The 113,055-nt window shown below is 53.2% G+C and overlaps 3 protein-coding genes across 6 annotated transcripts; 1 reads left to right on the top strand and 2 right to left on the bottom strand.

Moving 5' to 3' along the window:
- Positions 1 to 6,822: 6,822 nt before the first annotated feature.
- Positions 6,823 to 37,608, bottom strand: POFUT1 (protein O-fucosyltransferase 1). The gene is made up of 7 exons (XM_004612581.2): positions 37,356 to 37,608; positions 35,023 to 35,144; positions 28,410 to 28,592; positions 26,271 to 26,383; positions 19,218 to 19,410; positions 17,369 to 17,611; positions 6,823 to 13,616 (listed from the first exon to the last, which is right to left on the bottom strand). Exons 1-7 carry the CDS (start codon positions 37,510 to 37,512, stop codon positions 13,428 to 13,430), a joined length of 1,200 nt encoding a protein of 399 aa, XP_004612638.1. The 5' UTR covers positions 37,513 to 37,608; the 3' UTR covers positions 6,823 to 13,427.
- A 63-nt stretch (positions 37,609 to 37,671) lies between these two features.
- PLAGL2 (PLAG1 like zinc finger 2) lies at positions 37,672 to 53,514 on the top strand. 3 transcript variants are annotated; one of them, XM_055140369.1, is made up of 3 exons: positions 37,672 to 37,816; positions 43,700 to 44,073; positions 48,551 to 53,514. In XM_055140369.1, exons 2-3 carry the CDS (start codon positions 43,814 to 43,816, stop codon positions 49,779 to 49,781), a joined length of 1,491 nt encoding a protein of 496 aa, XP_054996344.1. In that variant the 5' UTR covers positions 37,672 to 37,816; positions 43,700 to 43,813; the 3' UTR covers positions 49,782 to 53,514. The 3 variants fall into 3 exon arrangements, with proteins under 3 accessions (XP_054996344.1, XP_054996345.1, XP_054996346.1); XM_055140370.1 differs by lacking the exon at positions 43,700 to 44,073 and having other exon boundaries at positions 37,677 to 37,816; XM_055140371.1 differs by lacking the exons at positions 37,672 to 37,816; positions 43,700 to 44,073 and adding an exon at positions 44,778 to 45,191.
- Positions 53,515 to 61,738: 8,224 nt separating this feature from the next.
- TM9SF4 (transmembrane 9 superfamily member 4) lies at positions 61,739 to 111,830 on the bottom strand. 2 transcript variants are annotated; one of them, XM_004612583.3, is made up of 18 exons: positions 111,791 to 111,830; positions 89,423 to 89,533; positions 82,258 to 82,357; positions 77,120 to 77,285; positions 76,890 to 77,019; positions 75,188 to 75,311; positions 73,923 to 74,041; positions 73,465 to 73,576; positions 72,466 to 72,536; positions 70,387 to 70,519; positions 69,328 to 69,409; positions 69,169 to 69,244; positions 68,727 to 68,810; positions 67,130 to 67,305; positions 66,808 to 66,871; positions 66,080 to 66,199; positions 65,000 to 65,089; positions 61,739 to 63,394 (listed from the first exon to the last, which is right to left on the bottom strand). In XM_004612583.3, the coding sequence occupies exons 1-18, from the start codon at positions 111,803 to 111,805 to the stop codon at positions 63,245 to 63,247; spliced, it is 1,923 nt and encodes a 640-aa protein (XP_004612640.1). In that variant the 5' UTR covers positions 111,806 to 111,830; the 3' UTR covers positions 61,739 to 63,244. The 2 variants fall into 2 exon arrangements, with proteins under 2 accessions (XP_004612640.1, XP_004612641.1); XM_004612584.2 differs by lacking the exon at positions 111,791 to 111,830 and having other exon boundaries at positions 77,120 to 77,241.
- Between the last annotated feature and the right edge of the window lie 1,225 nt (positions 111,831 to 113,055).

Genomic DNA, 113,055 nt, shown 5'->3' with positions numbered 1-113,055 from the left:
TCTCCATGTCTATCCACTTGTATGCAAATTTCATGATTTCATCTTTTCTAACAGCTGCATAATATTCCATTGTGTCAATATACCAAAGTTTCTTTAACCAGTCATCTGTTCTCAGGCATTTGTTCCCCCCCCCCCCAGATTCTGGCTATTGTAAAAAGTGCTGCAATAAAAATACAAGTACAGATGTCATTTCTACTGTACTTTTTTTTTTTTTTGCTTTTTTTGGGTCACACCCGGCAATACTCAGGGGTTATTCTTGGCTCTGCACTCAGGAATTACTCCTGGCGGTGCTCGGGGGACCGTATGAGATGCTGGGAATCGAACACAGGTCAGCCGCGTGCAAGGCAAACGCCCTACCCGCTGTGCTATCGTTCCAGCCCCCACCATCTTAGCCTCTTGCCCTGTCTCTGTGATCCCCTAGTTGAGTCAAAACAGCTGCCATAGCAAAAACTACCACAGAGAGCTCCCCACTGGGGCTGACTGAAACCTTTTGCCAATAGCCTCATGTGTCATCTTGGAATCTGGTCCTCAGAGCCAGCCCAGAGTCCAGGTTCCTGCAGCCTTGGTTGACATCTCGTTGACACTGTTGTTTCAGCTACTCTGGGTAATATGGGGAGTCACACAGTGTTGCATGAAACCAGGGCCTCCACCAGCCCTTGGAGCCGGTTCCCCTTTGGCCATTTGACCTCATCTTGACCCTAAGCCTGAACCAGACCACCAGCTGAGCTTACTGCAGATCCCCAGCTTTCAGCAATTATAGGAAGAAAAAAGATACTTGTTTCCAGCTGCTGAGTAATGAGATAATTTGCTCTCGGTAGCTTGCCGGGCTCTCCAAGAGGAATGGAGGAATTGAACCCGGGTTGGCCGCATGCAAGGCAAACGCCCTACCCGCTGTACTATCGCTCCAGTCCAATGAGATAATATAGCCTAATTTTGTTTTTCCTTTGAAGGAACCATTCCCAGCAATGTTTAGCCCCCCAGATGGCGTGGGGCTGGGACCCAGTGCTGAGGTGTGTGGGCCTGGTCTGCCACAACCACACCTAGTGGTGCTTGTGGGACTGTGGTGCTAGAGCTGGAAAGGAGACCAGGCAGGGGCCAGAGAGATAGTGCACTGGGTAGGACACTTGCTTTACACGTGGCTGACCGGGGTTCGATCCCTGGCACCCATTACATCAGGAGTGATCCCTGAGCACAGAGCCGGGAGTAATTCCTGAGCACTGCTGGCTGTGGCCCAAAAACCTAAAATGAAAACAAAAACCAACAAACTATACATGCTAAGCTGTATTTTCAGATTTTTTGTTTGTTTTTCAGAAATAAGGTAGGGTTGCTGTTTTGTTAATTGGAAGGGCTACACCTCGTGGTTCTCAGGAACTATTCCACAGATTGGAACTTGAGGGGGGGAGCCATGGGAGCTTGGGGATCAACTCCCAGGATCTCCTGCAGGCAAAGTGTACCCTCTGACACAATAAACTATATCCCCGACCCAAGGGCTTTATTCCAATGGGACTGGAGCTATAGCACAGCGGGTAGGGTGTTTGCCTTGCACACGGCCAACCCGGGTTCAATTCCTCCATCCCTCTCGAAGAGCCCGGCAAGCAACCGAGAGTAACCCACCCGCATGGCAGAGCCTGGCAAACTACCCGTGGCATATTTGATATGCCAAAGACAGTATCAACAAGTCTCACCATGGAGACATTACTGGTGCCTGCTCGAGCAAATTGATGAACAATGGGACGACAGTGCAGTGCTACAGTGCATGTTTTATATTTTATTATTTTTTGAAGAAAAATAGTAATTCATGGCCATTCAATAAAATTTAAAAAAATAAATTAAAAAAATTTATTGAAAGAAAATTATTTTTAAAATGTGAGGGGAGGATGGGGGGAAAGGGAGGGAGGGATGGAGGGAGGGAAGAAGGGAGAAAGAGGTGTTGAAAAGAGAACCCAGGTTTGGAAATAAAAGCAGAGGAGAGAAATACATGTCCGAGAGGTAACGCTTTGCATGTTTTTTGATGCATGTTTTTTGCATGTTTTTTGTATGTGTATTCTCTTTCTCTTTCCTTTGAACTTCTGTATTGCCCAGAGGTCATACGTTTATGCTCAGGTGCCCCAGAGATCACACACTTTGTCGTGGACCCAAGATCCCAAACAGTATTACTTCCAGGGTTGCGTGGGGGACCTGGGGTGCTGGGATTGACCTTGAGACCTCCCTGGCCTCAAGCCCGCAAGGCAGGAGCCTTTGTTCGGAACCCCCCGGGGTCACCGAGGCTGCTGCTGTGGCATTCCTTTCAGCCCAGGTAAAACCGGGCCCTTCTGTCTACACAGAAATGGAGCCATTGGCCCCTTCAGCCTAGAAGCTGCCTTTCCTCGCCAGGCCTGAGACTCGGGCCAGCATCCTCACATCCTGTCTCTTGTCTGGGGGCGGGGGGTTCCCCTCATCGCACGCCGGTGGAAAACATTACCTGGTCTTTCTCAACCCCTAGAAATCAGAAGCCAACCTGCCCAGTCCCCGCGTTATCTGTTCTGGTGGCGCTCCCTTCACCCCACCCCATCTTCCAGGACGCTTTGTGTCCCTCTCTATATCCCTCCCAGATATCACTCACGCTGACCCTCCCCCCAGGGCCCTCTCCCCCACCAGCCCTTTGAAGTCACCACCACCTTTCAGACTCAACCCAGGGGTGCCCCTGTGAAGCCATCCCTAGGAGTCTCAGAGCTCCTGCCAGGCCCCTACTGTGTGCACAACAGTTTGGGCGGGGGCATGCGGAGGTGCCAACCAGTGATGCTTCCAGAGTGCGGAAGATGGAGGAAGCCACCTACCTCTGGCCGAAACCCGGATAGAGCAGCCAGTGGGGAAGCCGGCTGGTGGCCCACTGGGAGGAGCAGTGCCTCCCTCCCCTGCCGGCCCCCGGCAGCTCTCAGCGCAGCCGAAAGCTAGCAGTGGCGGCATCCCCCATCTGAGTGAACTGGAGAAACCCTCTCCCTGCGCTCCTGAAACAGGAAGGAGGTCTCCTAATATCCCGAGAGGATGGGGAGCGACCCCCCTCCCTCTTCTCTTCCCCCTACCCTGTCCTGAGCTGAAACTCAGGGGAAAGGGAACCCTTCTTTCTCACTTGGGAGTGGATGGGGGAGATAAACCCCTGGGGTTTATTCCGCTGAGCACCACAGGCAAATGTGTGAGCACACAGTGCACCCAGGAAATGGGCCGAAAAGGTGGGTGAATAAAGCCGCAGGGAAACAGGATGATGCCGGGAGGGAGGAGTTGGGGGCAGCAATGGCCTGAACTCTGCAATCTCTTCACGGAAGCCGGGGCTCTGGGTGCACGTGACTGCATCACCCAATGGAGCGACTCAAGAGAGCTGGATCTGCCGAGCTCCAGACTGACTCACACACGCGCATCCCAGAGGGTCTGAGAACACGGCTGACGTCAAAATCACAAAACAAAGAAGGCAGATGAAGCCTGGATCCACTTGTCAAGCGCTGGCAAAAATCAAATCAGCCATTTTCCACGGGAGTTCAAGGAGACCCAGGACTCTAACATAATGTTCAAAGCGCCCAGGACAAATTACTCATCAAAGAAACCGAAAAAAACCTCAACTCATGGAGAAAGACATGGAGAAAGCAGATGCTAAACACCATGATGTCAGAACGGGCTGGAAACGACCTCAAAGCAGCTGTTTCAAAACCATATTCCAAGAAGAGAGAGAGAGGGGTATTACTGTTCAATGCGTATAGCGTTTTCCTGCGGGCAGAAGAAAAGTTTCTGGGAATGGTGAGTGCGGATGGTTGCACAACAGTGTGAATCACTTAATCCCAGAGAATTGTCTGTTTATGATGGGTCCTAACCTCCACGGAGCCCACACACTGCGCGTGCGCCCCAGACTTTGTCACCCAGGCCTTCGGAACAATGTATGATTCCCACCGCACAACTGAGGGGGCCGGAGCGCAGGTAGGGTGCTTGCCTCGCATGTGGCTGACCCAGGTTTGATCCCCAGCATCCCACCTGGAGTGATCCCTGAGCACAGAGCCAGGAGCAAGCCCTGAGCCTAGCCGGGTGTGACCCAAACCAAACCAAAACAGTATGTGGAAGGGACCCCCCGCCTCCACTCCCAAGGGCTCAGTGGCTCAGAGCCACTGTAGACAGGAGGCTGTGAGGACGATGCCACTCCGCCACAGCACCAAGTGTGATCCGGGCGGCAGTGCTGCTGGGATCTGCAGCGGCACAACTGTTCGACCTCTGGTGCACCTCCCCTGTGCCTGCACCGTACCTGGTACCTGGGGAGATCAGCACTTGGAAAGTACGGAAGGTCCAACAAAACATATTCATTTCTCTTCCCATCCCCTAAGCAAAACTGCTCTGGCCCTCAGCGGGGAGGGCATTTTCTTTGCACTCAGCTGACACGGGTTCGATTCCCAGCATCCCACATGGTCCCCTGAGCACCGCCAGGGGTGATTCCTGAGTGTAGAGCCAGGAGTAACCCCTGTGCAGTGCCGGGTGTGACCCAAAAAGCAAAAAAAAAAAGAGCAATGGTGGGGCTGTGGAGTGATAGCACAGAGGGGAGGGCGTCTGCCTTGCACACGGCCTACCCGGGTTTGATTCCCAGCATTCCATATGGTCCCCCTGAGCACCGCCAGGAGTAATTTCTGAGTGTATGAGCCAGAAGTAACCCCTGAGCATCGCTGGGTGTGACTCAAAAAGAAAAAAAATGTAAAAGAAAAAGAGCAATGAAGTTACTTGGTTGTGTGTGTGTGTGTGGGGGGGGGGAGTCACACTCTATGGTGTTCAGGTTCCTCATTCAGAGATCATTCCTGTTGTGCTTGGGGGTTCATATGTGTTGCCAAAGATCAAACCTGGGTTGACCACATAAAAGGCAAGTGTCCTACCCGCTGTACTATATCTCTCCAGCTCCACGAAGTTACTTGTTTTTTAAAAATCCTCCAACAGGGCCAGAGAGATAATAGAGCAGGCAAGATGCTTGCTGTGCATGCAGCCAGCCCAGGTTCGATTGCTAACAACACATATGATCCTCTGAGTCTCGTCAGGAGTGACCCTTGAGTGCAGAGTCAGGAGTAAGACCTGAGTACCACTGGGTGTGGCTCCAAACAACAGCAACAAAACAAATGAAATGTATTTGCATATATGTATATTCTTATTTGTTGGAGGATATATATGCACACATGTATATAAATATATATCCTCCAACAAATAAGAATGAAGACTTTGAGCTTTATTTAATTTTTCCATAAATTGAATACATAGAAGATATATAGGTACACAGATATCTACAGATATACTTTTTTTTTTTAAGGTTTGAGACCATCTGGCAGTGCTCAGGGGGTCACTGTTGGTGGTGCTCAGGGTTACCAGAGAGATGGTACAGGGATTGAATTGAAGAATAGCAGAAAGAAAAAGTTTCAAAATATAAGCAGCAGGAAAGAGAAAGTATAGGAGAAAAGGCATTTGCCTTGTATGCAGTGGCTTTGGCCTCGACCCTTGTCCAATTCTGACACCATCTGTGGTCCTGCCAAAACCACCATCAGGGACCACTTCTGAGCATAGAGCCAGGAATGGCCCCTGGGCACCACCGGGTATGACTCAAACTCTCCCCACTCCAACAACAAATAATGAGGGGGATCTCAGAGGCTGGTGGCTAAACATATACAACCTCAGATTGTGTATGTTAAACGGTCTAACATATATGTCAACAAATCACAGATCAGAAGAAAGAGTAGAGTGCAGGGATGTTTATAACATCTCCATTTATAACACCTCGTAATAGGAAAAAAACCTCTTCAATGGGTAAATTCACAAACAAACTGTAGTCAAGTCGCCCAGCGGCACAGGGCTCACGAGAAAAAGGAATGAACTATTGAATTCCTGCCGCCCAGCAGACGAAGCTCCATGGCACTCTTCCGAGTTGCTTTTACAAAAAAGCAGCGTAAGGTGAAATCGCCTCTTGTCACATTTTCAGAAAGATGAAACAACAGTGATGGATCAATCAGTGGTCACGGCAGGGGAGGCCTGGGGAGAGTGTGTCACTGCAAAGGGAAACACCAGGGTTTTTTGAGGGATGATAGAACTGCCCTGTATCCTGTTTGTGGTGGTGGTTATGCAAATCCACACGTGTTAAAATTCATAGAACTTCACGGGCACGTACACATGCACGTGTATGCGCGTACACACACACACATACACACACACACACAATGGAGTAAATGTTACTGTTAGTTAAAACACACAAAACAAAAAGCTTACGGTCACCAGAGGAGCTCGCCCAGAGATCCTTACCTCCTTGGACAGAAACCCCATGGGGCTGCCTCTCCTGGGTGACTAATCCAAATTGCAGACGTGATGCTGCATGACTCCTGAGGCGGGTCTGCAGCCACTGCAGCTTCTCCCTCAGACTATTGAATCATGCACTGCAGGGAAGCTGGCTGCAGTGCCAAGCAAGTCTGTGGAAACGAGCCCTGGCCTCCACCACCACCAGCCCAGGGCCCTGCGGCCCCCCGAGGGTAGCCCTGGCCAGTCTGATGACAAACCTCAGGAGGGGGCCAGCACCTGAGCTGGCACTGAGACTGCTGCACGTGGGAGAATGGAGCACCGTCTGCAGGGCAACTTGTCATGGTCCCCCCCACAGTCAGACTTGAATGTCTCCCAATAGGGAAAATGCAATATATAGAGTGTGAGGGGGATGGTGGAAAGAATGAAAACAATCTGCATATCCGAGGAGAAAGCCCAATGGGATGTTATAGGAAAAAAGAGCAACGGCCAGACAAGATTATTATTTTTTCACAGACTCATCTCTCAACTTTATTGCATTCAGGAACCCCTAACAGATATTTTTACAATCATAGTAGGATTATTTGCAATGTATGTGTGGTGGTGGGGGGCATATCTGTGGTGCTCAGAAGCTACCCCTGCCCCTATGCTCAGGGGTCACTCCTGATGGTTCTTAGGAGACCATATGTGGTGCCAGGTTTTGAACCAGTATGGCTGGGGCCAAGGCACATACCAAGTATATGCCTTAATCTTTGTACTATCTCTCAAGCCCAGAGTTTTTTTTTTTTTTTTTTGGTTTTTGGGTCACACCCAGCGATGCTCAGGGGTTACTCCTGGCTTTGCACTCAGGAATTACTCCTGGCAGTGCTTGGGGGACCATATGGGATGCCGGGGATTGAACCCGGGTCGGCCGCGTGCAAGGCAAACGCCCTACCCGCTGTGCTATCACTCCGGCCCCAAGCCCAGAGTTTTTTATTTAGCCACACCAAAAATCAATCAAAGTACTAGTAACAGACAGTGATATTAAATTCTCATGAGATTCTGTTACAGATATTAAAAAAAAAAATTTTTTTTCCCTTCGGTTGTTGGGCCTACCTGGCTGTGCTCAGGGTTTAGGCTCTGCATTCAGGAATCAGTCCTGATGTGGCTCAGGGACCACAGAAGGGTGCCAGGGATTGAACCCAAATCAGCCACGTACAAGACAAATGACCTACTCACAGTACTACATCTCTGGTCCCAGCAGGGAAGATTATTTACAAGGCACAAGACTTAATGACACATGCAATGAATCAAACTGAGGTTTTCTTTTTGGCATCGTTAGCAGGATTGAGAAAAGAATAAAAAAATAATAATTCTCTTCTTCTCCCAGTGCCTTGTACTTCTTGAGCCATCTTGCACACAGTCCAAGAGGGGCAATCTCTCAATCCCCACATAATAACTGTCAAATGGCTAGACGTGTGGCCGTTTCTTTTTTAAAGGTACATTTTCAGGGAGGGCTGGGTACCGTCCGGAGGCTGCTCGGGTGGCTTCTCCTCTGCCACCTGAGTGGGCATTGTTCCCCAGTTCTGCTAAGTCACTGCACGAGATCAGGAGGTTTCTGGGAAATGCCTCCCCTCCCCGCTGTTTACCTGGCTGGGCTTAGTATCCCTGGGCTGATGATCAATAAAGGATTAGATGTGAAAACATAACAAACCTGCTTGTCCTTAAATCACATTATTTCAAGGGAGAGGGCCCAACCCTAAAGTATACCAGGTGTCAAGGAAGAATTTGAATAAATGCTGACAACATAATCCTGAGTGCAGGATTTGCCTTTAGGCAACGTTTTCCACCCCCTCCCCCCCATCAATTCAACCAAGGATGGAGAGAGAAGGGAGGAAAGAGAATCTTACTTGGGGAACAGCAAAACCTTATTATTATTTCCTAAGCTTTAACTCTTCCCATGGCCTCCCCTATCCTGTCCCTCACCTTTGTGTGTGTGTGTATGTGTGTGTGTGTGTGTGTGTAGGGGGGGTCCACATTCAGTTGTGCTCAGGGCTTACTTCTGTGTTCAGGGATCACTTTTTTTTTTAAGTTTTATTAATTTTTAAAATTGAATCACAGTGAGATACAGTTACAAAGTTGTTTATAATTGGATTTCGGTCATATCATGTTCCAACACCCATTAAGGGCTCACTCCTGGCAGGGCACAAGGGACCCTATGCAGTGCCAGGGATCAAATCCAGATTAGCTGCATGCAGGGCAAACGCTTTACGATCTCTTCTGCCTTCTACTTGACTTTTAAAATAAGACATGAAAGCATAACAAACCTGCTTGTCCTTAAATCACATTATTTCAAGGGAGAGTAAGTAAAATACTTACTTAAAATAAGTAATAAGTAAGTAGTTTCATTGTTTTACTTCTACATGCTCAGACTCATTCTAAAACAGAAACCTACTGATCGAAGGTTGAACTCTCTAGCTGTGCATTCCATCCGGTGCCCACGGTCAATCGACATCCCAACTCCAACAGTGTTCACTGCCTGGCATCTCCTAGAGCTGTGGACGTCACTGGACCTAGTTCCCTGGCCCAACAATTACAATTTAAGAGGGCCTGGGCCTGGAGCAACAGTACAGTGGGTAAGGCATTTGCCTTGCACGTGGCTGCTGTGGGTTTAATCTCCAGTGCCACAATCTTCCCAAGCCCTGTCAGTAATCACTGATCCCTGAACACAGAGCCAGGAATAAGCTGTGAACACTGCTGGGTGTGGCCCCAGAAATAAAGAAGTCTCTCAGGCCACTGGGGATCAAAATCATGCATCGGTGTGTTGTAAGATGTAGATTCCTGGGTACCGCCTGGCACCTCTGGGGCTATAGATGTCACTGGGCCTGTTTCCCCAGCCCAAGGATCACAATTTAAGAGGCTTTGGCCTGGAGCAATAGTACGGCAGGTAAGGCACGTTCTGATGCTTCAATTCTGAGTGGGTGGTTGGAATCTGCTTTCTAAACCAGGGCTCCAACGGCCTTGAGAAGACCAATTCTGAGAAACAGCCAATCAGTGGGAGCAGGTGAGTGACCTGCACTGAGGTCACTCTGTAAGTCAGTCAGGAACCACTTGTTCACCTCGTTTTTTGGGCCCAAATCTCACAGGGCTTAGCTCATTCCCAAGAGCCCTGATTCAGCGTGCTAGCAAATCCTTCGAGGCATATTCGGATTTTCTTTAAATGACTGCACTGTAGCATTGTCGTCCTGTTATTCACCGATTTGCTCGAGTGGGCACCAGTAACGTCTCCATTGTGAGACTTGTTGTTACTGTTTTTGGCATCTCGAATATGCCACGGGTAGCTTGCCAGGCTCTGCCATGTGGGTGGGTTACTCTTGGTAGTTTGCAGGGCTCTCCGAGAGGGATGGAGGAATTGAACCTGGGTTGGCCGTGTGCAAGGCAAACACCCTACCCACTGTGTATCACTCCAGTCCCCTTTATGTTTTTTTTTTTTTTTGCTTCTTGGGTCACACCTGGCGATGCACAGGGGTTACTCTTGGCTCTGCACTCAGGAATTACCCCTGGCAGTGCTCAGGGGACCATATGGGATGCTGGGAATCGAACCCGGGTAGGCCGCATGCAAGGCAAAAGCCCTCCCTGCTGTGGTATGGCTCCAGCCCTTCCAGTCCCCTTTAAATGACTACAGGAACTGAATTAGTGGGTAGGCTAGAAAATAAAATGATACTAGAGAAATTGTAAGAATGGTTGAAACTGTAAATTCATTTTATTATACAACCTTTATGTAATTTGCTTTTCCATAACAAAGATTTTTTTTTCTAAGAAATTTTATTGGATCACTGTGAGATACAGTTACAAACTTGCATGACTGCGTTTCAGTCAAACAATGCTGGAGCACCCATCCCTCCACCAGTGCACATTTTCCACCACCACTGCATAACAAAGATTTTTAGTTTTTAAATCTTCATTCTAACAAATCCACTTCTGGGGACATAATAAAAAAAAAATCTTAGATGTGGCCAAAAAACCCTACAAATGGATTTTTCAAATGACAGTGAAAATCAGGAACATATTAAGTTCTTAAAATAGGATAATACTGAGCAATGGGTCACCTGTTAATGAGTGCTCTGTCATTAAAAACATTCTTCAAATAACTGGAGTAGTACAGCAAGTAGGGCGTTTGCCTTGCACACAGCCAACCCGGGTTTGGTCCCGGACATCCCAAATGGCCCCCCTGAGCACCGCCAGGAGTAATTCCTGAGTGCAGAGCCAGGAGTAACCCCTGAGCATTGCTAGGTATGGCCCCCAAACAAGGAACAAAAAACATTCTTCAAGGCTGAGTAGCAACAAGGAAAATGATATGCTCTTCAGTGAACACCAGGACACTGAATTGTCCACACTGCGTGATTAAAATGCTGCAAAGACTCGGATCTTCTACAGTGGTTTATAAAGCTAGAATCGCCCATCGACTATGCTGCAAGGACCCCTGCTTGAGCCCCACCATCTCGTCCCACCTTGCCTCTCCCCTCCCTTCTTCCTGCTGTGTCGAGCCTCGTAGGCCAATTTCAAACACCTGCTCCATGGGGCCAGAGGGTGCAGCGGGTGAGGTGCTGGCCATGAAGACAGCAGACTTGGTTTCCAATTCTAGAACCCCGTATGGCCCCCCAAGCACTGGCAGGAGTGACCCCTGCGTGAAGAGCCAGGAGTAATAAGCCCCGAATCCCCAACAACAACAAAAACATGCACTTGAGCTTCAGGGCCTCAGCCGGCAGACCTGAGTGTCGCCCCACCCGTCCTTCTTCCTGGTCCCCCTCATAGAGGCCTTCCCTGAGCTCCCTGCTCTCGGCTCTGCCCCGTGCCCCCAAACCTTTCTCTTCACAGCACTCTCATCACTCCCTCTGACACAGGTGCTGTGTCTTCTACTTACTTGGACACATTCCTCTAATCTGAGCCTGGGCTGAATCCCCAGTACCCCGAAGTGCCGTCTCCGTATCACACGGTGGGTGATGCTTAACCACCTGATGGACCGGAAGGATGCAGCCGTTCGAGAATGCTGCAGGCTTCTCGTGGGCACTTTGTTTCTGGGGTGAGCGCCCTGTCCCAAAACTTCCCGGCAGTGGCCGGCCCGCAGCGGGAACCCCGCAGAAGCTAAGGTGTCTGGTCACCTTCCCCCCTGCACCTCACAGACGCCCAGAGCAGCACAGCATCCTGGGGGCTGGTAAGGGGGAGTCAAACTCTGCTTCCCACTACCACCGTGCAAGGCCTGGGGGAAGTGCTGAGAGTTCTCTGAGCACTCTGTCTGGAGCAGAGACGGGACACGGGGCTGTTTCCCAGGCACGAGGCGGGGACGCGGTCGGAGGCTGCCCCCAGGCCCTGTCAAGCACAGAGCTGGCGCAGAGGAGGAGAGCGACAGGAGCAGTGCAACAGCAGCAGGCACGGAGCACCCTCGGCGACTCCTCCACGGGTGCTCTCTGACGCGCAGTATCTGCTCCTGAGCCTTTCCACACTCGGGCAGTCTTATCACCCTTGTATGGCGAGGAAACTGGGTCAAAGAGGAACCAAGTGCTTCCTCTACGGGAGCACAACTGGCTCCCTCCGATGAAATTCCAGTGCTCTTTCTTCCAGAAACACGGGCTGGTATCAGGGCCGATGCTAATCAGCAGGGTTGCATGGCCCCTCAGAGCCCAGACACTCAGGCGTGCAGCGCGTGTGGGCCGTGACCCGCGGTCCAGGAAGTGGGAGCAGCCAGCGAGTCCTGCTTTACTCCCAAGACCCCGTGGAGGCCGGGGCGTGTGGGCTCTGGGTAAGGCCCAGTGCACCTCGCTCTGCAGAAGGTCCAGATAACCGTCCCATGCCCCATTGCATCTCTCCAAGCAGCAAGTAATGCCACCTGTGGTGTTTCAGCCCGCGGGCCCTGTGACCTCTGACCCAGCCCTCCGGACAATCCAGGTGTCTTCCCTGAGGACAGCCAGGGAGGGGCCCCTGCAGGGCGCTGCGTCTGGCTGGTTCACATCTCCATGTTTTCTGGGACTGAGGGCTGAAGGGGGTCATACATGCAGATGTTAGATGCGAATTTTCGAGCCATACAAACAAATCCCACCCCTCAAAGCCACAGGCTCTCCGGAGTTCTGGATTATTGTAACTGCAGCCTCTGGGGACCTTCCCACCAGGGGTCGGCAGGCGGGGCCGCACTGGCTTCCAAGAGGCAGTTCTGGGGACGCCTATGTCCTGCCAGTCCCCTCCCTGGCCAGAGGCCTGGGCAACCCTCCCTCAGGAGAGGGCCTGGGCACGCGAGCTGCAGAGGCTGGGCTGGAAGATGCTGGAGCCCAACGCTATGGCCAAGTCTGCAACCTGAGCCCAGGGAACAAGGGCGTGGACGGGGAAAGAGCGGCCATCAGCAGGACGTGGCCAGGCCTGCTGGCCTCTGGCGACAGACACACTGGGAGACCCTGACGACGGTACTGAGAGCCATGCGAGATGGCCTGGCCCAGGCAGGGCCCCTCCTGGCGGGAACCTTCTAGGGAGGACCACGTGCCGCCGGGATGAAGAGCACCTGCTGGCCCAGGCAGGCGGAGGGGTCACGCTCCTAACCCTGGACATGGTCTAGGAGGGGGACATCAAAACAATGGCTTTGGGTAGGCGCGGGGCGGGGCGGGGTGGGGTGCGGGTGGGGGATGAGTCTGACAGCCCCGCTGGCGCTCATCAACAGCTCCACAGATCCACCCCACCCCTGGCCGCATCCTCCCTTCCGTTAAGGTCACTTGAGGCACCTCTGCTCAGGAACAGACTTTTCAAAATAAGGGCGAGCGGAGGGAGTCACAGTTGTGTGTCAAGACGATGAAGCTCTCTCTGGAGCCTAGGAATCGACGTCAAAGCTCGCCGCAGAGTGTGTAGTGCCCTGGGCTCCTCAGGGCAGACAGAAGAAGACAGAGGCTGCACAGCCGCGCTCTGGCGAGACAGGCCCACGAGAGACACGGGCAGCACGTGAGGCAGGTGGCAGGGAGAAGCATGGGCTGCCGGAGGGCGGACTTCTGTGCCTGGGGAGACGGCTGGTCTTCCTCCTCCAGGAAGCCCCTGGTGACTTTTCTCCGGTGCTGGCAGGCAGTTGGGGGGGAGTGTGCTCCCGTGTGGATCAGTCCTGGGAGGCCTGGCCCAAGGGGCCAGGTCAGACCAGGTCAGAACTCATCCCGCAGCTGCGGGGGGCTGTCCATGCCGAAGAAAGAGGACGGCCTGCCCTGGAGGTCCCGCTCGCGCTTCACGAAGGCAGTGAAGGAGGAGACGCAGTTGCCAATAAAGTGGTCGGCTCGGCCAAGGATGTACAGGTCAATCTGAGCCACCTCGGGCTTCAGGGCCACCACCTTCACCTGCAAGACGGAGAGTGCGTCACGGCCAGGGTGCCTGGGGCCCGGGAGTGACGGGGCCGGGCCTGCGGGCTCTCTGGGCCCCCAACCTCCTTCCTCTGCCCAGTTCGACACACAGAAGGGAGCTCGCAGAGGACGCAGACGGGGGCTGAGCCTGCCGCTGCCGTGGCCCCCACCGCAGGCTGCTCTCTACCGCCTGCCTCTGGATTCGCTCTCAGCAGAGCATGTGGGGTCCCTGGGTCTGGAGCACCCTCCCCCTCCCTCACCTTCCCTACCAGACCTAGAAGACCCCAGTACCTGTCTCGTGAAACCAAGCCCAAAGAGCTTGGACCCCCAAACCACGGTGACCGCATCTGCTTCCACTGCCTGCAGGCCTGGGAGCCCATAGGCCCGTCCGTTCCCTTCCCACACTGACACCCAAAGGCGCACCCTTCTCTACGGGCTCACCCCCCACCTCTGGGTACAGCCAGACAGCCGCCTGCCTCTGGCCTCATATCTTCATGCCTCTCCCGCTCTACTCTCAAATCAGCCAGAGGAAACCATTAATCTATTATTTTTTGGTGGGGGGACCCGATGTGGCGTCAGGGACCTGAACCAGGGTCACCACTGAAGCCACAGCCACAGGCAAGGCAAATGCCTTAACTCCTGGACTATCTCCCCAGTCCCCAAATGGCAATTTTGGATTTTTTTTTTTGGGAGGGCAGTCACACCTGATCGTGCTCAGGAATTACTCGGGGGACCACCTGGGATGCTGGAAATTGGACCGAGGTCAGCAGCGTTTAAGGCAGGTGCCCTAACTGCCGTACTCTCGCTCTGGCCCGTGGATCTTGGGTGAGGGCCACAAGGCCATCGTCCACCTCTCCACAGCCCTCAGAGCTCCCCCAGCCTTGCTGGGTCCCACCTCCAACCCATCATCTGCGCCCCCACTCGGCTGCTAATGTCCCTCCCTCTATCTGGGGCCTCTTTTCTGCCTGATTAACACCTACTTCATCCTCCCTCTGGAGCCGAGTCTTCCCTCTCTGGAGGGGCCCTCCCTGGCCTCCGGACCCCTCCCCGGTCAGGGTCCTCTGCCTGTGGATATACTCACCAAACCACATCCCTTGACTTCTGAACAGGTAACACTGCCTGCAAGTGTGACTCCTGAGTGATTCTGGGAACTAATGCCTGTCTCCTGCCCCCCAATTGTCACTGCTGGGGGGGACTCACCTCAATGAACTGGGGTGGCTGAATGGCCAAGTGAATGAATGACAACTCCACCCACACCCCCTGCTCCTGGATCTCTCTTGGGGCCCGTATTAGAGATCTCTGCAGGCACTTCTCCTGAGGGAGAGAGGGAGTCCCAGGGATGACCACATCCTGCTGACCCAGGGTCCAGCCGGAGAGGGGAGGAAGGCTTCTCTCGGGAGGAAGGGGATGCCCTAGGCACCCAGAGAAGGGACTGAGGAGTGGCAAAGGGCGAGAGCAGTGACACAGGAACAGGAAATAGAAAATGGCAGAAGCTGAAGGTGTTACAACTCTGAAAAAAAAAAACCTCACAAAAAAACTCCCTGGGACTCTCCAAAGGCTGCAGCACAGAGGTGGGGTGCGGGGAGACTCGGGGCTGAAAGTGCTGTGCTGGCACACAGAGATTTCTGAGGCAGCCACACTCACCAGCTCGCCACTCAGTTGGCAGCAAAGCAATTATACCGGTTTGGTGGCTAAAATCCCCAGAACCATTCCACCCACATCCTGAAACTCACCGGCTCAGTGTCAAGCCCACTGTAATTAGCGGGGAGGCCTCTAGGGCGGATCTGGGCCTCTGGACTCTGTTTGCCTCAGCTATAAAATGGAGGGGTTGGCAGCAGAAACTCCCAGCTGATGACTTTCTACGGAGGGTAGTTGGGAGACCGAGAGGCACTGACTTGGCTCTCCTGGCCCATCCCGCCTGCCTGGGGGTCAAGAGGAACAGGAAGCCCTCCAGACACAGCCCTCTGCCCCCACATGCACTTGGGGCTTGCGTTCGCTCCACGGAGCCTGATCGCTAAGGGGGCTGGAGCTAGTATAGGGCGGGGGGCTCACATGTGTTTACTCTCCAGCACCCCACATGGTCCCCGGAGCCCCACCAGAAGTGATCCCTGAGCGCAGAGTCAGGCAGGAGTGGGCCCTGAGTACCGCTGGGTGTGGCCCCAAAACAAAAACAAACCAAAAAAACCAGTTGGGTCACTTGCCAGACACCTCCTCCTACTCTTCTCCGAGCCAGTGGCACACGCGCCATTCCACCTTCCGCGCCTGGCCCAGGCCCAGCGCTGCTCTGCCCTTTGTCCACCCAGCAGCCTCGCGCCCGAGGAAGGCTACTTTCCTCAGCCCTTATCTGCGCGAAGACACTCGGGAACTCTGTATCCCTGATCTCCCGAATGGCGCTGAGAGATAGACACTATCTCGGGCCCATCTCGCAGACAGGAAACAGAAGCCCAGGCCGGCGGCCTGGAGAGGCCGGAGAGCTCAGGCTCCCAAGTTCCTCTTCGCCCTCCCTCTGCTCCACAGGTTCTCCAGCCAGAACCCGCACTGTGTTTGGGGCCACATCCTGCCTGGTGTTTGGGGGGACAATGACCACGCAGTAAGGGAGACTGAAGCCGGGGCTCCTGCAGGCATGGCAGGAGCTCCCGCCCTCTGAGCCTGGTCCCCAGCTTGCCAGGGCCCGCTCTTTTGGCTGTTGTTGTTCAGGGGTCACTCCTGGAGGGCTGGGGGGGGGGGCCTGATGGGATGCTGGGGATCAAACTTGGGTCTGCTATGTGAAGGCGAGCGCCCTCCCAGCTGTACTATCTCTGGTCCTGCAAGGGCCCACTCTTTTTTTTTTTCCCTTTCTGGGTCACACCCTGTGATGCACAGGGGTTACTCCTGGCTTTCCACTCAGGAATTACCCCTGGCGGTGCTCAGGGGACCATATGGGATGCTGGGAATTGGACCCAGGTCGGATGTGTGCAAGGCAAATGCCCTACCCACTGTGCTATGGCTCCAGCCCTAAGGGCCCACTATCGATATCCCGAGCCAACAGGCATCTGAGAAACGTTCATTATGTATCAGGTGCTTAGACATCGAGGCCTGCAAGGCCTGGGGCGGCCGAAGAACCAGGAGACACAGAGAAATCTAACTGAGTGAGCTGTGAATCCTGCCAGCAGGGAGCCAGTACAGGGTGGTGGTGGGGGGGGGGGGCGAGGGAGCGGGGGCAGGGGAGCGGGGTAAGGAGGGAGAAGGAGACAAATGTATTTTTCTATTTTGTGTGTGTGTGTGTGTGTGTGTGTGTGCGCGCGTGCTCCAGGGGTAGGAGTGGGGGCCTGGAGTCTTTTGTTGTTTTTTGGGCCACACCTAGCAATGCTCAGGGCTTACTTCTGCCTCTGTGCTCAGGGATTACTCCCAGCAGGCTCAGGGGGATGGTAGCAGGTGTTGGGGACTGAACCCAGGTTGACTGCATGCAAGGCAACACCCTACCCACTGGACTATCCCTCTGGCCCGACAGGTGTGTTTCGACACAGGTCCCACATAGACTAGGAAGGGCATCCAGATGTAAGGAAGGGCCGTGATGGTGCCTTGTGACACCCTGGTAACGAGGGCCGAGGGCAGCCAGAGGGTCACCGTGCAGAGGTGCTGAGCTGGGCTTTGAAGGAAGGGTCGGAGTCAGAGAGGAGCTGGCTGGTCAAGGGAATCATCCTATCAAGGGCCAGATCGTGGGGGACGGGGTCCCAGGGCACCATGCTGGGCACCGGGGCTGGGCCTACCTTCCCCTTGAAGAGCTGCTGGATCTCGGGCACGTAGCTCTCAGAGTCCGTGGCAACGTAGACTGACTGGGCGCCGACGGCCTCCACCCAGAGCTGCAGCGCCCGCCTGATCTCCTTCAGGTCCGGGAGGCACATGGTTGGGGTGAGCAGGGCGGCAGTGCCGCGGTGGTAGCCCACGCACTGCGGCGACGCCATGAAGTGCGAGCCTGCGCTGCCGTCCTTCAGCATGGCGCACGCGTTCTTCTGCGGGGACACAGTGAATGACAAGGAGCCCCCCGGCACCCCCTCCCCCTGCCAAAGCAAGAACTGATACGGGGCAGTGGCTGCAGGTCAAGCACAACTGGTGTTCTCGAGAGCCCACGGGGAGGAAGAGGAAGATGTGTGCAGGGTGTAACAGAGGCTATTTCTTTCTGGGGAGTGGGGCATGGGCTTCTAATGACAATTTGTCTTCTTGGTCTGGCTGCGGTATCTGGGCTTTGCAGTAGAATCCTGCAGTCAGGGGTTATAATGGGCAGCCTTATCTGATCGCTGGTTTCAGTGGGGACATTCCTGATAACTCTCATGAAGCACATGTTGGCAGTGGGTTTGCATGAGATAACCTTTATCAAGTTAAGGTGGGACCTTTCTATTCCTGGTCCGCCCCAGCCCCCCTCCCATCATGAACGGGTGTTGACTTTTAGCAAATATTTTCTTGGCTTCCACTGAGGTGACTACATGATTTTTCTTTGCTGGGTGTTGATACAGAAATTTCACGGCCTTCCGTGGATAAAGTTTACTTGTAGGTTCTTGAACATGTCATTGGGTTTTTACTTACTAAGATTTTTTTTCTTATGATCTAAGTTTGCGATAATGGGCTATAATTTTCTGAACTGACCTTATCTGAGTTTGGTATTCATATAATGCTTGCTTCATTAAAAAACTAGCATATTATATCTTTTTATGTTCTAGGAAAGTACAGATAAGAGCTATCTATTCCTTGAAGGTCTGGCTTAAACCACTCATAAAATATTCTGGGCCTGGCCTATTTTCTTTGTGGAAGCTAGAGGGAGGCAGGAACGGAATCTAGTGGGTAAATAAATGTTTAATTACTTCCTTAACTGGAATTTTGGTCTAATTCCTATACTTAGTATTTTCACATCTTCAACAAGTTTTCTTCACATGCACATTCATACTCTTAGGTACATGAGGGAGCTTGTCCACATGGGTCCAGTTGTATTTATTTATTAATTTATTTGGTTTTGGGCCATACCTGGCCATGATCAAGGGTTACCCCTGGCTCTGTGCTCACGGATCACCCCTCACAGGCTCAGGGAACAATATGGGGTGGGGGATTAAACCTGGGTCAGCCACAGGCCAGGCAAGCGTCCCACCGACGATTGCTCTGGCCTGGGTCCATTTTTAATTACAGGAAGTTATATAAAGTGGGGTCTTCACCCAAGCAGCAGCCTCTAAATTCAGAGGCTGCCCTCCTCAGCTGTGAGCCTCGCCTCTCCTCCAAGGCTCGTGTTTCTCCGGCTAAGCCCGGGGCCGGGGCAGGAGAGCGTGGGGCCGAGACTCATTCCTGGCTCGCTGCCTGACCCAGAGTCTCACTTTCTCCTGGAGTTCCCTCAGACATGAAACGAGGACACAAATGGCACCTGCCTAGGGGAGTCCTGGCAAGTTGGCTTTGGAGAGTCCCAGCTCTGACAGACACGCTTGGGGCAGGATCACAGACACAGGCCCAAGGATGGAGCAAGTTCTTGCTCTGCCGTGACTCATGCTGAACGGGGAGTCCCACCTTGGAGTTCACAGACACGGAGACCCCACTCGGGGACACGAGAACCGGTGGGGGGTGGGGTGGGGGCTTTACCCAGTCGGACCCGATGCGCAGGTGAATGCCCACATAGGGCCGTGTGAGGTGGGCACGGATGTGGGCCTCCCCCATCGTGACCATCTCATCTGACCAGACCATGTACTTCTGGAGGACTCTGTGTTCTTCTAGCACCGGAAACTGGGCCGGGGCCCCGGGCAGGGCCAGCACAGGGTGCTCCTTCGGAGAAAATCTAGGCATGAGACAGAAGGAGGGGATGTTAGAAGATGCGCTGAGGGGCTGGAGTGATAGCACAGCAGGTAGGGCATTTGCCTTGCACGCGGCTGACCCGGGTTCGATTCCCAGCATCCCATATGGTCCCCCGAGCACCACCAGGAGTAATTCCTGAGTGCATGAGCCAGGAGTGACCCCTGTGCATCGCTGGGTGTGACCCAAAAACCAAAAAAAAAAAGAAGATGCGCTGAATCTGCCTGTGACCCCACGGGAAAAAGGATGGAGGGGCACCATGTCCCGGAGACCCTGCAGAGGGGCCCTGGTGACACGCAAGACGCGAGGCAGGTTGTGAAACCGCAAGGGGGCTGATAAGACGCCTGGGCGGTGGTGGCTGCGGCGGTAGCAGGCCCGAGACACAATGCCGTTCTGCTGCGCGGAATTTATAGCCCTTGCTGCTTGTTTAATAATCACAAAGTTACCGTGGAGCATTCCAACCCTTCGTAGGTCATGCTCCCCGCTGGGTGCACTCACTGACTCCACGGTGGCGTGTCTGGACAGAGCCTTTGCCCTTTGGCCCACATGGCAGCTGCGCACGCCAGGCGATGGACAGCGCACACGCCAGAGGGAACATGTGCGCGGACAGAAATCCTTCACTCAACACCCAAACCTTCCCTCTGATGGCCTGCCAGGTGCCTGGGCCCTGGGAGGAGCAAGACAAGCAGGCTCCCTGCCCTGCTGTGGGCCCCCACTGTCCCTGTGGCACGCGGCGGACTTTGTCTTAGTAAGGCACGGCCTCCTGGCACAGAGCCTGGCACGGGTGAGAGTCTGAGCAACACTCCTGGGCAGATGGGTAGGAGCAAACCTGGAGCCAGCAAAGCCTGGACGTCTCCTGCGGCACCAGGAACTCCTGCTGGCTGCACAGGCCTTGTGAAACGCCTTCCCTCAGCCCAACAAAACCCTTACCTAGTGTTACGAAACAGGCCTCTCAAAGACACTTGGGTCGTTTTTCACAAAACGACCTGCATTGACGGTGTGCTCCAGCAAACGGACTCTTGGCTCAGACGCTGGGAAGCAGAGGCCGACAGCAGCCCCCAGAGAGCCCCTACATAAAGGTTCGTAGCTGCCTGATTCCGAACAACCCAAACTCGATACGACTCGAGCTCACTGCACGAGTCAACAGTGAAACAAACTACAGGCAACCATCCCAGGAAATGCTACTATGGTACAGACGGGCTACTGACGGGGGCAACAGAGAGTATGGATCCCAAGGAAGTCCTGCCCAGCGGAAAAGCCAATTCCAACAGATTACATACTGCGTGATCCACATGCTGAGCATTTTTAGAAATGACAAGCTAGCGAGAAGGGCTGAAAAGGGAGAAGTGACTAGTGTTGTCAGGGGCTAGTTAGAAACCTCGGGAGGTGGGTGTGGTAATAAACTGGTCACACAAAGGATTGTTATGGTGTATCTTGACTCCGATGGAGGGCACAGGAACACTCACAGTTATAGAATGGAACAGAACTGAACACACACACACACGCAGACACACACAGACACACATAAGCGGAGGGAAAAGGGGAAAGCTGCACACGATGGTGGAGTGTGACTGTGGCCACGTCCTGCCTGTGACATGACACTCTACTTAAGCAAAGTGTCGCCGCTGGGAACACCGGGTAAAGGGCGTTTGGGATCTTGTTATATATCTCTTATAACTGCATGTGTCTCTATAATTATCTCCAAAAAAACTTTCAATTCAAAATTATTAAGTACTCGGGGGCCGGAAGTGTACAGCGGATAGGATGCCTGCCGCGCATGGGCCGACCGGAGTCTGACCTTCATATGGCACCCCATATGGGCCCCCAAACCCCGCCAGGAGTGATCCCTGAGTGCAGGGCCAGAAGTAACTCCTAAGGACTGCTGCATGTGTCCCCCAAAAAACAAAAATAAAAAATAAAATGACGTATTCCAAGCTCTTCAGAAAAAAAAAATATATATATTTTTACTTTTATCCACTATGGTCCACCTGTTTCTTTTTTCCTAAAGGAAATAATCCCTACCAGTACACACATGCAGGGGCTGCAGGCACGGCCCAGTGGGCTGGAGAGCATGTCTGCAGGTGGGAGGCCTGTGTTTGCTCTCTGGGAACTCGAGGTCTCTTGAGCATCACTGGGAGTCAGGATTCCTGGGTGCCAGGGTGGAGAAGCGCCCCGACCCCAGCACTGCTGGTGTAGCCCCCAAACAAACCCAAACCAAAAATAATAAAAGGCACACACTGTCAGAAGTTCTGCTCTGTCTTTTTCCTCTTTCCAGATGCTGCAATTTTATGCACAATTACACGTTTGCTATTTTTATAGATATTATCCTGTGTGCTTTTGGACAGAGCCAGGCGGCCTTGTTCCAAGGTTGACTGTGCCAGCGTGAACCTTCTTGTACCCACAGCGTTCATGGGTGAAAACGACTGGACTCATTTACTAACTCCGACTATTTATTAACTTTGGTGGATGACACAGCCATTCTGTGCCTCAGTTTTCTCATCCAGAAAATAAAGCTAATAGCTCTAATTTAATTTGTTGAGAAGGTTTAAAAGACGAATATGAATGAACATTTAGAACAATGCTTGGCAGCCAGAAAATTCTATTAGTGTCACCACCACCACCACCACCATTATCATATTGCTTATAATCCATGTCAATTTTGGGGGGGGGGGGGGCGGTTAGGGCTTACTCCTGACTCTGTGCTCAGGGATCACTCCTGGCAGTGCTCAGGAGATTGTATGTGGTGTCAGGGATCGAACAGAGATCAGCTGCTTGCCAGGCAAGCACCTTAGCCCCGTGCTATCTCTCTGGCCCCATCTTAGAATTTCAAGAATTTCCATCGACGTTTTAGAGATAGGGCTGTGGAGATACCTTGGGTCACGTGCTCGTGTTCGTCTCTCTAGAGATTTTCCCATTTGTGGGCATGAACAGCAGTTTTCCGATCTAGTCCCGTCCTTCGGGACAAAGAGGTGGTTTTGCTCTCACGCTCACATGACGGGGACGCCCCAGGCAGGACACTTCACCCCCAGACCAAAGGTCTCGCTCCCCAAACACCCGCCACACTTCTCCCACCAGTCCCCATGCCTGAGCCTTGGATCCGCGGAGAGGGGTGCCTGTCCCACGTCTCCTTTGCTGTCTTCCCTGCCTGCCTGTGGGCCCAGGGAGGGGTGGGGGCACCTGGGCGGCCTCGTCAGCCAGGACTCCTACCCATGCAGGTCAGGGGCCTGGCTCTACCAGAACTCGGCTCTTTAGGTCTGGGGAGATAGTGCAGTGGGCAGGGCACTGGCCTTGCATGCGGCAGACCTGGGTTCAATCCCCAGCACCGCATCTGGTCCCCCAAGCCCTGCCAGAAGTGACAGCTCAGTAGAGACTGAGAGGGTGCCTCCAATGATAGGAAGTAAAAGCTTCTGATCCCCTAAACCTGGGCTGGAGCAGAAGACCACCCCTCTGCCAGATGCTGTTGGGAGGGGCTCAGAGCTCACCCAGTGGTCAGACTCAAAGAACTAAGCTGGTCCCTACCTGCTGTACTATGGCTCCGGCGCCCCTTCCTCTGTTTCTAAATATTTTTGGTGGTGGTGGGAGATCCACCCAGTGATACTCGAGGGTTACTCCTTGTTCTTCTTTCAGGAATGACTCCAGGTGGTGCTCAGAGGAACATATGGGATGCCTGGGACTATACCCAGGTCGGCTGCATGCAAGGCAAACGCCCTACCTGCTGTCCTGTTGCTCCGGCCCCCTTTGCCCTGTTTTGACTCCAGCACGCCCACCCTCCCCACCCAGTCAACCAGCGTCTTCAAAGCTGGCTGTGGTGATTCTGGTTCCCAGTTACTAGCACAGGCCTCCACAGACAGGAGCTATGATGGATATTCGGGAATGAGCAATGAGGAGGCTCAGAGATCTTGCCAGGAAGACTGGGAAAGGGAAATAAGAGTTTATGTGCTTATATCGATATCGAGTAAAGTGCTTGCTGTGCAAGAGGCTGCCACATATGGTCCCCACGAACTGTAGGGGTCACTTCTGAGCACAGAGCCAAGGGTGCTCAAAAGGGGTCTGGTCCAAATATTAGCCCCCTCCCCCATGAAAACAAACAAAGCAAAGGGATGTCTGGAGATGGGACAGGGAGACTGTCTGAAGCACTGGGGAGCTGTGTTTGGGGGTCTGGGGACAACCACTGGGCCCAGCAGTGCTCAGGGGTCCCTCCTGGCGGGGCTCACATGGCTCACACTGTGCGGGGTGCTGGGGGTCAGACCCAGGTCAGCCAGGTATGAGCTCGGCATATGGAAGCCTGAGTCTGAGTCCTGGCCGCACAGGAGCACATCACGGGTTTGGCTCAAGACCAAAGCAAACAGGACCGTCCTGGAGTGGAAGGAGAGTCAGTAAGATGCTCAGTGTTTCTGGAAGGGTGGCGGGACTCCGAATATATTTCATTTCCTTCATTATTAAAAAAAAAAAAATTCTGGGGCAAATGTGATAGTATGAAGTCTAGCTGGGTTCAATCCCTGACATGCCATATAGTCCCCGGGGCCGCACCGGGAATTATCCCTGAGCACAGAGCCAGCAGTGAGAGCCCTGAGCACCGCCAGGTGTGGCCCCCAAACAAAACAAAACAAAATCTTCCACCAGATCTGTGGTGGTGCTCTAAAGGGCATTCATGCCAAGAAACAAGATGTTTAATGTGGACAGAAATGCTGTACAGTTGGGGTTTCATCAAGAAAACAAACAGAACAAAACAAAAGAGCCGGCCCACGGAACCAGGGCTGAGTCACCGAGTCTGGGAGAGGTTTAATATGCAGCAACAGCCAGGAGGGGAACACCCTGCATTCTGCAGCTCTCCCACCTCCTCTGGGCAAGTACGCGCACACACACACGCGAGTGCGCGCCTCTGCCTGTCTCGCTTCTGATGTCCCACCATGAAGAAGCCCCTTTCCACTAGCTCCCAGAAAGGCTTCTGCTCCCCCTTCAATTGCAGCTTTGCACCCAGTACCCCCAAGTCCCCACCCCAGCCATGCTGAAGCCTCAGCCCCGTGCCATGAGCCAGGAGGCGGGGCCATGGGAAGCCATCAGATCTAGCTGAGGTCATGATGGTGGGGTCCTCCACAGGAACCAAAGCCCATCTGAGGCTCCGGGGTGCCTCGCTGAGTCTCCAACAAGTGAGGGCTCGGCAAGAAGCCGAGTGGTGAGGACAGCCTCACCGCATGCCACCGGAGAACCGAGAAAACCAATCAAACGGGACTGCCCACCTAAGCCGTAAGAGGGGCGCTTGGGCCTGTGTTTCTCAGCGGCCGAGGTCACTGGCTCGAGAACTAGCTCTGCAGGCAAGTCCCCAAGGAACTGGGGCCAGGCAGACAGGCTGGGGTTAGGTACTGGCCTTGCACATGGTCGACCCTAGGTCAGAGCATGACCTATGGTTCCCGCCATGCACTGCCAAGAGTGATCCCTGAGCACAGAGCCCTGAGTACCACGAGGTATGTCCCACCCCCTCCTAGCTCCAAACACATTAAGGAACGGCTCTCTGCTGCAGCGGCTGAGGACGGAGCACTCTGCAGTCAGGAGGTTGGTGTGGGTTCAAACCCCACATCTTCCACCTCAAGCTCCATGACCTTGGGCTAGTGATGGCACTCCTCTGGGCCTCAACTTCCTTATGACAAGAACACCTGCCCCACCGACTTGCGGGAGGATTAAATGAGTGATTACCTTAGGAGACACAGCAACGTGAAAACTTAAGACCCATCTCTGGCACATCCTGGGCACGAGTTAAACATTAGCTTTTATGATCTATGAAATAAACGCTTCCAGAAAGACCCCAGCCCCAAGAGCCTCCTTAACCATGGCTTGGCTTGGCTTGTCCGTTCACCTCTAGCGGCTCCATCTCCTCACCCAGTGGAGACAGATTCGAGGAGCCGCTTGGTGAAACGTCTCGGAGGCTCTGATGAAACAGCACACAAACAATGGTCACAGCCAACACTAGCTGGGCCCCCACTGTGTGCTCTGCACTGCAGACACAAGGGAGTCCTCCCCCCCATTCCTCCAGGGGGACACTCAGTCTGGACAGACATCTGGACATGATGGCTCAGGTGCCCCCCAGGAAGAAGCAGGGCCGGGCCTGAGTGCAGATCTGTCCTCCCGAGCCGGGCCCATGTCCCACACCAGCCTCTCTTTGGCCTATTAAATACCAAGTGATGTGATTCTGCATGAATTCATAAACTCCACACGGTTCCCAGTCCAGGGCAGACTTCTCAGCCCACACTCTCTCGCTACAGGCGTCAAGGATCAGAGCACTGTTCTGGCAGTTGACTGCAGTTGTCTGAAGGCGGGGCCGGGTCTTCCTCATTTTTATATATATCGCCTCTGGCCTTTGAGTACTATGTCTCATACATGACAGACGCTCCATAAATATTTCACAGTATGTGCTAGTGTCCTGCTAACCTATTTTTTTTAATAGGGCATACTGGAGTGTACTTAATAAAGCACATCCAATTATTATCAGGATGATATCATTTCTCAGTCTGCGCCTGAGAGGAGCTGCTTCCAATTTTCACCTTGTGAAGGGGACGGTAACTCGGGGAGTGATTCTCACGCCTTGAGGAGGAAATCAAGATTCATGTGACTGCACAATCCTCTTTTTATGACATCCTTTATCGGCTGATAAACGCTTGCTCAACCTCGCAGCGGGTCAATGTTCCACGGTATCAGGCGCAGAGATGGGGACAGATCTCATCGGATCCCAAGTCCAACAGACAAACAGCCATACCTTTGGTCTCCTCGAGGTGTGCTCCAATGCTGCTCCCCGCCCACAACTCCCTATGGCCCTCTCCGAAACCCAGCTACACCGGCCTCTCCGAGTACCTCTGGATCCACTGGTCCTTGTAGGAGGCGCTGAAGGAAATGCCTGCAAAAAGCTCCGACTGGTTGAAACTCACTTGAAACTGATCCCAAAACGGCCCAAAAGGGTTTCCTTCCTGCAGAAAGAGGATGGTCACAGGCTTACTGAGGGGACAGGAGGGAAAGCCCTACAGGGATGGGGCAAGCGGGTGGGAATGCAATTTGACTCACACTGAAATAGACCTCGGAGGCCCAGGAGAGCACATGCCTAGCCGGCGTGAGGCCTCGAGTTCAATTCCCGGCACTGCCCGGCCCACTGAGCACCAAAGTACCACGGGTGGGGGCCTGGGGGCCTCTCAGCACTGTCAGGGTGGTTGCGGTGGTGCCCCACCCTTGGGGTGGCCCCAGCAGGAAACAGAAAGAGAAAGAGGTTTGCTGACTGAGGGGGCCCGTGTGCCCTGCGGTCTGGGTCCCAGCAGGAGACGCCCATCCCCGTGTCAGCAGCGATGCTCCCGCTCACCAGTCTCTGGCCCTGCTGCACGGGGAGTATCTGGGGAGGAAGCAGCCCATCAATGTGCGGCCATGGGTGATACTGCCCCCAGGGGGTGCTGGGGTGATTCAGAGGTGGCAGGAGTCGGCAGCCTTGGGTGCGGCCAGGGAGGGGGAGGTGGGGGCACTTTCTGTTTTTCATTTAAAGAAGGTCGATCCCCAGAGGAGCACTGGAGTCGTTTTTCTCCTGGAGAGGACAGCGGGCCGGTGTGGAACTCTCCGGATCAGAGCTTCGACAGGTGCCGAAGAGGAGACCCTCAAGGCCCTTTGCAAGGCGAAACCAGGGTCCAGACAGGTGCGGGGGTTTGCCTGAGGTCACACGGCAGGTGAGGGCAGTCTAGGGCTGGAAGCCAGCGCTCCCTCCTCAAATGTGTAGTGCTTCCCACCACCCTCCCCAGCGTTGGACACTGGAGGTCGCTTGGGGACTGTCTCATTCTCCAGCTGCCAGCAACCCGCACATTCCTCCCTGCGGAGAGGAGGCAACGCTGCAAGAGGGCGAGTGATGGCATCAGCGGAGGAAAGGCTGAATCCCAGCTCCCCCGCCATGGGGCCAGGGGTGAAATAATCATGTAGGAGCTGGAGGGATGGGACAGGGGCTGAGGCACAAGCCTTGCTTGTGACTGATCTGGGTTTGATTCCTGGCACCACACGGTCCCTGAAGCATCTCTGGAGTCCCCCAGGCCCCACCGGGATGGCCCAGGTAATCCCAGCCCGGCACGGCAGGACCTGAGCAGCACTGCATCCTCGGGCCTCACGCCGGACAAGCAGGAGGGTTGGCTGAGAATTGCTGTGAGGGGCCCCTGGGTCTCTTGAATCCCATCTGGGAGTCTGGGAGACCCCGTCCCACCTACCAATAACGTTCTACACACACACACACACACACACACACACACACACACACACACACACACACACACACACACACACACACACACACACACACACACACACACACACACACACACACTATATATATAGTCACTCTGTACTGCACTCAGAGTTCTCTCCATAAAACGGGTGGGGTTATTGGCTATAGAGATAGTATAGCAGGTAGGGCACTTGCCTTGTACACAGTGGACCTAGCTTTGATCCCCAGCACCCCATATGGGGTCCTGAGCCCCTCCAGGTGTGATCCCTGAGTACAGAGTCAGATGTAAGCCCTGAGCACTACCGAATGTGGCCCCCAAAAAACAAAACCAAAAATAAATAAATAAAATAGGGCTATTACTAGTCTTCTCCTGGGGGAGCAGTGAGAGGCCAGTGACGCGCGTGGGTGCCGCTCAGCATGGCAGCAGACCCCCGGGAAGAGCTAAGTGAGCATTACCGACGACTGCCAATAGCCCTGGCACCACCACGCACCGAGCCCTGACACCTGGCCTTCGTGATGCGTGAAGGGCAAGCCAGAGTAGGCACCGGCATCGCGAATGCAAAGGCAGAAGTAAAAGCCCAGAGGAAGCCAAGTCCAGGGGATGACAGCAGCTCAGAAACAGGACTGAAATCTCGAACTCTCTCCTCTAAGCTCTCCTGGTCCCTTCGCCCACATTTTGTCATCACTCAGTCTCTTAAGAGCCTGGAGGACACGAGACAGGCAGAAACGGTCCTGCCCAGACCCACCTTCATGGGGCATGTTTTCTTATCCGGGCTTCTCTGGGCTGCCACCTCAAAGCAGTATGCCACCCGCCTCTCAGGCGGCCAGTGGGTGGGGGCCAGCTTCTCCATGAAGTCCTCCAGGCTGATGACCCGATGGTAGGCCTGGAGAGGCTCCAGCTTGAAGTATTTCTGGTAGGGCACATGCAGCTACAGGAAGAGGGGGGAAAAGAGGGGGAAAGAGACACTATCAGCATCACGTTATATGCCAAGAACCAGGCGGCCTGTGCTACATGCTAATGACAAACTTTTGGCTAACGATCCCAGTGAGGACGGAAATAGGCTGGGTAAGACATCTGCAAAACTAGAGAAGGTAGCGGTACCTCTCGCATTCAAAACTGCGCAAGAGACACCGATATTCTTTTCTGTAAGGAAAAAGAATTGTGGATTCTTTCTGTAAGGAAAAAGACAAATGTCACAAGAGAAAATACGGCAAAGGGAAGGAGAGATCAACTCACAGCAAAGGAAACCCATATAAGCCAAAACATGCAAAAGACACGCCAGTGCACCAACAGTTAGGAAAAAGCAAATGACAATGCTTCATTTCTCACTCATGATGCTTACAAAAATTGAAAAGTCTGACTATAGTTATGGGAAAGAATGCAAGAAGGGACTGGAGCAATAGTACAACGGGTAGGGTACTTGCTTTACACGCGGCCAACCCACGTTCGATTCCTGCCATCCCATATGGTCCCCCAAGCACTGTCAGGAGTAACTCCTAAGTGCAGAGCCAGGAGTAACCCATGAGCACTGCCGGGTTTGGGCCAAGAAAGAAACAAAGGATGCAAAGGAAATGGACACTTTTACATAGGGCTGATGATAGAAGTGTAACTTGGGACCAAGAAAGTAAAAGAAAAGGATACTCAGTGTCATGAAGTATAAGGCAAAAGTTGGAAAGTGTCACACCAAAGGCAGTCAACTCAGGGGAGGTTCTCTCTGCCGTGTGGGAAGGGCTAGGATTGGCCTTAGGAGATGAGAGAGATTTGTATCTTTTAATGACTTTACCTGTCCCATTTTATTTATTTCCAACAAAAAAAGATAAAGCAAAGGTGAGAAAACGCTGATGGTTATCACACTGCATGAATACCGATTGTACAGAGGTAACTGACTATTGACTATACTTCTCTCTGTATTTTCTAGGTCTAACAGGTTTCTTAAGAAACCATGGAGGGGCTAGAGCGATAGCACAGCGGGTAGGGTGTTTACCTTACATGCAGCCGACCCGGGTTCGATTCCCAGAATCCCATATGGTCCCCTGAGCACTGCCAGGAGTAATTCCTGAGTGCAGAGCCAGGAATAACCCCTGTGCATCGCTGGGTGTGATGCAAAAAAAAAAAAAAAAAAAAAAACTGAAGAGCACAAACTGAACTTTACCGTATAGCTCAGCATTTCCTAAACACATTCCACAAGTTCCAGTGGAGAGAGGGTCCTGCAGTGAACACACCCTCAAGTTGAGCAGGCCTGGGGAATACAGTCCGATTCTTTACTAGAGGACTTCTCAGGACCTTCAAATTGCTGGTACATTTTGAATCTCCAATTTTGTTTTGTTTTGTTGCTGATTTTGCATTGCGGGGAACTGAATCCAGGGCTTTCCACACATGCAAGGCAAGTGCTTTACTGTTGAGCTACATCCCTGGTCCGGGAGCTCCGATTTGGGGGAGACAGAGAATCAAGAACAGGTTCCCAAACTATCTGCATCACTGACTCTTTCCGTGTGCAAGCTGTTGGGGTGCCGAAGAACAGGCTTCAGGAAGCTTCACTGATAGCAACTGCAGAAGGGTTTTAAACAGAAATTAACGAGATTTTCCATTTGTTTTGATTTGTTGCTAGGGATGGAACCCTGGGCCTCTACCACTGGGAAGATTCGCCTCTCTGAAAGATTATGCTGGCAGCAGAGAAAAGAGGAACTGATGGTAAGATACAGCACGGATATCCTTAGCGGGGTACGACACTGATGCCCTTACCTGTTCGCACACTCCTTCGGCATATATTCTGAGCATCTCTACAAGCCCAACCGAGAGATAGAAGATAGGCACAGGGCAGTTAGAATATGTAAAGGGAGGCAGGGAGACACTTAGCCTAGTGACTTTTAGGTGCCTGGGCTGGGTACCCAGATGACTGGAGGGGACAGACCCGGGCTGGGAATACAGGGCGTGAGGTGAGTGGGTGGAGAACATGGCAAGTTCAGTGCTGGCTTTGTGAAGCCGAGATTTTCTGTGCAACTTCCAAGAAGACTCAGGGCCTAGGAGTTAGAGAAACAGGCCTGTGTGTCTGGACACAGATCAATTGGGGAGATGCAGGGGGGAATAGCGGAGATGACGGGAGTCAACAGAAACCCAGAGCCACACAAATACCGTATACAGCACAAGAGGAAGAGGCTAAAGGTTCAAGGCTGGAGTAAGACCAGATGATGCTGGGGAGAGGGGGAAGATCGGGAAGGACAGAGAAGCTCACGGGCACAGGTGCCACCAGGGGACCCACTGAGATAAAGACTTTAGAGGAAGGGCCGGGGGACAGCTCAGCAACAGAGCACCCGCCTTACAAGCACAGGAGGAGGGAGACTAGGACTTCTCTCCCAGGAACTCCCAAACCATCTCAGTGAGACCCCAGCAGCGCCACAGAACAGCAGTGTGATTGCCAGAAACCCACCGCCGAGAAGGCGCGAGGGCTAGAGGGAAGGCATCAAGGGCTCCAGAGCACGCTTCCATGTGGGAGCCCCACTTCGATCCTTGGCCACAACCGGGGGAGGGGGAAGGGGGAAAGAAAAAGCGTGTGCACACCACCACCAAGTGCGCCACCCTCAGTGAGCAGTGTAGCTGAGCTGTCGTGGGCTCCACGGTCGAATAGTGCAACCTAAAGGTGAGTCAAGAGCGAAAAGTAGGCGAAGGCTACAACCAAGGCTGTGAGCATGGTGACAACGGGGTTGGCCTGAGGCCATTGCACAGCAACAACAGCAACAAGGATCTGGCAACTCTCAGGTTGCCAGAGACCCCGGAGAGACGGTCCCAGTGGGAACGGGGAGCTCCCCGGGGCCACTGGGCACCTGCAGCAGGCCAGAGCTGGAGCGTCCCCGAGACTCTTGACTGAGAAGGCGAAGCAAGCGAGAGTGGAGCGGCCAGAGAGAGACGAAGGGGCAGTGCCCGGAGGAGGACAGCGAGAACCAAACTTCACCACCTCCGGGATGGCAGCGACCAAGCACCTCCTGTCTCCAAGCACTTCTCGCCTCAGCTGGTTCTCAGGGGGAGGCGCATGGCATCAAGGCATGCCACGAGCATTAGCTCATGCGGGCAAGAGGAAACAATTATGAGCAGCCTGTCCGAGAGGTGAGGAGACTGAGGCACAAGGAGGTCAAGCACCTGCCCAGCTCTGCGGACAGTCAGCAGAGAAGCCGGGCTGTGATCTCCAGCCCCCTGGGTTTCAACTTCTACCTGCCAACGGCCTCCCGAAACACGGGCATGCAGAGGGTAAAGGGAACCTGTGTGGAGGAGAGGCGGCCAGGACGGTCACAACCTTAGATATTTACTAAAGGGAATTTTATTTTTCTTTTTGGGTCACACCCAGCGATGCTCAGGGGTTACTCCTGGCTCTGCACTCAGGAATTACTCCTGGCGGTGCCTGGGCGACCATATGGGATGCTGGGGATCGAACCCGGGTCGGCCACGTGCAAGGCAAACGCCCTACCCGCTGTGCTGTTGCTCCAGCCCCAACTAAAGGGAATTTTTATTTTTTACTATTTATTTATTTATTTTTTCTCTTTTTCTAAAGGGAATTTTTAAAAGTTCATTAAAAACTGTTTTTTTTTTCAGTTTTTGTTCGGTTTGGGGCCATACCCAGTGGTTGCTCAGGGCTTACTCCTGGTTCTGTGCTCACAGATCACTGCCGGTGGGCTCAGGGGAACACACGTGCTTGCCAGGGATCACACCCAGGTCAGCTGCGCATAAGGAAAGCTGTCCACCCCACTGTATTATGGCTCTGGCCCCATTTATTAAAAACTTTTTAAGTTAATTAATTAATTAATTAATTATTGCTTTTTTGGGTCATACCTGGCGATGCACAAGGGCTACTCCTGGCTTTGCACTCAGGAATTACTCCTGGCGGTGCTCAGGGGACCATATGGGATGCTGGGAATCGAACCCGGTTCGGCCGCGTGCAAGGCAAACGCCCTACCCGCTGTGCTATCACTCCAGCCCCTAAGTTAATTTATTAAGTATGAATTCTGTTCCTTCTATCGGGTCTCCTGTTACACTTAGAGTAAACAAAGATGGGGCCAGGCAGACAGCTCAAAGGACTGGAGTGCAGGCTTTGCCTGTGAGAGGCCCTGACTCCATTGCCACATGATCCCCAGAGCATCACCAGGAGTGACCCCTGAGCACCATGCTGGGAGGAGCCCCAGAGCACCACCAGGTGTGGCCACAAAATGGAACAAGACAAGCAAAACAGGGCCGGAGTGATAGTACAGCGGGAAGGGCATTTGCCTTGCACGCTCCCGGCCCAGGTTTGATCCTGACATCCCATATGGTCCCCCAGCACCGCCAGGAGTAATTCCTGAGTGTACAGCCAGGAGTAACCCCTGAGCATCGCCAGGTATGACCCAAAATGCAAAAACAAAACAACAACAAAAAACAACAAGCAAAGAAAAAAAATGGAATGAAACAAGCAAAACAGCAAACGACACACACAGGACCAATGAGAAACACAAAGAGCAAGCAAGGAGCTGGCAGACGCTGAGCCAAGAGTCCCTTGACGAAGTGACTGACAGGTGACACTGGAGCCAGATCACCTGGGCCTGTGGCTTTGGGTACCCTATTAACTCGGCTGAGCTTCAGGTCCTCCTCCAAAACTGATTACAAGGGGCTGGGGAGATAGTACAAAGGACAGAGCATCTGCCCTGCATGTGGCCGGCATGGGTTTGATCCTGGGCACTGCATAACGTCCCCTGAGCCCCACCAGGGGTGACCCCTGAGCAGAGAGCCAGGGGTAAGCCCTGAGCACTGCCAGATATGGTTCAAGAACAAAAACGCCTGATGATGGGGAGAGCGGGTCGAGGAGCAGGCTCAGTGGCCAAGACTCTCGCTGAGCGTGAGGCCTTGAGTCCCACCCCCGCTCCACTAAGTGTGCTGGGCACTGCTGCCGGCATCCCGGCGCTGCGAGCAACTTCCAGCTGCACCCCAGCCAGGTGTGTGCGAGCCTGAGCGTGGCCACTGCAGACAGACGTGCAAGCACAGCCACCACGAGAGAGAGCCCAGGAAGCAGGTGTGTGCACACTGCAGAGACCCCTGGCAAGCACAGCAGCGTGTGAGCAAGCACGACCAAAGGACTGCCAGTGCCGGGGAGCATGCGTGCGTTCACAGCTACAAGAATCTGAATCTTGGGGAACACAACTAAATGTGCAAATACCACAACCGTGTGTGTGTGTGTGTGTGTGTGTGTGTGTGTGTGTGTGTGCGCGTGAGGGAGGGAGAGAGAGAGAGAGAGAGAGAGAGAGAGCGCAACTGAGAGCTGACCATTGCACTTGCATGCAAACATCAATAGTGGGAAAAAGGAAGGGGAAGGGGAGGGGGAAGAGGAGGGGATGAAAGAGAGGGGGAGGAGAGGAGAGAAAATGGGAAGGGAGTGAAGGGGAGGGGGAAAGGGAAGGGGAGTAAAGGGGAGGGGGAGGAGGGAAGCAGAAGGGCGGGAGGGGGAAGGGAGGAGGGAAAACAGGGGAGGAGAGTGAAAGTGGAGAGGAGGGAAGGGGTGGGGAGGGGAAACAGTGATAGCAGGGGCCCCAGAGATGGGAGATGGCCCAGTGGCAACCAGTGCCAGCCTGGCAAGCCTCGTGGCCTGAGTTTGCTCCTCATTGCTGACACACAGAGCCGGGTGCAGAGGCTCTGCGACTTGGGGACCCCCCGATGCTGCAACAAGCCTGTGATCTCCAGCCACCGCAGCAGACCGGTGCCAGCACCACAACTCAAGTGTGTTCGACTCCTGACAAGCACTGCGAGCACCGAGGGCAGGACCGTGACCCCTCCCGCGCAGGCTGGCAAACACTGCAACGAAAGTGCACGACCCCTTGCAAGAGCCACAAGCAAATGAGAACCCCAGTCAGGGGTGTGTAACTCCCCCCGACCTGGTCTCTGCAACAAGGAAGGGGGGGGAACAAAAGCCCAAAGTGGATGATCGCACCAATCACCCTTAACTGTGGGAATGCACAGAGGGGAAGACCAGGCAGGGTTGGAAATAGAGGCGTCAGCTCGGGTCACAGGCTCTGGAATCACACAGACCTGGGCATGGTTTCCAGACACAAGTGATGAGCGCGGGGGCAAGTCGCCTGACCTCGCTGAAACCCCAGTGTCCTTCCAAGGCATGAGGAGGAGGAAAGAGCCAGTCCTGCCGGGGTGAAGGCAATACCTGGCAGACAGTATCCCGGACCCAGGAGAGTCGTGATCATTCCGGGGAAGATGGGAGGGAGCGTGCAGAGGGGGGTGCCAGTGTAAGATCAGAAGGATGGCGTGGGAGGCCCAGGGAAGGCCTGGGAGTCCGAAAGAGGCAGCAGGATGGAGGGCGCGGGGCAGAGATGAGGCCAGCGGGAGGTACTTACGTTGGTGAATGGAGGCTTGTGGTGCTGATACTCAATCCAAGGAGGCACAGCCAGGGTGCGATTCAGCAGCTTTGCAAATGCCAGGGAGCCCAAGAAGTGATCAGCCTGGTTCCCGAAGCGCCCTGGGTGGTACATTGCAAGTGAGACCTGGGACACTCGAACTCAGAAAGGACCCAGAGCTGTGGGCAGGGGGACCGGGAAGCAGCAGGGCATCAGCTGAACCCCTGGGTCTGAAGGCTAATGGCCGAGACTCTGTTCCATCTGCCTTCATTACTCCATATTCCTCGTAGCTTCCCCATGCTCTATAACTTAACTTTTATTTTTTCATTTTTGGAGGTGGGGGGAGGGTCACACTCATCATCATTCATGGCTTACTCCTGGCTCTGTGCTCAGCGATCACTCCTGGTGGGGCTTGGGGCACTATATGCAGTACTAGGGATCAAACCTCAGTCAGCCACAGTGCAAGGCAGGCACGATACCCACTGTTCTGTCTCTCTGGCTCTAATTATTTATTTATTTATTTTTGGTTTTTGGGTCACACCCGGCGATGCACAGGGGTTACTCCTGGCTCTTCACTCAGGAATTACCCTTGGTGGTGCTCAGGGGACCATATGGGATGCTGGGATTCGAACCCTGGGTAGGCCGAACCCTGGGTAGGCCCCTGTGCAAGGCAAACGCCCTACCTGCTGTGCTATCGCTCTAGCCCCTCTCTGGCTCTAATTCTTAAAGGGCCAGCCACAGCCCCACCTGGGGTCCAAGAATGGAAAGTGGGAACTCTTGGGAAACTTGGCAATAGTAAAAGGCTTCTGAAGGCACAAGGACCAAACATGCATTCGAAAGCAACTGCATCATGAACTGGAGGTGATTCCAACAACATTCACCCCTGCTGCATTTCCCAGGTGCAAAGGGGTCACAGGAGGAGAAGGTTAAAGACACCCCGGTCTATCCTTTCCATCTCTTCCCCAGCCTTCACTCTTGCTCTTCCTGCAGCTGGACATGATCTTCCATCTCCATCTTTCACTCATTAGAGCGCGGGGGCATCACCTTATTCCACTACTCCTCCACTAACCCCGTCGTGCTCGGTCCACCTGCCTTACGTCTCCCACCGTGGATTTGTGTTCCTCATGGTTTATCCTTTTCCTCAGAGCCCTTCCCCATTTCCCAAGCTAGGCCTGGCTGTTTCCTCAACCTGTGAATGCCCCAGGACTGATTCTTTGTGTTAGTCCTAGCATGGCATGCATACATTCCATTCACAAATACTACTGAGAGGCCACCCTGCACCACACTTGCGGCTTCAGGCTGGGATCCAGGAGGGAAGGACAAGCTCTGTGAAGGGAGATGGCTCAGAGGGCTGGAGTGCACGGTTTGCACGCAGGAGCCCCGGGTTTGAGTCCTGGCATCACATGGTCCCCTGATCACTACCAAATGTGGCCCCCAAACACAAAACAAAAGAGGACAGGTCTGGTCTTGGTCCTCTAGGATGATATTGCAACTAGGATGATATTGCAAACAAATACAGTGGTTAAGTTTCAATCGTTTGAAGAGAGATAGGAGATCAGTTTAGTAATGGAGAAACAAGATTAACTGGGACGAGGCCAGGAAGAACTTCTTGGTGACACTGATAAGGAGCTGGTCTGGGGGAAGAGGATGAAGAAAGGGAAAATGACAAAACCAGCAGGACCTGAGTATGCAGCAAGAACAAAGAGGAGGACATGTGGCTGCGGGCGGATTATCTGGGGAGCCGGGAGAGATGGAGAGGATGCGTGAAGAAGAGCCAAGCGATGATGGTCAGGGAATCTGGAGGAATTTCAGAATGACTTTTAGTGATGACCGCCCAGCCCTGGAGACCGCTCCGCGGCCCGCCCAAACACTCTCCACACAGACTTTATTTCCCCACCGCCCCCATCTGCTTCTAAGTTACTATGTATTGACTTCTCCCCCCCTTCTTCTTCAATGTTTCTCTCTTATGGTCTGCCTTCTTCAAGGGAAGAAGTTCTACTAAGGGCACGGAGTTTTCTGTCCTCTCCCGCCGTGGCCCCGAGCAGGGGACAGGGCCGGACCCAGGTGTCCTCGATGTGATTTGCTGAATGAGTGAAAGACGCTCCGGGCGCAGGGGCTGGGGTAAGCGGTGGCAAGTCCACTAATGCCACCGACGCGGGCGGGACTCGAGCCCGGAGTCTCTCACGTGCTGGACATGAGCTCAGCTCGTCAGTAACCTGGCCAGCGAGGGCCGATCCCACGCGGGGTCTCGCTCTCTCTCCTGCCCCTCCAAGAGCCTGCGTGTCTCTGGGCCTCAGTTTCCCCGTCTGAGCAGGGGGCTCGGGAGGCCTTACCCATGCATGGGCAGTAGAGCAGGTAACCGGCCGGGTCCCAGGAGCCCGCGGGAAGCCCCGGGAGCGGCGGCGGCATCAGCAGCAGCAGGAGCAACAGCAACAGCGGGAGAGACACACGCGGCGGCAGGGGCGGCGATGCCCACGCGGCGGCGCCCATAGTCGGCTCCGGGGCTGGGGCGCGCGCTGCTCCGAGAGGCGCGGAGGCGGGGGAGGCGGCGCAAGCGCCCGCCCCGCTCCCGGCGGCCCCCGCGCGCCGCCCGCGCGCCGCCCCGGCCGCTCTAGGCGGCGGGCGGGCGGGACCATCGAGAGCCCGCGGCACCGCCCCCTCCCTGCCCGAGCGCCCGCTCGCGCGACTCCCACAATGCACCGCACAATGGCCCGACCGCCGCCACTACCGGGGCCTGAGCGGGCCTGGCGGAGCCCGAGCGCGGCCCGGCCCGCAGCGCGGGGCCCCGAGCGTGGTGAGTGCCGGCCTGGGCCCCGGGGGCGGCGGGGAGCGGGGCGGGAGGCCGTCTCGCGGGCCCCTCGGCGCGGGCCCCTCGGCGCGGCCGCCCACACCCCCCACCCGGGGCTCCCACGGCGTCAGCCCAGGCCCGGCTAGGCCCGGGGCCGACCCCGCGCCCGGATCCGGGGGGCCGCGCTCCCGCGACCCCCGGCCCCGGCCCCGGGCGCCTCGGAGACCCCCGGAACGCGTGGCGGCCGGCCCCGGGAGCCGGAGCTGGGGGACTCCGCGGAGCTGCACCTGCTCCCGCGCGGAGACACGCCTCCCCGCGTCCACTGAGCCCCCGTCGCGGTCCTCGGACCCCCGCCCACGCTCCCCGGGACCGTGCCCCCTCTTCGGAGACTTCTCTCGAGCGCCCGGTTCCGGGGCGCCCGAGTCAGCCCGATCTCTAGTTGCCCCCCCAATAAAACTTCGCGATCGCAGGCACCGCCAGGTAGCCCCCGTGGAGTGACTCTCCGGCCCCCTCGTAACTGCCCCCCACCCATTTATCTGGGGTGAGGGGTCCCTGGAGACCCAGGTCGTTGGCTCCGTGGTCTCTGCCATCCAGACCCTTCCAGCCTAGAGCTTCCCCCCACCCCCCTCCACCTGGCCCTGAATTCTCGACCTTACCCGCCACCCTGGCCCACTTCCATCTCGCCCCCAGCCCGTGTATGGGTCGGCAGAGGGCCCCCAGCACGCCTCCGGGAGGATTGGGGGGGCACAAGTGGTGCTTGGAGCGGGTGCTTTCACCTGCTGCGGGCCTGGCTCCTGACCGTGTGTTTTTCCACCTGTCAGCCAGGACCTGATGGAGCCTAGCCTTGGTTTCCAAACCTTTCCCCGGGCTACCCCCCCCCCCCCCCGTGTGGGCCCCCTCCCCTCCCTCCCTTCCCCCCCAACAGTGGGGTGGGTGGGGGTGGGGGACCAGGTATCGGGTCTCATCAGGTTTCCACTCGGTGGAAATGGGGCTGCAGTGTGAACTGCGGCCATTTGCTCAGGGCAGCCTTGCGAGAGGGAGGCAGGGGGACCCGAGGCAGGCGGGAATCAAAGGGACGGCAGCGCGGCCATCCACTGACAGAGGCGCCGCCGCCAGCAGGCAGCCCAGCCCCTGCTAATCCTGTTTGATGTCTCCTGGAATGATGCAAGTCATTGAGACTCTCCAGCCTCCCTGTAATTTAATTCTCCCACCACTCTGGGTGTGTGTGCGCGCGCGTGCATGTGTGTGTGTGTGTGTGTGAGAGAGAGAGAGAGAGAGAGAGAGAGAGAGAGAGAGAGAGTGAGAGAGAGAGCGCCGGAGAGGGAGGGAGAGGGTTGGGGAGTCAGTTCTCACACTCCCCGGCTCTCCTTTGGCTGGCCACACAGCGTCTTTCCGATTTGTAGCTGGTGCCCAGGTCAGGACCTGGTTTCTCTCTCCTCCAAGTCTATTTATAATTTCCCAGTTGCTATTTTGGGTTCCGCTTAAGGGAAGAGTCTGTCCACCCCAAGGAACTTTCCTGGGTGTGTTTCCTCCTCGGCAGGTGTTGAATTGAGTTCTTCAGATCCCCAAGTAGCTCTCGGGCAGGAGGGGATAAAAGCTATTTTAGGGTAGTCACGGAGTGGAGCTGTTAATCCTCTGTGGGTCTCTTTAGTTAAAGAACTCTGGGATTAACCCTTTCCGTGCTGCAGGGGGCTTGATCTCTTGGCAGTTTGGGTTGTTGTTGTTGGTGGTGGGGGGGGTGGGATTGGGAGAATTCAAGTGTGGTGGCTGAAGGTGGGAACGTGCAACTCGATACAAAGGCAAAGATAATAGCTGCCTTTTGTTGAGGACTTACAGCTCACCCAGCCCTATGTTGAGCCCTTTGCATACCTGACTAAAATAATCCTTACAACAAGTCTGTGAGGTAAGTATTTTTAGCTTTAGCCATGAGGAAACAGGCTAATAATGGAGAAAGAACGAAGTTTCTATAGAGATGATGTAACACCATAAAAACTATAGTTTCATCAGAGGGCAGCAGGCATCATGACATACAACAAAGGGCCGGCAACTGGGAGCAGTTTGTCTCTGATTCAGCTTCCCCAGAGGGCCGGCCAGAGTTCCCAGCGGGGTTGGGATCTGGTGCGGGAAGCCTCCGTAGAAGTGGATTCTAGTGTGGACATCCTGCCCCCGAAGTTCTTAGGGACCACAGGAGGTGAAGGAAGGGGGGCCTGTGTGGAGGAGAGCCTCGAGGGAAAAGGGGAAGACTGTCTTGGGGGGAGATGCTGGGAAGGGAAGGAAGCTCTGAGGCCTGAGAAGAAGCATTCAAGATTGGGGGGAGAAGTACTCCTCCCGCCCTGAGTGCCAGCGGCAGGCCCTCTGATGCCTCCACAGTGGCCCCGCGTGTTCTCAGCATGTGTCTGTGTCTAATTTTTTTCTTTTCTTTTTTTTTTAATGGTAATATTCCCCAAGTTTATATATTTGTTAGTGGTTTTGCTTTTTGGGTCACACCCAGCAATGCTTGGGAGTTACTCCTGACTCTGCACTCAGGAATCCCTCCTGATGGTGCTCGAGGGACCCTATGGGATGCCAGGGATTGAACCCAGGCCGGCCATGTGCGAGGGAAACGCCCTCCCCGCTGCACTATCGCTCCTGTGTCTGATTTTTCAAGGGCATTGTTTCACCTGTCCTCCACGCGAACCTTACCTAGGTACGGACAATAAATTCCTGCTTTGGAAATTGAGGAAACTGAGGTGGAGCAAAGTAACCTGCCCCTGGTTTCAGGGCCAGTGAGAGGCAGCTCTTCTGATAGCAGGTCCAAGGTTCTTTCCATGCTGCCTCTTCAGACCAGGCCCCAGACGGAATCGCAGGCAGAAAACGTAGTTATATCAGTAACTGGGAGGGATTGATTGTGTTTGTTTTATGGGAACAGGTTCTGTCAGCTTCCCTATAGTTCAGGGGAGAGCAGGAGACCAGCAGAACAGCTTTGAGAGCGAAGTTCCCAGTTTGGCTCAGGAAGAATCCTGAAGGAATAGGCCCTCTGAGGGTGTGGGCCCAGGGGGCTCTCCGCGGCAGAGCAGTTTGCAGAGACCAGAGACCGGAGGGAGGCAAACTAGGTTTCCAAAAAGAGGCTCTTAAGGAGACACTGACAGTTGTGGCTAGCAGCAGACCTGTCTGGTGACTGGGTAAGGACTTCCACTGGGCCTTTTTAATAGCCGAGGGAGGGGGTGGGGGGTGGAGGGGGGGTGGGGGTGGGGGAGTAGGATCAGGGTGCTGGTGGTTTTCTTTATAAAGCCATAGCCCCATTAAATGCAGATCGAGGCAAGCACGTGGCGGGAACCTTCCTCCTTGGTTGTATCAGTGTCAGCGCGTGAGCCCCTCTGAGCCACCGCCAGCCTCTTTCCTAGAAGCCCATTACTCACCCTTTCAGTCGAAGCGCGCTCAGCTGCTGTTTCTTGTTTGTGCTTGTTCGGGAGAGCAGATGAGGTGGACGTGTGGGAGGTGGGGGATGTACTGTTCTCTTTCTGAGTTTGTGCGGAATTTCCAGGGCTCAGCTCCCCCCCACACCAGCCAGACTGATGTGGCTGGCTTCCCTCTGGCCGTCACTTCCAGCTTCCCAGAGGCTGAGGGGCGAGATGCTGGGTGAGGAAATTCCCTCCACACTGTTTAGTTTGCCTCTTCAAACGCCATGCTTGTCCTCTGCCCCGTTCCAAGGTGTATTGTAATCACTGGTATTAGAAACAGGTAATTCCACCCTGATGAAGGAGGAGGGGACTCAAACAATGAAAGCCAGCCAGCAGAAGCCTTTGAGGTTTGTAGTGCAACAGGCAAATAGGCCATGATGATGTGAAGGCTCAAGTGGGACTAGTTTGTGTGCTGCCTACCCCTCCCTCGCGTGTGACTCATGCACAGCGCAGCTACCTTTGTGCAGAACTTTCTAGGCAAATCTCCACTCGTGATGGGGAAATGTTGATCTTCTTACATGGCCCTGTTTCTTCAGCACTCGGACCGGTTCCTGCACAGGACGTACTCCTGGTAGTGACGAGCAGGGCTCTCTGGGGCATGAACCCGCTGATCCCCTCCTCTTGTTCCGGGCAGTCTGTTGGGTGAATAGTCACTGGCCGCAGTGGGTGCTAATGAGCTGAGCAAGCGTTCCGTGGCCCGCAGTGTGTATGGTTGGCGCCCTCCCCAGATCCTCCTGGACAATCCCCAGGCACCGCTTCTGTTCCCTTCACGTGGACAATCTGGCCATGAGGATAACCGGGTTTGGGCATGACCTCTTCGAGGGGTCACCTGCTGTTGTAGCAAGTTGCCTTGTGGCTGGCACCTTCTGATGAGCCTGGGACTGAGAGTGATCTCTCCTTTGAAGGTGAGGATGGTAATTCCCAAATTCTCTTGCTCTGAATTAATAGAGGGAAAGAAACTGCGTCACTTTGCTCATGTGCATCCTTCTCCTCCCCACAAGAGAAGGGTTCAGGAATTAAGATTTTGGCTCTTCATTTTAGAAGGGCTTATAAGCCTGGTTTGAACCAGAATTTCCAGAGTAGGAGTTAAGACTCTGAGGATCAACTTATTATTCAGTGATTAAAAGAAAGTCAAGGGGCCGGAGCGATAGCACAGCGGGTAGGGCGTTTGCCTTGCACACGGCCGACCCGGGTTCGATCCCCGGCATCCCATATGGTCCCCCAAGCACCGCCAGGAGTAATTCCTGAGTGCAAAGCCAGGAGTAATCCCTGAGCATCGCTGGGTGTGACCCTAAAAGCAAAAAAAAAAAAAAAAAAAAAAGAAAGTCAAGATTCCTTTTCTACACGAAAAGTGTGTGGAGATGAAAGAGAAATAATCCGAGCTCTCAGGGCGTTGTGAGTCTGAAGGAGACTCAGTTCTAAAGCAGGCATGTCACCTGCTCCGAACCGGGAGATACATTTATACTAGGAAGGTCTCTAGCAGGCCATGCAGCAGTTTGTGGTGTTGGGGAGGTTTTGCCAGAGCAGCACAGCCTGTGTCTCTGGACCAAAAGAACTAGTGGAGGTTGGGGTGCCACCAGGTATTCTCAAGGGGAAAGTGTTGCTGAGAAATAGAGCTGATCCAAGGGTGACTTTGCAGGGCGTCCTGTTTCCTTAAAAGTCTTTTCTTTGGGGGGCAGGAGAGTGGGTGAGTAGGTGGTAGGGTGCTTGCCTTACACGTGACCGGTTTTGATATCCTGCACTCCATATGGGCCCCTGAGCCCTGTCAGGAGTGATCCCGGAGTGCAGAGCCAGGAGTAAGCCCCGAGCACCGCCCCGTGTGGCCAAAAAAAGCGTTTTCCTCTCATCTGTAGCCTTTTGGACATTTTATTGCTCCTAGCACCTCTCTGAGGAGGAGAATTGTGGGAAGTAGTGGGTGAGGGAGAGAAAGGGTCAAGGAGGAGCTGCAGGCTGTAGGCTTAGTGGGAAGGAGGGCGTGGGGGCCCGAGAGAGCACAGTGGGTAGGGCGTTTGCCTTGCACACGGCTGACCCGGATTTGATTCCCAGCATCCCTTATGGTCCCCCGAGCATCTCGGGGTGTGCCCACCCCCCCTAACCCCAAAGACGTGATGTAGAAGTGAATCAGAAGAGAAAGTTTGGGGTTGGGGGCTTGAACTTCGTCAGATGAGCTTGTTTCTTGTTAGACTGGGTGGTACTGGTAATATTAGTTACCACTAAGCATTTACTAGCGGTGGAGTTCTTATATGATTACGGCAATTTGATCCTCAAATATACTTAAGAGATAGTTTCTGGGGCCCCTTTCATAAGTGAGCTGCTCAGAGGGCAGCCAGTTGGCTGCATGTTGTATGACTTCTGGGTGGAGGGCTGGGGTTCAGCGGGCCCCCAACTGCCTCCGGCGCTCCTGTCTCAGTGGTGTCAGGCCCTAACCCCGGGTATTCTGCTGTTTCAGGTGAAGAGATTGTTTTCTGAAGGCTGTGTCGGAGGCTGTGACAGAGCAGAGAACCCACGCGGAGCTAATGGGGAGGCTTCCTGAGTGACATGGCCCTGCGCCGTTAGCCTTGCCATGACCACATTTTTCACCAGCGTCCCCCCCTGGATTCAAGATGCAAAGCAGGAGGAAGAAGTGGGCTGGAAATTAGTTCCCAGGCCTCGGGGCCGGGAGGTGGAGAGTCAAGTGAAGTGCCAATGTGAAATCTCGGGGACATCTTTTTCAAACGGGGAGAAGCTGAGACCTCACAGCCTCCCCCATCCAGAGCAGAGACCATATAGCTGCCCTCAGCTGCACTGTGGCAAGGCTTTTGCCTCCAAGTACAAGCTGTATAGGTAGGTGAGCATTGTACCTCTTCCTGTCCAAGGTTCCCAAGACCCCATTGAGCTCTGGGCTTCATCAGTGGCATAAAAAGCAGGTTAATTTGTCCCGTAAATGGACTCTGAACACCAGCCACAGGAGATTACTTAGTATTTTTTATTCACTAAAAGAAGTGTGTGTGTGTGTGTGTGTGTGTGTGTGTGTGTGTGTGTGTGTGTGTGTGTGTGTGTGTGTGTGTGTGTGTGTGTGTGTGTGTGTGTGTGTGTGTGTGTGTGTGTGTGTGTCTCCGTGTGTGTCTCCCAAACTCCAGGCCAAACTCCGGGGGTCACTTCTGGAGATGCTCCTCCAAGCTGCTCAGTGGTTCCATTTTTGGGCCCCAGGATGCAGTGCTCCTGAGGCACTGGATTCTGAATCCCCTCAGGCCTCCCCACTCCTGGTGACACTTGGAGCCATGTGGTGCTGGGGATCAAGGGCAGGGTAGCTGCATGCAAGTCAGCCCTGTACTGTTTCCTCAGCCCCTGAGCTGTTTTGTATTCAGAAACTAGAACCTGGGTGTGTGTTACACTGCCAGGAACAAACTAGACTGAATACATTTTTTCAGTATTACTTGCCCCACCCGTAAGTGGTGGGAGCAGTAGTGAGGTAATAGTGAGACTCAGGTAATGGTGAGACTCAGTCAGATGTTCGAAACTAATCTTTGGACATTAGCAGGCAGAGGAGGGCCGGAGAGAGTGCGCAACAGGCGAAAGTGTGTGCTTTGCATTTGGAAGGTGCACCCCAGCCTCATCCCATGGTCCCCTGAACATGGATGTTCAGGGGCTATTCATGTGACCCCAAAACCAAAATAAATAAGCTCAGGGGGTTAGGAGCAGATTCTGTTTTATCCTTACCTTTCCAGTAGAGTAACCGTGAGCTTGCTGTCTGTAAATGAGCTAGACTGCTGATGCACAGGCATGTATCCGCCTCTCTCCATCCAGGATTGACTGAGCCCCTGTACATACCTGCCACAGATACTAAGTGTGACGGAGTAAGGACCCAGAAGTGGGGATGCTGGCCATCGGAGTTAACTGGCTTCCTGAGTAGCAAACAGCTCATAGTCCCCCGTTGTCTCTCTGGCTTTCTGCGGTTTCGGGTAACTCTTGTCAGTCAGTGCCAGGGTTGTGTCTGATCAAGTACCTTAAGGGAAAGATCGCGTTACCTGCTGGGCCGGCTCTGGCCCTGTCTTTGTGCTTTTGTGCTTCTGCTGGACTCCAGTTTGCTGTCCCTTTTGACTTTATTAGTGACCATGTGAGTGTCGCTGTAGGAAAGGGTCTGTCCATGAGGCAGGATTCCTGACTCCCGAGGGCCACCTTGATCTCAGGCAAATTACTAACACCCCCGTGGTCCTCAGTTTTCTTACCTACAGAATAAGAGACTGATGGGCCGCTCAGCACACCCCTCTCTGGCATTCCCACGCCAGGTCTGTCCTCGCAGGCCCCGGAGCCGGGGGGAATGGCTGCTCTCCACGTGGAGAGGCCGCTAAGCGCCCTCGAGGAGAGCGCATGGCATGTCTAGGTGAGCCCAGGTCTCCGGAAGGGCTGTGTTTAAATTCAGCCTCTGCCCTGGCTGGTGCTGTGGGCATTCAGCCTGCATTGCACCTTTTACTGCTGAGCTCTTAATGACAGCTCACGCACGGCCTGCTAAAGGGCCGCCCTTGCAGCCTGGCTGGGTTGACAGTGAAAGCACTAATGAGCTCTGGATTGCAATTCCCGGACTCCAGGCTGCTTTCCAGCCAACGGAGAGGAGGGGAACCAAGGAATGTAGAAAACATTTTAAATGTTTCTGGTTATACAGTACAAATAGGCCAAATTAATTGTCCTCATATTGAAGCCATTCTCCTCCTCAGAAGGGAGGGTCATTTCTTAGTGGATCCTTTTTTTTTTTCTTCCCTTCCCCTCACCCCTGCCCTCCCCTCTCCCCCTCCCTTCCCCTCACCCCTCCCCTCCCTTCCTCTTCCTCACTCTTCCTGACAGTGCTTCAGCGTGTGTGTGTGTATGTGTGTGTGTGTGTGTCTGTGTGTGTGTGTCTCTGTGTGTGTGTGTGTATGCGCACGCTCTCGCTCGCCCATGTGCAGTCAAGGATCAAATCCAGTCCTTCCTAAGCAAGGCATTCATTCTACCACTGAGCCTGTTCTGGCCTCCCTTGCTGAAACATTCAAATATGTATTCCCACTCCCTTTTTGTGGGGATGGGGAGCAGGGGGAAGACACACTGGTTGTGCTCAGGACTTATTCCTGGTTCTGTGCTCAGGGAGCACTCCTGGCAGAGCGTGAGGGACCATTTAGGGTATCGGGGAATCAAACCCAAGTTGACTGCTTATAAAGCAAGCCCCCTACCCACTGTACCGTCTTTCTGGCTCTGTATATTCCCACCCTTTTTATTCCCAAAAGGTATTATAGGATACGTGCTATATTAAGTTTCCTTTAAAATTTTTTTTATAAGACCGCTGGTATATCCCAGTGGTGCTTCCTGGTCCTGGAGGTACTCCCAGAGATGTTTGGTTAAGGTGGTATAGGACCAGTTTTGTGCTCAGGACTGGTGAGACCACTTAGGCCTGCGCCCAGCAGAGCCACGGTGGAGGGCAGGGGGAGGGCGTACCTGTGCCAGAGATTGTACTCTGGCCTTCATGCATGCTAGGCTAACTCAGTCCTGAGCATCTCTAAAAAAACAGTTTTTCTGCCTTTTCTTTTCCCCCCAAGTAGTTCTCAGGAGGCCCAGAGGCCACTGCAGTGACACTGACCTTCTCTGCCAGTGCTCAGGCCCAACTGTGCCTGGAGCCACTAGTAGGACAGTAGGACACCGGGCGGTGCTGAAGGGCCCTTTGTGATGGTAGTCAGACTCTGCCTCCGCATGCAGGGGGGACACTCCAGCCCTTTGAGCGGTCAGCCCGACTCCTGGGTCTCCTCTTTTGAAATTGTTCCAGATCAAGAAGTTTAGATATATTCTACTTTCCCTTTATTGTGTCATTAAAATTTCTCACATAACATTTGAGAGGGCGAATCAGGGAGCGCTCAGAGGGCTGAGTGCTCGCTTGGCGTGTGGGAGGCCGAGGCTCAGCCCCCAGCACGACATGGTCCCCTGAGCATTGCCAGGAGTAGTCCCAGAGCTCCTCAAGTTTAGCTCCAGAGTCCTTCTCATCCCACCAGAAAGGAAAGAAAACACAGGGTTGGGGAGATAGCGCAAAGAACTGGAATACACGCTTTGGATCTGGGGGCCTCGGCGTCCATCGCACTCCCTGGCCACTGCTGGGAGTGACCGCTGAGCAGAGTGCCAGGAGTAGCCCTAGAGCACTGCCAAGTATGACCCAAAAACAAGAAGCAAAGGAAGCATGTATATATTCAAAATTTTAAAGGTGCCAAAAGATATACAACGATTCTTCATTATACCACCCATAAACTGGCCATTTCTTTTTACTGTAAGTAGAATATTTTTTTTGGTTTGTTTTTTGGGGAGCCACACCCGGCAGTGGCGGTGCTCATAGCTTCCTCCTGGCCTGTGTTCAGGGATCACTCCTGGTGGGGCTCTGGGACCACATGGGGACGGCGGATCATATCCGGGTCAGTCGCATGCAGAGCAAGCACCCGGCCCCCTGTACATCTCTCCCGCCCCCCCACAACTTGTTTTTGTGTATAACCTTTCCAGAAATATTTAGACACAGCAAACATATGTGGTTTTCCATTATTACACTTAGCAGTGTTCCATTTTATCGCCTTTCCTCTGTTATATCTTAAAAGCTTGTTCTCTGTAGCCATCTTTTTTTTTAATTAATTTATTTTTTAATTAGTGAATCACCATGTCTCTTTTTTTTTTAATTTGAGTTATATTGTGGACTTAAGCATATATCTAACTAGTTCTCTGTTGATGCCATTGATGGACATTTAGATTGTTCTTGTGTGTGTGTGTGTGTGTGTGTGATTATAACTGCTACAGGGCATAGTGGTACAGAACTAGAGAGATAGAACAGGGGGGTTAAGGCATTTTCTTTGAATGAAGCTGATCCTGGTTCTGCCACTGCCTGGTCCCCCAAGCACTGCTAGGAGAGACCCTCCCTCCCCACAAAGCACATTGTTGGGAATAACCCCCAGCACTGCTGGGTATGACCCCAGAGCCTTTCCCCACCCTCAAACCAGGTGATTTCACGTGGGAAAGGACATCTGTAGAACTCAGTTGGGGCTGGAGTGATAGTACAGCAGGTAGGGAGTTTGCCTTGCACGGGGCTGACCGGGGTTCAGTTCCTAGCATCCCATATGGTCCCCTGAGCACTGCCAGGAGTAACTCCTGAGTAATTCCTGAGTGCAGAGCCAAGAGTAACCCCTGTGCATTGCCAGTGTGAGCCAAAAAGAAAAGAAATCAGTTGACATCCTATCCATTTGACTCCGTGGCTCTGCTGTCATTTTTGTGTCTAATGGATAGGCCTCACCCGTTTCTCTTTCTTTCCCCCGTCCTTGTGCAGGCACATGGCCACCCACTCAGCTCAGAAACCCCACCAGTGCATGTACTGTGATAAAATGTTCCACCGCAAGGACCATCTGCGAAACCATTTGCAGACCCACGACCCCAACAAAGAGGCCCTGCACTGCTCCGAGTGTGGGAAGAATTACAACACGAAGCTAGGCTACCGGCGCCACCTGGCCATGCACGCGGCCAGCAGCGGCGACCTCAGCTGCAAGGTGTGTCTGCAGGCCTTCGAGAGCACCCAGGCCCTGCTCGAGCACCTGAAGGCCCACTCGCGCCGGGTCGCGGGGGGCGTCAAGGAGAAGAAACACCCCTGCGACCACTGTGACCGGCGCTTCTACACGCGGAAGGACGTGCGGCGGCACCTGGTGGTGCACACGGGCCGGAAGGACTTCCTGTGCCAGTACTGTGCCCAGCGGTTCGGCCGCAAGGACCACCTGACCCGCCACGTGAAGAAGAGCCACTCGCAGGAGCTGCTCAAGATCAAGACGGAGCCCGTGGACATGCTCGGCCTCCTCAGCTGCGGCTCTACCGTCAGCGTGAAGGAGGAGCTGAGCCCTGTGCTGTGTATGGCCTCGCGGGACGTGATGGGCACCAAGGCCTTCCCCAGCATGCTGCCCGTGGGCATGTACGGTGCCCACATCCCTCCCATGCCCAGTGCGGGCGTGCCACACTCCCTGGTGCACAACCCGCTGCCCATGGGCATGAGCTACCCGCTGGAGTCCTCGCCCCTCTCTTCCCCCGCTCAGCTTCCTCCCAAATACCAGCTCGGATCTACCTCATACTTGCCCGACAAGTTGCCCAAAGTGGAGGTGGATAGTTTCCTGGCGGAGCTTCCCGGAAGCCTGTCTCTCCCGTCCGCCGAGCCCCAGCCCGCCTCCCCTCCGCCGGCGGCCGCGGCAGCTCTCCTCGACGAAGCACTGCTCACCAAGAGCCCCGCCAACCTGCCCGAGGCCCTCTGCGCTGCTAACATGGACTTCTCCCACCTGCTGGGCTTTCTCCCCCTCAACCTGCCCCCGTGCAACCCCCCCGGGGCCGCGGGGGGCCTGGTTATGGGCTACTCCCAGGCGGAGGCGCAGCCCCTGCTCAGCACGCTGCAAGGCCAGCCTCAGGATTCCCCGGGCGCCGGGGCCCCGCTGGGCTTCGGGCCCCTGCACTCCTTGCCGCCTGTCTTCACATCTGGCCTGAGTACCACCACTCTGCCTCGTTTCCACCAGGCATTCCAGTAGTGCCCCCGGAGCCTCTCTCATCAGGGAACTTCAGCACCCACCCCATCCGCATCCCCCACGAAGGCAGCTGAACATTCAGAGCTGGGTTCCCAGAGAAAAAGCCCAGCATCTGTTTGGAGCACTTGGTTTGCGGTTCAGGCTCCAGGATCAATTTCAGGAGGAGCCCTGAGCCCCGACCCCATGAAGAGATCTCGTACCATAGGACTTCAGGTATTTTTACTTTCCTTTTTTGTTTTGTCTGAAATGGGAGTCACTCTTGGCCCCCTCCCTCTCTAAAGCGTCAGAACCCCTTCTCCCCGGAGGAGCCAGAGGCCTCTTGGAGACACAGAGGGATTCACGGGATGACCTCGCAAGAACTAGCCCGAGAAGCCTGCCCTGGCCCCCGCTGCACACGCCTCACGCTGCAGCGGGCCGCTGCGCCATTGCCTGCTCGCAGTCAGTGGACAGGAGAGGGGGTCTCTCCTCCCCCAGCACCCGCCCTCTCTGCCAGCACCTCCATTTTCAGTGTTGTCCAGCAACGGTACCGTTTACACAGTCGCCTCAGACACACCATTTCACCTCCCTTGCCGAGCTGTTAGCCTTAGAATGATTGCAGTGAACATTGTTGAAACACTGTGAATCCATTCCCACCAGTCCATTCCAGTTGGCACCAGCCAGAACCACTTGGTACCTGGTGTTAACTGGAGCCCTGTTTACAAGGCGGAGTCGGGTCTCGCTGACTTCTCTTCACTTGAGGTCACATTTTTCCCCCGTGGGGAAATAAACTGACTTTGGACTGCTTCACGCTCTGCCATCTTCCGTGACTCTGTGCTGGCCTCCCCGCAGTGGTGGCCGGAGCCTGGCGAGAACGCTGGAGCCGTCTCCTCACAGGTCTGCAGTTCTGTTGCTCTCCACGTCCGTCACGACCCTCTCCTCCCTTTGAACCAGAGAGGGGAAGAGATGCAAGACACCCCCACGCCATGACCCCCTGCTCCCCGGCCCCCCCCTCGAACATCATGAGCCTGTGTCAGTAGTCCCAGAAGGAGGGACTCGGGTTCTGGGACGGTGGAGAGCAGAGGGGGGTGGAGGGGGGGCGAACACCTCGTTTGTCTCTTTCTCAACTGTTCCTTTTCCAGGAAGTCGTGGGATTGTTGGAAGAAGGATTTTTCTGAAAGTTAGGACTGGGCCTAACCTATGGGTACATCATCACCTCCCCCCGCACCTTTGTTTCTTACCTATACAGTCCCTCCTCACCCCTGCACATGAGCTGGTCCCCATAGACTCAGGGCCGCTGTGCTTCTCTGTTCCCACTGAAGAAATGACACCTTCCTCTTGGCGCGCAGGACCCCTCCTCCCCTTCGGTTTTGTCATCAGTACCCACCGAGATTTCCGCCAGTGGTCGGTTCTTCCCTTTGACTCGTGGGGCCTCCGCCACACGGCAGCACGGCCCTTGCCCAGCCGAACTCCCATTCCTGCTTCATCTCAGTTCTGCATGGGCTTCACTTGTCCCACTCATGGGAAGGAGGCAGCTCAGGGACCCCCATGGCGGGACCCTCGAGACACCTCCACTCTGATTCAGAAACACACTTCTACCTCTCTACTGTTAACGCCTATAGATGTAGCCAGCGGCCGCAGGCCCTTCTTGCAGCCTCCTGCTGGCTTCTCACTAGGGTTTCAGGACAAACTACCAAGGAACTGCCTCAATCTCCTCCCGTCCTCCTCCCCCTCTCTTGTCTAGGAATCACTTTGGGGTATCATCAGGAACTAATCAGGTCTGAGACCCGGGCTTCGGCCAAGGCCGAGGCCAGCACTCTTTGAGGTGAAAGCCTTAAGACACAGCTCCCTAGCCTTGACCAGAAGCCTCGTGGAGCGAATCGGCACGTTTCGATTTAGGCAGGGTAGCGTGGGCTACCTTTAGAACAGAACGGAATCAGATGTACAGATGTCTGGAAAGGTTATGATCAGACTAGGTGATTTACTTCTAAAAATTGGTTTCAGTGAGTCCCAGGGACTAATTAAGGTTTGTTTTTAGAAGCGTCCACCTCGGTACGCGGCCACCTCCTGCATGCTGTGCATGTGACCGGGACTCGTATCATGGGGGATGGTGAGTGCGGTGCCGTGCAGAGCCCGTCGCCGCCATTCTCCTTGTCGTTTCTCTCTGCTGGCCCCCCGGCAGCCCCTCCCCTGCCTCCACCCCGGTACCGAGGCCAGGGGGGCTCCGGCCACAAACGATAAGGACTTCTGAGGAGTCCCCTCGGCCCGCTCTTTCCTGTTCTTGACGTCTTTCCCCCGTGAGCGGTGCTGGGAGACTCAGACACAGGATAGACAGAGCCGCCTTCCAGCGGGCGCTGTCCTCACCAGCACCGTTCATTCCCCGTGGCCTCCCCCTCCTTGCTCTGCCTCCTCTTTCTCGAGCCCTCACCACCCACAAGGAATTTCCCTGTCACTGTGAACCTTGCTGATACAGAACCACATCTGTCTTCTTCTTCTTCTTCTTCTTCTTTTTGTTTTTGGGGACCACAGCTACCCAGATCTTTCTTAAACTTCCCTTCCCAAAATTTAAGAAAAAAGAAAAAAAAAAAAGCTTATTGACCTGACTTTTCAAAGGAGAAGAATAGCTTTGTCCTCCGTGCAGTACCAAATCCACCTGCTGCCCTTGGCGAGGCCGCAGACCTACAGGGCTTCCACACCCCCCCCCCCCCACAGGAGCCAAGGCGCGTGGGCAGAGACCAGACAGGAACCAGGAGAAAGGGGGTGTCGCCTCTCTTCCCCGCACCCCTCCAGCCCCTGTGGGCAGTGAGCCGCCCTGCCCAGAGCTGGCCCCTCCACCCGCAAGGCCGGCGAGAGGGAGGGAGAGGCGCCCCTGAGTCCCCCCCTTTTACAAATGGCATTGTGTTAGGAAAAACCGGGACGCAGGTGTGATTACTTTTTCGCTCGTAGATATTACCCTAAGTTGAAATTCCCCCCGCCCCGAGCTTCCCTGCGTAGCCCCTGAAGCCCGCGCCCCCACCCCTTTTGGTAGGTAGTGTTTCTCCACCCCTCCCCCCTCCCCCTCTTATCTAGGAGCTGTTTTTAAGCACGATTTTTTTTAACAGTTTATATTGTACAGGATCAATATTTTGCTTTTTAACAAGGATATTTATGTAATAAGAAAATTTGCCTTAGGCGGGTGTTGGCCAGAGCAGCCCCGGTCTCTCGGGGCCCCGGCCTGGCCTCTCCTGGAGCTCGGAACCTGCTGTGGAAGAAGTTGGCTGCGGCCGGCCCCGCTGGAGAGTGGAGGCATGCGAGGGACAGAGTGTGTAGGGGTCTGGCAGGAGGAGGCGCCCCCCCCACCCATAATCCAGTGCCTCCGCGGGGGGGCTGGGGAGCAGCCCGGGGGTCCTTCCCTTCGGATGCAAAGTTGCCCTCCCACAAGACCGCCTCCGCCTGCCCCGGCCCGTCCAGTGCACTAGGCCTCCCGAAGCACCGCCCCCCGCCCCACTCAGACCCCCACAGCGGTCGCGGCTTTGGAGCCATTCTTTCGAAACGCCAGATTATTTAAAGAGAAAAAAAAAATACAAGACAAAACCTTCTAGCACTTTGTAAACACAGTGAATAACCTCTTGGAGTATTTTTTGGCTTTATATAAAACAAGGTTTTTAATTGTAAAGTATAAGTGCCATTAGAAAATGCACAGGGCATATCTTTGTTAAAGTAGATTTTTCAATGTTTTACAGAATTACATTTTCAAAAGTTTTTATAATGAAGTTGTTTATTAAAAACTTCTGAATGATGTCTTTGGAAGCCGTGCGCCTGTCTGGGGCAGGGCTGGAGGGAGGGGCTGGGCCCTGGGATTCTCTCGCACCACGGGGGAGGGCAGGGCGCAGCCTCGCAAAGATTCGCCCCCTGCTTCGAGAGGGAAGACTCGAGAGGGATGTGTTGGAGGTAAGTGGCATTCTCGCTCTCACGGGTCATCTTGGTGACGAAGGTCAGAAAACGCAAATGGGGACTGGAGCAGTAGCACAGTGGGTAGGGCGTTTGCCTTGCACGTGGCCAACCCGGGTTCCATTCATCCCATATGCATCCCATATGGTCCCCCGAGCACTGCCAGGAGTAATTCCTGAGTGTATGAGCCAGGAGTAACCCGTGTGCAACGCCGGGTGTGACCCAAAAATGCAAAAAAAACCCAAAACCCTGCAAATGGACTCCGTGAAATTTCACCTCAAAAAAATGCCAGAAGTAGGAGCAATCTGGGGTGAATGCAGTGCCTTGAGCACGGTTGGGTTAAGCTCGGTTGGGTTAGCGTTCCTCCTCCTCCTCCTCCTCTCTGCCTGCCTTGGGCTGTGACTTTGTCCTCGGGCTCTACAAAAGTGGCCGGACGCTAATATGGGAAGGAACCGTCCCCACTGCGGGCCTGGCCTCACACAGCTGTCCCGGGGAAGTGGACCCCTGCCCCGCTCTCCACAGAAGCCCCAGCAGCACCTCGCAGCGTCCATGGGTGTCTGTGCCGCCCCATGGCTGATCATGATCAGCCAGTGATGACAAGGCAGGGGCGTGGCGTCACACAGGAAATCCGGCTGCTGTTAGGGCGAGAGAGGGAAGCTCATTCCAGAGCCGTAGTTGGTAAGAGTGAGGCCCTGCCGTGCCCACACTGCCTCGTAGGCGCCAACAGACGGTGGAGAGGTCTGCTGCCAGGCCGCCCTCGGTAGCCCTGGCCTGCCGGCCTGAGCCGCAGCCTTGGTCCTTCCCACCCAGGCCTCAGATTCACCCGGCCTTTCTCTGATCTGCAGCCAGCGAAGCTAGTCGCTGGTCTGGCCCACGGACCAGGAGGAATGAACAAGTGTTACTATGTGTATGAAGAAAGGCTCAACCATCTCTTTGGCCTTCCATTTGCTTGACAATGTTCCCCCGTGGGTCAGATCTCTAGCACTGGCCCCAGGGGGGTCCACTCTGCCCTCTGTGAGGCCTCGTGACTGGTTCTGATGCTCAGGGTGGGGTGGCACTGAGTAGAGGGTGTAGGGCATTGACCCCCCCCAGGAGTTTGGGTGGGAGACCCCATGTATGTGGGTGCAGGGTCAGGGGGGCATTACAGGGTCTACTTCAGACCCTGCTTGAGACTCGAGGTCCCATTTGGGTTTTTTGTTTTCCTTTTTGGGGCCACTCCTGGTGATGCTCAGGGGTTACTCCTGCCTCTGCACTTAGAAATTTCTCCTTGCGGTGCTTGTGGGGGACCATATGGGATGCCAGGGACTGAACCTAGGTCCGCCACGTGCAAGGCAAATGCCCTCCCCACTGCACTATCACTCCGGTCCCTTGAAGTCTATCTGTGAAGTATTCTACAAAGCAATGTGTTACCCCAAGGTCCTGGACTCAGAGAAGTAGCTCAGGGACATTCAAACTTCGATGGAGGGGCCTGGGGGGGCAGGTGCCCGTTTGCTCCCTGGCTGAGTTTAATGCTGTCCCCAGACCTGTCTACTCCAACCTTACTTCTGTCTTTTCTTCCATATCTGGGCGGTGGGGGGAACGGAGTGTGGGGTCACTCCCTGTGGGGCTCAGGGGCTTCACCTAGCTCTGTGCTCAGGGGACCCGTGCGCGGTGCCAGGAGTTGGACCTGGGTGGGCCACATGTAGGCAAGCCCCTTAAGTTGCACTATCTGATATTTTGAGCATCCCCGCTGCTCCAGGTATGCAACTGGGTGGGCCTTGGCCAGGGCCCTCCGCATGTCTGAGTAGTTGGTCCTGGCGGAAGCACAGCTGCCGGGAACAGTGATCAGGCTGGGACTGTGAGGAGGGTGGGTCTGTCTGTCACACAGGTGCCTAACGCCTGGCACCATCCAGCTATTCCCGAGAACGACACCCTTGCCTTCCCCCCCATCTCCACCGCCCTTCTAATTTGGGGTCAGTTCCTTCTGGCATCCCGTGGCCGAGCCCCCCAGAGAATAGTCCCTCTGGTCCTCCGTGGGGGGCTCCCCTGCGGGCCCCCGTCTGCAAACCACTTGCTCCGAGGACTGGCGAAGGGCGGAGGGCCTGGGAGGTGGGCGGAGCAGATGCGTCTCCCGATCTCGGCGCCCAGACCCAGGCGGCAGGGGTGCAAGGGGCAGGTGCTGACCCTGGGACTGGCTCGCCTGCTCTGGGCGTTGGGAAGCGGCCTCTGGAGGCCACTGACCAAAGCCGGATAATGGCCTTGGGGGAGACGTGGAGTGAGAGCATTGGCGGGGGCCCCGGCAGAAGCCAAGGAGAGCCAAGGGAGAAGGTGGGGGGAGGGCACAGCCCGGGGCCCTCCTGTGGACGCTGAGGCCGAGACTCCGGTGCCAGCTTCACCCTCTGGACTCTTCCCGGCTTGTGGGTCACAGCCCACAGCTGTCCCCACGATCAGCCCCCGTGGGGAGCCACTCGACGGATCTGGAGGCGAGGGTTCTCAGGCTTGGCAAGGGTGGACGCAAGGTCCAGTTCCCAGTGCTGGAGCCGCCCGTCTGTCAGGAGACAGGGCAGAAGCTCAGGCGACGCATTCCTTGGAGGTGGTCAGCCAGAAGGGGGCATTCCAGGGCTCCTGGACCACAGCCAGGCTGCCCCCTGCAGTGCTGGGAACCCCCCTCCCCGCCCCCCTATCTCCCTCCCCGGCAGAAGGGCACATGGGCAGCACATGACGGCCGGACAGAGGTGAGGCGAAGCAGTGGGAATGTTCTGTGTCCCCAGGGTTGGGTGTGAGGTGCCACCACACCGTCTGCGCTAGCTCAGGCTTCCGCCTGCTGCACGCCCTGCCTGTCTCCACCTTGACTCGTGCCCCAAGGCCTGTTGCCTGTCCCACACCTGCAAGGCTCTTCAGAGTTGTCTGTGCGCAGGAGTCTGCGGTCCCCCGGGACTCTGCATGCCCTGCCATGGATCTGGTCCCTTCCAGAAGCATCCCTTCCCGAGCCCAACACACTGACGCAATCTAGTATCCCCCACTCTCCCTTCAGTTTTTTGGTGTTTTTTTTGGGGGGGGTTGGGGAGGGAGGTTCTGGAGCTTGTTCTGGGCATGAAGCTTATCCACATCCGCCCAGATCTTCCACTTTCCTTTCTCTTTGAAGCGTTTGCTCAGAAACAGAAAATCAATGGAAGAGGCCAGGCAGCTGAGGAGATGGGCTTGGCGCACCCCGGGAGAGACGGTTGGTGCAGAGAGACCCTCTCAGTCCCCTCTGGTCCCCTGCCCCACCCCCTTTGACAGGGCTCAGGATCTTCAGCTGGCTGCTGAATGGACAGACTGGCATGCCCGGGTCCCCAAGGGCACGGGCAGTTTATGCTATCCAGCCTGGGTTCAGTCCTGGGCACTGCCAAAAAACCCACACACAAAACAAAACAGTAATAGGGAAGGAAAGGAAGAAAGGGAGAGGGAAGGCTAAAGTGTGGACAGGACGAAGGACTGAAGGAAAAGAAATCTGACCCAAAGGCAAGAAGTCCTATATATTAGAAACTATAAAATACTGTGTTGCTGGGGCCAGAGTGACAGTACAGCAGGTAGGGCATTTGCCTTGCACACGGCTGACCTGGGTTTGATCTCTGGCATCCCATATGGTCTACTGGTGCACTGCCAGGTGTGACTCCTGAGTGCAGAGCCAGAAGTAACCCCTGAGCACTCCCAAGTGTGACCAAAATATATATATGTATATATATTTTGAAATTAAAAACTTAAATGATTAAAGAGATATAACTTGTGGGGCTGGAGCGATACAACAGCGGGTAGGGCGTTTGCCTTGCATGTGGCCAACCCGGGTTTGATTCCCAGCATCCCATATGGTCCCCCGAGCACTGCCAGGAGTAATTCCTGAGTGCATGAGCCAGGAGCAACCCCTGAGCATTGCCAGGTGTGACCCAAAAAGAAAAAAAAGAGATATAACTTGTTCATGGGTTAGAAGACTTAGTTTTTAAATTTAAGAACCATGATTGACAGTTATTGGTGGCTGAATTTTATTTTATTATTTTTTGGGTCACACCTGGAGATGCACAGGGGTTACTCCTCCTGGCTCTGCACTCAGGAGTTACCCCTTGGCGGTACTCAGGGGACCATATGGGATGCTGGGAATCAAACCCGGGTTGGCCATGTGCAAGGCAAACGCCCTACCCGCTGTGCTATTGCTCCAGCCCTGGTGGCTGAATTTTAGACATATAATAGATATTCTAGGACCAATCCCACCCGAGTGTCAACTCCCACTTTCCTCGGCCAGTGTCCCCAAGTTCCCCACCCACCCAGCCCCTGCCTGCCCAAGCCTGCTGCCTTAACAGGTGCATTGTAAAGTTTGGTGGTTGCGGTTTGTATCTCATGTTTTCAGTGTCGTTGAGGACTCCATTGCGAAGATGTCAACTGTTTCCAAACCAATCTATAGGTTTAACATAAAGCCAACTGAAATTCCACAGGTGTCTTGGTAGAAATTGGTAAGATTTACACTCGGTGAAATCAAAGGGCTGCTAAAATAGAACGAAGTTGCCAGAAATAAATCCGCACTATACGAAGGCCAGAGAGGTAGTGTAGTGGGGGAGGCCACTCGCCAACCCTGAGCACTGCCGGACGTGGCCCCCAAACAAAACTAAATAATCCAGCTGGGCTTCGTGTCATGTGGACAACTGCGCCCCCCACCCCCACTTTCCCCAACACCCGAACTCCCAGAACTACAGAAAAAAAATTTTTAAAAATCAGAAGAAAAGCCATAAAATTTAAGGGCTGGAGAGAGAGTATAGCAAGTGAGCAGATGATCCCCTGAGCCCACCAAAAGGGCTAGGAGTGTATGCCCTGGGCACCACCAGGTGTGGCCCAAAAACAAAAACCAGGAATGAAAAATTCTAAGATCTAAGCATAAACCATGAAACTATCATAAATAATTGAGACCTTGAGTTAGGTAATGATGTTGCAGATATGACACCCAAAACAAACTCCATCAAAGAATAGATAAGTGGAACTTTTTCAAAATTAAAAAAAAAATCATTCAAAACACACTGAAGAGGTCTGGAGAATAGCACAGCGGGTAGGGTGTTTGCCTTGCATGCAGCCGACCCGGGTTCGATTCCCAGCATCCCATATGGTCCCCTGAGCACCACCAGGGGTGATTCCTGAGTGCAGAGCCAGGAGTAACCCCTGTGCATCGCCAGGTGTGATTCCCCCCCAAAAAAGCAAAAAATAAATAAATAAAATAAAAGACACTGGAGAGAAAGAAAACACAATAGAAGACTTGAATGCAGACCCGATGAACTCCTCAAATTGTGATTTTAGCAAACAAAGCAGGCCAGGAAGGGAGTCCTGGGTTTAATTTCCAGCACCGCTCACATCCTGAGCGCCCGGGCACCACTGGGGAGCACCATGACAAATTCAAAGCCCAGAAACCCTAACACTCAAAATGGGGCAAAAGATGGGGTTGAAGGAACAGCACAGGGGCTCAGGCACTTCCCTTACACATGGTGGTCTCCAGTCCCATCTCCCGCACTGCATATGGTCCCCCAAGCACTGCCAGGGATCACTCCTGAGCACAGAGTCAGGGATACCCTGCAGATGTCCAGGTGCGGCCAAACATCCCCCCTGCGCTCTGCCCCCACCCAAACACATCCCCCTCCCCTCTGCCCCCACCCAAACAGGCACAGGGGGCAAATGATTCGACATACATAGATGACAAATAGTGCATGGAAGTATGTGTAACATGTGTCTCTAGGAAAATATATATATTTGGGGGGGTCTCAGACAATAATGCTCAGGAGTGAAGCCTGGTGGGGGGGTCCACATATGTGGTGCTGGGGATGGAAGGGAGGTGGGCTGCATGCACGGCAAGCACCTTATTGCCTGTCCTCCCTCCAGCCCCCAGTGAAATATATACTAAAATCATTACACAGTATTGTTTTTTTGGGTTTTTTTGCTTTTGGGGGGGGGCGGGGTCACACCTGGTGGTGCTCAGGGGTTACTCCTGGCTCTGCACTCAGGAATCACTCCTGGTGGTGCTCGGGGGACCATATGGGATGCTGGGAATCGAATGTGGGTTGGCCACGTGCAAGGCAAACACCCTACCCGCTGTGCTATCGCTCCAGCCCATGACGCAGTATTGTTAGGCCCCCGTGAAGCACACTGATCATCACAAAGAGAATGGGAACTCTCAAACGGCTGCGGGAAATATGAGATGATTTTGGTCTTCGGTCTCAGGCCTGAGAGTTGAAACCCACCTCTCGTCTGAGGCAGCCGCTGCTCGCGCAGGCAGAGCCCTGGGACTTGTACCCCTGCCTTAGGGACTAGCCAACTGTCCACTCACAGACAAGCAGATAAACTGATGATGGCCCAGCTAGTCACTGGAATACTTCTCGGAGAGGAAAGGAATGGCTACTGACACAGAAAAGATGGAGGACTCTCCATGCAGAATAAAAACGAAGCAGCAGTGGCTAGAAAATCAGGTTTATAGGGCTGACCCGCGTTCAACCCCCAGCATCCCATATGGTGCCCTGAGCACCACCAGGAGTAACTCCTGAGTGAGGAACCAGGAGCAAATCCTGAGCATTGCGCCAGGTTTGGCCCCAAACCGCCCCCCCGAAAAAAAAGAAAAGTTTAGGGGTCGGAGTGATAGTGCAAGTGCGTGTCTCGCATGGATCTGACCTGGGTTCGATCCCCAGCACCCCATATGGTCCATGGAACACTGCCAAGAGTGATCCCTGAGGGCAGAACCAGGAGTAAGCCTGGAAGACAGCGGAGTATGACAAAGAAGGAAGGAAGGAAGGAAGGAAGGAAGGAAGGAAGGAAGGAAGGAAGGAAGGAAGGAAGGAAGGAAGGAAGGAAGGAAAAAGGAAGGAAGGAAGGAAGGAAGGAAGGAAGGAAGGAAGGAAGGAAGGAAGGAAGGAAGGAAGGAAGGAAAAAGGAAGGAAGGAAGGAAGGAAGGAAGGAAGGAAGGAAGGAAGGAAGGAAGGAAGGAAGGAAGGAAGGAAGGAAGGAAGGAAGGAAGGAAAAAGGAAGGAAGAAGAGAGCGAGAGAGAGCACGAGAGAGAGCACATCAGGTACAGGGTGTGAGAGACAGCGGTGGTGTTGCTTGAGCCCGTCCATGTGACGGGACAGCAGGTCACTCCAGCTACCACGTCTATAAAAGGGGATGAATTCCAGAGGCTGCCCAGGGTCTCTGCGCCCCGATGCAAAGGGCTAACAGGAAAGTGCTTGAACAGTCCCGTCCGCGAGCAGCACTGCGTGACTGTGACTGGCGCTTGTTTACTCTGGCTCCTCCCCACTCCCCGCTGTCCCCTCCTCGTCCTCATTCCCAGCACTGCTGCTGGTGCCTCTAACGCCCCTGGAGTCTGCGGTGGTACAGGAACTCAAGCTCCCCCCGCCCCTTCTCGGGATTCTCCAAACTGGATACTCTGACGACCGTGACCCATGTGTGCTCCTTTCCCCGAACAGGGAAGACCACTGGCGGTTAACAGGGACAGGCGCAGCTCAGAGAACCTCGAGCTAGCTCCGAGCCCCTGGACACACCCAGACCTGAGATCTAACTGCTCCTTTCTTTGATGACTTGTAAGCCTGTGAATTCTCGTCTGTCCTTTTCCTTTTTGGGGTTTGTTTTAAATTTGGGGGCCACATCCACTGGTGCTGTGCTCAGTCATCACTCCTGGTGGGCCGAGGGGACCATATGGGGTGCCGGGGATAGAACCCGGGTTGGCCACCTGCAAGGCAAGTGCCCTACCCGCTGTAATATCTCTCTGGCCCTGTCTGTCCTATTTCTAGGTATTGTAGGAGTGAGGACGGAGAGGTGAAGTGAGTTGACAGTGACACACTGGAGCTGAGAGTGTAGAGAGTGTACAGTGTAGAGTGTACATTTGCCAGCTGTTTCCTACTTTGGGGTCCCAGGGGCGAACGCTTCTAAATCCAGCTGAAGGAGGTGAGCAGCCGGGAGGCAGGACTGGCCCGAGGTAGGACTGAGCTCGGCGAGACACACGCAGCTTCACCCGCCTGAGGAAGCCGCCCCTCGTCCGATTCCAAACCCCAGCAAGAGACGCAAGACACCGGGCAATAGGACAATGGCATATTTATTTACAACTGGATCAAAAAAAGGCATACAGGCATATTTCTTAATTAAAAATAATAATGATGATTTTAAAAAGTCAGAAAAATGGATGATATTCGAACTCTTTATGAGTCCATTTCCCCCACAAGCCCCCACAAGAGAATCTCTTCGGGAAAAAAAACAACAAACCCACGATTGGAAGGAACAAAAGAATTCTCAGCATCGGCGCGGGACCCCGTTCCTGCCGCCAGACTCCTGGGTGCCACCTGGCGCTGTGGCGTGACCTGGTGAGGCGGAGTTCACTGGTTTGATTGGTGCAGTCCGTGGGGTTGGGGGGGACGCTGGAGGGGTGAAGGGCGTGGGGTGTTCCTGGCTTTGTCTCTCGGTAGGAACCCAAAGCTGCTGGAGCCAGGCTGCGTGGCTGTTCCTTCAACCCTCATCCCGTGGTGGCTTTGGTGGCTGGCCACTGAAGAGCGGATATCCTTGAGGTGCAGGGGGGTGGCGGGGGCAGGGGGCAGCCAGGGTTATGGATGGAGGAGCCAGGCCTGCCCCCTTCGTTCCCGCTTTCTAAGCCTGTTCCCGGGAAGTGGGGCAGTTAGGACGGCACTTACCCCCCACTGTCCCATCAGAAGAGGCTCCAGGTATCCGCGGAGACGCGTGCTGTGGATGCCGAGAGAGCTCAGAGACCCCCGAGTGGGCACCGAGGAGGGCGAGCCCAGGGGAAGCCCTAGGTCAGCCACGCGCATAGCTGGCAGAGCAGTCGCCCCTGGAGAAGGGGCTGGGGGAGCCCTCGTCCCACACAGCCCCCGCACGCCTGGCCTGGAAACATTTGGCCCCACGTCCAGGATTTATTTCTTGGCACAAGACAGTTCACTTAAGTCTCTTCTTTAGACGAGCCAACTCCGGCCACTCTGAGCAGGGGGTGTCCTGCTGTTCTGGGACCCGGGCACCCCCCCCACATCCAGGGATGAGACTCGGGCTGGCACCGAGCACGTGTGTCCCGCCTGCAGCTGGGCTTCGTCACGGCGTCCGTGGAAAGGGCAGTGGCGAAGGGGCTCGGGGGCCCGGAAGAAGCCTGGGAAGGCTGGTGGTCGCTCTCCCAGTCAGTCGTGAGGTGGAGACAGTGACCAGAACCCAGTGTCTCGGCGGACTCATCCATCCTGGATCCATTTGATAAAAAAAAACAAAGGGAGAAAAACCCCCAAACCAAAACCAAACCTGAAGAAACAGGTCAAGAGTTCCTGCCGAGGGAACTTTCTCAGCACTGAAGAAAAAACAACCCACAAAAAAACCGCATCCCCCACAGAACCGGAGTAAGACGATGAAGGAAAATGCAAGATTTATCTACAGGCCCTCCCGCGCCCGCGCAGCCCCAGGTCCAGGAACACTGTGCCAGGAGTCACATCCCCAAGGGCAGGAGCGATTTTATTTTGAGTGCCTGCAGTCCCCTGCGCAGGTGGCTTCCTGTCCGACGACGAGGTGGGCCCGGCCCTGGTCCGGTCCGCCCCCATCAGTCAATCTTCACAGCGGCGTAGATCTTGCGGACAAACATGTAGGCCGCGTAGAAGCCGATGGTGCCCGTGAGCAGCCAGAAGGACAGGACCATGAGCGCCGTGTAGCCGAAGTAGAGCAGCGAGGGGATGAACTCCACAATGTCCAGCTGCGGCGTGAGCAGAGAAGAGAGAGACAGTCGCTGAGTGCAGTTTGCCGCGGGCGGCGACCGGCGCCTACCTTCCCCGGTCTCACGAGAGACGGGCAAGAGCTGGCAAAATGGTGCGCTGTGGGTTCAAGGGGAGGTGGCATGGGCTGCGGGTGGGCGGGGAGGGGGCAGGCTGGTTTCAGAACGTGAATCTAAAGTCTGAGGACGGAAGTTCCAAGGAGGCCGACTTCCAAAGAGATGTGTCAGAAGGGGATGGCTTCTGCCATTAATTGCGCAAGGGCAGGGTCAGCAAACTTTTTTGTCAAGAGTCAGAGAGGGGAGGGGGGAGGGAACGTAGACAGAGGCAGAGGTGACGGAAGGACAGCGGTGGAGGTCACAGAACCTTGGGGTGGTCATGTGTGGTGACTCTGTACATCAACACTCTAAACGTAAAAACCATAGTACCTACACTCAAAGGTTTTTTTTTCTTTCTTTTAAGGGCTGAAAGATAGCATAGCGGGTAGGGCGCTTGCCCTGCACATGGGTGACCTGGGTTTGATTCCCGGCATCCCATATGACCTCTGAGCATCGAGCCAGAGCCAGGAGTTAGCCCTGAGCACCGCTGGGTATGGCCCAACAACAACAAAGATTATAAATAGTGTTGGGTTCACGGGCCGTATGGCATCTGTCAAACTACTCGACTCGCCAAGGAGAGCACTTGGCCTGGAGTTCATGCACCTAAGCTCTGCTGGGCACAGCTCCCAAACTAAAAACCCAAAATCAACATACAAAAACCATCGCCAGCAACCAAAAAAACCTCAAATGACTCAATTCTGACACTGTAGGGTAAAAGCTCCCCACCGGGGATGTCAGCAAACCAGCATGGCTGAGTTCCAACGAAACCTGACTCAGAGGCAGGGCTGCTGCCGGCACCTCGGCCAGAGCTTGCTGGTGCCTGACTGAGAGCTGCTGTGTGACGCCTGGCGGGGAGGGGCACGCGTGGCAAACTGGCAGGGCGCAGCACCACCTGCTCTGGGCCTTTCGCCCGTTCTAACCTGACATTTCAGGAAACACGCTTTCCCACTCCAGCCAACACACCCAGGAGTCCAGTCTGGGCCCGCTGCTGGCTTAGGTTTGGAGAAGCGAGGCCCACCGGGACGACCCAAGCTCCTCCTGCGGGGGATGAGGTGTATACAGGCAGCAACCTATGGAAACTGCAGAGGGTCTGCTCCGTACTCCTCCACTCCGGCTACAGTAACTCTGATGGGTGGGCATCTGACTGGGGTCCTGAAGGCTATCCCAGCACTTTCTATTGTCATCTTTAACGGCCCCTCTCATCAACTGTTCTTATTCTTCTACTTTGCCTTCTGTCTAGCTTCCCGAGGTGAAATCTACTCCCTCGGTTCCTGCTGAAGGCCCTACGGTCAGGCTTCCCATGCAATGATCTCACTGCCCTTTTAGTCCGAAGCCTTTTCTCCTGAGAACACAGATCCGCTCTTTCCTGCAACTCTCCTGTGCCACGGCAGCTAAGTTCTGGAGGGGCTCTCACGGACCCCATGTTTTGGTGGAGAGCACAGGTTTTCTCCGGGGCCCTTCCCCTCCCCTTGCCCACCTGCAGCGCAGTACCTTGTTAACAAAATAAAAGATGGCGTAGACCAGGACGTAGAAGGCAGAGCCCCCGGAGACCAGGAAGTTTCGCCACCACCAGCGGTAATCCTGAGGGGAAAGAAGCGTCATGTCATAGCGGCCTCCAGGCAGAGCCCAAACCCGTATTTCACACTGGCCACGAAGGCGAATGGCCTTGGGTTAAGAACACAAATAACTAGAGTGACGGGAATGTTTCCGATCTTGGCCAGCATGGCGGCTAGACACACCGCAGGCCCTTCTGAAAACTCACAGGGCTGAGGACTCGAGCCAACCCGACTGCCACCAACAGTAGAACCGAGAGGACGAGCGCCAAACACTGTTCCCTGGAAGGTGCGCTCTGTGGTGGTGCTTTTATTATTATTATTATTTTTTGCTTTTTGGGTCACACCCAGCGATGCTCAGGGGTTACTCCTGGCTTTGCACTCAGGAATTACTCTTGGCAGTGCTTGGGGGACCATATGGGATGCCGGGGATCGAACCCAGGTCGGCCGAGTGCAAGGCAAACGCCCTACCCGCTGTGCTATTGCTCCAGCCCTATGGCGGCGCTTTTAGGCCTAGGGACAGCCCCCAGTCAGTCCTATTGCTGGCCCTGTCACGCGAGGGAAGGAAGGCTCCGAGAGGGTAGGAGGCAGTGCTCTGCCTGCTCTGCCTGGGGCTCGGCCCAGAAGGGCTGGCCTGGCCCCCAGGTTACAGGAACCACCCGTATGTTCTGGCCAAGGCTGCCTCTTGACTCCTGGAGGGGAGCTGAGATGCAGCGGCTCCTCGAAGGAAATCAATACATAGGTCTGAGACCTCAAGGCAGGCCGCGCCCCTTACACATGGCATCCTACCCTCGGGTACTCCATATGGTTCCTGAGTCCCACCACGAGAGATCCCTGAGCGCAAAGCCAGGAGTCAGCCCTGAGCACTGCTGGGCGTGGCCCCCTGCAAATAACACCCCCCAACCACTCCCCCAAAACAAAACCCATCCCAAACTGAAAAACCAAACACAAAACCAAAAGAACCTCGCGGCCCGAAGAGAGGCCCGCCCAGTGTGCGGTGTCCCTGCAGGCCGCTCACCTCTGCACAGAGCTGGAAGTACACCATGACAATGCTGATCTGGGAGCAGGAGACCACCAGGATGATGAAGACGAGGAACAGGAAGCCAAAGAGATAATAAAACTGGTTCTCCCATATTGCCTGCGGACACACAGAGCCAACGGGGCCCTCAGCCAGGCGCCACGCCCTCCGGCGGGAAAGGCACACCAGCGGCAGACACACTGCCAGGGGGCCTGGTGCCCGGCCTGGGCAAGGCTGACTTAGAAACGAGTGGTGGCTCCCACTGCCCCAGCCCAGGGAACGGAGTGCAGAGCAGCTGGGCCTGTGAGGGGCAGCTGCCACCTGCTGTAGGTGCGTCCGCCTGGAAGCCCGGCCTCGACGGCTGGGACTGGTCCGGGGGCTCACGAACAGAGGGATTCAGCCACCCTCTGACCAGGGTACTCAGGGAGGTGCTGGGGCTAAACCGCAATGGCTCTGAGGGGTCCTTGTGCAGCCCCAAGCCTGGCACACAGGTCAGAGGAGCTGCCAGCACCACGACTACCGAACAAGGAGCTCCTGTGTGAGCCAGGATCCCACCCCAGGGAGAGGTGTCGGGGGACCTGGAATCAAAGCAGATCCGGCAATGGTGGTACCATGGTGCTAAGGGCCCGAAGAGGGCCAGACAGGGTTTACCCTCCTGTCCCTCCTGGCGGGGCAGTTCCGGTCATCCTGAGAGACCAGTGGGGGCTCTGGGCGGGCGCAGTACTCACACTGAAGATGAAGAAGAGCTCGATGAACATGGCCCCGAAGGGCAGGATCCCGGCCATGAGGATGCTGCAGCAGAAGGGGAGGGTGAGCCCTGCCCAGCCCAGCCTCCCGCGCACACGCAGCCCCCCACCCCCATCTCCCAGGCCAGGAAACAGGCCCTTCACCGCCTCACTGCATGGCCCACCCTGGCTTCCCCGTCCTGGCTCCTTCCGGGCCCAACCCAAGTGGGGCTCCAACGGCAATCCTGGGATCCACTGAGCCCCCCTGAAGCCACCCAGAGCTGCAGGTGCACCAGTGGCCGCCCCCCCACCCCCAGAGACTCACCCCACAAACCGGTTCATGTACCACCGCTGCTCGGGGATCTGCCGGGGGATCTGGTTGGTGCGCACAGGATTGTCATACGGCTGCTTGCGGAAGCCGAAGTAGTAGCCCAAGTAGACGAGGGGCAGAGAGATGCCGAACCACATGCACAGCAGGGCCACCATGGTGGGGAAGGGCACCTGCGGGTGCAGTACCGTGAGGTGGGGTGGGCCCACGGGGGAAGTCCCGCTCCCCCGCAAAAGCAAACCCAAAGAAAACAGAACAATAACAACAACTATAAAAATCGCATGTACTGGGGCTGGAGTGATAGTACAGCAGGGAGGGCATTTGCCTTGCATGAGGTCGACCCCTGGCATCCCATAGGGTCCCCGAGCATCGTCAGGCGTAATTCCTGAGTGCAGAGCCAGGAGTGGCCCTTGAGCATTGCCGGGTTTTGACCCAAAAACAAAAACAAAACAAAATCCCACACGTACTTCGGGCGGGGGAAGGAAGGAGGTGGAGGTTCGGGCTACACCTAGAGTGTTTAGGGTTACTCCCAGCTCAGTGCTCAAGACTGAACCCAGGGCTCCCACATATAAAGCATGTGCCTGGCCCTTTGCACTTTCTGGCCCACACAACTCAGCAGACCCTGGTTCAATCCCTGGCCCCACCAGGACTAGACACCAAGCACTGCTGGCCCCAAGCCCAAACCTCATCCTATTCTCACAAAACCCTACCAAAAAATGTACTGTTACGTGAAAGTAGGCTATAAATATTTCTATATTTGAATGAAAACACTTTCATATGTAAATATGCTGAGAATAGCCTATGCCACATAGTTGCTCGGCTAGAATTTAAGGGATCAGAACCGACATCTCCATCTTTACCCACTTCCGTACATTACTATGGTTCCTACAAAAACCATACAAAAGGAAGAAATGAATTACTACAATAGTACTCAGGACAAAGAAAACATCATAGATGTCTGAGGTTGTATTTTTTTGCAATTGTTAAAAATGTTATAATTCCACTTTAAATATAGCTAAAAAAAAAAAAGAAGAAGAAGAAGAAGGGAGGTTAAAAAGTACAAAGCGCAGTCCAGAGCTTCGCCTCTCCGTGCTCGTGGGAGAGAGTGCGGCGAGGGCGCCTGCGCAGGTCCAGAAAGAGGAAGGAAGAGGAAGCGCCAACGGCTCCGGCCCTGCAGACCGGGGTTGGAGGGCACCGACAGGGGGGAGGCTCACGCTGCCTGCGCAGAACCCAGATCCGAATCAGGGCATCGTGGGCAGCCGAGGTGGGATGGGCTGGTGTGTGGGATTCCAGCCTCCCCTTGGCGCTGCACCCACCCAGGGGCACGGGAGAAGCGGCTTTGGGGACGAGTGACCGGCAATCACAGCAGTGTCCCATGGGGGAGTCAAGGGAAAGCCCCAGCTGGCCCCGGAGCTGGGGAGGTCCCTACAGAGACGTGGGCGCAGGCTAGTTGGCGGGCTGGGCAGGGCTGAGGAAACACCAGCTAGCTCTGTCACCAGAGCTGGGAACACAACTCTGGGCACCCAAAAAGGGAAGGGAAGGACAGGAAGTGACCTGGGGCGGGGGGGCTGCCAGGGCGGGGCAGGGCTCTTACCGCTCCCGATGAGTGTTTGCCCCAGATGAAGCAATTCAGCACGAAGCAGATGCCAAACACCACACCAGGGTACAGAGTCGCCGTCTGCCAGCGAGAGGCGGGAGACTGAGAAGCTGCCGCCTGGGCACCCCCGGCCCCCAGCTCCTCAGGACTCCTTCAGAAGGCACCCGAAGGCCTCCTGTTCTGTGTTCTTCCTATCCCTAACTTCCGTCTGTAACCGGGTCTGATCAGCGTCCCCCGAGACACCCAGTCTGTGACACCCCCTCACCACCCAGGGTATGGCCGCCTTGCACAACAACGTGCAGTTCCCGGCACTCGGAACCCAGGGAGAGCTCTCTGCTGAACTGTGACTGATGAACGTGATGCTGATGAAAGCGGGTCGTGGGCCACGGCCCCAGCAGCCCAGAGAAGCGGGGGGGCCGCCGCAGAGGCGCGCACTTACACAGAAGGCGCCTTTCTTCCACCGGTGGCCTTTGAGAGTGCGGTAGAGACGGCCAGCAGAGAATCCACCGAACACCCTACGGGGAAGCAGCCGGGGGGATTGTGAGTGGGCACGCAGGCGGTGCCTGCTGGCCCCCGGAGCCCCCTCTGACACACCTACCCCATGAACATGAAGAGGAAGCAGGCTGTGGTCATGAGAGCGCCCCGGCTGGACGGCGACAGCATCCCAAGCATGGCCACAACTGCAGAGCAGGGAGGGGAGGGAGAGCGGCCGGAGAGAGTCAGAGTCGCCCCCCACCCAGGTTCCCTTCCTCGCCCAGAACAGCCACTCGGCTCCTCTCAGGGGGCGCTGGTCTCGGCTGAGGTCCACAGGGGCGCAGCCGACAGGCCTTGGCATGGAGCACAGGGCACCAGCGGGCTCTGGGCCCAGGGCATCAGCCGTGCCAGCTGACAGGGTCCGGCCCAGCAACCCGCTGGGGAACAGGGGCCCCCAGGTGGAACAGCCTGTCTGCCCATAAAGCCGGGCGGCAAGGGGCCGAGAGGCTCAGTGATGCAGGGCACGGTTACTAACAGATGCTGAAACTCCCATCACAAGACAAAAATGGGAATGATGTGAGGAGAGTTAACTAGATCTACTGTGACCATCTGGCAATATCTATGCACACATTTATACATTATACATATACATATGTCTGTATTGACTGGTCTGTTTACCTTACCACTACCATGTTAAAGATCAGTTAAAAGGGTTAAAAAAAAAACTTGGCAGACTGACTTCAGAATTGTCTGGAAATCCTCCATGTTCATTTTTGGGGGTTGGCTTAAGTCTTGTTCTGCCTGTTCCTTTGGGGGGATCACACCCAGTTGTGCTCAGGGCTGACTCCTGGCTCTGAGCTCATGGATCACTTAGCAGGGCTCAGGGGACCACATACAGTGCCGGGGATTGAACAAGGCAAGCCCCTGCCCGCTGTACTCTCAGGTCCTGCTGAAGTCTTAATCCAGGTGCTGTGTGGGTTAGCCACCTTAACAGTGGGCACTGGACAAGGCCACTCGGCCAGAGCTGCCGGGGGCTGTATGAAGGTGCGCCCACCAGGAGCTGAGGCACAGCCTCTGTGGGGACAGGTGGCTCTCCCTGACACAGAGATATGCACATGCCACCCGGTCTCCAGGTAGGAAAGCCCCCTGGCTGCCCCCAGGTCATGCCCGCAGACGCACTCACAGATGACGATGAGGATCATACAGAAGAGCTGGATGCCCGAGCCCAACAGGGAACTGAGGATCATGGGGTACTGGGGGGGCCGGAAGACATCGCCGTGCACCAGCTTCCACCCAGACTCTTCCATGGTGTCTTCCTGTGGCAGAGAGGCAGAGAGTGATGCTGTGTCCGCGCTCCCACGGCTCCTGGTGGATCCACACCCCCAGATGAGGGCGGGCTCTGGGACACGCAGATGCCAACCTGCCCTGCCCGACCCCTGGGGCCGACTATCAAGGAATATGTGATCTTACATGTGTGTGGAGAAAATAATGAGAGGAACCTTCTCAGTATGTGGTCAAGTTTCACATCAATGAAAAGTGGTAAACAGCAGAGGGGAACAAAAAAATGAATGCAGAAAGACAGGGGTTGGGGCTGCAACTCTGTGACAGAGCGTAAGCCCTGCAGGTATGAGGCACAAGGCTCCGGCCATGGCTCCAGAGTGGGGGAGGGGAGCATAGAGCCCTGAAAGACGTCACACAGCTTCAACCTTCCTTCTCGTCCTTGACAAATGTACGTGACACATGAAACTGGGCTCAGCCTGTTTTCTACTGTGACTTGTTATTTTCAGTTGAAGTCTGATCAATGCCTCAGCGAGTTCAAGGCCCAGCCCAGTGATGCTGTGCTACTCAGGCCGCGTACTGTGGGGAACCGCGGCCACACCCGATCCAGTTTATTTGAGTGAGAAGTGAAGCGGCAATCATTATTCCTAGAGAAAGTCTTTGTATTTTGGACAATTCTAGAATCGCTGGGTCAAAGCAAGGTGACAATCTTTGAGTCCTTGTCCATGTCACCCGTGCAGCTGGCATGGGAAGGCAACTCTTCCACACGTGTGGAAACATGCCTGCATCTATGCCATCTGACGCCCTTCATCATGACTGTTCTTTCATGGTGGTCTGTGTCTGCGAGCTGCTGTCACTGCTGAGGGAACAGCTTCCCGCAGGCCCACTAAGCATGCGAGCTACTAGTCTCTTTTCTGTTCGTCAGGGTTTTTTCTTGTTTCAACTCTCTCATCTTTTTCTGCGTTGCAAATATTGCTTCTCCTCATCATAGTTTTGTTTCCTTTGTCTACTTTGACATGTACAGCAGTTAAAAGGTTTTTATGTTGTTTTGTGGGTCACATGCAGTGAGGAAGTGCTCAGGGGACCCCATGAGTGGGAGAGCCAGCCAGGGCTCCCTCAGCGCAGCATGCGCTCCAGGCCTCTAAGCCATCTCTGGGCCCCTGTTAAAACAGGAGTTTTTTCCTCTTCCAAGCAGTGCTCAGGGGGCACAGGGGTCACTCCTGGTGATGCTTGGTCACCTGGGCCAGCAGTTCAATGTGAGGGGCTGAGGGTACTGTTGCTCAAGTGTGTGGTGTTGGGGACTACCTGGGCTACCCTGGCAGAGCTGGCACTGCTTGGGGGTCCCCAAGGTTATGCCCCGTGGTGCTCAGGGAGCCCGGTGGTGCCGAGGATCAAATCATGGCAGGCTCCATCTTAACTCCTGCACTATCTCTCTAGAACTCCCCCGTTACATTTTTTTACGTGTTCAAGGAATCAAATCTCCTTTCCGCAATTTCTTCTATTACTTCTATGCTTAGAATTAGAATCTCATCTCTAACACTTTGTTAATTTAAAAAAAAAAATTCTTTTTAGACCTCACCTGGTGGTGCTCAGGGCTGTCTCCTGGCTCTGCGCTCAGGGATCACTCCTGGTGACATGCAGGGAACCAAATGGAGTGCCAGGATCGAACCCAGGTCAGCCATGTGCAAGGCAAGTGCCCTACCCACAGTACAATAGAGCACGGGCTATACTGTGTAACGTGTATTTTTAATAGGAACCTCCTTAGGGACGCTTCAGCCCGTGTCCTGGCGATGGCTGGCCAGGCGGTACAGGCCTCTGGCCTGGCGATGTGCAGCTCTCAGGCTCAGGCGCTGAGAGCCAGGTCCCCAGGCCGCGCCACACTCCACCCAGCCCCCTTTCTTCTCTGAGTCAAGGACTGCACCCCCTTCCCACACACATTGGGTTGGCCCACGGCCCAACCACCACACAGCCCCCCAGGACGTACAATGTCATCCTCCTTGTTGTAGTTGGCGATGTCCTTCCTCAGGGTGCGAATGATGATCATGCTGAGGATGCCTGCGGGGGACAGGAGTTCTTAGGTGGTGCCTGCTTGCACTGCTACGGGTTCTCTCTCTCTCTCTCTCTCTCTCACACACACACACACACACACACTCTCTCTCTGGGTCACACCTGGGGTTCTCAGGGCTTGCTACTGACTGTGCTCAGGGATCACTCCTGGCAGGGCTCAGGGATCATATGGGGTGCCAGGGATCAAAGGGGGTCGGATGCATGCAAGGCAATTGTCCTGCCTGCTGCAGTACTGCTCCATCCCCAGTCCCCCATGAATATTTACTAACCAATGATTCTACATAGCTAGAATCTCCTATGTATTTCATTTGATATTAAATTAATCTAAATTCCACTCTCATCTGCCCACCTCCTCTGGCCATCCAGCTTCTTCCCTGGATGTCCCCCTGCAAGGCCATGAGCCTCACTGGAGCTCTCCCTGGGCCCCCGAGGGATGGCACCTCTTCACACAGGCCTTTCCTACAACAGGGGGCCCCCTCTCCTCCACAGCCCTTGCCCTTGAAGGGGCACCCTATTTGTGCCACAACACTTATCGCTACGTGCAGCTCCACTCTGAGTGCGCTGGTTGAGTTTCCCTCCACCTAAACAGAGACGGTTTGAGGGCACAGGCTGGGTAGGGCGTCCAGCAGCCTCTGTCCAGCAGGGTACATGAGCCAGGGCGTGTGTGCATGAGGAAAGGCCCTCTTAGCCCAAGGGAGCACTTGGAGCAGAGACTGAGTACTTTTCACCTTTGTGCACCCAAACTCCAACACAGAGTCCTGCTGCCTGTCTGCTGACCCGGCTCTGCGCTCAGGGAGTGCTCAGGTTTGCCGGGCCCAAGAATACTCTAGAAATTCTCTCTGACAGATGTACTGACACAGCCCTCCTCGGCCCTCGGCCCCTGGCTTCTCTGCAGCCCAACCCACAGGTCTCTCACCTGACAGGAAGAAGACCACCACGACAGAGTTAATGATAGAGAACCAGTGGATCTGCACGTCGCTCATGGTCAGGTAGGTGTCCCAGCGAGAGGCCCACTTGATGTCGCTTTCCTGGGGGGGCATGGAGGGAGTGTATCAGAGTCAGGACTCCCACGGGTGATTCTTGTCATCACTGTTGTTAGCACAGGGGCCAGTTCCCATGATGCTTGAGTAGCACTCAGGGGATCATGCAGGGCCAAGGATCAAATTCACCTGAGTCACACCCTGGGCCCCCTGATTATTTTTGGTTTGGGGCTACACTTAGGGCGCTGGGGGTTGCTTCCAGTGGTGCCAGGGATCAAACTGGTGTGCAATGCAAGTGCCTTATCCCCTGGATCATCTTTCTGCACCCCCTAAGAAGGCAATTTCTTCCCAAACCAGAACCATCCCCCTGCCATGGGTGCCAGCCCCTGCTCACCTCCCAGTGTACGGAGTAGGTGAAGTACAGCTGGTTCTCCTTGTTTGGGTCAATTTCTTGGGGTGAGGAGTTGGTGCCCTCGGGCAGGGTACATGAGTTCTTCTCGCCCGTTTTGAGATCTGTGAGAGACAGAGACTCAGTCTGTTCCTGTGGGGGTCAGCGCTACAGCCCAGGGCTGCCGGTAGTGGGGTGGGGGCTGGGGGGCAGTGAGGGCAGGCTAGAAGCTGCTTCTGAAGCTGCTGAGAGCAGTGGGGGTGGGGAGAGCAGCTGAGCAATGCTCTTCGACTGTGCCCCCAGAAGCACCCAGTGGGCTGCAGAGGCTGGATGGGTCTCATTCAGTCAGCCTCCCTTCACTGCCTGGGAGCAGTCACTCATTTCGTCAACCTCACTCACTTGACCAGGCTCCCCCAACTCACTTTAACCACCAAGTTCAGGCATTGTAGAAATTCCCTCAGCTATTTCCCTCACACACTCATCTGTTCGCCCTCTTCTCTGCCCATTCAGTCAACCAATGAGCATAAAGCAAGTGCCTGCTGTGCGGGAAATAACACGGCACGCAAAAGAGAGCATCTCTGACCTCAACGAGCTGGGGACGGCTGGGGTGAGGGGACACAGACAATGTCAGGGACCTGCAGGAAGCACATGTGACTGTGCTCCTAGGACAGTTTGTGCTTTTCCTCTCTGCTCTACAAGAGACAGCCGAGAAAAGAAACAGAAGGCCAGGAACCCCACTCCACTGTGGACAGAAGGCCGGGCCTGCGACTCCAATGCCCACTCTGCAGTGCGGGAGGGCTGGTGGGACAAGGGGGGCCCACAGGCAGGGCTGGGCCAGGCTCCGGAGCCCTACAAAGCTGTGACCCCAGGCACTTTCTAGCCTGTGTCAACGACTCCCATACACACTGAAGAAGAGAGACATTGAAGGCCACTATCCTGTGGTTCTGTCTACACCCTTGCTCGTTTTACCCCGGGAGCGCCAGCTGGTTCTCAGGAAGAGGCCCAGCCAAGTGCCTGGCTGCTTTTCTAGAAAGGATCACAGCACACACCCAGGGGCTGCCAGCAGGTGGTAAACCGATAAGGCGCTCAGGCCAGGGCGTGACATGCGTCAGCTGTCTACTCACCCCCACCTTCTCCGAGGGAAGGCGGAGACCCTACCCTGACCGGGCCCGAGGGCCCCCAGTCATTGCAGGACTCGAGCGGGAGAAGATGCTGGTGTGGAACCCCAGGCCCCTCCAGCCCTGCCCCTCTGCTCACACCTCCCCACTCACCCTCCAGCCTGATGCTCTGGGGAATCACCTCGAAGCGGACGACGCGGTACGTGTGCTCCTGGTCCTCTTCCAGGTCCTCTCGGTGGTAGTAGAGAATGAACGAGAGGTGATTGTGCAGGTAGATCTGCAACAGAGCAAGGGAGGGCATGTGAGAGCTGGCAGCCAAGAAACCCCCAGGAAAACTCCCCAGGCGCTGCGGGCCACCTCTTGCCAGAAAACCCAGCAGTCCCAGCCCCCAACAAGCCACCACTTCATAGCACCTCCCTGACCAAAAACCCTCTCGGACTCCCTGGAGCTTATGAGGAACCCCTGGCTTCCTCCAGGGCCTTCTAGAATCTGTCCCTAATGTCCCGTCATCAGCAGCTTCTTGGCTACATCCGCTCACCCAGACAGCTCTGTGGTCCTCACTGCCTAGACAACGCCCGCACTAGTGCTCTGATCACAGCACTCGCTCCCCCAACTCTCCCCCGCACACTGAGCTACTTCCCAGCTCCACCTTCTCCGCAACAACCACAGAGACACACGGACTCCCTTGGAGTCCAGTGCTAAGTCCTCCGCCACAGACCAGCACAGTCTGTTAGATCAGGAACAGCCTTCAGACTCAGGGTCTCACACTGTCAGTTTTCTTTCCAAGTACAAGTGCTTTTTTGAGAACAGAGACTGTGCCTCAAAATAAGTACTTTTGTGTCTCACTCTCTGAGTATTATAGGCTTGTGTCAGAGCATCAGGACCTTAAGAGAATCGTGGTGAAGATCATTCTGCCAATGGCCAAGGACGCAGTTCAAGGGCTAGGAGCCATGCAAGCACCAGACTCAGGTTCGAGCCCCAGAGGCCCACACTGCACCACTGGCCTGCTGGTCAAGGATCTCCGGGAGTGGCTCCCCAGCTTCCTGAGCACCTCACAGGAGGGCCTCTCCGCCGCAAGAGCTCACGGTCATTATCAGTGTGTTTCTCAGAGGCTGTGCTCTGAGGGGCTCAGACAGATGGTCTGCCATGCGCTGATGCCAAACAGCCCCAGAGGAGGCTGGATCTTATAGATATCTGACGAAGGGAGCAAAGGCTGAGGGAGGGGAAGCACACAGCTCAGTCACTCAACAACTAGGCAGTGGAAGAACCAGGCCGGGGCTGGGCTCAGCAGTGAGGGTGTGTGAGGCCCTGAATTCTGCGCCAGCACAGCAAATCAATTGATTAAAAAAAAAAAAAAAAAAAGGGTGAGCTCACCCTCTGACAGCCTCACAAACTCCCGAGACGCCAGAGGTTTTGATGGCAGTGGTGGTGGCTGTGTTTGTCTCTTCCTCTTATAAATACAGACTCATTTATGGCGGGGGAGCCTGGGGGAGAGGGGGGCTATACCTAGTGGTGTTTAGAGGCTACTCCGGCTCTGTGCTTGGGGGTCCCTCCTGGTGAAGCTCCAGAGACCGTGACGTGGTATGGGGATCCAATGGGAGCCTGCCACACGCAAGGCAAGTGCCCCGGAACCTGACTTCTCAGGAACTGCATGTCCCACCTGCCGCCTGGCATCTATCAGAGTCTGGACCCGGGCCCGGGGTTTTGGGCAGGGCAGGGCCAGCGCACAGGGAGCGAGTGTCTCTGCTCCCCTACCTGAGCCCAGGGCATAGTGCTTCCCTCTCTCCTGCACCCCAAGTGCTCCGAGCTTTGGGGTGCGGCTCCCCGAGCCCATCGGGCACTAGAGACACTCTACCTTGCTGCCATCCATGAAGCCGAGCCGGTAGCCGTGTTCAAACTGCACGTCTTTCTCCTTCTTCCGGTCGTCTCCCTCGCGGTTGGAGTAGAGCTCCAGCCGGGTGGCCACGGGCAGGTTATCGGCGATGCTGGAAACCCAAGGCCCCGCTCAGTCCCGCGGGACGGCCTCTCCCAGCAGGGCCCGCCCCCTCGCAGACACCGGGCTGCGGGGAGCAGAGGGCGACTTACAGGTGCACGTAGTAGTCCTCTGTGATCCGCTCGGCCACCAGCCGGCTCTGTTCCACGCTCAGGGTCATTGGCTTGGACTCACCGCACAGCACCTCACACTTCTTCTCGCTGTTCATGAGAACCTGGAAAGGGGTGTTGACAATCCGGTCCCCTCTCAGCACCTCTCCTGCCGTAAGAGAGACAGATGGAGCTCAGAGCTTCAGCCCCGAGGTTGCTGAGATCAGCAGAGCCAAGGAGACACAGGACGGTCCTGCCTGACGGCGCTGCGCCCTGACTCGCAGTGACCCTGGCCTCCCTGCCCAGTTTACCTGGCCCATGCCCGGCTGCCGACCTCCTCTCCCCGCTTGCGCAGTGCGGGGCTCTGCAGCCTACAGACAGGCTGCATCGCTCCCCACCCCCAGGCCTTCGGCGGCTGCTTTCACCTGAGCTGCCGGGCCTTGCACCACGGCCTGTGAAACTTCGACTCACGCTCTGGCTCAGCCTCTATCGCTCTCGGCGTGCAGGCAGCCCTCCCCGACCTCTTCAGGACAGAGTTCCGTGCTCCCTCTGAGCCTGAGACAGAAGCAGCAGCCTGCACGGACCCTGCTCTGCGCTCTCCTAGCCCAGCAGTCGTGGGAAGTCATTTTAACCTCACTGAGCCTCAGCTTGCTTCTCTGTCAAGTGAGGATGATCGGCACACGCAAGGGCTGGGGCTGTGCTTCCTTCCCATCTGGGAGTACTGGGGCCTACCCCACCACCGCTGCGTGTGCCCCCACCCCAGTAACAATCACAGAGCTCTACTCACAGGGCTAGGGAAGCAAAGGAACTTTGGGTAGACAGGTAATAAACACTATTTCTGTCACCGGCATCAATGCTGCATCTTTCCTTGTCTGTTGGGGAGGGAGGTGGAGAAATGCCCAGCTGTGCTCAGGGGCCCATAATTGGCACCAGGGAATCAAACCCCGCTGGCCACAGGCAGGGCAAGCACCTTAGCCCTGTGCTCACACCCCTTTGTGCCAGTGTCATGACTCTGAGCACTGGACCGCTCTGTTAAGTGCCGGCTGCCTCCACCTATCAGGGGGTTCTGGAAAGGCAAAGAGTGTTGCCTCCTTATCCCTGTGTCTTCGGATCCTGGGCCAGGCAGGCAGGGAGGTGGGGTAAAATCCAGCACCTGAGAATTTTAGCCAAGGCAGATTTTTTACTTAATGAATAGGTTTTTTTCCCCCCTTTTTGGGTCACACCTGGCGATGCTCAGGGATTAAATCCTGGCTCTGCACTCAGGAATTACTCCTGGTGGTGCTCGGGGGACCATCTGGGATGCGGGGATCTAACCCAGGTTGGCCGCATGCAATGCAGATGCCCTCCCTGCTGTACTGCCACTTCGGCCCCAGTTCTCAATGAATGTTAAGTACAAAAAGAAAAAGCAAGCAAGCAAGAAGCATGCCCCTCTGTGCCCACTGCCCCGAGGCACATGCTGCCATGCGTCACGCTGGCAGGTCCTGAGAAGTTAGCAACTGTCCGTTAGGCCCAACAGTGCTCTCACTCTGAGCTGTCCCAGCAAGCCTGAGGTGACATGGAACTGGGCAGACAAGCCAACAGGCAGGAGTAACGCCTTCACACACATGCCCACCTGAGTGAACCAGGGGCTCGACCCCGAGTTTGTTCATTCCCAAAACCAGCCCTCGGCATGTGCTGGGCTGTGAGCGAGGCTGACAGACGCCGTCCAGACCCTCTTGGCCCAACGGGAGGAGGGCCTGAGCACCCAGGAGAAAGAGAGCATTACCGTATCACGGGAGGAACTTGCACGAGACATGGGGGAGCAGGTCTAGGAACTTCTCTGAGGAAGTGGCCCTTGCAGTGAGTTCTGAGAGGAGACAGTGACAGAAGACCCCGGGGAAGAACACGCTGGATAGGAGAAACACTACAGAAAGCGGCCTGGAGGCTGGGGCCAGGCCGGTGGCGTGTCAAGGCTTGTGAGGCTGCAATGCAGAGAGGGGCTTCCGGTGAGCTGGACTGCAGCGGGTCTCTGGGATACAGTGGATATCTGGAATTTATCCAGCCAGCAACAGAAGCCAACAACGGCTTTTTAACGGGCACAGAGGGACGGCACCATCTGACTGGCTGTCTTGGGAAGGGAACAAAGATGCCATGGGCAGAGAGCAGGGGTGGCAAGGATGAAGGTGCCTGAAGCGTGTGGCGGGGCAGACACAGCGCACCGATCCAGGAGCGACTGAAGAGGTGAACCCCAGGGTGCCTGGTGCTGACTGAGACAGGAAAGAGACGAGAGGCACCCACAGGAGCGCTCTGTCATTTCTACCAGCAGATTCTGGGTGAAAAAATAGGAAGAATGGCTACTTAGATGGAAGGAATTTTTTGTTTTTGGTTCACTCCTGGCACTGCTCAGGGCTGAGTCCTGGCTCTGCACTCAGGAAAAACTTCTGGCAGTGCTGGGGGACCAGATGGGGTGGCAGGGATCAAACCCGGGTCAGTGGCATGCAAGGCAAACACCCTAACTACTTTACTATTATCTCTCTGGTGCCAATGGAAGAAAAATTTTAAGGCTCTGTGGCGAGGTCAGGGCCATGGATGGGTGTTTTTAATTGTGGCTTGAGGCGGGCTTAGGTGAAGGTCTCACTCTCTCTGGCCCACCAGTGAGGGTGTAATACCGGGGAGCTTGCTGGCGGAGCGCAAGGCCACAGAGCAGACCTCTGCACAGCTTGGCCACTGACGAAGGGCAGAGGCCATTTTCCGCCATGATGACCATGCCCAGGGACACACAGGGATGGTGACTGGTCCTCTGCCTTCTGTGGAATGCTTTCTCTCTACACCAGGCCCCACTCACTCAGCAACAGAAGAACAGCCAGGAGAGAACAGTACTGCAGACCGGGCCAGGATATCACTTCTTGATGTGTAGACATGACTCGTGAGACCAAGAAAGAGGACACATTGGTCTGGAGCAGCCCACTCCTAACCTGGGAATACGCCTGTCAATGCTTACAGCCAAGAGCAGAGCACCAGCTACACTAAATCAGAGACAAGCTAGGGCTAAGCCCTCTGGGGTGCCTGAGTAGCCCAGTGGCAGAAGTCCCAACACACACCTCTGAGGGTCTCCATCAATGAGCACAGCCTAAGACAGGCCGCTGTGGCTGGTCTGGAAATTGCAGCTGGGACAAACAGCAAGAACCTGGCTTGAGAGTCTCAACACTGGGCCTAACACCTCAAGTTCTCTACATACCAGCCCCAGGAACACAAGCAAGTCTTTCAAACCTATGGAGCTGCAAGTCTTTCTCCTCTGAACAGGAGTCAGAGTTAACAATTAGATTGCAGATTTACTGTAAGAATCAATCAAGTGCTGCTAGAGCGACAGGACAGCAGGCAGGGCATCTGCCTTGTGCACAGAGTTCGATTGAACTTGGGTTTGACCCCCAGCATCCCATATGGTCCCCAGAGCCCCGCCAGAAGCGATTCCGCCATGCAGGAATAATCCCTGAACTTCACTGGGTGTGGGTCAAAAACATTAACAACAAAAAAATCTATCAAGATAGTGCGTGGAGTACAGTGCTTCTGGTATGGACACCGGACCCAGAGTTCCTGGAATGAGTGGCCTAGAGCAAGTGATTCACACCCGTCTGCTCACTTCTCTCATGCATGGTGGGGGGATAGGAAGAGCATCTGCCTCCGAGGGCTGGGAGAATGAACTAAGTTTAAGCACCGAAGACTTAGAGCAATGCGCTGCCCATTGGGCGAGTTCTGCAGGGATTAATGGTGAGGAGGACGACAGTGATGAGGGCGAGGAGTACAGCCCAGGGGCAATTCAAGCACGGATATTTCTGCTCCTCAGACTGGACGCGGACACTGACTGAATCCAGCGGAAGCGTGTAGGCACTGGGTTGAAGGCAGGGGGCTTAGAAAGGAGGCACCACACAAAGGCACAAGGAGCCCATGGGGCAGGGAGCGTCCGTGAACAGAAGTCTCCTTTCTACCTGGGGGAACGCGCCAGCTTCACAGAAGACGCCGCGGATGCTGGAGAAGGCAAGTCACCCAGGACCGCACTGCGGCTGGCCTGACTGTGAGCCCCGGGATTCCAGGGCATTCCCACCTGCACGCGGGGGAAAGGCATGTGAAGGGCCCTGTCTCGGGAGGCCTGCAGCACAATGGGGATCAGGCGTCCCAGGCAGAGGCAAGGAGGTGGGAGCACGGTGTGGTGAAGAGAGAAAAGAAGGCCCCAGGGAGGCGTGGAAGTCAGCAGAAGCCAATTCAGCCCTGAGACCAATTTCGGGTCAAGAGTACCAGGTGACCTGGGCCCGGCGGTACTGCCCTCTATCACTGGTGACACTGGCTTCTAGGCCGATGCCTATTGGGAAAGCCAGGGCTCGCTAGGGCCTTGAGACCTTCTGAGCAGAGAAGGCAGTTCCGTGCGTGCTCAAGTACCGAATCTCCACTTTCTCCTGCCTGGACGGAGGCGCTACGAGGAAAGAGGGGACTCTCTTCAGCTGCGCTCTTGGAGAGTGTCCTCCCAGGTTCCTGTCCCTAGGAACTAACACAGACAGGCACAGAAGCACCAAGGACTGTGTCCCCAACGCCTCCAAATGGCTCTTTTGTGTAGCTTCACATTCTGCCAAATGGAGAATTACATAAATTAGACTAAAGTGGCTACTATTTATGGAGCACTGTGCCAGACACTGCGCTGGGCGCGTCACACGTTATCTGAGGCGGGCCTCGCAGAGCTTAGCAAGAACTCAGTTGACCAGCGCTCTTAGGAGAACTCTGCTTCTGTCGGGGGCTGGAGCTCATCACTCGCCCTTTCAGTAGAAAGCAGAGCAGGCTGCAGAGCAAGAAGGCGGTTATCTAAAAATCAAGGGCGAGCCAGTCTGGGCAACAGCCAAGGGTTACAATGCCGAAGCCCCGTGAGTTGCAAGCCCAGCTTACCCGGTCATGAATGGCAAGAGCAGAGGCCAGTCACTTCACGTGTAAAATGGGAACAAAGCCAGCAACAGCTTCCTGAGGGTTGTTTTGAGGATCAGTCATGTCATTATGTACAGAAATGAGGGAGAACAGTATACAGACATAGACTGACAGGGTCAGCGGATACAATTATCATGAAAAGCGCTGGACTTCCTACAGGGAAAGGATGACAGAATTGTGAGAAAAGAACTTACCCAGATTCTCTGCCTTGTAGGTGATTTGTTTTGGATGACAGAAGGGCAGTGAGTAGTATTCATAAGGTAGCTGGGTTCGAGAGCTGGTGAGTTTCACAGCCTAGTGGGGGAAGAGGGTAATTAAGCCAGAAACTTAAGACGATCATTTCAACACTTCTCCCTGATACCCACCATCTTTAGAATATTCTGTAATATTATCTGATCGACGCTCTAACCAGAGATCTTGTTTAACGTAACAAGTAGTTTCAGTGACTACTTAGTACCTTCTACATGGTGCTATCCTTTGATTCAAAACCATCATTTATAAATAAAGCCTTTCTGGGCCAGAGGGGCAGTACAGCACGTAAGGCACTTGCTTTGCATGTAGCTGACCCAGGTTCAATTCCCAGTACCACATATGGTCCCTGGAACCCTGCCAGGAGTGGTCCCTGAGCCAGGAGTAAGTTCTAAGTACCACCAGGTGTAGCTCCAAAATGAAAACAAATATGCACACACTTTCTAAAACATTAACTCCGGGCTGGAGCGATGCATTTGCCTCGCATGCAGCCAACCAGCATCCCACGTGGTCCCCGGAACACTGCCAGGAGTAATTCCTGAGTGCAAAGCCAGGAGTAACTCCTAGGCATCCCCGGTGTGATCCAGAAAGCAAAAATAAAATAAAACATTAACTCTGGGTGCCTGGGAATAATGCTGCGACAGAGTGCCTACATTCCAAGCCTGAGGCCGGAGAGACTGAATGTCTGGCGCTGACCCATTTCCCACAGGCGTGATCCCAGCGCCTCTGCTGTTTAGGTTCCCTGTGGACTGCAACTAGAAGCATGCAAGCATCATGACCAAGCTATAGACTCTGGCAAACATGGCAAGAAAAGGTTTCTGTAAGCAATGCCACAAAAGTATGTGATCCTTAAAAAAAAAAAAAAAATCAACAGGAAAGGTAAGAGGAAAAATTAACCCCCAAACCACACAGTGAGCTGTGGCTGGGCTCAAGCAATGGGATGTGAGGTCCTGGGTCAATCCTCGGCCGGCTCGGAGCAGAGCAGGGGTATGGGAAAGCAGAGGGTGGGGGTCGCAAGGAGGGAGAACTCCAACTGGGGCAGAAGCTGTGGGAGCTAAGAGGCGCTCTCCCACTTGTAACTGTCTGGCATGGGGTGTCCCGAGTCATGCCTCTGCACATTGGTTTTTCAGCATGAGGTCAGCACCATCTCCCTACGGGAACTCCCCTTGTTCCAACGTGTCACACAACATCTTTGATAAAGTCTACATGAAATGTGAAGTATTATTTCCTTTGGTTTTTGGGTCATACCCAATGGTTTTCAGGGATCACTCCAGGCTCGGGGGACCATATGGGGTGCTGGAGATCAAATCTGGGTCGGATGTATGCAAGGCAAATGCCCTGCCTATTGTACTACCTCTCTGGTCCCTTTATTTAAAAAAAAAAAAAAAAAAAAAAAAAAAAAGGTTTTGTTTGAAAGGGCCACATCCAGAGGTGGTCAGCGCTTACTCCTGGTTCTGTGCTCCAGATCACTCCAGAGACGGAAGCCAGGTCAGCTGTGTGCAAGGCAAGCATCTTACCTGCTGGACTATCTCTCTGGCCTGGCCTGTATTTTATTTTTATTTATTTATTTATTTATTTTTTTGCTTTTTGGGTCACACCTGGCGATGCACAAGGGTCACTCCTGGCTCTGCACTCAGGAATTACCCCTGGCGGTGCTCAGGGGACCATATGGGATGCTGGGAATCGAACCCGGGTCGGCCGCGTGCAAGGCAAACGCCCTACCCGCTGTGCTATCACTCCAGCCCCTGGCCTGTATTTTATTTTATTTTATTTATTTATTTATTTATTTATTTTTTTTTTTTTTTTGCTTTTTTTGGGTCACACCTGGCGATGCACAGGGGTTACTCCTGGCTCTACACTCAGGAATCACCCCTGGCGGTGCTCAGGGGACCATATGGGATGCTGGGATTCGAACCCGGGTTGGCCGCGTGCAAGGCAAACGCCCTACCCGCTGTGCTATCACTCCAGCCCCCCTGGCCTGTATTTTAAATTAGCCTCTCCACCGGCACATAAGTCCCCATGTATGTCTTGTGCACTGCCAGAACTGTGGTGTCTGTGGAGGCAGGCACAGAGTAGGTGCTCATGAAATGCTTGCTGAATTACAGAAGAGGAAAGATAGGAAAATAAAAAGGTTCCACAAGGGGAAATTGGTCAATAAACCATAATGTTTATCCATCTAAATGTTATGCAATCATTAAAAATAAGGCTTAAGATGGCCTTAGAGGAGAATGTTTAGGAAATGATGCAAGCAAATGAAAGAGTGTGGAAATAGTCGCTCAGACAACTCCAAAATCACACATAAAAGAAAATTGATTTGTAGCAAAAGGTTTTCCCCATCCAAATGCTAGGAAAATTATCTTTGCTTAACTACCAACCATTCCTAGTATGATATAAAACCGTGGTTTTATTTTATTTATTTATTTTTTCTTTTTGGATCGCACCTGGCAATGCACGGGGGTTACTCCTGGCTCTGCACTCAGGAATTACTCCTGGCGGTGCTCAGGGGACCATATGGGATGCTGGGATTTGAACCCGGGTTGGCCGCGTGCAAGGCAAACGCCCTACCCACTGTGCTACCGCTCCAGCCCCCCTAAAACTGTGGTTTTAGAAACTAGGGCCACAATCTTTAAAACTCCTGCTTTGGAATCAGGTTTTGTTTTCTTTTTGGGTCACACTCAGTGATGCTCAGAGGTTACTCCTGGCTCTGCACGCAGGAATCACTCCTGGTGGTGTTTGGGACGCCATATGGGGTGCTGAGAATCAAACCCAGATCAGTCTTGCGTGAAGCAAACTCCCTACTATCGATAGACCCCAAGGAAGCGCCTGCTTTTCTGAAACTTCAAAATGGTGCTGTGATATGAGACAAGGGGTTCCTAACCTGTCCTGCAGAGGGTCTGGATCAGTGCTCGAAACTGAAGAGTCCTGGACAGGAAATGTGAAAATATTCCTACCAGTGGCAAGAGAAAGTAAACCAGTCCATGTAAATTCAAGTCAGGTCTTGACAATGATGAGCTTAGAAAACTTTGGGTTGCAGTTTGTTAGACGGGATTAAGGGAATCCTAAACACTCTACTAAGTATTTCATAAAGGGCAACAGGCAAAATGGCCAAAAAGTTACAGACCACTTGTAACAGTATTGTTTTTGGTTCTTAGCTTTCTCTCTGGACAGTGAAACAATCCACTTTACCAGAAGTCAAGAAAGCTTTATGTTCCCTGTCATCTCTTCTCATGTAGGATGACTGCTTTGCAGACCCCCCAGTCTGAACGGCCTGTAAGCTGGAGCACCCCCGTGCTCTGCTCTGAAGAACAAGTGGCAAAGTATGAGGAAGAGGAAGACAGTGGTTAAAAGATGGGGATGTGGGCTGGAGAGTTTACAGGGGTGGGAGTGCTTGCTTGCACGTGGCCAACCCAGTTCAATTCCCAGCACCTCAAACGTTGCCCAAGTACCACAAGAAGTGATCCCTGAGAGTGGTCAGGAGTAAGCCTAGATTGCCAGATGCACACCCCCCCCCACAAATAGATGGGATTTTAAAGCAGAGGTCTCCAAATTAAGTTGGCCTATTGCTCCTTTTCAGAGAAGTTATCACTCAGCACCTCATGGAAACCTAACCTTTTTGTTTTTGTTCAGGCAGTGCTGGGATTTGAATGTACGAGGCCAGAACTGGATACTAGGGAAGTACCTTGACCTTTGAACTACCACCTGGCCTGAAATGGACTTCTTTGATAGAACAGAATGTCCGACTGCACCTGAGGCTACTAAAACCCTCCCCAGGCTCCCACGGTTCCAGCGCCTCCCCTCCCCTGGTCTCTCAGCCACTCGGGAAAACACTGCTCTGAACCAACCTTCCATCCCTCTCGCCACATGATCGAGACGGCGAGTGGGTTCACTCCCCTGACTTCTTGACCTTCCCTGTAACATGTACAGTAAACCTGCAAATCATACAGTATGTGACAGGGAGCACCTGGGGGGGGGTGGGGGCGGAGGGAACCCTTGAGTCTCACAGGCAAGTACAACTAGGCAAAGGCACCTTAACCACTGCAGGAAGCTGCCGGGCAGACTCTGGAGGCCGAGAAGCGCACTGTGCAGGCACTGGGAACGGCAGTGCGGGTCTCAGTGTCGCCACTTACCCATACTTAGCCACACCGCCAGGCTCCACACCAGGGCCACTGGCACAGAGCAGGGAAGGAGACAGAGAAGATCCCTGCCTGTTTACAACTGCATTTGTGGTGGGTTTCATTTTTTTCCACCAGTGCATTTACATTTTTAATCTTTAAACTGGCTATCCCTTTTAAGGACCAACTACAAGGATTACCTCCCAACACAACACACACACACACACACACACACACACACACACACACACACACACACACACACACACAAAATCTTTTTGGTGGGAGGTGTGTGGTTTGGGCCACACCCAGCAGTGCTCAGGGCTTATTCCTGGCTCTGTACTCAGGGATCATTCCTAATGGGCTCAGGGGACCATAAGGGGTGCCAGGGGTTGACCTTGGGTCAGCTGTGTGCAAGATGAGTGCCCTATGCACTGGCCTTACCCCCACAAAATTGTTACCACCAACCTCTAGCCCCTTTCAGAGCTCTGAGAATGTAACCAAGAGTTTACTGTTTTAGGGGGCTGGAGCAAATTGCACAGCGGGTAGGGCATTTGCCTTGCACACGCACAACCCGGGTTCGATTCCTAGCATCCCATATGGTCCCCTGAGCACTACCAGGAGTAATTCCTGAGTGCAAGAACCAGGAGTAAGCCCTGTGCAATGTCGGGTGTGACCCAAAAAAGAAAAAAAGAAAAAGAGAGTATATTGTTTTAGACATTAAATGGATGAAACAAAAATAAAGTAGGGGGGAGTGCGGCGGTGACCTGGTCACACCTAATGGTGCTAGGGCTTATTCTTGGTTCTGTGCTCAGGGATCACTCATGAAGACTTAAGGGGACCTTATGCCATGTTGTGTGTTGCAATGGGGTTGGCTGTGTGTAAGGCAAGCACCTCATCATCTGTATTCTCTCTGGCCTTGGATCAATCAAATTTTATGCTAAATGATTCTCTCTGCCCCTACCCCTGCTATAGCCAACTGACTCCCCACACCCCAGCCGGAAATGAGCCTGAAAAGGGGAAGTAGACTAGTTGGACTGTTTCTCCCTGGACAATAGCTTAAGGCACTGCTCCCTAAACCCAATCATTCAAGTACCTACTTGCCCTGTTACTTACTGCAACACTTACTTGCATCTGATTCATTTTTAGGTAAATACATTTATAAAAAGAAGAAAATAGCACATTTCTATTAAAAGTGAAAAAGCAGTGTTAGAGAAGTTATTTAAATGGTAGAGCATGGACCTTGCATGTGCAAAGGTTTGACACCCTCCCTGAAAAGGTAAAATCAACAACAACCATGAAATCATCAGTCAATGAACTCATTAGATTTTCTACTATGCACTAAAATAACCATTAAGGTAAAATATACCTGTCAACCACTGAAACTCATCTCGTACAGCAGCACTGAGATGACCCTAAGAGGACCATTTGGAAATACTGAACTTGAGAATACTACTGGTGGCCAGAGCTAAAACTGAAAACTAGGGCTGTGTACACAGATGCTGTATGTCATATTAGAAAAATCTGGTAACAGAGTGGAGGCTAAAAAACACACAACAGAAACACCACCTTCACTCCTATGTCCACTGCAGCACTATTCATAATACCCAGAAACTGGAAACAACCTGAGTGCCCGAAAATAGATAGCTGGATAAAGGAACTATGGTACTGGAGAATGGGCACTGGTGGAGGCATGGGGACTCGATCACTGTATGACTGAAACATAAGCATGAAAGTTTGTAAGTCTGTAACTGTACCTCACAGTGATTCATGTAAAAATTTTTTAAAAAAGGGGGGACTATGGTACATCTACAAAACCATGTGTAGAATACTATGCAGCCACCAGGAAAGACGAAGTCATGAAATTTGCTTATATATGAATGGACATGAAGAGTATCATGCTAAATAAAATGGGTAAGAGGGAGAGGGACAGATATAGAATGATAACACTCATTCATTTGTGGGATATAAAAAGCAGAGTATGAGACTATTCCCCAAGGATGGTAGAAATGAAGGACAGGAGGACTGGTTCACAGTTGGAAGCTTACCACAGCTGGGAAGAGAGGGCAGTTAGGACAGAGAAGGGACCACTATGACAATGATAGTTCGAAATGATCCCTCTGGATAAGAACTGAGTGATGAAAGTGGGTAAAAATATACATGATAAACTATCTGTACAGCAAACCATAATGCCTAAGAGGAAAGATATATACATATATATGCATATATATGTAATATATATGTATGAAGATATATATTACTGTTCTCTCTGTCTCTCTCTTCATGCATATATATATATAACATATATAAGCATGAAGAGAGAGAGAGACAGAGAGAACAGTGTCTGCTGTAAAGGTAGACTGCAGGGGGCATGGGAGGGAAACGGGGGACACTGGTGGTGGGAAACAAAGGGATGAGTTTTGGGACACACTGCATGATCAAAATCCAGTCATGAGCAACTTTATAACTATGTATCTCATGATGATTTAATAAAAAAGGTAATTATAAAAACCAAAACAAATAATAAAAACCAGAGTGGAGGCTGGAGCTAACAAAAGGAGGAAACAGGTACTTGGAAAGCACCAGAGACACAGAAAGGATGTGCAAGACAGACAGACACACACACACACACACACACACACACACACAACCCCCCCCCCCACCACCACCAAAGGGAGAGAAACAGACACAGAAATAATGAGCAAGGGAGACAGAGCAAGGAAGGAGAGGGGACACCCCCCTCCCCCCACACACCCCAAAGGGAGAGAAACAGACAGACACAGAAATAATGAGCAAGGGAGACAGAGCAAGGACAGGGCCCGACAGGACACTCCGGCAGCAGATGTGCAGAGAGGAGGCAGGCGCACAGGGGCAGAGCTCCCGGAAGTGCTGGCTCCGGCAGGGGGCTCTCTCCTCCCGGCCTGCTCAGAACTGGAAGGGGTCTTCACTCTCGGCCACCACAGGCAGGGCGTGACAAGCCAGCAGGGAATCCACTCACCTTGATTTCTACAGGGTCGTTCTGGTGGAAGTTGATGGGCGCGACCCCAGGGACATAGAAGGCGCCTGTTTCCCACATGAGAGAGAGCAGCAGGGACCACGGCAACCAATCCTGCAAGGACAGAGAGACGCTGCTGTCAGCACAGGGGACAGAGCAAACACCCTCCTCCAGCAGGGCAGATCGCTTTAACAGCCCCTGCCTGCCCCACTCTGCCCAGTCAGGCCGTGCACACTGCTGCTTCACAAACACACCTGGTGTTGTAATGCCGTAGCACTGGTGCCGCACATCCAGAACAGGCCTCCCAGTGAGAGGACAGGCACCCCTGAATAAGCCAGAGGTGGGGGGTGATGAGCCTGGGCTGGAGTGACAGTACAGCAGAGAGGGCCCTTGCCTCGCACTAGGCCAATGCAGGGTCAATCCCCGTCATCCCACAGGGTCCCCTGAGCCCCATCAGGAGTGATCCCAGAGTGCAGAACCAGGAGTCACTGCTGAGCATCAGTGGGGGTAGCCCCCCCAAAATAAAAAAAAATAAAGTTACTGAACCTGCAGTTAAAAAATCCACATAAAACTTTTATGCTTTGTTGTTTGGGTTCTGAGACCACACCAGGTGGTAAGGATGGTCAAACCTGGTCTGCCACATGCGAAGCATGCACACTAGTCCTGTGAGCCATCTTCCTGGTCCTACACATGGCTTTTTACTCCCCAAAACTAAACTGCAATATTGTGCAGACAGGAAGTTCTACCTGTAACAGAAACCTAATTGGCACATACACTTTATTTTATTTAAAAAATTTTTTATTTTATAAGGTAGTTCACAATATTAGATTACATTTAATATTCAAACGCCAAACCCACCACCATTAAACCTTCCCACCACCATATTTGGGATGTTTCCATCTGAAGCCCCAATCCCTGTCCCAAAATGCAACCGAAATAATGTATTTTGTATTGTTTATTATGACAAACTGGTGAAAATGCTATAAGAAAAGTACCCATAGAGGAAATAGTGTGAAGATTGTTCTATTTTGGCAGGGGCCATTAAGACCTTCTTTAGGATATCACAAACGTGTTGTTAAAGGTTGAGTGATGTGAACTTTCATATATACCTGAAAATAGATATATATTATATATATATTTCCCTCTGTGATTGGTTGCCTATTTGAACCCCATCAAATCTGGCGTGGTGCTTATGGAGAATGGGAAGGGAGTGTCTTAAGATGTGTCCAGGAATAGGTTCAGTTCGCTTGTGCGTGAGGCTCAGCCCCCGTGCGGCCTTGAGCATGGCGGCGGTTGGATAGTGAAGTTTTTTGGCTGTTGGGGCTGGGTCCCTTGGGACGGGGAAAGCTCTCACCCGCCCCTCTGTGGGGCGCCCCAAGTGAAACAGCCTGGCATGGAGTCCCAGGGCATGGCTATGGCGGGCGTCATATTGCTCCCTTCCGGGAGAAAAAGCCAGCACATATACTTTAAACACATCTTTTATATGTTACAGTAAAGACACACCCAAAAATGTTATCAAGAAAATCTTAAGTAGGAACCAGAGAGATAGTAAATGGGTAGGGTGTTTGCCTTGCACCCTGCTGACCAGGGCTCAATCCCAGGCACCATACCTGACCCCCAGCCCCACCCCACCAAGACCACTAGGAGTGATCCCTGAGCGCAGAGCCAGGAGGAAGCCCTGAACACCTCTAGGTGGACCCCAAAATGGAAAAATCATTAGTACCCAAAAAGGCCTTCATCCTTGTCATCTTCACAGAGTGGGGAGGAGGAGGGAGTGAGGAGTTGACAAAAGCCCTTCTCTGAGTGGGCCAGTGCACATCAAACCCATGTTGTTCAAGGGTCAAGTGTGACTGGCACGGAGGCGAAAGGGAAGACAGGACCGACAGCTCTGCTTCGGAATCAGCCTCTATCTGGCCAGCTGCTCCTCCCAGCACTCTCCTATACAGCCACAGTAACGCGCCACGAGCCATCTCACAGTAACACGTCAGCTCCATCTCTCTCGAGCAACTGCTGGCTTTGTCAGGATGCTCCTGTGTAACCAGCTAGTTCCCCATAAGCCTTTCCAGTGACTGGACTGACCTGGTCCCCTCCCATTCTCCTTACTCAATCCCAGACACATTGTGTCTCCTACTGCTAAATGGTCTCCACCTCAGGAGGTCCCCTTGCCTGTTGTCCCCTGTCAGAATGCCCTTGACAGACACCTTATTTCATTCAGTTCTCTCAACTGGCACTTCCTTAAAGACGTCTTTACTGCCCAATCTTTCCTGAAGCAGACATTGACCTCAGTGTTGCCATTCTGGCTGTGTGGTGGGAACAGCATGGTTCCCAGAAACTGAACCCAAAATTCCAGTATGCAAAGCCTGAGCTTAGCCCTTTAGGCCATACTGCAGCTTGAACATGTCATTTCTTTTAAAACTGTTACTGTTGGATCTATACTATAAACAATAATGCCCCAAAGTAGAGAGAGAGTATGGGGGAAATTGCCACAGAAGCAGAGGGACAGTTGGAAAGGTGAGAGGTATACTGGGGACACTGGTGGTGGAGAATGTGCACTAACAGAGGGATGGGTGACCAATCATTGCATGACTGAAACTCAAACATGAAAGCTTTGTAACTGTATCTCAGTGTGACTCAATAAAAAGACAAAAACAAACAAAAAAACTTACTGTTGGGACCAGAGGAATAGTTACAATGGGCAAGACACTTGCTTTGCACATGACTGACCTGGATTCTATCCCCAGCATCTATTTGGTTCCCCGAGCACTGCCAGAAGTCATCCTGAGTGCAGAGCCAGGAGTAACCCCTGAGCATTGCTGGATGTGGCACCCAAACCAAAATAAATAAGTAAAATTGCTATCATCTCTCTGCTGACTTACTAGTTATCAAATGAGCGCTTAGTCAGATTTCACCGGGGGTAAAATTATTTCATATTCTATAGCGGACATTAACGCATAAAGACAATACAACAAATAAAGGGGAAAACTTTCTACAAATGTGTTGCTTTTAAGTGGTGGCCATCTTTACAGAAAGTACATCAAACTCAGAACCTTAAAAGCAATTTAGATTGGGGACCAGAGTGATAGAACAGTGGGTAGGGTGTTTGCCTTGCACATGGCCAACCCAGGTTCAATCCCTGGGTCCCAATATGGCCCCCCAAGCACTGCCAGAAGTAATTCCTGAGTGTAGAGACAGGAGTAACTCTGAACACCACCGGGTGTGACCCCAAAATGCCAAAAACAAACAACCAAAAACACCAATTCATATTTGCGGGAGACTTGCAAGACTAGTGGGCATTCCATGTGCTCGTTACCCGGCTCCCTGTGACTCACGTCTTCCACCACCACAGGGGAGTGAGGCCTTTACAGAATACGCAGCTTTTAGATTTTTTGAAAGAGCAATACATATACAGTAAATAACTCAAACAGAATAAATGTTTGAGTTAAAAAATAAAAAATTCTGTCTACTTGAGTTCCTTAGAGACAAGTACTACCACAGTTCCTTGAGAGCTCTCTCGAGACAGTCTCCGTACGTGCAAAGAGAGAGGCCGCGCAGTCTAGGTGTGCCTCGGAAACAAGCAATTCTTCTGTTGCAATGATGGTAGTAGTGGCTGACTTCCTCTCCGACACAGGCTTCCCTCCACGTGACCAGTCCCTGCAGGACTCTGTTTCTCCTCTCTGGAACCCTTTATTAAGGCCATCTGTCAGTCCATCAATTGACAGTCTTGTCTAGGAGAAAGAAACACTTTCTTTTCTTCCCTATAGCTCTTCATTTTGGGGCCACACCTAGCAGTGCTCACAGATGACTCCTGGCTCTGTGCTCAAGGATCTCTCCTGGCAGAGCTCAGGGGCCCATTTGACCCAGGGATCAAATCCAGATTAGCTGTGTGCAAAGCAAGCACCCTACCCACTATGCTATCTTCTCCAGCTCTATTTCCTTTTTTTTTTCCTTTTTGGGTCACACTCAGCCATGCACAGGGGTTACTCCTGGCTCTGCGCTCAGGAATTACTCCTGGCGGTGCTCAGGGGACCTGGGATGCTGGGATTTGAACCCGGGTTGGTCTCGTGCAAGGCAAACACACTACCCGCTGTGCTATTGCTCCAGCCCCTCTCTCTACTTCTTTTGTCTGAATTTCAGTTAACTAAAATGAAGGGAAGATAAATCCTGTATTACAGGGGGTTGGGGAGAGGGGACTGGAGGAGAGAGGAGAACCCTGCCTTCTAAAAGTTAAGGTAGGGGAAACCCTCAACCCTGAATTTTGGAAAAAACAGTAATGGAAAGGATAGTTCTCACAGAGGTTCTATCAAATCAGAGACCAATTTTATCTTAGCCAGGGTTGCTCTTACAGTATGTTAAAAATCTCTGATAGTATAAGTTGGTGATCAAAAGCAACCAGAAGTTTAGCTTAGAATTACTGGCTGCACGACATGATACTATCAGTTTTAGGTATTAAAATGCCACTGGGGATGAGGGGGGTAGGTGCGGTTTGAGCCACACCAGCTGTCTCAGGAGCTATTCCTGGCTCTGTGCTCAAGAGTGATTCTTGGAGGTGCTCGGTGTCAGGGTATGTGGTGTCAGGGATTGAAGCAAGGTAGGCTGCATGCAAGATAGCCATCTAAACCTCTGGACTGTCTCGTGGTTTCAAACTGTCATTTTTTTTTTTTTTTATCTTTTTGGGTCACACTCAGCGATGCTCAGGGGTCACTCCTGGCTCTGCACTCAGGAATTACCCCTGGCTGTGCTCAGGGGACCATATGGGATGCTGGGAATTGAACCCAGGTTGGCCGTTTGCAAGGCAAACGCCCTACCCACTGTGCTATTGCTCCAGCCCCGTCATGGCTTTTAATCCATGGAGAAATCAGGCATTGCAACACCTTGGGGTAAAGAGCAATTTAACATTATCAAAAGTTCCTCAAAGCCATTCTTTTTACCCTGCAGTTCTTGTTCTAGACATGTTAAAAAAATCTTACAAGTATGCTAAAATGTTCATAAAAGGAGGTTCACCACAGGATTATTTAAAATAGTGAAAACCTGGAGCAATAGTACAGTAGGTAGGGTGCATGCCTCGCATGTAGCCTATCTGGGCCCACAGATGTTCGATCCCTGGCACTCCATAAATAGGCTCCCTGAATCCGCCCAGTAATGATCCCTGAGTGCAGAACTAGGAGTAAGCCCTATGTACAGAGGGTATGGCCACAAAATAGCACTGCACTACACTGTTGTCCTGTTGTTTATTGATTTGCTTGAGCGGGCACCAGTAATGTCTCCATTGTGAGACTTGTTGTTACTGTTTTTGACATATCGAATATGCTACGGGTAGCTTGCCAGGCTCTGATGGGCCACAATATAACCAAACAAAAAAGATGAAACAACAACAAAAAATTAAAATAGTGAAATTCTATTTATAATAGTTGAACATCCAATATTAATGGAATGGACTAAACTAGGGTATATTCTCCTAACTGCTAAGCAGTGACTAGTAATAAGTCTACAGTACACTTTTAGGGAAGGGCCAGGATTCTGTTGTCAGTGGCCCATGCTTTGCACGCCCCAAGATCCGAGTTTGAACCCCACCACTGGATGCTCCTCCCCAAGCATGGCCTGGTACAGCCCTGGGGGCCCCTGAGCATTGTCAGTTTTGTCCTGATGGCTCCTAGAACCACAATGCCCAAAGAAGCTCTGCACCCTTTGGACCCCAAAATGCTGGTCTAGCTGGCCGAGCTCGGAAGACCTCCCCACTTACCAAAACAAAAAACACACAAAAACCCAATTGAAAAAAACAAAAACTTCAGGTTTCATTGAAGAAGCAGGGATTACAACACTGCACAGCAGGATTTCCTCTCTACCCCTCATTTTAGAGTCGCCTTTGATAAAATACTTACAAGACAAAATGAATGATCTGAATGATGGAATTCATATGCCTTGCACATAACCCACCTGGTTTGATCCCTGGCACCCCATACAGTCCTCCATGCCCTGCCAGTAGTGATCCCTGAATGCGGAGCCAGAAGTCCTAAACACCACCAGTGTCAGAAAAAAAAAAAGTAAACGAAACTTTATAGCACATTAATCAAGTGGGATCTATCCTTAGGATGCAAGGAATGCTCAACAGAATGCAGATTAATGTGATATACCACATGAACAAAGTAACTGAAAAAACAATCATTTTAACACTGAAACAGCTGACACATTTCAACATCCATTTATAATTTACATTTTCAACAAATACTATATGAAAGTATAGTACTTAACTCAACATAAGAGACGAAGGACCCACAGTTACCTTAATTATTTCTCATTAATCAAAAGTGAGTCTAAGTTTCCCCTCCTAGGAAGACCGGTACCCAACCTTTCCGCCTTATCTGATATGTGATTTGAAGCCAGAGCAGAGGATTACAATCTCCTGTGGTTATCAAGCCAATTAAATCTAAGACATTAGTTCTACTTTCTTTTGAAACTGAATCCTCCAATCTTAGCAGGGAGATAGTGACCTGGGAAACTTAAGGACTCCCAAAGAACTTAGGTTGCACAGAATGAAAAGCAAGTCTTGAAGACCTCAATACAGTTTTGTTCCAGAGTTTCAAACAAGTGGGGCAAGTATATACATGGACAAGCACAAATAACATCACCACCACCACAATGTGAAAAACACTAAAAAGCAACAAGCAACTAGAGTCCCTGGGCACTGGGACATTAGTACAGGCAGCACAGTCCTTCTCCCAGTTCCCGAGCCTCTGCTCTGTGCTAGGTGCCAGGCACGAATGCTGAGTTGCACGATGCCCACAACTACTGAGGGAGTCTGCCAGTCTTCCTCAGGTGATTTCGAGGTAAGCAGAGATGAACCTGCTAGATTAGAATGTAGAGGATCAGGTCCCAGCTCTGCAGGCAGGCGAGGTGCACTAAAAGACGAGAGGCCTGAAGTGATGTTGCCGATCACACGTGGCAACAAGGATTTACTGAATGCTGCCTATGTGTCAGGTGTAGTCCTAGGTTCCTTTCATGCAATTAAGTAAATTAATCTTCATAACAATTCTATAAGACAGAGGTTCTTAGCCTCACCTAAACACATGAGAAAATTGAGGTTTGGAGAGGCAACATGACACGGAGCTGGGATTTGTAGCCAGGGCAGTCGGATCCCAAAGCTCATGCTCTGACCAGCAGAGAGGAGCACACTAGACACGGAGCACCTGGCACATGGCAGGCAGTGCTCCAGTCTCCCAGGACGCATGCCTACAGGGCGTTTTCACCAAGCTGCAGGACAGAGACACCACCAGCCAATCCTGCTGTGGGTAAGGCTTAAGGTGCTAACGGCCAACTCTGTCAATCCCCAGCACCGCTGACAGTTCCCTGTGCACACCATGAGTGACCCTGGGCAGAGCCAGGAGTGAGCCCTGTGCACTGCCAGGCTATGCCCCCCCAAAAGAAAACAAAAAAGCAGAAGCGGCTGAGGAGAGTGTGTTGGGCAGTCCACAGGAGAAGCAGCCCCCGGGGTTGGTGGGGAGGGACGTCTCCTCAAGGGCCTGAAGAGAAAGGAGAGGGAAGAAACAAGGTCCTGAGAAAGCACAGGGGGCCGAAGCAATGGCTTGTTTGGGTCCTGGGGCCACACCTGGTGGTGTTCTTGGCCGACTCCTGGTTCTGTGCTCAGGGATCAACTGGTGGGTTCAGGGGACCATAAGAGATGCTGAGGATCAAACGCGAGTCAGCTGCGTGCAAGGCAAAGGCTCAGAGCAATAGTACAGCTGGCAGGGTGCTTGCCTTGCATCCAGCCACCCAAGCTCCATCCCTGGAACCCCATATGGTCCCCCAAGCCACACAAGGAATGATCTCTGAGTGCTGAGCCAGGAGTAAGCCCTGCACATAGCTTCCCCTCACCCCCAAAAAACCCCAATGCAAAAATATATATATCAAAAGTGCTGAAAGAACAAACACAAGACGCGCATGTGCTCCTGAGCAGGTGTTACCCGCATCTCCCCTCTTGAGATGTTCACTTTCAGACCTCAATGCTGGGATGTCTAAGGGGCTCTCTCCACTCTGGGTAGCCCAGGTTCTCTCCTGAGTGCTGCTCTCTGCTCTCTACTCTCTCTATCATTCTCTCTCTCTCTCTCTCTCTCTCTCTCTCTCTCTCTCTCTCTCTCTCTCTCTCTCTCTCTCTCTCTCTCTCTCTCTCCACTCCTCCCTCTGTCCCCCCCACACCCCTTTTCAAAACTTCCAAATAAAACCTGGTCTTCAAAAAAAAAAAAATCAATCAATAAACGAACAAACACAAGCAAAAGACCTGGAGACAAAGGTAAAAAGCCCGAGGCAGGTGAAGTACTGGGTGGTACTTCTCAAACTTCTAGGCCTTTAGAGATCCCCTGGAAACCTTGTTAAACACAAATTTTGATTCAGCCAGTCTGGGATGGGGCCTGAGATTATGTGTTTCTAAAAAGCTCCCAGGTTATGACAGCATTTCCAGGGCACGGGCATCCTTGAGGAAGCAAGCACGAACAGGTCTGCAGAAGGGACAGAAGACTGGCGAGCAGGCGAGGGGCACAGCACACAAAAGACACACTGAAGAATCTGGGAGGAGTCTGGGCTGCAGCCTCCGTCTAATGGGGAACCAGGGAAGTGCTAATCGGGGACTGGAGCAGCGGTGCAGTGGGTAAGGTCTTACATGCGGCCAACCTGGGTTTGATCCTCAACATCCCATATGGCCCCCCACCCCACCCCCAGCACTGCCAGGAGTAATTCCTGAGTGCAGAGTCCCTGAACATCACTGGGTGTGGACGAAAACCAATAAAAATAAAAATAAGTTTTTAGGAAAGGGATAAATCATGCCAGCAGCTGGGGTTGAGGGTGTGTTCAGGGTGGTATGACCATAGACATATCTGCAGTTTCTGCAGTTTGGCAGTTGTGAGATTACTCATTTCTCTCTTTTCTCTCTTTTCTCTCTCTCTCTCTCTCTCTCTCTCTCTCTCTCTCTCTCTCTCTCTCTCTCTCTCTCTCTTTCTCTCTCTGTGTGTGTGTGTGTGTGAGAGAGAGAGAGAAAGAGAGAGAGAGGGAGAGAGAGAGAGAAAGAGACAGAGAGAGAAAGATTTCTGCTTCAGACACAGTTGTGTCCATTTCTAGGTTTGACACTTAATATGTGCAGAGAAGCAGCAGTCAGGCAAAGAATGGTCAGCAAAGCCTGAGCTTCAGAAATTAGCAGGGGGACTTACTGAAACAGATTCCTGGGTCAACGCTGACAGTCTCTTTCAGTAGGCCTGAAGCAAGGTCTGAGAACTTGCATTTTTAACAAAATGCATATTACTGCTGATTACTGCTGGTCTTCAGAGCCTGGCAAGCTCCCCGTGGCGTATTCAATATGTCAAAAACTGTAACAACAAGTCTCACAATGGAGACATTACTGATGCCCGCTCAAGCAAATTGATGAGTAACAGGATGGCAGTGACGGCTGGTCTTAAGATTATACTTTCAAAATTACTAGTAGAGTGGGAAAAGTTAAGGCTTAATTGTGGGATTGATGGTCCCCTGAGCACAGAGTCAGAAGTGGTCCAAGTGCCACCTATGCTCATCACTCCCCATTTCCCCCTAAAAAAAAAAAACACCCAGTCACACAACTAGAACAAGGTGAGACTGGAATTTGAATTCATATCTGTGTAGTTCCCAGGTATACCAGTCTTCTGAATGAGAGCTCGAGGGCTTTCAGAGTAAGGGCGTGTTGAGAATCATCCCAGTTATACAAATCCTGGCGTTCCTGGGCCGCACTGCGTATGTGACTATGCCACACCTCCAAACTCCACAATGTTAGCAGCCCAGTAGGAGCACCGCAAATCAGATGGGAAAGTAGCATAAAAGCCCACTAAGCTCAACAAGCAAAAACACTAACACAGAAGGCTCAGCTAGCAACAAACAGATCAGTAAAGCCACAGACTCTAATAACACCACTGTCTTTTACTTAAATATACTTGTGTGGCGTGGGGGTAAGGGAGTGGGGGATCCCACTGGTGATGCTCGGCGGTTTCTCCTGGCTCCGCACTCAGAAATTTCTCCTGGAGGTGCTTGGGGGACCACATGAGATGCCAGGGATCAGCTTTGCGCAGGACAAACACCTGACCTGCTGTACTATCATTCCAGCCCCACTGAACTACTTTTTGAAAATTCCAGTTACCATTTTGTTGTAACAAGCAATATAAAACAAATTATTTTGTGACTGCTAAGAGGGCAGGTGGGAAACTAGGGACAATGGTGGAGGGAAGGTCACACTGGTAGCAGGACAGGTGCTGGAATATTGAGTGCCTGAAACAACTATATTATGAACAAATTTGTAAACCACGGTGTTTAAATAAAATTAGTGGAGATAAAAAGAAAATAGGGGATGTTTAGGCCTACACTCTCAAGCCCATGTTCTCCCTTGAACACGTAACTCTCTTTCTGCTTTTTCCAATCAGAAGACCAGGTTCGCCCTTGAACATATATTCCTGTCTTTCTCCTCACATCTTTCCAAGGAAATTCTGTTCAATTAAAAACTATCTCATGTCACACACACACACACACACACACACACACACACACACACACACGTAGGGCCGGGAGGAATCTTTCTAAGGAAATTCTGTTCAATTAAAAACTATCTTATGTCACACACACACACACACACACACACACACACACACACACACACACACACACACACACACAGGGCCGGGAGGAGGGCGGTGATGTTTGATCAACCTAAGTAATCTAGAAACAGGGCAAAGCTGAGGGTTGGGTTTGATAAAGTAAGTTTCCAGAAGTATCCAGGTGTCATGTAGGTAACCCAGGAGTCCGAAGGAAGAAAGTAACACAGCCATGGTCAGAGAGCAGGTTATCTGCAGAGTGACTAAAGTCCACCGCACCCACCTGGCACAGCCCAGTGACCCAAGGTCTGTCCCCACAGTGAAGACAAGCCCGTGAAAACAGGTGCTCCAAGAACTGTGCGGGCGCAGATTAACTGCTTTTTATCTCCCTCACCCTCCCTCTCCAATTCTTGGTCTTCCTTGTCTTTCCCGCAATTCATTGTTTTTCCAGTAACAAATCACTTACAATCTCACTGGCATTTATTCTCTACTTCCAGATCCTTTAGAAAAGAAAAATAAAGGAGGCAGGCTAGTTCGACTATATGTTAAAATGCAGACCTATCCAAAGTGTGTGGTACTAGAAAAGAAGTTAAAGATTTAATTGTACAAACTGAAATAGAAGATATGTTGGAATAAAATATGGACATGCTTTCAAATAATCATGATTAGGAAATTTTTCTAAGAATGAAAGAAAATGCAGAAGCTTTGAGCAAGAAAGGGGGGAACACCATGAAAAAAGAAAAAGACAATTTGGACAAAAAGATTCATCACAAACCATGATGGTAATATCTTGTATCTGAAAAATTATAAGAAATTTACAACTATAGGAACTAACAATCAGTTGAAAAAGTCATAAACAAGATCTGTGGCACCATAGCACTGTCATCCCGTTTGTTGTTCATCGATTTGCTCAGGCGGGCACCAGTAACGTCTCCACTGTGAGACTTGCTGTTACTGTTTTTGGCATATCAGATATACCACGGGTAGCTTGCCAGGTTCTGCTGTGCGGGCGGGATACTCTCGGTAGCTTGCCAGGCTCAAAACATAAAAACTAACTGTGGAGGCTGGAGAGACAGTACAGCAGGTAAGGGTGGTTGCCTTGTATGCAGCTCACCCGGGTTTGATACCTGCTCCCCATAAGGTTGCCTAAGCTTGCTTGCCAGGAATGATTCTGAATTCAGAGCATGGTGTAAACCCTGAGCACAGCGGGTGTGGTACAAAACCTTTATTTTATTTTATTTTTGCTTTTTGGGTCACACCTGGCGATGCACAGGGGTTACTCCTGGCTCTGCACTCAGGAATTACCCCTGGCCGTGCTCAGGGGACCATATGGGATGCTGGGATTTGAACCCCAGTCAGCCGTGTGCAAGACAAAGGCCCTACCCGCTGTGCTATCTCTCCAGCCCCACAAAACCTTTTTTTTTTTTTAAATAAATAAATAAATAAATAAAAGATTTAACTGTGGGCTTGAAATAGGGCTCAAGTGGTAAAGCACAGACATTACATGTATGCGGCCCTGGGTTCCACATACAATCTGTGGACCCTCCGCACTATGAGGAGGGGCTCCAGGCTCCCCGAGCACCGTGCAGAGAGGACCCCCACGTAATTGAACAAATGTGTACTTCCATATAATAGAAACCCCAAATAAAATTAAGAAAACCATTCCATCAGAGCATGGCCGGAGCAGCGGATGCACTGTGTGTCATGAACTGGCCAGGGCCCCGGTACGGCCAGGCTGGCGCGCTCTCCCCAGCAGACTCCAAGGCCATGCTCAGCTAAACCCCAGCTAGCTGGTATTACAGAATCTGACCAGTGAAGCATAAAATTTATATGGGAATAAAAAGGACCTAGAACAACTCAAACAATTTTTTTAAAAGAACATAACTGGGGGCTAGAGTGATAGTACAACGGGTAGGGCCAACATAGGTTCAACCCCAGCACCCCATAAAGTCCCCAAAGCTCCCCAGGAGCCATTCCTAAGTAACTGCTGAGCATTACCAGTTGTAACACAAAATCCAGGGAAAAAAAAAAGAATCAAAACAAAAAGACCCTGAAGGAGTTTCACTGCCCAGTTTCTAAGCTTATGACAAAGCCACTGCAACCAAGACAGCATGGTAAGAGTCAATGCAAATGAAGACCAATGCAAGAGAACTAGAAATCCAAAAAGATGTATCATAAGTTGCTTCTCAACAAGGTATCAAAGTAAGCATAGGAAAAGGAGGACCTATTCAAAAGTAAATACTATTTACTTCTACCAAGAAGTGATAAAATAAACTTCACAAACATAAAAATTAATTCGAAATGAGTCACAGACCTAAAAGGCAAAACTTACAACTCCCGGACAGAAAGCTACGAGATTTGGGGGCTTGACAGGTAGTATAGGGGGTGAGGTGCGGCTGACCTCAGCTTGATCCCCAGCACTGTACTGTATCTGCTCCCCCGAGTCCTGTCAAGAGTCATTCCAGAGCACAGAGCCAGGTGTAGCCCCTAAGCACTTATGTGGATCCCCCCAACTCTCGCCGCCCCCCCCAGAGGAATGGAGATACAGTACAGGAGTTACAGCGCTTCCCCGGGTTCAAGTGCTACCAGGCCAGGAGCAAGCCCTGAGCTTCCCCGGGCACGATCCCAAAACAAGACCCAAAAAGTGAAAGACTACTGGGGCCTGGAGATAGCTCAGTGACAAAAGAGCCTGAGAGTGTGTGCCAGTGCCATTACAAGCGCACGCAACTTCATGTCATCACAGCAACAAAAGGGAAGGGGAATCAATTAAAAATAAAATGAAGGACTATTCATCTCTGTGGGGCAGGGGAGAAAACTGTAAGGGCAACAGTACAAGCTTTGCATGCAGGAGCCTCGGCTTCCACCCCCAGGACCACACAGTCCCTCCAGCACTGCCGCCAGTAGCCCCCAACACCCACTGCGCGTATGTCGCCCTCCCCCCACAAAGGCTATCTCTAGGAAGGGAGTGGGGATAGCGAAGTGACTTTCCTTTAAATATCAACACTCTTCCATGTGTGTGAATCACCCACAGTAATATTAAATACAGGACCAGAAGCCATAGTACAGTGGTTAGGGTGCCCGCCTTGCACATAGTCAACCTGGGTTTGATCCCCGACATCCCATAAGGTCGCCTCGCCAGCCCTGCCAGGAGTGATTCCTCAGTGCAGAGCCAGGGGTAAGTCATGAGCACTGCGGGGTGTGACCCCTCCTCCTACCAAAAAAATAAAAATCACTTTTTAAGAAGAGGAAGTAAATGTGTTGCCTCTGAAAATATTACTGTGAGTTCCCTGCAGATGCACAGACTATGGAAGTTATAGAGGAAGGGGGTCGCTGAAAGCCTTGCCCCTTAAGGAGACCAGACGAGACCAAACATTCTTAGCCAGGTAGAGGCGAATGAGAACTGTATCCTGCTCCCAGGGAATAAAGAAGGAAAAAGTACCAAAGTGCAAAATCAGACATGATTTCATAAGGACTGAGGATCTAAAAGTCCAGGAGCCTCTGTGCTAAGACCCCTGTACTGGATACCATGCCATTTAAAAAAAAAAAAATTCTTTAACATTTCCTCTGCTCCTGACAGCCTGGTAAGAGAATGTAGGGCAGAGGACAGCACGGTGGGTAGGGCACTTGCCTTGCACGTGGCCAACCCAGATTTCATCCCTGGCACCCCAATCACCTTCAGGAGTGATCCCTAATTGCAGAGCCAGGAGTAAGCCCCGAATACTGCCGGGTGTGGCAAAAACAGGGTGGGGGGGGGAAGAGAGAGAGAGAGAGAGAGAGAGAGGGCAAAGTTCATTTCTGTAAGGAAGTCAGGGAGCAAGCAGCCGAATACTTACTTCTTGGGAAATTCCTTTGTTAATTTTTAATGTGAGGTTTGGTCTGAAAAGTCAATTAAGTATTTCACAACATCTGCTGCTCGGTTGGAACCATGAGAGAAAATACCATTTCACATCTCTGAGCGATGCGAACCAGCCTATTTAGTGCTACTTGGCATTACCTGGTTTCCAAGTCACAAGACTGCAAAGGTAGCATCTGAAGGAACAAGGCGCAGGCAACCGAGAGGCCCTGGTGCAGTAATCTAACACCACATCACTGGCCAAGATGCAGTGACCTGGAAAGCGATCCAGCTCAAGAGACCCAAGAATCAAGGTCTCGCCCTCCCTATCTGTGTTCCTAGGGAATGGGCCTGCAGAAAGAACGCCCGCAGATCAGCCAGTGACGGGCTGCTCCGACTAAAGAGTAAACCGCAGGGCCCCAAATTTGCCCCCTTCCAGTTTGAAAGGTTTAAAAAAAGAAACTTCTTTTAAAGAAAATAGGAAGTTTCCCTTGAGAACTGGACATTATTTCAATCACTCACATTTCTCTGTGGTCAGACATTAACTTGACGTTTCCCTCCCCGCCCTCCCTGCCCCTCCCCACCCACCACCCACCCTCCACCTTTGGTATTTTGCTTTCCCAGGAACAACCTCACTGAGCAATTCAGCCTGGCCAACCTGAAGGCCTTCCAATCCCTATTCCTGGCCCTTTCCACTGCAAAAGCAGCACCTTTCCTACCAGATTCTTCCTCTCATTCTCAAAGATAAAGTCACTAGTTTAAGATCATTGGGCGTGTGTGTGGGGGAAGAACAATTAAAAAAGAAAAGGGTTGGGGCCGGAAAGATAGTACAGCAGGTAGGGTGTTTGCCTTGCATGCGATCAGCCTGGGTTCGATCTCGGGCATCCCATATGGTCCATCAAGGAATCACCAGGAGTGATTCCTGAGCACAGAGTCAGAAGTAAACCCTGAGCATAGCTGGATGTGGTTCAAAATAAAAGAAAAGAAAAGAAAAAAGAAGGAAAGAGAGAAAGAAAGAGAGAAAGAAAGAAAGAGAGAGAGAAAGAAAAAAGAAAGAAAGAAAGAAAGAAAGAGAGAGAGAAAGAGAGAAAGAAAGAAAGAAAGAAAGAAAGAAAGAAAGAAAGAAAGAAAGAAAGAAAGAAAGAAAGAAAGAAAGAAAGAAAGAGAAAGAGAGAAAGAGAAAGAAGGAAGGAAGGAAAGAAAGAAAGAAAGAAAGAAAGAAAGAAAGAAAGAAAGAAAGAAAGAAAGAAAGAAAGAAAGAAAGGAAGGAAGGAAGGAAGGAAGGAAGGAAGGAAGGAAGGAAGGAAGGAAGGAAGGAAGGAAGGAAGGAAGAAGGAAAGAAAGAGAGAGCGAGAGAGAAGGTTTGGGGGGTGGTTTGCCAACAGTTATCTGAAATCAATCACCCAGTGGGTTAAAGCTTCCTGAGACTTCGCAGGATGGCTCCTGATGGCTGAAGACCATTACCAAGTGGCCCCACAGAGCCAGGAATTCACAAAGCCAAATAGACCAGAATGAGCAGTAGAGGCACTAAACATGCGTCTCTATCTTAGAGCCCTCAGATAGAGAGTGGCTGCTGACACACACACAGAACAACTCCAAACTTTGTTCTCTGAGTAGAAAAACTCCAGCAGCAGGTTGTGGAAGTACAGAGACAGAGATAACTTTTTTTTTTTTGGTGGGGGGGGGGAGGGAGGGAAGGGAGGGGCTGAGGCCACACCTTGGGGTGCTCAAGGCTTACTCCAGGCTCTGTGCTCAGGGATTACTTTGAATGGGGCTCTGAGGACCCTATGGGTCACAGGGATCAAACCTGGGTTGGCACGTGCAAGGCAAAGGCCTACCCACTGTGCTATCTCTCCAGCCCCAGACCAAGGGAATCCTGACTAAACGCCAAGCAACCCGACCTAAACGTGCAGCTGCAACCTGCAGCTCTAAGAGCTAAGGAATGCAGGGAGCTGGGAGCCATAGTACACCAGGCAGGGCATTTGCCTTGCACCATGTATGGGCCCCTGAGAAGCACCAGGTGTGATCCCTGAGTGCTGAGTCAGGAGTAAGCCCTGAGTACTATCAGGTTTGCCCACCCCCCCCCCCAAAAAAAAAGGATTTTCAAAATTATCATTAAGAGCCAGGAATATGGATCAAGTGGCAAAACACCTAGCCAGAGTGATGTCCTGGGTTTGATCCCTAATGCTGAAGGCTCCGATGAGCACCGCTGGGTACGGAATCCAGTTCTTGGAGTCAGAGCTAATAATACAGTGGGGTAGGGTGCCTGCCTTAAACATAGCCAACCCAGGTTCTATCTCTGGCACCAAACCCCACCAGGAGTAATACCTGAGCCGAGAGCCAGGAATAAGCCCAAAGCAAGCAGGGCTGGCCAAAATCTATAAACAAAAAGAATTCAACTCCAATTTGTGATTGGGCCACACCTGAAGATGTGGGTCACTCCTGGTGCTCAGGGGACCACAGGCAGTGCTAGAGAGCAAAGCGGGTTGGCTTCATGCAAGGCAAATGCCTTCCCCACCATATGCCTCCCCAGCCCCACTGACAGTGTTTCAGAGAACCACAGCAGCATTTAGTATACCCCTCTGAGCAGAAAACCACGGGAGGTCAATGCAGTGCTCAGGCTTCAGAAGAACTCCAGCTGCGGAGGCTGCGAGGGGAGCAAGGGAGAAGTGGCTGAGGCCCACGTGGAGACGCCAGTCTGAGCAAATGGTTGGGGATCAAAGCAGGGTTGGGGATAGCTAGCTCTTACCGTTCAGCGGCGGCCAGATGGCCCTGTTCACCCTGGACCCTTCCACCCTCCTGCCAGGGCCTGAAGATCAAGACTCAGCCCTCCCCAACAGTCTTCGACCTGCTTCCTTCGGCCAGGATCAAAGGGGAACTTGCATCGCGTTGTAAAAGAGCAACTGAGAGTTCCTGAAGTGCCGTCTCTGCCTCCTGTGTGCGCCCAGAGGGCAGGCAGGGCACTCCCTCCCTCGGAGAGGCCAGAGAGGCGCCCATTTCTGAAGGCACCCCCGCTTCAAGGGCAGGGTGCCTATAGTGTATGAGGAATCAGAGAACACGACCAGCCCACACCGCTGGGAAAGCCACAGGCGCTATGACTGGGAGCGAGGAATGGCATCAGTGTGATTTGACAGGCCTATTAGCCAAAGACACCAAGCATGTACTCTTTTTATTTTTTTTTCTGGGGGGCAGTCACACCCAGCGATGCTCAGGAGTTCCTCCTGGCTCTGCACTCGGGAATCACTCCTGGCAGTGCTTGAGGGACCATATGGGATGCCGGGGATTGAACCTGGGTCGGCCGCCTGCAAGGCAAACACCCTACCCACTGTGCTATCACTCTGGCCCCCGAGCATGTACTCTTAAACCACAGCGTTTTCAACCCAAAATTCCAAAACTATCAAGCCCAAACTTTAATCTCTAATATGACACGTGGAAACCAACTGTCCTGGGCCACATGGTGGACTGTGACAGTGCTGGGACAAAGATCACAATGCTGACTCCTGCTTCAACTCTCCTACCTCACTGGCCAGGCCCATCCCACCTGAGACTCGGAGGAGAGAGCACCCCTCCCTGCAACGTGGTGGTGTGTGGCAGAGTCCTCTCCTGCCACCCCGGTTCGGACAGGACTCGACCGTCCACATTCCACCACTAAGAACAGTTCATGTATTTTTGACTAGGGCCAGAGGACTGCTTAGCACTGACTCCATCTACTCAAAGGATCTGTCAGGTGACACTCCAGGCCCAAGTGTATCAAACCAAAACACCTCAAAACAGTGGAATGTGTAATATAACTAAGCCAAAGCCCGGGGCTGAGAGAGCGCTCAGAGGGCCAAACACATATGGTTTGTGTGGGAGGCCCAGGCCCGATCTCCAGCACTGCTGGATCAGCTCCCCCAGCACTGTCAGGTATATCCTCCCCCTGACCCCCCACAAAAAAAAGAATGTGATGTGACTCAGCAACCCCCACCCTTAGGGATAAAACCAAGAAAATGGGAACATGGGGCTGGAGCGCTAGCACAGAGGGTAGGACGTTTGCCTTGCACTCGGCCAACCCGGGTTCGATTCCCAGCATCCCATAGGGTCCCCTGAGCACCACCAGGAGTAATTCCTGAGTGCATGAGCCAGGAGTAACCCCTGTGCATTCCCGGGTGTGATCCAAAATGAAAAAAAAAAAAAGAAGAAGAAGAAAAAGAAAATGGGAACATGTATTCAAACTTGCACATCAATGTTCACAGTGACACTACAGATAACAAGCCCAATGCCCATTACCTGTGAATGGACTAAACACAGAGAGAACACACATGGCCATAAAAGGGAGTGCAGTGCTGACAGAGGCTCCCATATGGATGAATGTGGAAAAGATTATACTTTGCTAATTTAAAAAAAGGCCAGGTACAAAACACCACACAATGTGTTATTCCATTTACGAATGTATTCCACTATCCAGAACTAAAAAGTAATTAATAACTGCCAGGAACTGGGGAAGAGTAGGAAGTGACTGCTAATGTTCTCTTGGTGGTGATAAAAATGTTCTGGAAGTAGAAATGCTGATGGTTGTACAACTTAGGGAATAAACTAAAACTACTGAGCTGTGTACTTTAAATGGCGAATTTCAGAGTATAAGCATTACAACAGATTAACAAAAGTAACATAACCCCAAACGGTATGAACAAAGATATACGTGAGTACAGTTTTAATCTCTGAATCAAGATTTCTATACCCCTGAGATGCCCACAAATACATTCGATGACTCTTTACCAACTTTCACTCTCAAGAGCATGCAGAATACGCACGTTTCCATAGAGACCCTGAACCTGCCGCTCACCCTGGGCCCAGTCAGAGTAACTCCATATCCTGTAATCTGAGAGCTAATGCTGGAAGAAAACAGGAAACTGGAGGGAACTTCAACTGACAGTCATCTCTTTGGGTAGAAGGCCTGCCCTGCAGGTTCAGAAAACACCTGGAGAGCTAACACAGACCTGGGAGGAGGCAGACCAGCACCCAGAAAGAAAGGCCTTCCACTGGAGAGCGGCAAGGAGGAAAAAGACAATAAATACCACTTGAAACTTGCAGTCACAGCCCTAACTCAAAACAAAAGAGCAAACCCCAAACCTAGCATGTTCCCCCAGTGACTGAATCTACCATCAGCTCAGCTCTTCTCTGGTTGGATGACTTGCCTCAGAAACCCAGACACAGGGCCGGAACAGGGTACAGCGGGTAGGGCATCAGCCCCTGAGCCTTCTAGGAGTGACCCCTGAGCAAAGAACCGGAAGTAAACCCTGAGTACCGCCGGGAGTGGCCCCCAAACAAAACAAACTAAAAGGAACCCAGACTCCCCAAAGCAGGTCCACACACCTCTATCCCTCATTAAATAGTCAAATGTCAGAGGGCTCAGACTCCCGTAAAATTAAGCACTTGACCAAGACCAATCTCAAGTTTGTTGGTGACATATCCTGCTCCTGCTTCCCCATGTAATAAACTAATAAACCTGCTTCCGCGTCTTTGCACCAGTACACTACTGTAGCAAGCACCGGGTTTCTCGTGTGTGCTCTTTGAATGGCCTCTGTGGCTCACTGTACACATTCCCTCCTCAATTTCTGGAAACCAGTTACCCATAAAAGTAGGGTATAATGAGCCCCAGAGACAAGACAAAATCACTATGCATAGGAAAAGCTCCAGAACCCTTTCTCTGGCTCACTGCAGGCTGAGAAAAAGCCAGTTCACCCAACATTCTGTTCTGGGAAACACTCAAATTGAACAGTGTACTTCAAAACCCAGTCCAGGCTACAAGCTGTGGGACTCCAGTCAGCCACAGTTCAAGGCAGTGCTGGAAACAAACTTCCTGTTTCTCTCCAATTTTATCTGATACCATTTTCTCCCACCCCCCACTCCTTGCAGCAGTGCCTCAGTGTTCAGTTCTGGGGACATGCCAAGCTCATTCCCACCTCTGCCCTTTCCTCTTCCATTTCCTTTGCACATTTCCTATTTCCCTTCCACTTCTATTTCCTCTTTGTATTGCTGGCCCCTTCTTGTCAGTCAAGTCTCAATTCATGTCACCGTCTCTTGACTAGTTAACCCAATGGTGCCTCCAACACAACATTTCACTTTGCTGTATTCAAGGGACTAACCACTAGCTGACATTTTTAAATGTATTTACTTGTTCAAAGCCTGCCTCTTCAGATAGAAAAACTCTCCAGGATGAGAGTTCACAACTACATCCCTAGCTTCTGGCAGAGAGCAAGGACTCAAATATTTGTTGATTAAGCAAATGTGTACCAGAAATAGGGGAGGAACTTCCCAGCAAAGTGATGTAAATGCCATTTTATTGAACTTGTCCCTATGGCAATAAAATTGTGACTTTCCCTATTACATTTTTACACCATCCTTGTCCTGAAGGTGCTCCACATAAAGAACTGGGTCTCAACAAAACACTTTTGGGACTTTTTCTCCCACTCGCGGTTCAGACCAAGAATTAGAAACCAGGCAAGCCCATGATGCTACCCTGACTGATGAGGTTAGATTCTAAATCAGCACTTGCTCACCAGACTGGGACAACTTGTTGCCAGCGCATATGCTCGGCTGGGGACGGAGAAAACCAATTCCAAAGGATTTAAAACAAGAATTTCCCTTTGCTAAGGTCAACGTCACTTCCTCTTCTATCTTCCTTTGCGTTCACTCCCAGAACAAAATGATCTGCCGAAGTCACACAGGAAGGGCAGGCTCTGACTCTGGACTAAGAGACTCCAACTGTGGTTCTAGTCTTCTGGCAGCCAGGATGTGAGCAGACTGAACTTCCGGAACAAAAGTCCTTCACAGGTCTACTTCCTGGGTTCAGCATCAGCAGGCAGCCTGGCCTGACCCACCTTGGGGCCTCGCTGTCACCTTGCAAACCTACCTACCCACTCGGTGCTTCTTCCCAAGGAGCCCGCATTCCCGACAGGCTGAGATCCCACAGCGTCGGCAGAAGGGAAAGCCCCCCCGGGCGGCGCGATTCACGAGGTCCTGCACGGACCAACACGACCACGATGTCCAGGTGACAGCACAAGAGGCAGAGACCAAGGCGGGAGCGAGAGTTCTCTGCTGACCCAATGCCTCCCACCCAAACGCCGGTCGCGCACCAGGGCAGAGCGGGGAAGGGGGGGTTTCCAAGCGTCCTTCAGACCAGAGGGAAGAGGTCTCAATAGTTCTTATTTTTTAAAAAAGTATAAACCCTTTGGGCATCACCTGGCCGGCATAATTAGAATCTCTGGGAGGGGGGCGCGGGGCAACTGCATTTTGAATAGAAAAACGCCCTCCCCCTCCAAATCTAACGCATAGTAAAGTTTGAGGGCTGGTCAGGGAGGCAGAGAGGCCAGAGAGAGGGTTAGGGGACGGCGCCGAGGTGATGAGAACAAGCCGCGGGTCAGCGACAGTCGGGCCGGACCCCAGCCCCCGCGTGCGGCCGGCGGCCGGGAGGGGCGGGGGCGGCGTCCCGGAAGGGATCGGCAGGGCTGAGGCGGGAGGTGGTCAGCAGAGGGGTAGCAGGAGCCGGCAGGCCGGACGGTGGGGAGGCGGGAGGTGACGGGGACAGGGTCTGGAAGCGATGCGGGAGGAGCGAGGGGGGACTAACGGGGCTGAGGGGGGCTCTTCGGAAGGGAAAATTGGGAAACCGGGTTCGCCGGGGGCGGGGCCCAGAGCAGGACTAGGAACCCGCCAAGGCGGCGGCGGGGCTCGCTGTTCCAACCCGGAGCCTCCCTCCCAACTCCAGGCCTTGACAGGCCGGAGCGCGGCGCCGAGGCCGCGAGACGGGGCTTAAGGGAGGGAAGCCTGGTCGGGGGCGTCCCGCAGACCCGAGTCGCGGGCGTGGGAGAGGGCTCGGGCCAGGCCTGGGCCTCCCGCACGCCTGGGGACCCCCCTGGGGGTCGCCCCGCTCGGGCTCCGGCTCCCGGAGTCTCCTTCACTCACCATCGCCGCCGCCATCTTGGATCCACGTGTCGCCGCGGTGACGTCAGCGGAAGTGGTCGGAGATGCCGGAGTCGGAGATGCGGGCGGCGCGGCCCGCCGGGCGCGGGGAGGCTGCCTCAGCCGCGCGTCGGGAGCCTGTCGCGGGCCGTCAGGTCGCGAGGACGTGGAGAGAGAGGACGGGTGTCGCCGCGGGAGCCATAGTGACTCCTGGCAGGGACTGCGCCTCCCCTACGCGTCCACAGCATTGTGGGGAATGCGGGGGTGTAAGCGGACGCGTGCTCTGGGCGCCATTTTTACTATTGGCAGGAAGACCCGTTGCCAAGGTTACTCGGGCCCAGGTTTGGGGAGGCTGGGTTGAGTACCAGGGCTCCCAGGACTACCCTACGCCGAGAAGAACTTACAGTCTTCTCTTGACGTGTTTGCGTGGCCATCCGGTAGCCTCTCCAATGGGAGCGGATAGAAGACTGACTTTTATTCAACCTCCCTCTACCTCGCTCTCCTCTGTATAATGACATCAATGCATTTGTCGTAGGTTTTCGATGAGCAAACATTCCCATGAGCAAACATTCAAATGGTATGCATTTAATAAATAACTGTTAATGCCTATAAGATGGGCCGGAGAGATAGCGTAGTGGGTCAGGTGTTTGCCTTTCATGCTTCTGACCCAGGTTCGATTCTTCTGCCCTTCTCAGAGAGCCTGGCAAGCTACCGAGAGTATCTCACCCGCCCGGCAGAGCCTGGCAAGCTACCCGTGGTGTATTCGATATGCCAAAAACAGTAACAACAAGTCTCACATGGAGATGTTACTGGTGCCCGCTCGAGCAAATCGATGAGCAACGGGATGACAGTGATACAGTGACAGTGCTCGAGGACCATATGGGATGCCGCGGATCGAACCCAGGTTTGCCACGTGCTAGGCAAACAAGCCCTAGCCCCTGTACTAGGCTCAGCCCCCAATATCCTCTTAAGTGATTGTGTGGTAGGTGGTGGAGGGAGACATCTTTGAATGTGAACCTCACCACGTGCTAATTAAGTGCACCTTCCTAAACCCCAGTTTCCAATATCCCTGAAAGGGAACTCAAGGAGTCTTGATGTTAAAATTGGAAGAGTCTTGAAAAGTTCATTTGGTCCATTGGCTTGATTCTCTATGGATACAGTACCAGGAATATATGCAACTATTTCCAAAAGAAACAGTTTTTGAACCATTTTATTATTCAGAATAATTCTGAATAATAACTGGCTCTTCCTGCATCGCCACCTGAGCA

Source organism: Sorex araneus, chromosome 5 (assembly GCF_027595985.1).
Source record: "Sorex araneus isolate mSorAra2 chromosome 5, mSorAra2.pri, whole genome shotgun sequence".
Taxonomy (NCBI): Eukaryota; Metazoa; Chordata; class Mammalia; order Eulipotyphla; family Soricidae; genus Sorex; species Sorex araneus.
Note: the sequence above shows the minus strand (reverse complement) of the source record. Positions and strands in the feature narration are given on the sequence as shown.

Excerpts from the sequence above, each read along its gene's own strand:
- POFUT1 (XM_004612581.2), bottom strand. The coding sequence starts at position 37,512 with ATGGGCGCCGCCGCGTGGGCATCGCCGCCCCTGCCGCCGCGTGTGTCT. Across the intron at positions 35,145-37,355 it reads GCTCTACTGCCCATGCATGG|GGCGCTTCGGGAACCAGGCT; the intron begins GTAAGGCCTCCC and ends TGTACCACCCAG. Across the intron at positions 28,593-35,022 it reads ACAAGCCTCCATTCACCAAC|CTGCATGTGCCCTACCAGAA; the intron begins GTAAGTACCTCC and ends CTCTTCCTGTAG.
- PLAGL2 (XM_055140369.1), top strand. The coding sequence starts at position 43,814 with ATGACCACATTTTTCACCAGCGTCCCCCCCTGGATTCAAGATGCAAAG. Across the intron at positions 44,074-48,550 it reads TCCAAGTACAAGCTGTATAG|GCACATGGCCACCCACTCAG; the intron begins GTAGGTGAGCAT and ends GTCCTTGTGCAG.
- TM9SF4 (XM_004612583.3), bottom strand. Across the intron at positions 75,312-76,889 it reads GCTTCATGGATGGCAGCAAG|ATCTACCTGCACAATCACCT; the intron begins GTAGAGTGTCTC and ends GCTCTGTTGCAG. Across the intron at positions 63,395-64,999 it reads TCTTTTATTTTGTTAACAAG|CTGGACATTGTGGAGTTCAT; the intron begins GTACTGCGCTGC and ends CTCACGCCGCAG.